We start from the raw sequence: 144179 nt of genomic DNA on the forward strand, positions 1-144179 counted from the left end.
GCTGAAGTTTCACTGCCACACATGAGCTCAAGTTGCAAAAGCAAACCAAGCCCTTGGCCTCATAAAGCAAACATTTACCACCAGGAAGCCAGGAGTGATTATGAAACTGTACAAAGCCATGGTCTGTCCTCACCTGGTATTTGGCACAATCCAGCCTCTCCCTACTATAAGATGGATGTGAAAGTACTTGAGAGTGTCCAAAGAGGAGCAACTAAACTTATCTCTGCATTGCAAGACAAATCCTATGAGGAGTGTCTCACCTCACTCAAACTCCCTACCTTAGTATACTGTAGGAAAAGAGGAGACATAATAGCAACTTGTAAGTTGCTAGAAAATGACCTATTAAGTCATGTCTTTTCCCTGTCCCTCTCAACTACCACATGAGGACACACCAAGAAGCTGCAGGCCCCTGTTGCATCAAGCAAGAGTGTCAACAGTTCTTTTTAGTCTGTTCTGTCCCACTCTGGAACAGCCTATCCAAAGCCACTGTCCAATCTAAAACTCTAGATGCCTTCAAGAGAGGAGTTGATCAAGACTGGGCCAATACTGAATGGAGGCTGAATTGGGATGTCAAATCATAACCTTGAAACACCACCAACAAGATTTCTACAGGAGGCTCAACACCACCTTATCTTGCTGGACATGTAATTTAATTTATGGCTGATTTAAGTTATGGCAGAAGATCTATTTTGCAAGGTTTCACTTTTATAAAACATAGATTTTTAAAGGTCATCAAAGGTCAGTACCCTTTAGAGGGAGAAGGAGTAGATGTAGGTACTTTGTAATACCTTTCCTGGACATACTTTAGCCTCTAGACCAATCCCTGAAAGTTTCATTTTCCTAGCCTAACCCCTTTCCAAGATAGCCAAAAGTACCTAAAGTAGAATTTTACCAAGATAGGGGCTAAAACATTACTGAGTAATGGTCTAGAGTTAGGTCCATTGAGAAGGAAACATGTTAAGAAAATAATTCTCACTCCAAAATGCACAGAATAATTGTGGCTAAAATGTTTCAACAAGAAGTCCACTATACTTTATCCCCAAACCCTCCTCTAATGTGAAAATAGCATATTATGAAGTAAGAATATTTTCTTAGCATGATTCTTTTACAATAACCCCAATTGTATAGGCTACTTTTACTCATTTTTGAAAGCATAGCCTAATTTAGGATTTACATCCCTCCTGGAAAGTCTCCCTCTCCTAGCTCAAATTCTTTCTTATACAATATACATACAGTTTATATACAATTTGTACTTTTATATACAGTTTATACACAATTTAAAACCACAAAACTAATAGAAAATTCATGAGACCCACGTTTACCTTATTTAAAAAACATTCAAAATATATTTTTAGAAAAGTCTGCCACGGGCCCACATGTTTCTGTCCAAAAGGTACTATTTTGATCAAAAATAGGGTATTGCACGAGCGCTACACAAAGACGCATATCCTTTTGACAAATTCCTTTAAAACTGCGATTACAAGAAGCATAAAACAATTGTTTTCTATGTGGAAGTGACTCCTTGCAGACCATGCCTATTTGCATGCGGAATGAGCGAATATTCCGTATAATTTAAATTTAAAAGGCAGATAAATTATATTATAATCTAAACCATATATTACCTTCAGCTGAAAGTGTTTAAATAAATTTTTGAATTGGTAATCATCCTAAAACTGCACGTGTTTTCCATACTGCTAGAATTTTTCTCTAACATGAATCAGTTCACTTAACCTTGCGGTTACTTGAAAAGGCACAATTTTAAACACCATATAAACACAATATAAGAGTGAAAAGATTCCCATAAACTTTTTTTTTAAGGACGAAAGAATTTTATTTTTTAAGAGGGAACAGGTTATAAAGCAGTTATTGATAAACTATTAAGAATAAAGGAATGGCTCAGCTTCAAGACTTGACATTTTATGAAAAGTTAGTTGTACAATATTTTAGAATTGGCATTATAAACCTAGTGCCGATGAAAAAAAAAAGTACAGACAAATCTAACCATTGAAATCAGCAAATTTGCATGGAACTAAAGCTACATCAAGGATCTAAGGTGAGTTGGATCGGGGCATAGTCAATTCATATGTTCACTTCAGATTGGTTTATTATAAATTTGAAACAATATTTTCGCAGTCACGAATAAGTTATGGACAAAAGTTATATCAGTCATAATTTCTTACCTCTAGGAAAAGTCCTGTTTAGAAACCACAAAACTAAAAAATACTTTATACGGTCCTTCTCCTTTTTCCATGAGGGGCCATTCAATCTTATTAATTAGTTTACTTTAATCTGATATACTTTAACAGAATAATCATTCTATTCAGTGAGAGATGAAATCAGGATTTATGCACTCCCTAAGAAAAAACGTAATTACAAGAAAATGACACTAATAATTTTTGTATAACTAAATAATAAATACCCCAGGGATATTTAGCAGGAAAAAGATCAATATTAGCAGCACATTTCTATTTAAATTTAACTCATGCCCAAGCTACATCATAGTCACATCTGTCGATAAAAAACCCAGTTTCATGTGTCGTGGCATTTTTCTTGATTTTAGCGTCAAATTTGTATTTAAAAAGTAGAAAATTAAAATTGCAAGATATTAGTTCAAAGAATATCCACCTTTGTACCAATACTAATTTGTGTTCAACTGTTTTCTACTAATGCTACGTCTTCTAAACTTTTGTCAGATTCCTCTCACATATAAGAAAACCGCTGTTCTAAGTGTCTGTCTCTTCTAGTTTTAAACATATGCCTTAAACCTTGACTCTGATCGGCCAGTCAAGAAATTTATGCTTGAAAGTTGAACAATGTATAAATCGAGAAATTATGAACTTTGGTGCAGTAGTCAATAACAGTAGTCTATAAGCTGTCACAACAATCTGTTGACTATCAATTTCAAAATCCAACTAGTGTTGGGTGATATTCAATACCGATATTGATGTATCGATATGTCGGATCAAATATCGATATCAAAACCTGAATATCGACATCAAAAGAGATATTTGAAATATTTTACTATTTTCAGCTTTTTCTGTTATGTACCGGTGAATGTCCTGGAGAAACGATCCAACATAGAAAATTGTTTTGGAAATGGCCGAGAAGAAGTACAATGATGTATTTAATCCATTGACTAAAACATGCTGATACAGATTAAACATACCTATATCCATAAGTTGGCGTAGCTTGTTCGCAAATTCAAAATACGTGTAGTGAGGGTGGACATTCAAATTTTGCTGAGGACTTCCATAGGACTTGGCTGTACAAAATGCCTTCTAAACTTATGGGATTGCTCAGATCACACCCGTCACGATTGCTACATATTTTGATCTTTGTTTCATCAAAATGTAAATTTCTACTGAGGATCTTCTCCAAGTTAAAAGTACAATAGAGACAGATATGGATTTCGCCTTTCTGGCTACTGAATATGTATTAATAGATGCAAGCACCGTGACAGTACCTGTGATTCAGCCACAGCAGAATCAAGCTCGTTCGTGGAAAAACATGGTGAAGTTTCAGCAGTCAATCCAATGCACGCTTCGCCAGCAGCCGAATCTATAAAGGCTCTGCAAATTTTTAATAGGGAGTCTTAAATGAAAAAAAAACTGATCCATTCAAGTCTTGGAACTCTTATAATAAGGGTCTCCGAAATGTGTGTACGAGGTGATACAAGATGATCAGTTCCAAGGCTGGTGAGTTAATTAAACATTTCGGGTTAACAACCTGTAAGTAAGGAGCAACTCGGCCCATTAGTAACAGAAACTCTAAGAAATAGGATTTGATAACAATATATACATCAAAACAATTGTCTTCTTATGCTGATTCCAAATATGCAAAATCCATTAAGTTTAATGTACCCATCAAAAGTTTCGAGCCGGAGAAAATTTGCGTAATTTTCGAGAAAAGGAAGAGACACCCCCAAAAAGTCGCATCATCAGATCCAGCGTATTATGTGACCGCACTGTAAAGGTTTCAGCCTCCCATCTACAAAAACGTGGAATTTTGTATTTTTTGTCAGAAGAAAGATCACAGATACGTGTTTTTTTTTGCCAGGGTGATTGTATCAAACCAATGGTCCAATAATATCGGGAGAGGGCTCGTTTGCACGAAAATTAAAAGTTCGAGTGTACCTTTCAAGTGACCAACAAAGTTGGAGGACAACCAGCCCCCCTCTCGCTGAGTCGCGCCCCTCTTTCCCAAAGTCGTTCGACCAAAATTGTGAGATATCTATTCTGTTCACCATAAAACTGCCGAGAATCTGGAAGATGTAGCTAGACGGCATAATAGTACAATGTAGTTCTGGCATGTTAATAAATTGAGATAGAGTAGTCAATCCAGACTTGTCCCAGTTAAAGATAGGAACGGGCCACAATTTAGTGATCAGGAAAGAGTTAAAGAGAGATGGGCAGAACATTTTGCGAATTTGCTAAATCAAGATAGAACTGCAGGAATATTTATTTTAAATTTGCTAAATTCCTAAATGCCCCCTTGGACTAGTAACTCTTTTTTGTCCCAAAAATTTAAGCTCATTTTTCCTTCGACAATTATTGATAAAAGAGTGAAAGATTTAAAATCTTCCGCCAGTAAACTAAATCATGATTGGTCCTTTTTATTTTTATGATTGGGTTATGATTTTTTTTATGTCTTTTGATTTATGTCTTGATTATCTTGTGATTATGATATATTATTTGTGATTATGTCAATGATTATTATGATTGTGAAAACTACTTATTTCTGTTCAGTGTATAAGTTTTCTTGTCTTTTTTCTTTGTTTCCCTTATGTACTCTGTCATTTAGGAGATCAGCGCCCTTTTTTGTTTTGACAGGTTATAAATAAATTGAATTGAATTGAATATATAGAGAAAAATGAAAAAGTTTGTTATACCTTGGACGTGAAGGAAGATTTGTTTTGTGAGGAAGAATTAGCGACAGTACTAAATGGATAAAAAAAGAATAAGGTTCCAGGTGCTGATCGTGTGGTAAACGTGCTTCTTAAAAATTGTGGCTCTGAAGTTAGAAATAAGTTACTGATGATGATGAATATGAGTTTTGAAAAAGGGGAAGTATCTAATGGTTTTAGGAAAATCTTAATTGAACCAATGTATAAGAAAGGTGATGAGAGTGAGTGTGGTGATTATCGAGGCATTAGTCTGGTCTCTGTAGGTAGAAAATTAGTTAGTAATATGATGATTTTTAGACTGAGAGATGTTCTAGACACAGTTTTAAAAGAAGAACAGTGCAGTTTTAGAAAAGATAGAGGTTGTGTCGACCAAATTCTCATTCTTGGGTTAATAATTGAGAAGTGCCTGAATTCTCAAACACATTTGGTCCTCAGTTTTATAGATTATGAGCAGGCGTTCGATTCTGTTGATAGAAGAGCTTTAGCAATGGTCTTATCTTTGTATGATATATCAGACAAATACATTAAAGTGATTAGTGCTATGTACGAGAATAACACTGCTGCGGCTAAGATAGGAAATGAGGTTAGCAGCTTGTTTTGTAGTAAATCAGGAGTTAAGCAGGGTTTTGCTCTATCCCCCTTTACATGGATCATTTTGGTGGACTTTGTCTTAAGGAGCACAGGAAAGGCAATGGAAGACCACGGAATCGAATGGAGAGGAAAAAGCTCTGCTGGACTTAGATTATGCCGATGATTTAAGCATCCTAGATGAAAGTGTGAGCAGAATGAACGAAATCTTAGAGATTTTGCGAGTTCAGGGTGCTAGAATAGGTTTGAAAATTAATATTAAGAAGACTAAGTCACTAATACTAGGAATAAGTGAAGATGAAAAGGTGACGTTGGGTAACGAAAATATTGATCAGGTGGGTAGCTTCACTTACCTTGACAGTATTAATAGTAAAGACGGTGGGGGCAGTGACGATGTTAAAAGTAGAATAGGCAAGGATCAGGGTGTTAAAATAGTTTGGAAAAATAGGAAAATAAGTCTGCAAACCAAGATTAGAATACTGGAAGCTACAGTGATGACAATAGTCAAATGTGGCTCTGGAGCATGGGTACTCCGAAAAGTGGAATAAGATTTGCTAGATGTTTTCCAGAGGAAGTACCTAGGAATTGTTTTGGGTACTCAGCTGACTGACCGTATGTCAAACAGTTGACTGTGCAAAAAATGTGGTTCAATCCCGTTTTCTAGGGCTATAATGAAAGAAAGGTTTATAAAGGCAAATAATTATGTGTTTTTTCACAATAAAGGCCAAACTCTTTATAAATATCTTAAATTCAATAAAGATCCATATAAGTATGCACTTAAAACTAAGTACATGACTCAAAATTCCTATTTCAAAGGTCGGAGTAACGATTAAAGAAAAAGAGACGGTATAGATGAGTCTCTGAATTCTCAGTTTAAATCAGTGGAATGACATCGATTTAAATTTACCACTTGCGTTCACCATGGAAACGGAATGCAACTACAATGTCACTTCAGAATTTCTCGACTTCTCAATACCAACCAGTCAAAAAAATATTGTTAAGTTTATGTATAAGGACTGCATATATTTGTCCATAAAATTTTATATACTGCTATATATACAGCTGAGGATTCCTATACTTATTTTGTTACATGCCAACCTATCATATTTCCTCGATTAGTTGTCTACAAATCAAAGTTTGTTCAGGACAATTCTTTTACTTAATGCTAAATTTGAGCCGAATATCAGATTTTTATTTTTGTGCTCAATAGACATATCAAGATTTAAAACATGTGTGTGACAATCCACACCATTTCATTTTATTTGACAACACCTTCATTGTTGCTCCCTTTAAAGATCTCATGCAGGTTTTCAGGGAGGCAGTTGAGATAAAAAACAAAAAAAAAACACATTCACCGAAAGGTAGCTCTCGATAGAGACACTGGAGAAACCTATTTAAGCCCCATTTATACTGAACTAACTAATTTTGATTGTTTTATGTAAAGCAACAAAATTATGTTTTGCAACCTAACCTAATCTGTGATGGTGTCTTATAGTAATCTAATCTAATAATTATGCTAATCTGTGATGGTAATCTAATCTGGTAAGCGATTGGCTTTAAAAACGCTTTGTATGAATTAAAAAATTGAATTGCCTTTCAGTATTGCATTTTTTATTCCGTTACCCTTTCACCGTTACATTGATAGGGTCGTCATAGATTAGTTCTTGTGTTTGTTTTAAGGTTTGATTTTTATTTTAGCCTTGGATTTTTATTAGTAATTTTATTCTACTATCTTGCACTGAGGACGGTCAAGCGGAGGTCTTGACCGAAATATTTGCATTGTAATATACTGAGACCGGAAAATGGTTATTCCAAAATACTTGGGTGTCTATCTTGATGAACATTTATCATTAAAATACCATCCAGCAACAGTTGTTAAAAAGCTAAAACTTTACTTTTCTTACAAAATTCTCCAATTTTCGCATTGTCTGCTTGTTCAATTGCATATACTGTGTTGTTCAATGGTTTGGATGTCAACATTTCAGTGATTCCCTTCAGTGATTAAAAAAAAAGTTTTTTTAAATTAAAGTAAGGATCAGCATTATTTGCGTGTATGAGAGAGATGCATCTAATTTACGTTTTTATAGTAATTTAAGAAGTTTCTTATTCTAATTAAATAACCTTTGTATTTCAGGATTTGTTCTTAAAGAATTGGGACAACAACTCAAACCTTAGCGTATAGAGCGAGGCTTTGACCAAGGGCATATCCCCTCATATGCGGTATGATTTCTTTTTGTTTTAAAATTCAATAAAGCTTCCTAGTTTCAGTTGAAAATACTTTTTTTTATTTAATTTCTGATTGTTATCAAATAATGCCTGGAAATCTCCCTCTCTCCTCGGTGGAAAATCTACCCCTCCCCCAGCGAAAGTTACTCCATTGAAAGTTCTGCCTGCGTAAAATCTACCTCTTCCACGATAAATCTATCCCTGCTGAAAATTCCGCCCAGAAATTTTCTTGCTGACAATTTTGCCAAGAAAATTCATTTGAAAAAAAAAACTTTCCTGCAGAAAATTCTCCCATGAAGAATATCTCCCGCGGAAAATTCCCACATGGAAACTTTCTCCTGCGGAAAATTCCGCCATGACAAAATTTTTCCCGCAGAAAACGTCGCCATGGGGAATTTTTCCCGCGGTAAACCCCCCCCCCCCTCCCATGAAAATATCTCCCAGACAATTTTAAAGTCTCTGAAAAGTTCCCTCGGAACATCTCTAGATGTAAAACTGAATTGGCAAACAGAAATTATGATAAATTGCATATAGGAGTTCTGGCAAATTCTTTCGTGTAAAATTTCCCCTTGTAAGTTTATCTCCGGAAACTTCCCTGTCCATGGAAGATTTTCCCCTTGGAAATCAGGCCCCGGAAAATTTCCCCTCCCAAAAAAGTTTTTCTTAACTTCAAAATAACAAATACTATATGTAAACAATAGGCAAAATCCATAACATATAGCTCTTCCCCCAGGTACTTTGCAGTCATGGCAATTTAACCAGAACATTTCCACATGAAAAAAATAATCGGCAAAGAAAAAGTAGGACAAATTTACTATGGGAGTTTTGGCACATTCTCCCATGTAAAATTCCCTCTTTTAAGTTCATCCTGGAACCCTTCCTGCACATGGAAAATCCCCCCAGAAAATCCTTCCCCCCCCCCCGAAAACGTCTCTTTACTTACAAATAAAAAATACTATAAGTGGACAATAGGCAAAATTCATAATTACAGCCCTTCCCGGTGGCTGTTGGGGGTCATATGATCTCCAGAAGCATAATCATTTGATCTTTCAGCTATATTACTACTGCTAACAACTCCCAGTAGCACCAAGCCGCCCGAGGCCAAAACAGCTACGCAATCTTCTCCATCAAATAGCGACGAAGACCACACTGCCTTTCCATCATCAACAAATAAGTAGAACAACAGGGAATTTTTATAAAAGACAGTGGAACGCAACTTTAAATGAATATTTCGACCCTATATCCAAGGGCCGTCCTCAGCAAAACAGACGAAGAGAATAAAAACAATATAAAAGAAACTACCTTAAAATTCAATTATTAAAACTGAAAGGTTTTTTTTTTAAATGTTTTAAAACAGCCCAAATATCATTACTTCAAGGAAGTTCAACCAGGACTGGTACTCCAAACGAAGTGGACAGAGAACAATTCATTCAGATGAAATTAAAATACTTACAGATAAGCTTTTAAAGCTAATCTCGCCTTCTTCGCAGCCAACCTAGATGGTCTATTCGTAATAGGTTGAGTGGAGCTATTTACTTGTGTTTTAATATAATTAGTTAAATCTATTTTAAATAAATTTGTGTATAGGGCATTAAGCGAATATTCCCCCAAATCTCTATTTAAAGAAATATTACTATTTATTTTGATTTTAATTTCAATTGCCTCTCGAACAACCTGTTTTATGCCTAAATCATTGCTAATAAGGCAAGTTTCTTCAAAAAGAATTTTATGACTAGGGTTATCATATATGTGACTGCTTAAAGCAGAATCAAAGGAAATATTTGTACTATTTGAAGAAACTTGCCTTATTAGCAATGATTTAGGCATAAAACAGGTTGTTCGAGAGGCAATTGGAATTAAAATCAAAATAAATAGTAATGTTTCTTTAATTAGAGATTTGGGGGGATGTTCGCTTAATGCCCTATACACAAATTTAATATTTTCACTGACCATATCCTACCCCACTAGGAGATTTCTGAAGCATAGATTGCAGAATCGCCTTAATGGTCCTTTTAGGACAAAGAGGTTATTGATATGAACTAAGAATAAAACTGGTCCCAGAATAAGACCCTGCAGTGCACCAGAATTAATCTTTCTGGAATTCAGTTCCTCTTCCCCAAGAATTATTTGTTTTTCAAAGAGGTAGCTTTGAAGCCATGACAAAACTCTACCTCTTTTAACAATACAATCCAATTTAACAGGCAAAACATGATGGGCCATGCAATTTAATGCTTCAGCAATGTCCAAGAGAATTGCTGCAAGATTTTTTTTTCTTTGAGCTAACATTTTATTAATAAAAAATGTTAGAGGAGCAAGGGCGTCTTCAGTGAAACAGCCTGGACCAAAACAAAACTGCCTTGGGGAAAAAAATCCTTCCAAATACCTATACAATTAATTATGCATTAGTTTTTCAAAATTTTTGTCATTCTACTATAATTGATATTGGCCTATAGTCCGAAAGCTAATGAATATAATTTTCCAGGAACTAACAAAGTAAAAATTTTGGTTTTAGGACAGAAATCAGATAAGAAAATAGAAATTTGCAATTAAGTTCTTCATTCAATATTCTTTTCAAATACAATAATCATTGTTGTCAGTACTAGATCCGATTTAGCTTTAATAACGAAAATTGACGTTCGACCGAAATACTGGTATAGGCAAAGGGATAATGCCCTTCATGAACATGGCTACGTAAGTAGAAGTGAGAACCCGTCAGAATGATCACTGAGTTCCTAAGCTGCATAACTGATATTTATCCTTCCCTTAGCTCTTTCTTCGACAGTGGTAGTCAACACCAATCTCTTTTTTGAACCTCATCATACAACTTGCTGAACAGTCCCTGAATATGGCAAAAAAGAGGGATTATAGAAGAGACAGAACCAGACGATGCAGTTTTGTGGTGATGACCAGTCAAGCATTTGAACCAAAGGGCCCTCATAGGTTTATTTAACAGTTTAACTCGATATAAACGCAAAACAATGCTGCTTCGTAGCAGCTGCCTCTCCAGAAGATTCTGACTTTCTATATGATCAATAAAGAAGAGCAAAAAATGTTTCTCCAAAATGTGTTATTCAATCAATTTTTTTTTTAATATCTGGGTAGTTAATCACATTACATTCAAAAATACATTGGAAATTCCATCCGTGCCTCAAATCTACTACCCGGTTCTACAAGTTAGCCACGATCCGTGCCTCAAATCTACTACCCGGTTCTACCGGTTAGCCACGATTCCACGAAATCAAGGAATAAAACCAAGAAGTCTACAATGACGCGAAAGAGTCTGGAGATGCTTAAAATGATTACTGAATAAGAGCCAGTTTAGGGAAAAAGAAGTAGAATCAATTATTGAAAGTGAGAGAAAGCTTTTTTTTCAACACAGGATAAGGAAGTTTTGTCCTTTATTTGCTATAGGCCTATAATTTGACATTTTGTTCCGTACACGGCCAAAATATTCCTTAACGAAACTTTCTGTTGGGATGGTGTTTGAGTATATATACTTGAGTGTATTTCTATGTAATTAAATACATCTTTTCATGAGTACTTCCATACATAATCAAATAACTTTTCAGCTTACTTGTCGGTACTTAAGTATCCAATAATATTTTACAGTATGCTTCTTAAAAGCTTTCAAGAATAGAAACAAACTTAAAAATTGTATGCTTATAATAGCAGAAAGACATAATTTTCATAATTGCATTGTGGCTGTTTTGAGGTGGCACAGAAAACGCTAACTTTCTATGTCATCTGAGAGGAGAAAATACTATTTATGTTGGATTGCTGATGCAACTATAAGGGGTCCGTGTGATTAATTTGCTAATAAGAAGAAACAAATAAACTCTTACTATCACCACCAAACAATAATCCCCCCTCCCCTCACTAAGATTCTTAAAAATGGGTTTAGAATACCACTTAATAACGTCTAATACCACTGTAAGAATGCTATATGTCACCCTCCAGATATTTAAACATATCAAATTTAACACAACATTTACTATAGTACAGTTGCGACGAGACTTTCGGAAAATGCAGAATTGAGGTCAAAATGCTGTGTCATAACGACGAGCAGTAATTTTAGTCTACTTTTGCGTCAAGATCCACCAATTTCCTTTTCGTTCTAAAGAGTCTAATTTCTTGATGCCTTTCTACATTTAACTTGATAAACTTCACTATTTTTTGGCCTATCTGATAAGACGAAATTTATAAGATTTAGTAATAATAAAATAAACATACGATAAATACACGGTACCAATCCCAACAAAGGCCCCTTGACCTTTATTTTATTTCTTTTTGTCCATATGACCAAAACAAGCTACAAATTTGAATAGCTGACGTAAGACCAAGAGGACAATTTAATACTTGTTTTCATTGATAAACCAGAAATATACGGCAGTGATATTAATGAAATATTTTTGGATTTTGATTCTGAAAAATTCATAGATCTAAAAAGAATTGACATGCCTATAAGCGGTCGTTAAAACCAACAGCCTTGTTGTTATAAACATTGCCTTGGGTATAGGTTCTGCAAGTTTACTATATTCCTTGGAATGGTGCCGCGAGGCAGCGGTGTACTCTGTACAACTGCATGTGCGAGACTAGCCTCCACTAGCCTACAACATAATTAGACATAACATTCGTTATTTAGGCATAACAAACACGTCTATGACAACAACCCACATCATTCCATTTTGTTTGATAATACCTCAATTATTGCCCCTGTTAAATGTCTCATGCAAGTTTTCAGGGAGAAAGTTGAAATAAAGAAGCCAATTCAACTAAATATTGCCCTCAATTGAGACACAGGAAAAACTTTTTTAAGCCCCATTTATAATGAACTTATTAATTCCGAACGTTTTAATATCCGTCCAAAAAAATCTACATTTCTCAACCTAATAGAATCTCTGATAATACTCCACCTGGTAAGCGATTAACCTTTAAGAATGTTTTGCATAATGTGAAATTTTGAAATGCCATTCAGTATTGTATTTTTTATTCAGTTAATTTCTCATCGTTGCTTTGAAAGGGTCCTTATTTTAGTTTCAGTGTTTGTTTTGAGGTTTGGTTTTTAAATTGTCCTTTGGACTTTTATCTGCAATTTTTTTCTTTATTATTCAGCACTGAGGACGGTTGAGCGTAGGTCTCAACCGACATATTTGCATAATTTGTTGTTCTGTTTTTCTCTGGCTATTACTGTTCTCGTGATTCTCTTCTTTGTGATTTTTTTGTTTAGTCATGATTAGCCAGTGTGGTCTCAGAATTATTTACAGCTTTTTTTGTTGACACGTGCGCCAGTTCCCCTCTTATTAGTTGCCCATATTAAACAGTTCGTGGTAGCGAACCGTAAGTAAGGAGCGACCCGGCTCAATAGTGACCGAAACTCTAAAAAACTGAATTTTGATACCAATGGCTAGATCAGAAGAATCAGATTTTTATGCTGATTTCAAATATATAAGTTTTATCAAGTTTAATCTTACCCATCAAAAGTTACCCGTCTAAGAAAATTTTCCTTATTGTCGAAAAAAGGGGAAAACAACCCCTGAAAGTCATAGAACTTTAATGAATATCACATCATCAGATTTCGCGTATCAGAGAACACTATTATAGAAGTTTCAAGCTCCTATCTGCAAAAATGTGGAATTTTGTATGTTTTGCCAGAAGAAAGATCACGGATGCGTGTTTATTTATTTATTTTTTTTTTTTATCGTATCGGCCCAGAGGTCCTAGGATGGTGGCCGGCGTTTAGCCCCCCCCGGAAAATACCCCCCCCCACCCGCGGAAAATACCCCCCACCCCCACGGAAAATACCCCCCCGCCCCTCGCGGAAAATACCCCCCCCCCAAAAAAAAAATACCCCCTGTGGAAATTCTTTCTAAATTTGAGAATTTTATTTGAGTTTTACTTTTTTAATTTCCATAGGGGGATGGAATTTCGGAACTTGTGTATTATGCGCCAGTCACTCAAGTTTACGCTGTGTAAAATTCGAGAACACACATTTTTTTTTTGTTAGTTTCTTCGTTACTTTAGAAATAAATTTCCGCTTTAGATTGCACATAGGGGGGGGGGGTAAGCATAACGGATCTGCATGCAAAATGTGTTTGGTAGAATAATTCTGCATATTAGATAGATAGAACCCAAAATGAACAGAAATAACAATAAATAACCTATTCAAACTCAAAATAGCAACAATTAGCATGAGTAGGCCTAACCATTGAAATCAGCAAATTTGCATGGAACTAAAGCTACATCAAGGATCTAAGGTGAGTTGGACCGGGGCATAGTCAATTCATATGTTCACTTCAGATTGGTTTATTATAAATTTGAAACAATATTTTCGCAGTCACGAATAAGTTATGGACAAAAGTTATATCAGTCATAATTTCTTACCTCTAGGAAAAGTCCTGTTTAGAAACCACAAAACTAAAAAATACTTTATACGGTCCTTCTCCTTTTTCCATGAGGGGCCATTCAATCTTATTAATTAGTTTACTTTAATCTGATATACTTTAACAGAATAATCATTCTATTCAGTGAGAGATGAAATCAGGATTTATTGCACTCTCTAAGAAAAAACGTAATTACAAGAAAATGACACTAATAATTTTTGTATAACTAAATAATAAATACCCCAGGGATATTTAGCAGGAAAAAGATCAATATTAGCAGCACATTTCTATTTAAATTTAACTCATGCCCAAGCTACATCATAGTCACATCTGTCGATAAAAAAAAACCAGTTTCATGTGTCGTGGCCTTTTTCTTGATTTTAGCGTCAAATTTGTATTTAAAAAGTAGAAAATTAAAATTGCAAGATATTAGTTCAAAGAATATCCACCTTTGTACCAACACTAATTTGTGTTCAACTGTTTTCTACTAATGCTACGTCTTCTAAACTTTTGTCAGATTCCTCTCACATATAAGAAAACCGCTGTTCTCAGTGTCTGTCTCTTCTAGTTTTAAACATATGCCTTAAACCTTGACTCTGATCGGCCAGTCAAGAAATTTATGCTTGAAAGTTGAACAATGTATAAATCGAGAAATTATGAACTTTGGTGCAGTAGTCAATAACAGTAGTCTATAAGCTGTCACAACAATCTGTTGACTATCAATTTCAAAATCCAACTAGTGTTGGGTGATATTCAATACCGATATTGATGTATCGATATGTCGGATCAAATATCGATATCAAAACCTGAATATCGACATCAAAAGAGATATTTGAAATATTTGACTATTTTCAGCTTTTTCTGTTATGTACCGGTGAATGTCCTGGAGAAACGATCCAACATAGAAAATTGTTTTGGAAATGGCCGAGAAGAAGTACAATGATGTATTTAATCCATTGACTAAAACATGCTGATACACATTAAACATACCTATATCCATAAGTTGGCGTAGCTTGTTCGCAAATTCAAAATACGTGTAGTGAGGGTGGACATTCAAATTTTGCTGAGGACTTCCATAGGACTTGGCTGTACAAAATGCCTTCTAAACTTATGGGATTGCTCAGATCACACCCGTCACGATTGCTACATATTTTGATCTTTGTTTCATCAAAATGTAAATTTCTACTGAGGATCTTCTCCAAGTTAAAAGTACAATAGAGACAGATATGGATTTCGCCTTTCTGGCTACTGAATATGTATTAATAGATGCAAGCACCGTGACAGTACCTGTGATTCAGCCACAGCAGAATCAAGCTCGTTCGTGGAAAAACATGGTGAAGTTTCAGCAGTCAATCCAATGCACGCTTCGCCAGCAGCCGAATCTATAAAGGCTCTGCAAATTTTTAATATGGAGTCTTAAATGAAAAAAAAAACTGATCCATTCAAGTCTTGGAACTCTCATAATAAGGGTCTCCGAAATGTGTGTACGAGGTGATACAAGATGATCAGTTCCAAGGCTGGTGAGTTAATTAAACATTTCGGGTTAACAACCTGTAAGTAAGGAGCAACTCGGCCCATTAGTAACAGAAACTCTAAGAAATAGGATTTGATAACAATATATACATCAAAACAATTGTCTTCTTATGCTGATTCCAAATATGCAAAATCCATTAAGTTTAATGTACCCATCAAAAGTTTCGAGCCGGAGAAAATTTGCGTAATTTTCGAGAAAAGGAAGAGACACCCCCAAAAAGTCGCATCATCAGATCCAGCGTATTATGTGACCGCACTGTAAAGGTTTCAGCCTCCCATCTACAAAAACGTGGAATTTTGTATTTTTTGTCAGAAGAAAGATCACAGATACGTGTTTTTTTTGCCAGGGTGATTGTATCAAACCAATGGTCCAATAATATCGGGAGAGGGCTCGTTTGCACGAAAATTAAAAGTTCGAGTGTACCTTTCAAGTGACCAACAAAGTTTGAGGACAACCAGCCCCCTCTCGCGGCCCTTTTCCCCAAAGTCGTTCGACCAAAATTGTGAGATATCTATTCTGTTCACCATAAAACTGCCGAGAATCTGGAAGATGTAGCTAGACGGCATAATAGTACAATGTAGTTCTGGCATGTTAATAAATTGAGATAGAGTAGTCAATCCAGAATTTTCCCAGTTAAAGATAGGAACTGGGCCACAATTAGTGATAAGGAAAGAGTTAAAGAGAGATGGGCACAATATTTTGAGAATGTGCTAAACCAAGATAGAACTGCAGGAATATTTATTTTAAATTGGCTAAATTCCTTTGGCATATGCCCCCTTGGACTAGAAACTCTTTTTTGTCCCAAAAATTTAAGCTCATTTTTCCTTCCACAATTATTGATAAAAGAGTGAAAGATTTTAAATCTTCCGCCATTATACTAAATCATGATTGGTCCTCTTTATTTTTTTGTTTGGGTTATGATTTTTTTTATGTCTTTTGATTTATGTCTTGATTATCTTGTGATTATGATATATTATTTGTGATTATGTCAATGATTATTATGATTGTGAAAACTACTTATTTCTGTTCAGTGTATAAGTTTTCTTGTCTTTTTTCTTTGTTTCCCTTATGTACTCTGTCATTTAGGATATCTGCGCCCTTTTTTGTTTTGACAGTTTATAAATAAATTGAATTGAATTGAATATATAGAGAAAAATTAAAAAGTTTGTTATACCTTGGATGTGAAGGAAGATTTATTTTGTGAGGAAAAATTAGCGACAGTACTAAATGGATAAAAAAAGAATAAGGTTCCAGGTGCTGATCGTGTGGTAAACGTGCTTCTTAAAAATGGTGGCTCTGAAGTTAGAAATAAGTTACTGATGATGATGAATATGAGTTTTGAAAAAGGGGAAGTATCTAATGGTTTTAGGAAAATCTTAATTGAACCAATGTATAAGAAAGGTGATGAGAGTGAGTGTGGTGATTATCGAGGCATTAGTCTGGTCTCTGTAGGTAGAAAATTAGTTAGTAATATGATGATTTTTAGACTGAGAGATGTTCTAGACACAGTTTTAAAAGAAGAACAGTGCAGTTATAGAAAAGATAGAGGTTGTGTCGACCAAATTCTCATTCTTGGGTTAATAATTGAGAAGTGCCTGAATTCTCAAACACATTTGGTCCTCAGTTTTATAGATTATGAGCAGGCGTTCGATTCTGTTGATAGAAGAGCTTTAGCAATGGTCTTATCTTTGTATGATATATCAGACAAATACATTAAAGTGATTAGTGCTATGTACGAGAATAACACTGCTGCGGCTAAGATAGGAAATGAGGTTAGCAGCTTGTTTTGTAGTAAATCAGGAGTTAAGCAGGGTTTTGCTCTATCCCCCTTCACATGGATCATTTTGGTGGACTTTGTCTTAAGGAGCACAGGAAAGACAATGGAAGACCCCAGAATCGAATGGAGAGGAAAAAGCTCTGCTGGACTTAGATTATGCCGATGATTTAAGCATCCTAGATGAAAGTGTGAGCAGAATGAACGAAATCTTAGAGATTTTGCGAGTTCAGGGTGCTAGAATAGGTTTGAAAATTAATATTAAGAAGACTAAGTCACTAATACTAGGAATAAGTGAAGATGAAAAGGTGACGTTGGGTAACGAAAATATTGATCAGGTGGGTAGCTTCACTTACCTTGACAGTATTAATAGTAAAGACGGTGGGGGCAGTGACGATGTTAAAAGTAGAATAGGCAAGGATCAGGGTGTTAAAATAGTTTGGAAAAATAGGAAAATAAGTCTGCAAACCAAGATTAGAATACTGGAAGCTACAGTGATGACAATAGTCAAATGTGGCTCTGGAGCATGGGTACTCCGAAAAGTGGAATAAGATTTGCTAGATGTTTTCCAGAGGAAGTACCTAGGAATTGTTTTGGGTACTCAGCTGACTGACCGTATGTCAAACAGTTGACTGTGCAAAAAATGTGGTTCAATCCCGTTTTCTAGGGCTATAATGAAAGAAAGGTTGAAATGGCTAAGGCACGTTCTGCGGATGAAGGATGACAGATTACCAAAGATTGTCCTTTTCTCCGTTTCGGCCAACCGTCTAGGGCTAAACGGAAAGCAGGTCGTCCTCGTTTGGGGTGGGAGGATGTCATAAAGAAAGATTTAAAGGAAAGGGGAGCTTCCTGGAAGGGTGTAAAGAGGGAGGCTTTGAATAGATTGGGATGGAGAAGAGCATAAACAAATAAGTAGAACAACGGGGAATTTTTTTTATACAAGACTAAAGAACAAACTCTTTAGAAATATCTGAACTTCAATAAAGATCCACATAAGTATGCACTTAAAACTAAGTATATGATTCAAAATTCCTATTTCAAAGGTCAGAGTAATGATTAAAGAAAAATAAATTTAAAAAAGATGTTTATAAAGGCAAATAATTATGTGTTTTTTCACAATAAAGGCCAAACTCTTTATAAATATCTTAAATTCAATAAAGATCCATATAAGTATGCACTTAAAACTAAGTACATGACTCAAAATTCCTATTTCAAAGGTCGGAGTAACGATTAAAGAAAAAGAGACGGTATAGATGAGTCTCTGAATTCTCAGTTTAAATCAGTGGAATGACATCGATTTAAATTTACCACTTGCGTTCACCATGGAAACGGAATGCAACTACAATGTCACTTCAGAATTTCTCGACTTCTCAATACCAACCAGTCAAAAAAATATTGTTAAGTTTATGTATAAGGACTGCATATATTTGTCCATAAAATTTTATATACTGCTATATATACAGCTGAGGATTCCTATACTTATTTTGTTACATGCCAACCTATCATATTTCCTCGATTAGTTGTCTACAAATCAAAGTTTGTTCAGGACAATTCTTTTACTTAATACTAAATTTGAGCCGAATATCAGATTTTTATTTTTGTGCTCAATAGACATATCAAGATTTAAAACATGTGTGTGACAATCCACACCATTTCATTTTATTTGACAACACCTTCATTGTTGCTCCCTTTAAAGATCTCATGCAAGTTTTCAGGGAGGCAGTTGAGATAAAAAACAAAAAAAAACACATTCACCGAAAGGTAGCTCTCGATAGAGACACTGGAGAAACCTATTTAAGCCCCATTTATACTGAACTAACTAATTTTGATTGTTTTATGTAAAGCAACAAAATTATGTTTTGCAACCTAACCTAATCTGTGATGGTGTCTTATAGTAATCTAATCTAATAATTATGCTAATCTGTGATGGTAATCTAATCTGGTAAGCGATTGGCTTTAAAAACGCTTTGTATGAATTAAAAAATTGAATTGCCTTTCAGTATTGCATTTTTTATTCCGTTACCCTTTCACCGTTACATAGATAGGGTCGTCATATTTTAGTTCTTGTGTTTGTTTTAAGGTTTGATTTTTATTTTAGCCTTGGATTTTTATTAGTAATTTTATTCTACTATCTTGCACTGAGGACGGTCAAGCGGAGGTCTTGACCGAAATATTTGCATTGTAATATACTGAGACCGGAAAATGGTTATTCCAAAATACTTGGGTGTCTATCTTGATGAACATTTATCATTAAAATACCATCCAGCAACAGTTGTTAAAAAGCTAAAACTTTACTTTTCTTACAAAATTCTCCAATTTTCGCATTCTCTGCTTGTTCAATTGCATATACTGTGTTGTTCAATGGTTTGGATGTCAACATTTAAAACAAATGGAGCTGGTGTTGATAGATTGAATAAGAAAGGCTTAGATCTGATAAAAGAAGTTGATTCATTTTTGAATCATAACCTTCATGTACTGCCTACCTTGATACCTTCATGTACGCTTGATAACCTTCATGTACTGCCTTAGTTGATTTTTCTTCTTAATTTCTCAATTCTTTACTACTATCATGTTCCTCAAAACTGCTTTCGATGGTGGGAACGTGTCAAGGAAGTTCTGGTGACAAACACCTGTTGAGTATTTCATTTATGTCTACTGTTTTGTCTGATTTCTTAATATTAATAACACATGTACCCGGGTGTGAAAATCTCTACATGAAGATGTGAGATAGAATTAACACTTTGTTCATTTAATTCCTGAGTCACATCATGGTCATATCTAGACCCCGGTGCTACACAAGTGTATGAATCGAACGCCGCGGACAAGAGGCCCAGTTGACTGCCGCCGAAGTGTCACAACGCCACCGCCGCGCCGCCACCGGTAGAGGCTGCAGCGTTCGGCTGACTGAATTAATTTGCGGCAATTCTTTATAGCGTCAACTGCAATTTTGGAGTTTTTCTTTCCATGTGTGGTTAAGGATTTCGATTTTCCTGTATAGAAATTGTACAGGGCTTCTACTATCCCCGAATTTTCGGAATTTCTCCGAAAATCTATGTTTCACCCTGAAAAAAAAATGGGTTCTCCAAATCCCCGAAAATCACCGAATCACGGTGCTACCCCTAGTGATTTATCACTAGTGTCTATCCCTGGCAGATATTACTTTACATACTATAATTTTTCACTAACTTCGTTAATTTTCGTCTCTTGTGTTACTTTGCATAAAAACCAGACAGATACAATTGCAAAATACACGGTTCTTCATATGTTGACAAAGTTATCGTCTTTATGAAATGAGATTAAACCTTTTCGAATGGAGTGTTCCGATTGTTATAAGACTTTCATTTTTAAGTTGAAAGGAATGTAGACTGGTTCAGCTGGATTTAATGTTGGGCGGTAATTTGATCAAACGATATATCGATAAACTGATATTTTTACTTTCGATATATCGATTTCGATATTCCTTATCACTTTTTGTTCAGATTAACTCTAGCCTTGCCAAAGTTCAATAATGAAATTGTAATTAAAGTCTATTTTCTACAATTAATTTTAAAACTTTGAACAATATAAAATCAAACAATAAAAACAAACTTCGATTACATAAACGAACATGACATAAATCCAGATTTGAGATTACTCGGGGTCAAAATAAAGAAACAGAACCTACTGGCTACTTTCGGCTATTCAAAATCAGCAATATTTCAATGTTTTTCCCTGAGAATTTTTTCTACCCTTCAGTGATTAAAAAAAAAGTTTTTTTTAAATTAAAGTAAGGATCAGCATTATTTGCGTGTATGAGAGAGATGCCTCTAATTTACGTTTTTATAGTAATTTAAGAAGTTTCTTATTCTAATTAAATAACCCTTGTGTTTCAGGATTTGTTCTTAAAGAATTGGGACAACAACTCAAACCTTAGCGTATAGAGCGAGGCTTTGACCAAGGGCATATCCCCTCATATGCGGTATGATTTCTTTTTGTTTTAAAATTCAATAAAGCTTCCTAGTTTCAGTTGAAAATACTTTTTTTTATTTAATTTCTGATTGTTATCAAATAATGCCTGGAAATCTCCCTCTCTCCTCGGTGGAAAATCTACCCCTCCCCCAGCGAAAGTTACTCCATTGAAAGTTCTGCCTGCGTAAAATCTACCTCTTCCACGATAAATCTATCCCTGCTGAAAATTCCGCCCAGAAATTTTCTTGCTGACAATTTTGCCAAGAAAATTCATTTGAAAAAAAAAACTTTCCTGCAGAAAATTCTCCCATGAAGAATATCTCCCGCGGAAAATTCCCACATGGAAAATTTCTCCTGCGGAAAATTCCGCCATGACAAAATTTTTCCCGCAGAAAACGTCGCCATGGGGAATTTTTCCCGCGGGAAATCCCCCCCTCCCATGAAAATATCTCCCAGACAATTTTAAAGTCTCTGAAAAGTTCCCTCGGAACATCTCTAGATGTAAAACTGAATTGGCAAACAGAAAGTAAGATAAATTGCATATAGGAGTTCTGGCAAATTCTTTCGTGTAAAATTTCCCCTTGTAAGTTTATCTCCGGAAACTTCCCTGTCCATGGAAGATTTTCCCCTTGGAAATCAGGCCCCGGAAAATTTCCCCTCCCTAAAAAGTTTTTCTTAACTTCAAAATAACAAATACTATATGTAAACAATAGGCAAAATCCATAACATATAGCTCTTCCCCCAGGTACTTTGCAGTCATGGCAATTTAACCAGAACATTTCCACATGAAAAAAATAATCGGCAAAGAAAAAGTAGGACAAATTTACTATGGGAGTTTTGGCAAATTCTCCCATGTAAAATTCCCTCTTTTAAGTTCATCCCGGAACCCTTCCTGCACATGGAAAATCCCCCCAGAAAATCCTTCCCCCCCCCCAAAAACGTCTCTTTACTTACAAATAAAAAATACTATAAGTGGACAATAGGCAAAATTCATAATTACAGCCCTTCCCGGTGGCTGTTGGGGGTCATATGATCTCCAGAAGCATAATCATTTGATCTTTCAGCTATATTACTACTACTAACAACTCCCAGTAGCACCAAGCCGCCCGAGGCCAAAACAGCTACGCAATCTTCTCCATCAAATAGCGACGAAGACCACACTGCCTTTCCATCATCAACAAATAAGTAGAACAACAGGGAATTTTTATAAAAGACAGTGGAACGCAACTTTAAATGAATATTTCGACCCTATATCCAAGGGCCGTCCTCAGCAAAACAGACGAAGAGAATAAAAACAATATAAAAGAAACTACCTTAAAATTCAATTATTAAAACTGAAAGGTTTTTTTTTTAAATGTTTTAAAACAGCCCTAATATCATTACTTCAAGGAAGTTCAACCAGGACTGGTACTCCAACGAAGTGGACAGAGAACAATTCACTCAGATGAAATTAAAATACTTACAGATAAGCTTTTAAAGCTAATCTCGCCTTCTTCGCAGCCAACCCAGATGGTCTATTCGTAATAGGTTGAATGGAGCTATTTACTGGTGTTTTAATATAATTAGTTAAATCTATTTTAAATAAATTTGTGTATAGGGCATTAAGCGAATATTCCCCAAATCTCTATTTAAAGAAATATTACTATTTATTTTGATTTTAATTTCAATTGCCTCTCGAACAACCTGTTTTATGCCTAAATCATTGCTAATAAGGCAAGTTTCTTCAAAAAGAATTTTATAAACGGTCGTTAAAACCAACAGCCTTGTTGTTATAAACATTGCCTTGGGTATAGGTTCTGCAAGTTTACTATATTCCTTGGAATGGTGCCGCGAGGCAGCGGTGTACTCTGTACAACTGCATGTGCGAGACTAGCCTCCACTAGCCTACAACATAATTAGGCATAACATTCGTTATTTAGGCATAACAAACACGTCTATGACAACAACCCACACCAGTCCATTTTGTTTGATAATACCTCTGTCATTGCCCCTGTTAAAGGTCTCGTGCAAGTTTCCAGGGAGGCAGTTGAAATAAAAAAGCACATTCACCTAAAGGTCGCCCTCAATAGAGACACTGGAGAAACTTTTCTAAGTCCTATTTATAATGAACTTATTAATTCCGATCGTCTTTATATCCATCCACAAAAATTAAATCTCTCAACCTAATAGAATCTCTGATAATACTCCACCTGGTAAGCGATTAACCTTTAAGAATGCTTTACATAATATAAAACTGTGAAATACCTTTCAGTATTGTATTTTTTATTCAGTTAATTTCTCATCGTTGCTTTGAAAGGGTCCTTATTTTAGTTTCAGTGTTTGTTTTGAGGTTTGGTTTTTAAATTGTCCTTTGGACTTTTATCTGCATTTTATTTTTATTATTCAGCACTGAGGACGGTTGAGCGAAGGTGTTAACCAAGATATTTGCATAATTTGTTGTTCTGTTTTTCTCTGGCTATTACTGTTCTCGTGATTCTCTTCTTTGTGATTTTTTTGTTTATAGTAGACTAGAACCTTATACTTCTGAGAGTCCTATGTACCAAACAGGTTTTTTCTAGTAGTTACAGGTCATCACACTCTTTGCCAAGAGGAATGACGCAATTTCAAAAGTTCAGTCTACGGGTCATCACACTCTTTGCCAAGAGGAGCGTGTATAACTTGATTGGTGATTAGTATTTTAATAAAAGGAATAGTTTTCACAACAATTCATATTATTAATATACTTGGATTCAAATATAATAGTTTTTTTTTATTTGAGAGGATTTTTGTTTAGAAAAAAAAAATGAGCGGTGCATTTACATTATTGGAGATTAATGTTGGAACTGACAGCAGCAACAGCAACGATAAACGAGTACCAAATGTTGCTAGGGAAATAACTGCTGGTTGTAGACTATGTCTTGAATGGGACATTATGTATGCGAGATATGTGATATCATTAAGCAAATTTAAGCAGGAGGAACAGCTGTGTTTTGCTGGAAAAGTAAATATTCTCCATATAAATAAACTTCGATCAGCATTAGATGTTCTATCGAAATATATTGATGAGAACAAAATGTATCAATGAATATTATTGTTGTAATTATGTTCAATAAAACTGTTTCTAAATCAATGGTATTTTTTCTTTTTTTTTCTATAGTAGACTAGCGTATATTTCGAGTACAAAAATAGATTCTGATTAGTATGAAGTTGGTTGTGAGAGAGTTAGGACTCTAAAAAATGGATAGATTCGAGAAAGATCGAATCATGAGGAATCTAATTCTTATGGAAAAACATTTGATTCTAGATGATGATTTTCTAGAGTTGTCTATTCAAAGGAAGATATTTTCTAAGGGAATGCTTGTTAATATAATGAAAACTGATTCTCAATCATTAGACTATTGTATGAAGCTTCTACATCGTGGTCCAAATGAATTTAAACAATTTATTGATATATTGATCACGACGCTGCAAAATTATATTGTTGATATGATTTTAAAAATTATTTTTTATAAATTTATGACTTTTTTTTTTTTCATAATAAAGATTGTGCTCAAAGATGATTTACTCCTCTCTCTCTCTATCTCAGACAATTTTTTTATGTTTCTAGCTCAGTTTAATTGTGGCAGTGAGAGCGTCAACACATGACAAAATTTTTCATACATGTCAACTATGTATGTACTCACTGGGTAGTTGGTCATCATGTGAGAATTGCACGATGATTGAGGAGTATGATGAAAAGTGTAGATTATGCAAACCGTGTAAATTGCATAGAGGATATGCTGTAAAAATTAAAGGTTGTAATTCCTGTCTTGAAGAGGTGTGTGACTCTCATCCTAGAGGCCACCTATGCTCCAATTGTCATTATGAAAAATGTAAGCAGTGGGAGAGTACATATCCCGGTATGATTGGAAAGAATCCTAACCGGGATTTTAGTTTATTGCTACGAGATTGGTATCGTCGTGGTTTTAGATTTTTCTGGGATGAGGAACCAGGTCAACGATTAAACTGTTGGAACAAAAAGATAATATGGTTTCTACGTCATTGTTGTGAAGACACTGGGTGTTATGATTATAAGCCCACTGATTTTTATTTAGCAGTGACAGAATGTGATTCGACACTTGAGGACACTGTTTGTGAAATTGCTTCAAATACACAAATTGAAACATGTGAATTCTATAGAATGAATGCGAATAGTATCATTGACTATACAAAGAGATATGATAAGAGTGAAGTCACACTCTACTTTAGAAAATGTGACCCTGACATTGCACTACATCAGAATCAGTACACTGTGAATTCAGATAATCTACCTGCACTAGTTGTTGTCGACAAATACCTAGTAGTGGATGAAATCTAAAAGAGTAGAAAAGTCGTTTTATCATGTATATAATTTTTTTTTTTATTAATAAAAAATTTAACAAACAGCTTTAGAACATTTTATTATTAGGGAAATAAAATAAATATTAAATAAACTTGTAAGTATATTATCCACTAGAAAGTAGTTCAATCGAGGTAAGTCAACGTAGATGTCGAGAAACTGTTTGTAGGTATAGCAACGGCATCTGAACATTAAAAAAAGTAGTGCATGAAAGCTACATGTCTTAGTCGTTAAATCTTGTACTCTTCGTTGATTTTGAATAATGATTTCCCCCCTGCTTTCAATAAACTTGCTGATGTATGGAACATAGAATTTATATGATAGACCAAGAGGATCAAAAAATTCAATATTCTTCGCTGTTTGAAAGATGCATAGCCAATGACCGGTCTTCAAAGTCGATGGACTTCTATTAACAATGATTAGGATATTGTTAACACTTGGAATTTTTCAATGAAGTCCAAGGGTATGCAATAGGACTTGTATTGAGACATGTATGGATCCATACTAAATAGATTGATTATTTGATTTGTGTTCATGGTGCAAGGTCTAGTAGAACACTGCCGTCAGGTGTGATTTCCCAATAGGTTTCAAATTGACTCAGTGATATTAGCGTGATACTCTCAGTCAGAGCATCGGCAAATGTACACTCTAAACATACATTCCCAGTAAGTACTATGCTCATATCCTGTGTGCCTGACAAGTCCAAAACAATAACCCCATGATTTTTTGAAAACATTGATTCGGTTATTCCATTTTCAAATAGTTGAGAGTCATGATCTAGGGATTGCATAGTCAACTCGTACAGAGTTCTATAGGATTTTTTATCAAATGATAGAGTGTACAGTGGAATACCATTCACTTTACACACAAGACTAGATAGACCGAAAAAATTAAAATCATGGGGGGATTCAGTCCAGGATCCAACGACGCTGCCACTCTTCACAAAGGCCAAAGCCAATTTTGAAGGGATTTCTCCATTGATAAACGATGAATCGCTATAGCTACGAGAACCAGTGGCACTGTGACGTTGATTGGTGATTGTATGGGGGACAAGAAGTTTAATGTTGTTACCATTGGCTCTTATCTTTGACACTGCCAATGCGACAGAGCTCATAACTTTTTGTTTTAATACTTGTAGAATTGCCGATGTGATAATGACATTTGCATCGGGTGCTGCAGAAAGTGTTTTTCTCAGAATGAAATTTGACGGTGCCATCTGTAGCTTAATGTCAATCTTGACATTGGGGGGTAGCCATTGGGATATATTAAATATTTCATGATTTAATTTTCCAACTATATGATACTCCTGGGTCACTGCAGTGGTCAACTCACCGTCAGTATCAACACCTGATCGATATTCATAGCCCAATGATTGTCCTCTCATCTCCTTGTACGCCTTTGGCGTCATCATCATAAATTGTATGTAGCTTGCATAGTTGGATAAATTATTGCTAGTGCTCACCAATGTACCATTAATAAATACATTAATTTGTTTGAATAGGTTGTGTAGAATACAGTTTTCATAGGAGAGACCCTCGCCGGCATTTGGAGTTGTATTATCTGACTTTTTCTTCACCACAACATTTAAATCAATAAATGTTGACGACAACTCAATGAAATAGTCTTCATTGGAAAATATTTGAAAGTTTATATTTTCCGAGAGGGGTTGTTGAGTATGAAATTGTTGATAGTAGCCATACTTGACACTGACATCAACATTTTCATCATTGAATAGATTCAATGAGTAAGCGATTGATTTATATGATTCCTTGTGGGTGATATAAGTCATCTTAGGAGAATAAATACTTCTTTGATCTCACAATCTTTTTCTTCTTCTTCTTCTGCTGCCAATTGGTCTTTGTTGTTTTATTTCTCAAAGTCCTAGTTGATGTCATTTGCTTCCTGCCTGGGTGGAGACTGATGAGTGAATGACGCGAGCGCATCCTTTTCAATCCCTCCCCATTTTGTCTCGATTTTAATTGTTCGCCAACGGCTCTTGCTGAAGATCTAATATTTTCTTTAACACTCTCCTTGAAATACTTGCCCGACCCCCAGTCCTGTAGTGTGGAGGCTGCAAAATTTGATGCAGCAGGTACAAGATATTTTCTGGCAAGGGGTAGTGCAGAACGAAATAGCTTAGCAAACCAGCTACCAAGACCATAGCCAGACCTTGTAGTACGCCCCTTGTAATAGTCCAATCCATTGCCTATTTGACGTGGACTCAAAGCACCGAGATAACACTCGATATCGGGACAGACAAATGGAATTCTTCTATTGTTCATTTTTTAGGTGATTGTACCGTCGTTGACAATGGGTCGAAAATGACATGTAATCACTGCTAGGCCTTTTGTTATTTCTAGAGGATCGCCCAATTCACTTCTTAGTTTTAACTGACAGAGTTCCAAATACGAAGTGTTTACAGGAACATACTGAAGATGATTTATATTATAGTGATGAAAAAGTTCATGAGTTGTTTTTCGTTAAAGAAAAAGAATTAATGGGACATTTGAATTACAGACACTCGACGTTTCAACAAAGGATGCATATAGAAATATTCAAGAGTCCGAGGCAAAACCAGGTGGATAATCAGCAAAAATAACTTGATCCCTCCCGTAAACAGCGCCAGCATTTGTCCCATGGATCATATTCTGTTTAAAGGCAAGAACATCTCTCAGATTGTCATTGAGAATAATTGTTTCAGTGTCAACAGGTGAGCTAATGTAAATCCTATCATCTTCCAATGAAAAATTAAAATGAAATGTACCATTCCGACGATATGAGATTTTTCCATTGATTGTACGACACAAATCCCTCATATTATCATATTCAATATATTTCAATCTGACATGTGGATAGTCACTAGATTTAAGTGCTTCAACCCATTCATAGTAGACATAGCCCAACCCATTCATAGTCCAATCGAATGGTATAACTTTTATATCATGCACACGATCCTTTCTCAGGATGTCATAGGTATTTTTGATGATACAGTCGACAAGGGCCACTTCATATGCACCGTCAAATTTGATGGCGTGTGAGAGTTTTGTCCAAAAATCACTTGTCTTATTCAAGTCATTGTAGAGAGGATCGGAAACGTTGGACATGAAAGTTACATAGAAATCATTGGGCATTGTCAATATCTTCAACACCAATCCAAGAATCAAAATCAGAGTTGTATCCTAGCCAGCGAACAAGTAACTGTTTCTTACCCCCGAGAGTAAGTGTCTTTAATATCTTTTAACTTTGGTTTATTTCACTAGAATTTTTAACTTTTTGTAGTTCAAAGTCGTAAGATCCACAGAGAATCTCTTCATCTTTGGTATCACGCAGGCAATCATTTATGGTTGTAGTGTCTAGGATTTTTGTCACTTTGAAAAGTTCGGTGGACCACAAGTAATTCCCCTTTTCAAAAACATTAATTGTTCTATTAATTCTAACCGTATCACCAACATTGAATTTATTTTTATTTTTCTTCTTGACCATTGATTCATTGGAATATTATTTAATAAATGTGTCAATTGTATCATGATAAGAATGATGAACTTCCGATGGCGTAGAGTTGGACAATGAGCGATGAGATCGTTGATTATAAATCAACATGATTTTATCTAGATCATGAATAAAAGCCGACGTATTTTTCAATGTAAAATATCTTGAAATTAAAATCCAAATAGTTTTTATTAATCGCTTAACCAATGCAGACTTCATAGGACTACGACCATTGTAGAGCAGTTTACACTATTTCTCGACTATGTTCGTACCGTTAGGATTAACGGATTCACTAAAATAAGCTGTTTGAATTTTTTATATGAATCCTGTTCGAGACAAAACTCAACGGAACGATCAACTTCAAAGCCTCTCTTTGATCGCAATTGAATTGCATATGCATATAGACTAAGAAAACTTATTGCAATTATAATGTAACTTAACGGTGTATTGTGGCGTCTGATAATCTCATATAAAATTAGGAGATCTGCTTGAATTACATGCAATGGGAAAAGGGCTTTATTTTTTAGATATTGATTAGCACGAAGCTTATGATTTCTATGCAGAGTGTAACTTGATTCATTTTGTAGATAGTCTTGTACACTTTTAGTGCGAACACCCGTGACTTTGGAAAGAGTTGTGGGGGAACTTAAACTCCCCGCCTCGCCAATGTTTTCATAAACACCTTTCAGAACTTCAGCCATTTCGAACGTAAACATGTTGTGTAACGTCCGCTACCCTTGTGTATACGGACTGCTGCTGGTGGCGGAGACATTGACATGATACGTCTTCGCTTTTGTCTAGCTATCAGTGGTGTGCTAGTATTTTCCAAAATTGATTTAAAATCTTCTTCTGCTTCAAGTTCATCTTTTAATGTTGATGATGATGATGATGATGCACGTTCATTTAATTTTTTTAGAATTTGTCTATTGCCAATAAGAATTTTGGGGAAGTTTAATTTATTTAGAAAGTTGTATAGACGAGTGTCAAATGATAATAGTACTTTACGATTTGTAACCATGTCATACATTAAATCAAGTAGATTATAGCTCTTGCCCTAAATTATAATCCTTTCCCCATTGCTCTCAACTTGAATTTGATCACTTTCCAAGAGATAGATTAGGAGTCGTGTTATTTTTTCAACCTATTATTGGGGGCTTATATGTACAAATTTAAATAAAAATGAATCCAATTCCTCCTTCTTTAATTGCGTTCCAGCAGCAGCAGCAGCAGGAGACTCTTGAGGAGATGATTCTTTTTTAGGGTCAGCAGCAGCAGCAGTGGGCTTTGATCGATAGTGGTTGTCCACTCGGCGAAGTGCATCTTGAAGTAAAATCAGTTTTTTATCATCCTCAATAGTTTCATTGTCGAGGAATTTACTCAGATTGTTCTCAAAGTGTTTCACGTGGGAGAGAGAGAGTTCTATTGGAGTCAAGTTATAGGGTTTTGCCATTCTCACTAGAGAAAACTGTTTACAAGTCCTGCAATTATTGGCATTAAAAGTGTGAAAAAGCTACAGCCTGCCTGAAGAAGTCGTTTACTTTTAAAATTCTTTCCTTTCTTTTTATAGGCCCCTGTACGTACACTGGAACGATGTTGCTTTGCCTGTTGCTTAACTACTTCTGGTAGTTGAACATAACCCTCGGTCAAATTTAAAAAAAGTTCATATATTATATTAATGAAACAAGTGTCAATACCATATTTAAGTATTGCTTTTCTAAGCTGATGTTTTGAAATGCTTAGATCTGAAAACAAATGTCTATTTACATATAGTTTCTTCAGTGCCATGATAGCGAATAATAGGTCTTTTTAGTGTTCACCGGGAGATATACAGTAATTTCATTGTCGAAAATATCTGTGACTACACGCAGATCCTCGGGTGTATTTTGATTAAGATCCAGCAGGATATAACCGTGGGGTTTATTAGTTGCCTTTTCGTATGCCGAGATCATTAATTTAGGGAATACCGGATATTTCTGTTTAGTGTGGTGTTTTCTTGATCTATAGTCGCGAACAACCCATTAGATAAGTTAATAGATACAATTAAATTCAACTGTTTGCATATATTTGATGTGCTGACAGAGATTGTGTAGAACTAGATTAATGAAAATCTGTTCATGATGAGAGCAACCAGTGAACAATTGCAACATTTGCTGAGACCATTGTTCAATGGATTCAGCCAGATCGTCAATGATCAGCCAAGAGTTTGGTTCAATAATGTTGAAAACATAAAGTCCCTTTATGAACTGTATCTGCATCGATCCCAGGGTGGTGTCAGCACGTGCTTTTATTTTATTGTATGACTCCTGCCAAATACTATATCACTAGTAGATTTTTTTCGGCTTTTCCGCAAACATTTTATAACAATTTTTAATTATTTTAGTTAAGAGTGTTGTTTTGCCCGACATTGAGGGCCCACACAGAAACGATCTGAACGGTGTTTTAAATTGATACATGTTCCTTTCAACAGTTCACCTGGAGAACAACTAACTGTAGACCCCAATTGTCTAATGACTAAATAATTTTTTTTTCCCTACTACTCTGTTCTTCAAGAAGACAAAGACAAAGAATCATATTTTTTCTTTTATTATATGCAGATAAAAATGTAACAATACATTGAAAAAATACACTTTTTTTTAAATTTATTCATAATAAAAAAAATACAACAACAACAACAACATTTAAATAGGTACACAAAGATAAAAAAACACTTTGTTTATAGAGAAAAAAAAAATATTAAATTAGAGAGAGAGCACTTGAAAAAATACATTTTTTTTTTAATTTATTTATAATAAAAAAAATACAACAACAACATTTACATGGGTACAGAGAGAGAAAAAACACATTTTTTTTTTTTACAGAGAAAAAAATATTAAATTAGAGATGACACTTGAAAAAATCTGCTCTAAGTCCAAAAAAAAAAGATAACTTTGGTGTCGGTGCGCCTCCCGCGCTGGCGGCGGCCGGCCCCCCCCCGGGCCGCGAGGTCCCCCCCCCCCCCGGGCCGCGAGGCCCCCCCCCCCCCCCCCTAAAGGTTTTTTAGGAAATTAGTTACAGGACTTTATTTAAACCGAGAGTTTCCCGGTGGGCAATACATTCGAACCAGTCTGAAGTTAAATAGTGTCCAAGGGGGAGGGTGGTCACACCATCTTGACAAACATATACCTTGTCGGAAATGGTAATCATGGCTATTTTCTCTAAATTTACAGTATAGATCCTGTACTTCAATGAACGAATTGCCAACAATTTGGCTCGTGGAATTGTATTTTCAGTAATACAATTCCTATAAATGTCCATATTGAAATTCTTGTCCACATAGCGCGTGGGTACTCCTTTGCAACGTTTCTTGATTTCCTCATCGTGTGTCTGTATAAAGTACACCTTCGGACCTACAAACATACCACGGGAAATCAAGTCGCTACCCGTTTCAGATTTTAAAAATAAAAGTTGATTGGGCGCCCGACGTTTTACTAGCTCAGGGCAAAGACCAACATTCCAATTGGTGTAGTCCATCCGTGAACTGATAATTTCACCTTGAGCCAAATCATCAATTAGATTTGATGTTTTTACTTTGAGCAGTAGAGAATCCGTGTCATCGTAGCAGACCTATACTAGCCCCTTTTCCGGCCACTGTACCCTAGCCACATTGTAGTAGAATTCCAACATGAGCTTTTTAGAGATCTCCAAGATAGCACTGCCTGCAGCAATATTTTTATTCAGGACAATGCGTCTTTTTTTCCTCTTCAAAAGTACCATGTCCGGGCCAATGATTGTAAAGGAAGTGTAATTGGGATCGGCAATAATTCGAGCACATTGTTCTGGATCGGTCACAACGTCACAATGATTCTTATTACGAACACTCTCACACATTTTACCGAAAACCGAATTCAAAATGAGTTTATAAATTTCTTTTTCGGCTTTCGTCTTTGCTGCAGAACGTTTGCTGACAAAAGTGTCAACAAATGTTTTCAAATAAGGCTTTTGACTAAACTCTAGGGCTCGGTGAACCCTTGTGACGTTGAAACAATTGATGCACATCCATTTTAACGATACATGATGTACAACTCTGTTTTTTTTCGGCAGAAGGTCAGCAATAAGTTTTTGTTTTGAAGGCACCTACTGCAGTCCGTCCACCTCGACTAAACGCCTATTGAGAGGGCTCAAAGAGTCCCTAGTCACAGGTCTATTGATGCACGGGACAACAAAATCCTTTACTGAATCGTGAAGCTTGACTGGTATCTCTCCATCAATTTCAAAAAACCATCCAACCGGTCCATTCTCCTCAACACTGTCGTCGCCAATGTTGGGGAAATGGGGATCTTGAGGGTCACTGAGCCATTTATAGTCGCCTCAAGGTCGTGCATAATGGGACATGGCCGAGGGGTAGAGAGACTTCATATTGAGGAAAACTGCATTTGATTTTGTCCCCGTCTTCTCCCCCGTTGGATCAGTTTCCAAGATACGGTCTCCGTGAAAAACAAAACCCCCCTCATTTACCTCTCGATGAACAGGTGCTGATCAATGTCAGTGATCAGCCCAAGTTTTTCCCCACTAATTTTCAGGATGAGGTCCATCACTAGATGAGGCGAAGAAAAATAATACCACAAATAAAGATTAAATTCCTCATATTTTATCAGTATTTTTACACATAATTTCTAAAAAAGTTAACACGTCACTCGACAAATACAGCTTGCAGTAGTCAAATCCATTTTTACACCCTCCCGCTGCCCAAACTTTTTTAGCAAAACTGTAGTCCTCGGGGGTGCACCTACGATCGTGAAGACTGTCGTAAAACGATTCAATACACTGACTAGTCTCCTCGGTTACTCTCGACATGGAACAATAAAAGTCATAAGGATATATGCCCTTGACCGTTAAAAAATCATATACATCATTTGGAAATTGTTGCTTGAGAAGGGGGAAAGCGGTGCAGCCGTCATCGTTTTTCTGCACTTGAATTAATTCACTCAATGATTTGGTAAAAAAACTGTAGGACTCTAAAAAGTGAATTTTATTCGTTTACTCAACACCGGCTTCAACAAATTTCCACATAAATTCCAAAACAAGCAACTTTTCCGATGACTTAGGTATGATTTTGTACGTAAAGCTGTCTATCACCCATGCATCATCATCCACTGTTCCATTTCTTTGAAGATGTGTCAATGCAGGTAGCACAAACTTCAGATCGTAGTTAGAGTTATGTATAAAAACCGGTAGAAAAAGTTGTTGTTTAATTTTTAAATTCCACGAATTGTGAGCCCACCCCCGAAAGTTACTTAGTCCCGTTGAATTGGGGTCAATAAGATGATTGTGGTCCTGGACCGCGTCTTTTGGGGCAAGGGCATCCCTAAACACCCAACAAATTGTTCCCTTTTCAAACGCCAATCGCTCTTTATCTAACAATGTCATTGGATAATTAGTATGACGTAATCGTGAAATTGCTCTGTTTGCCGTTTTTATTAAAGAAACCAATAGCTTTTCCATACTGCCCTCCTCGTCCATAGTCAAAAAAAACTCTTCCCAGTGCATTTTATTGTTGGCGTCGCGACGGGCATACGCGTAGGAACAAGCAACTAGTTTGTGGTCCGTGACTATATTTGGCCTTGATGGGTCTGATAGCTCAACCAGTCTTGTTTCCCAGTCCAAAGACACTTTATCAGATTGCAGAAGAGAATTTTGAAAATTTTTAAATTGTAAAATGTCTTTGCCTTCTGCCGGCATTTCTATTCTCTGATTTCCATGAATTTTGCAATGCCCCATGTGATCTGAAAACGTTCGCTCGGATGTGAATGGGGAGAGACACATGGGGCAATAGAAACGTTCTCATTTCTTCGCGCAGTGACATAAGAGTCGACTGCTCGAAGTAACTGGGAAAAAATGACCATAAGAATTTAAATCTTTGGGATGTTCTTAAATAATCCATAAAAAATTTTTAACATTTTCCACACTTAGTGTCCTCGCTGAATACAAAACTCCTTTTTTATTTGGTTTTTTCCCCCCCTATCCACAGTCAGTGTCATACTGGAGAACAACAACCCCCCCCTCAAGATTTTCATGTGCTGTCTCGAATATGCTTATTTCTTTAAATGACAACGGATATTTTCCCTCTAAACAATCAAAATTTACTTTAGGGAAATTTTTTCCACCGTTACGTGCAAGTTTGTCAAGATTTTTCATTGATGATTCATTTTTTAATGTCTTATGGGCCGCCATTAAAAATGCATACTTAAAGCATTGAAGTCCAGTGTCAAAATAGAAACTCTGAACTCCTTTGGTAGCCGACAAATCTGGGTGGCATTTTATTTTTTTACCTCGCCCTCCCCTTAAAATAAAGTTTTTTTTAAATCTACTGAGATTCAGATCCATGCGTTCAATGTCTAAAATGGTGGAACCACTCCCTCTCTCGCTAAATGTATCCAAAGTTGAAATTAGTTTATTTACCCAGTTGAAAAAGTTGTCTTCAAAATCGTTTAGACCTGGGTAAAAAGTCTGGTTGCCCGTCGAAAAATGAAAATAAAAAATATCACCAGATGTCCCCTGTTGCAAATAAACTTTTTGGTTCACTGATGCTTTAAGTCACCCCCGACCTCCCCATTTCTGGATCTGAATAACAATAAGTGCTCGAATTTTGTCGATAAAGCTATTGAGATTTTTCACGGGGTCAGTTAAAATAACGCCAGCGTTTTCCTCGGGAAGGCTAAAATCTACCCTATACGTTTGCAAATGACCTAGAGCAGATTCTAACAGATAAAAATCAGGCAATTCCGGGGACGTAGCACTGTTTTCATGTCCTGACCCTGTTTGTTCAATCACATTGGAGGGTTGTGACATGAGGTCCCCTAGTACGTATTCCAAGGTGTTTGGGGACAATTGGTCAAGCCAGGCTGCATTGTCCTCTGATGGAATTTCATTATGAGGACCCAGTTCAGATTTACATGTAGCATCATCATCTAAATATTCGCGCATGAAACTATCTGCCCACTCTGGGTCCTCAACCATGTCAATATCACAAGTTAAGTCCTCCAGGCTGGCCATTTCCCCAAAAACGTCATTAAGGAATCCCTCATGCCACTCCATGTTCTCTAGAACCAGTATAGGGTCATCCATGAACTCTGCTGGTGGTGACAGAATTGGTTCTGTAAATATACGTGCATCATCATTCACTGGTGCCGCTGGGAGTGATATATTTTTAATCTGCAGAAAAAAAAAGTTTTTTATTTTTTATGTAAAATAATCATTATTTTTTTTTATAGTTAATAAACTTTTGTCAATTTCTCATAGTCATTGTCCCACCACCTGAACAATTAAAAGAATAAAAAAATTTACATTGCCTTATGTCTTTCATAATGTCAACTGAAAATGTTAAAAAAAAAAATATTTTTTTTTTTGTCGGGAAAATTTAGTCCTATACGAAGGGTAAGTTAGAACAAGATAATGATAGAAAAAATTAATTGTTTTATTCAAAATTTTTTTTTTTAAAAAATAAAAACGCAAAATATGAGTCCAATTCGATTCTTTGAGCCTCTTCATTGTAACTGTTAATGAAATTGGACCATTGTTCGACTGATGCAGTATGTTGTACGAGCTGTTGCTCCTCGGCTTCAGTTAAAGGAAACGAACTCCATATGTCGGAGCTTGGTGGTGTTGTTGTTACTTTCTCAATAATCCGTATTTTCCTCTTTCTTTTACCAACGGATTTTTTCGACCTGGGCTAAATAAATACTGGTAAGAGATAATAACTTTTTTCCCCAACCATAACAACAATTAAAAATGTTGGATGGCCCCTTTTTAGAGCCCCCCCCCCAAACCCCTCCCCGGGAGAACCCAGGGGAACCGGGGGGGGCTTCCGTCGGGGGAGGGGGATTGTTACCCGTTCCGAGTTGGAGGGGTATCGGATTTCACAACACTGTTCAAATAGAATAGTCTCAAATTCTTTTCTTGAAAACACCTAAGTGTTTCAATGAAATGGCCAAAAACAGATTCATTCAAATAATGTTTCTTAACATTACCGCGAAGACATATTTGGAAATTATCAAAAAACCTTTTTCCCTGTGTAAATTGCTTATTGAAGATATACATCTTGCTATTTAAAGTCCAATTTGCATGCGACCCTACTTAGAATTCAAATCGGATTAAAAAGCAGTGGTAGATCTTATAAGTATAGCGTATGTATTCAAATGCATTAGTGGAAAAAATAGCCGTATAAAAGTGCACGTTAACTTTATAGTAGCAATTTTTTTCGCTTTTAGTTTTTTTCAAATAGTTAGTTTTTTTTGTCTAAAAGGAATATTGTATTATAATGCATCTTAGTTATAAGTTAAGAGGTAAGGTTTTTTTGTTATATAAATTCATGATAATCACTCCTTTATATATAGCTAATTTGGTTAATGAAAGAAAATTAAATAGCTTAAAAATAAATTTTAAATTTTTAAAAAGCTATTCGCCTGAGAAAATTTTGTCTTATTTTTTGAAAATAGGGATAGAAAAAAAAAATATGTATATACTTACAAATTCCGATTGGACTTCTATATCTGAACTCCTTTGTAATACTTGAGGGGGGTTTGCCATGGAGCCAACGCGGGGGTCAGAGGGTTCTGTCACTATAAGTTGAGTGCTTGATGCATGATCGCGAGTAACTTTTCTAGCAACTTTTATAACTGCCACTCTTGTGGGCTTTTTTAATTTTTGTTAGTCATCTATTTCATTTTTCTCAGACTGTTTTTTTTTTCACTGCTATTATTAAATTAAAAAAAAAAAAAAAAAAAATTAGCATGTAGAAAAAAAGCATTTTGGGTTTTTGGAAAATAAATTATTTTATTTTATAAAAATTGATTTAAAAATAATTGGTTTTTATATTGGTATGGAGGACCTTTTATAAACTGCTCCTCCCCCCCTCCACCCTCCTCTCCTCCTATGTCCATTTTTCCGTGACTGTATTTGTAAATTCAAACTTAAAAAGCACTATTTGCGTTCCTTATTAAAAAAAATGGAGAAGAATTTCATATGACAGTCAAGTAAAACTATAAGATTTCAATCAAATGTAGACATAAATTGAAATTTAAGTAGTGGAAAAGTTAATTAGCACGGCTCAGTTAATCCCTCTTATGAGATAATTAGGTCCGTTAAATAAAAAGGATAGATAACATTTTTTTTTATTAAAGAGGGTTATAAGGTAAAAATTTTTATTTTTTCGTAACTGGGGGGGGGTGAGGGTTTTGAATGCATTAAATTTCATGAAGAGATTCTTCAACGCAGACTGGCCAGGAAATATTTTCAAAAAAAAACATCCCTAAAAAAACACTGATCGTGATAAAAAAAAAAATCACACTGAAATAAAAAGGAAGCTTTTGTAACAATTAATACATTAAAAGAATAAACATTTTATTCTAATCCCAATTTACTGATCGAAAGCTAAGCACTTTTTTTTTCAAAAAAATCATTAAAAAAGGGCAATGATATTTATAAAAAATAACACCATAAATGAAGACTGGCCTGGAAGTTTTTTCAAAAACATCCCTAAAAAAAAAAAACACTGATCTTAAAAAAAAAAAAAAAAAAAAAAAAAACCCAATTATATTGATAAAAAAGGAAGATTTTGTAACAATTAATAAATTAAAAAAATCAAAATTTTATTATAATCCAAAATTACCGATCGAAAAGCTAAGCACTTTTTTCAAAAAAAAACATTCCCTAAAAAGACCACTGATCTTGATAAAAAATCACACCGTAAATTTCAACCTATAAGAGAATTAGAGGTTTTTTCAACTCCTAAAAAAAGACAACAGGCTTAAAAGTTTATTATAATAAATTAATTATATTTTAATGAAAGAATTTCTTACTCAACTTAATGTTAATTTATTTTTAATAATTAGAATATTTTTTACTCACCTTACAATGTTTAGAATTATACATTTTTTCTATGTAATTACAAAAAATGATATCTTGAATATAAACGATTCCAAACTGATGGAGAATCAAATATGGAATCTAAATATATACAAAAATAATTGCATAACAATGAAACAAGACGTGCTGGTTTTTTGGGCTTATCACCAAAAAGGCAGTGAACTTTGAAACTGCGTCATGACCTGTAACTACTAGAAAAACCTGTAACTACTAGAAAAACCTGTTTGGTACATAGGACTCTCAGAAGTATAAGGTTCTAGTCTACTGTTTAGTCATGATTAGCCAGTGTGGTCTCAGAATTATTTACAGCTTTTTTTGTTGACACTTGCGCCAGTTCCCCCTCTTATTAGTTGCCCATATTAAACAGTTCGTGGTAGCGAACCGTAAGTAAGGAACAACCCGGCTCAATAGTAACAGAAAATCTAAAAAACGGAATTTTGATACCAATAGATACATCAAAAGAATCAGCTTGTTATGCTGATTCCAAATATATAAGTTTCATCAAGTTTAATCTTACCCATCATAAGTCACGCGCCTGAGAAAATTGGCCTTATTTTCAAAAAAAGGGGAAAACACCCCCTAAAAGTCATAGAAATTTAATGAAAATCACATCATCAGATTTCGCGTATCATAGAACCCTACTATAGAAGTTTCAAGCTCCTATCAGCAAAAATGTGGAATTTTGTATTTTTTGCCAGAAGAAAGATCACGGATGCGTGTTTATTTGTTTTTTTTTTGTTTTGATCGTATCGGCCCAGAGGTCCTAGGATGGTGGCTGGCGTTTAGCCCCCCGGAAAATACCCCCAACTCCCCGCAGAAAATACCCCCCACCTCACGGAAAATACCCCCCCCCCAAAATACCCCCTAAGGAAATTCTTTCTAAGTTTGAGAATTTTATTTGAGTTTTACTTTTTTAATTTCCATAGGGAGGTGGAATTTCGGTACTTGTGTATTATGCGCCAGTCACTCAAGTTTACGCTGTGTAAAATTCGAGAACACACATTTTTTTTTGTTAGTTTCTTCGTTACTTTAGAAATAAATTTCCGCTTTAGATTGCAAATACGGGGGGGGGGGGTAAGCATAACGGGTCTGCATGCAAAATGTGTTTGGTACAATTATTCTGCATATTAGATAGATAGAACCCAGAACGAACAGAAATAACAATAAATAACTTAATCAAACTCAAAATAGCAACAAATAGCATGAGTAGGGCTGACAACCCCCCACCTCCTCATGACCAGAAAGTAATTTGCACTTTACTGAAGACAAAATACGTTTTAAATGTTTTCACTTTTTTTACTTTAACAAATAAAGAAGTATTAGGACTATAAGGAATAGATATCACAATATGTATATCAAACTGACAATGCACATTTTTTTTTAAAGTAAAGTGCAAATTATTTTCTGATCTGAAGAAGACTTCGATTTTTATACCCATACTCTTAGCACTTTTTTCTTGTTTCGAGTTTGACAAGACCACCTTTTGTGATTCCTCTTACTTTCTTATGTAATTCATGTCCTGATGGTGACCTGTGGTAGTTTTACTCTTAGCAGATACGACAAATAAACTCGTAGAATTTGACAGCGCTTTCGTCCGTAAAAAGTCAAATAATTTAGGTTGTGTTGGTTCCCAAAGCCAACTATCTTTTCAAAGGATAGCCAAACCTTCTTAAACTTTTTGGTGCCATATGTTTTAGCTTAATATTGATGATTGTTTGCCTAAATTGTTTTTCTTCTTCATTTTTGTTTAATTTGGCACACGCTACTGCCAAAAATTGCAGAAATTCATATGGAAGCCTTTTCAACACAAATGGATTTGTGTTTTTTTTTCTAAGTTTTTAAGACACTTCTGGTGTGTAAATTCCTCTTTTTCCCGTCCCTTAGCACTTTTCAACAAAAATATAAAAAAAACTCAAATAAAAGTTTCAAATTTAGAAACCATATTTTCCACAGGGGGGAGGGTATTTTCCAAGAGGGATTTTTTCAAATTTCAAATTTAGAAACCATATTTTCCACAGGGGGGAGGGTATTTTCCACGAGGGTTATTTTCTGCGGGGGGTGTTTTCCGCGGGGGGATTTCACACAGGGGGTGTTTTCCGGGGGGGTATTTTCCGCGGGGGGGGTATTTTACGGAGGGGGGTTCCGGGGGGTATTCGCCTAGAACCCCCAGAATATCGTGGGAGGGCTCATTCGAACGAAAATTAAAAGTTCTAGAACACTTTTTAAGTGACCCAAAAAATGGACGGTAACGAAATGGAGGCCCCCTCCCACGCTTATTTTTTCCCAAAGTCACCCGATCAAAATTTTGAGATAGCCATTTTGTTTAGCATGGACGAAAAATACAATAACTATGTCTTTGAGGATGACTTAATCCCCTACAGTCCCCGGAGGAAGGTTTGCAAGTTATGAACTTTGCCCAATGTTTACATATAGTATTGGTTAAAAGGGAAGTACACAAACGTTTTCAGGAGAGATTTTTTCTAGTAGTTGGGGGGGGGGAGGGTCGGGGGTTACGTGGAAGGATCTTTCCACGTAGGAAGTTTTCATGGGGGAAGGAACATTGCTACGAAGGAGGCACCGGATTTCTCAGCATTATTTAAAAAAAAAACGATCAGAAATTAAATGTAAAAAAATTTTCAACTGAAAGTAAGGAACAATATCAAAATTTAAAACGAACAGAAATTAATATGTATATGATTGGGTTCGTTCCCTACTCATTGCCTCGCTCTTTACGCTAAAGTTTTTTTTGCACTTTCATCAGAGCTATTAATTCTAATTAACGGCCTTTGTGATTAAGGAATCATTCTTAAAGAATTGGAAAAAATTTCAACTTTAGCGTAAAGAGCAAGGTATTAACTAGGGGCGAACCCCCTAATTTAAGTAATGAAAAAATACGAATATAGAATTTCGTTACGTAATTTAATTCGTAACTTACGTCAAAACAAAATTTCAAGAAAGCCATTTAGCCAAAAAAGTAAAATTAACATGCAAATTTCCTTTTAATTATTCATGCACGGTGAGCCAAAATCAAAACTGCATTAATTCAAAAACGTTCAGAAATTAAATAAAAAACTATTTTTTTTAACTGAAAGTAAGGAGTGACATTAAAACTTAAACAAACGGAAATTATTGCGTATATGAAAAGGGCTGTCCCCTCCTCAACGCCTCGCTCTTTACGCATAAATTTGACTCTGTTTCACAACTTTATTTTTAAAACAATAGAAAAATTTAGCGTAAAAAGTGAGGCGTTGAGGAGGGGACAGCCCCTTTCATATACGGAATAATTTCTGTTCGTTTTAAGTTTTAATGTCACTCCTTACTTTCAGTTAATTCTTTTTTTTTTTTTTTATTAAATTATTTTAACAAGACAAGCAGTTTTATGAATTACATATAATTAGTCTGAATGTCTAAATTAGACGAAAACGTCGAATTTATTTTATTGAAATTTTTGGCAAAAAAGCGCACAATGATATGACCGATGTTAGACGACCAGTGCTATAAATACCTTTTACAGAGAAACTGAGCAAAAATATCAAATACTCGACAAAATATACTTAAATAGTATCTACTAAGACTCATGGTAAAAACTATTTAGTATTTATTTACCGACACGGACTCTGGCAGAAGAATCATAGCTAAAGCAATCTCTAATGATAAAGAATCCCTAGTGATAAACTCAAACTACCTTATTTGTGATTACAATAAATTTATTCAAAATAGAATACAAAGAAAATATATACATCTTAAGACTAGTGGCAATACAGGTAACGGTATAGCATCCATCGAGTACGAACAATCCAAAATGAAAAGGTTACATTAAAAGAACTTTGTGGGTATAACTAGTACAATGACAAGATGCAGAGAAGGGGAAGGTGAAAATAAATCTTCTCATAGCTGTGCATAGCAGTTTTGTTGGTAAAATCCTAATGTAATCTAAAAATCAGAAAAAAGAGTACTACAATTTAATCTAATCATTTGTACAACTATGCAATCGCTACCATCGTAACTGTGCACAAGCCCAGTTGCAACTGTACTTAATATTTTCAACAATCACGAAAACGGTTGCAAACAATACACCTTTCAACAAGTTCTGCAAACAATACACCTTTCAACAAGTTCCAAGTTGTAGCTAAAATTGAAAGTGATTTTTAAAATCCACCACAGATTGATGCAATAGTTTAAAGCTTACTGCAAAAGATACAAATTATGTTAATAAAATTATTTATATTTAACACAACTTCTATAAACAGAGTCCCCTGCCCCCCTCCCACTAAAAAAACCAGCTTAGTTTCCGTTTTCACTGGGATATTTAATATTATATTCAAGCATTTTTGCCTTTTTCTGAAAAGCGTCAAATATAGCAGCTGTGAAGCAGCTATTGTCCCTGGGAAGATCAGCATCACTTACAGATTAGTTTGCATACTCTTTCTCCCTATTTCAGCACCATCATTAATAACTGAAAAATGTTTATTAAACATAATAATTTACGGAAAATAATGGCAGAAGTTTATTTTTTGCTTAAAAATAATTTTGTAAGCATTGAATACAGCATTTATCTCTGGTCATCAAAATTCCTTAGTGGGATAACTAGGAAACTGTAGAAAAGATAGCTCATAGGAAAAACACCCAAAAAGATTCGGATATTCTCTTATAAAGAATTCCAAATAAAGCAACTATTACAATAATAAAATGCTATTTGGCAGGATGGGAAATTGAATAGTAATTGGATTTGTTAATGTCTAGATAACACCAGGTTTTAATTTAAAAAAAATTATTTTTCGCTTTTAATGATAATAATCTTCTTTAAAAACCCGTGTGTCTCTTTATCAGATATTAATTTGAGGATCATAGGAGTTTTACAGTAAAGAGAGGGGGGGGGGGGCAAGATGAAAGAGTCGGACCTCAGTTTTTTTTTATATATTTTTAGAGATGTGGAAGAAGTTGTGCCCTTCTATCTCTCCAATTTTCCAAGCCAATTAAAGAAATAAATAAGTATCTCTGCTGTAAACTCGTATGGCAGCGCCCAATCTGAGAGCACATGGCGGGACTGAGTCAGCATAGCGGAGTATGACACGGGGCCAGTCGCTCGTCAAATATTCATAGAAAAGATGCTTGTTGGTCTATTTTGCGTCTGGATTTCAACCACTGAGTTCAAGTGACAATGTTTCATGTAATAAAAAATGATTATTTAATATCTAATCTATAGATAAAAAGAAGTTGCAGCATATCGATAAAACCCAAAAGTAATTTTTTTTTCTCCTCACTTTTTTTTACATAAGATTCATTGGAGTCTATTTAATCAGTTTAATTTATCTAACCTATTTAATTTTAATTCATGCATTCTACATTTTTTCTCTCTCTGTAAGTTCTTGTTCTTTGTTCTCTAAGTAAGTAACTCGCATGTCTTCTTCCTACTTTACAGGCCAAAGGGCCTTTGGGTGGATTAGTACGGCGTATAGTTATATGAGAATTTCATCATGCATAAACCTTATATTGAATTTACCCTTTCTGACAGCATAAGGGTTTTCGAAAAATGTACAAAGCCAATATTAGTAAAATTATGTTAGAATCAAACGTCACAATTACTAAAAGCTAAAACTAATTACAAAACTAATGTTAGAATTATTACTTCAAATAAAACTACTGGGATACATTTCTATGCCTAAATGACAGTAACTGCAAAACAAAACTAGGTAAAAGTAGGTAAAAGTAAAGGATACGGCATAAGACCCTTAAAGTCCAAACCGGCGGTATTGACCTCCGTCTCAAGGCCCTTCAGCCAGAAAGTACAATGGGGTTTTCATTAAAATCCTGTCTTCGGTAGTCGGATTAGTACCTTTTAGGATCTGAAATCGGGGTATCAGTTTACTAATTCTCTTTCATATAATGATAAAATGGCAAAAAATAGAATAAGAACTGGTGCTACCACGTCCGGGGCAACCGACGATCTGAGATCTAGAGTTTCAAATTGTAGAAATGATGGAACGATAACTTCAATGGCCAGTAACCCCCCCCCCCCCCGCAAAAAAAACTTCACGTCTAGCGCCAGACAGAACCAAATACCGTCATCATATTTATCGACTAGTGAGAAGAGAAAAAGCCCCAATACAGCCACAGAGGCCGGATAGGATTTAAGTCAAGTTCGCTAATTTTGGGATCTAAAGGCATTGAAAGTCGGGATAGTAGCTTTCTAATTTCAGTACCCTAGGATTTCTGTTCTGACAATGTTCGAGTTTGGTTCTGAGCCATGGCACCAATTGAAGAGCATATGGGGGAGGGGCAAGGAATTTTTCATTTTTTTAAAATGAAGACAAAAAAAGATATTTTTCCAAAATCTTGGGTAGTGGCCTTTCATTCTTTCTGCTAAATGCATTTTTCGAATCTAGGGGACAGCTGTGACCCCAAATCCTCCTCACTGGTGTAACTATTCCTAGAGGCGAAGTCTCTGGGAAGTTTTTTCCTGCTATTTTCAACAGCTAGAATAACCAATGATATTTTGCAAAAGACATAATTGTTTCATTCTTATAACCTTACATTTTTGGCTCTTGGAGCAGGTGGGGGTGTTGAGGTAGTTCATAGACAAAATTTATCCCCTATTTACTTTCACCTTACATCATTGACTAGTGTTTTCATGGCAAAACAGTTTTTACAAGTACTGATCCCATTGGTACCCATCGAACGAACTATCACATTATTTTAATTACTTAATTAATTTCGCTGATCACCGAAATCAGCAACCAGTATCTCCGATTTGTCTTGAATACCAAAATCAGCAAACTAATGCTCTGACTTTTGATGCATAGAGGTCCGACCCGGGTGCCGAAGCACCGACTTTTGTTTAACCGTAAAACTAACAACTAGACTACATGGTAGTCAATTTAATTGAAATTACTGGATACTTTTTTATTCCTGAAAGAAAATAAATGCAAAAGTAATTAGAAGAAAATTTTATGGTAATTATTTTAATCGAAATTGCCGCAATACCTCTTTATTCCTGATTAATAAGAACAGCAGAACAAATTACCAACACAAATTTATGGTAATTATCTTAAATCGAAATTACTGCAATACCCTTTTATTCCTGATTGGCAAGAACAGCAGAACAAAAATTACCAACACAACTTTGTGGTAATTATCTTCATCGAAATTACTACAATACCCTCTATTTCTTATTGACAATAAAAGCAAAATAAAATTATCAACACAACTTTATGATGATTCTCTAAATTCAAATTGCCACCAAGCCGTTTTATACCTTGATAACAAAACTGCAATTCAAAACTGTAAGCAAACTTCATGAAAATTACTTCGACTAAAATTATTGTGATACCTTTCTATGTCTTAATACGAAAGATAGCAAAAATTGTTCCAAAACTAATGATTATGGCAAGTTCACTACAAGAACTACAAAATAATGATGATAACTTCAAATAAAATTCCAGATAAATATAGTTATACATAGATGAAAACAAGCATATGTTTTTTTTTTCATTGGCAACAAACAAGTCACTGAAGTTTTCACAGACGGAAAACATTACTGACTATTGGCACTTTTTGGTGCAAAATACAAGTTCTACGTAAAAAATGAAATTACAGTCAACTCACAAATATTTTAAATAACCAAAAAGGGACAAAACAACTTTTACTTATCAGAAGGCTTTATGACTAAAACTTATCTTTTCTAACACTGAAAATATATTTTAGCATGTCCATAAACTCAAAAAGGATGTTTGGCAAATTGATTAGGACTCAAATATGAATTTTCTGACAGCTAAAGGATTTCCGAAAAATTGATAAAGCTAATATTTGTAAAATTATATTAGCATAAATACCTAAATTTCTTGGCGACAGTAAATACAAATTAAGTCCTATAAATCCTTGACTTTTCGGTATTCTGTGTAAATCTAATACCAATACGACTCAAATTTCAAACTATCATCTTTCCATCAAAAGGATGCTGTATTTGGAAATTCGGTGGGATTCTAATTTAGTATTTTTTTAAATATACAAATCTAATAAACTAGAAAATGACCATGCAAACAGGAAGGCTTCTCGGGCCCATACCACTTCAGATATCTTAAAATTTGTATACTTTTTCTCATTTTTTCGTATGATCTACCAGTATCTTTTGCATTTTTTTCTTTCTCGTTCAAACTTTTTTTCATTATATACATGATGTATAGACGAAGTCTTTGCGATTAACATGATTAAGGCTGGCTAAAAAGCAGCTTGGCTGTAGTGATTCAAAAAGTAACACCTTACGAGAAAAAAAAAAAAAAAAAAAAAAAAAAAATTTCACAGGACATCAGACAATCTGAAAAATATGGTTCCGACTATCGCTAACAGTCTATATCTTTGTAGTTATAGACTTGATATATTTCTATAACCTGGTATAACTTTATACCAAGTCATTTTTATGGTGTCTCATATGCGAGAAAACAATTTTGCGAAGGTTCGTTGCTTACTGAGATAGGGCAATGTAAAGCCTTTTCGAGAAAATCAAAATTTCTACGCATCTTAAAAACAAAATTGAAGACAGGACGCCAGATTCAAGCAATTGGTCAAGCGCGTTAATTCGAAGTGGAGGTATACACACCCCAGTTTGACCAAAAACTTGAAAATTCATCTACTGAAATGCTGTAGCCATGTTCTAGCAATAATGAAAAAGGCTAATACATTGCCGGAAACCACTGAGTTTTTAATTTTCCGGCAATTTATTATCTACAATTAGATTTCAGTAAAAACAAAGAATTACGCTAAAAAGCTAAAAAAAAAAAAAACGTTTTTAAAAATTCAAGTTACAATAAATCCTCCCCAAATATATTCGAAAGCAGGCGTCTTGTAATTGATCACAACAGACTTATTTTTGATTTATCTGTCATGGCATTAGGAGTATGATAGATTAGAAAAACAGGTTTCAAAACTCTAAGGAAAAAAGCAGGGATTGCAAAGCAACAGAATAAATTAGCATTAAAAAAAAACTGTTTTAGTGACAATTTCTACAAGCAAAATAATATAGAGCGAGGCTTCAAAAATAATTAGATAAGGTTTTAAAATGATTAAATATAATTGGAAAGATTCAGTAGATGAGAAAGATAGAATCTAAAAACATGGTGAAAGAACAGCCAGTGGCCACCCATGCATTTGTTGGCCACTTTACACTATAGACAGTTTAAAACCTAAACGCGTCCGTAGCAGTGGCAATAATACTACAACAAAAATAATCCACGAATTCATGTCTTCTCCTTCCTTATTAGTATGATATATCCTTATTATATACATTGAAAAAAAAAACGAAAGAAACCACCGTTTAATTGTACTTAATGAGGTCTGCTCAAACACGGCTCTGAATTCTGCCTGTGGCGACTGAAGTCCAAATCTTCTTCCTCTGGTGATACCTGGAAATTGACTGTTCTTCTTCTTTCAAAGCCTGGCACTTCTGACCTTGCTCGTAAAATATCTTGAATATGTTGGACAATGAGTCCAATAGCAACTAAAAATAGAAATACTGTAATGGACCAAGGGCACTATAAAACTGTCCTTGATTTTCTTGGAAATTAGAGGATTGTCAAGATCTTCGCCCGTTTCTGAAATGATTTCCAAACTTTTATTAATTATAATATTATGAATGGAATAAAAACAAATATTTCACTAAACACCAGGGACGTTCACAGTTAAAAAATATTGACTCCCCTACTTTATTTCTAATACAAAACATTCCACTACTTTTTTGTTTCAATGTAACACTGATGAAATGTCGTGGAAATCCACAAAAACAAACGGTTTCTGTGAAATATACAGGAAAATAAGAAAAGCTGTATAAGTTTGGAGTTGGAGAGATGGTCTTGGAGCCATCTTGCTGCGTAAAAACCTGATTATAAGGTATTTACGGTGTCATAACTAACCGCTTTACACTCCGTGCCTATAATTCCACATAAACAGGTATCAATACTCCCAAAATTGCAGTTATCAAACTTTGTGTACTGTAGTAACGCTGCAAATAAACTGTGCCACGTGGCATATTTCTTGGGATAACTTTCCAGGTAAAACATTCGATTGTAATCAATTGACACACTATAAAAGCATCAATAGTAGTAACACCTTCACTAAAATAAAACCGGCCGGGTTTAATTAGAACAGAGAACAAAAGGGCAAAGTTAAGATGGGCCTGGATCTACAAGTGAAACTTATTGGCACCCACTTTCCCTGGTTGAAATAATGAGATTCCAGGAAGAGGGAGTGCCCCCCTTCAAACATTTTTATGTAGCAGTAAAATCAAACATTTTTCAGAAGAATATTCATTCAGAAGCTTCACAACTGCAAATGAACGTGGCTATTTGGGTGATATTTTTTTTTTTTTTTTTTTTTTTTTTTTTTTTTTTTTTAACAAACTTATGATCAAATAGGTGACATGACTAGGCTTTACGTTTTATTGGGTGATAAGAGCCGTTTTCCACTGACAAGCCAGGTTCTTGTAAACAAGATTCAGAATTATCCGTGGAGCGAAAAATTTACAAAACTGGACTGTCAAATATCAAACTGTGGAACAGAAAAACTTGTAAACCCGACCAAAGTCTTGCGAAAATCCTTAATCTTTTTTTATAAGTAAGTTGTCAAATTCACAATCTAGATAATGTGCTAACAATCCTGGTTGTCAATGGAAGGGTATTTTTATGATTTGGCTTGTCAGTGGAAAAGGCCCTAAGTTCCAGGGTTCAGGGAAATCTTATTGTGACTGTAAACATTGAAAATCGGAGTCCATCTAGAGATTACGGATTAAGTGATTAAAATTTAGGTCAAAATTTAGAATAATTTTATGGTAAAAAAAAATCACACAAAAATTAAAAGGACACATGAAAAACACATCTATAACCAAAAAGTATTAAAAAACGAAGGAGACTTGTATCCTGGTGCGAAAATCTTTCGTATTATGATCAAAAATATTTAAAACTTTTCAGTGGCCTACGTCATATTTAATATAATAATTTAATTGTGTTCCTCTTGCGACAAGGGGTAATACATACCCTGAACCCCCGTAGTCGTGTAACTGACAATAACAGTTCCTTAAAATGAAGAATTTCAAGGACTGATTCATCAAGAATTCCAAAGCAATGTTTATAAATTACAGAAGCGATAAATACTTTTTTAAACCTTAACTTCAAAGGAACATTTTACCCAATTTGTCTTGGTAGCTTCTATCGGAGCTGTTAACTTCAATGATCATTTTGAATATGAAGATTTTGGATAATGATGAACGTCTTCTCGTGAACGCTTCTGTAACTCGTGAACCCAGCTGACTAAATTCATTTACCTTATTTCCAGAATTTGTCTCTGACCTAGTCATTTTGGGAATATAACACACTGCATCAATAGGCTGCCTTTTTAAAGCCATCCGTTTGAAGGTTTATCTACGCTAAAACATACATTTCCTTAAAGACACTTTCTTAACTGAGGATTTATTAAGGCATTGTAAAATGCCTTTTAAGTCCTGATGCTCCAGATTAGGAATCACCAACCCTACCTAAAGCTTAGTATGCGCTCAGTATGTACAAATAGTAATAATATTGTAGAGTGAATACGAGGCTATTATTAGGGTATCACTTTGATTAGGGCATCATAATCAAACATGAGAGCTTAGCATAAATAAGTTGGTTTATAACCATGGTAAATCCAAATGTTCCAACCTTTATTTATACTTTGAGTTTTTAAGGTACCCTTTAAGTCCTAATGCTCTAAACAGAAGCAGTCAAACCTACGCCCACAGGCACCGGCAGCCACAGGCAGTCAAACCTACGTCCATGGTCTCCGTGGGTCATTTTCTTGATATCTGTAACTAGCTATTCATAAACATCAAAACTTAGTAAAGGCACAATTTTTTATATTTTGCAGACTAAAACATTTAAAAAGTGTAAACCAGGGACGGCCAACATTTAACATACCATGCGAAAATATTTGAGTACCCAGTTCTTACTATTATTTTCTGTGCTTTTTTATCACTTTGTTTTACAGTATAACAGTGATTTAGGGAATTATAAAGGCAATACTCTTTATTGGTGTCGTTTCTGCCGATTATTTCACATTATTTGGCTATTTCTTGTGTTCATAGATACAACAACCAGAGTATAGATTCGACTCAATGATCAAAACCTACCATGCCCAAGTCACTACGATGTTTCGAGAATATTTTGTAGCATGTACCAACTTCTAGAGAAAAAAAAAGGGTTCAACTAAATAAAGTTTAATGCAGCAAAAAATAAGTTTACTAATATAACTACAAATGACCAGTGAATCCAAAAAGCTGAGCAGCATAATTTCTTTTACGGTCTTAGAACCAAATTATTTCACCTAGGGTTTAGATTTAACCCTGTGGGTAGGTTTATAAACTATTGAGCAATAGAAAAAGTGAGTTTTTTTTACGATCCGGAAGATACGAAAAAAAAAAAAAAATCTCAAATGGTCACACACCATCCTTCTACTGTTTAATATATGGACCAAAGGCCTGTGCACTATGTTTTATAATGCTAAAATTATATTTATAATGCTTGTTGTATATAATTTACAATGTAATGCTAAAATATATTTTATAATCATAATTTTATAAAACATTATGTTTTATAATGCTAAAAAACGGCAAGTGAAAGTTAAGGCAGTAAGTACAATTTTTAGACTGCATATCAAATGTAAATTACAAGGTAACCAAAAAGTCTGGATACATACGAATTATGTTTTACATTATGTAAAACATAATAAAACATTATGTTTTATAATGCTAAACCTTAATGCGAAACATTATGTTTTATAATGCTAAAAAACGGCAAGTGAAAGTTAAGGCAGTAGGCACAATCTTTAGACTGCATATCAAAAGTAAATTACAAGGTATCCAGAAAGTCTGGATATATACAAATTTTTAAGATTTATTTGAAGATTAAATTAAAAAAAACAAGCTTTTTCAACTGAAAGTAAGGAGTAATATTATAAATTTAAACGAACAGGAACTATTCCATATATGAAAGGGGTAGCCCTCTCCTCAATGCCTCGCTCTTTATGCTGAAGTTTTTTAGTGCTTTAAAAAAGCTTCGACCCTTGCGTTTCAAGAGTCGTCCTTTGAGAATTGGGACGAAAAATCAAAATTTAGCGTAAAGTTTAAAGTATTGAGGAGAGGGAAAGCCCCCTCATATAAGTAAAAAATTTTGTTTGTTTTAAGTTTTATTGTTGTTTCTTATTTTCAGTTGAAAAATTTTTATATTAATTTCAGGATATCCAGCTCCCCCTCCATGGGAAATTTCATCCCCCCCCACAAAATTCCCCCATGAAAAGTTCCTTCTACATAGAATATCCCCCCACCAGAAAAATTTACACTGGATAACTCAATTCTCGCTGAATTTTTCCACCGGAAAATTTCTTACGAACGATTCCACCTGAAACGTTATTCTTGGCGCACTTTCATCTGAAAAATACCTTAGTTTCTGATAGCTTTTCAGATTATGCCGGAAAATCCCCTCCGTAGAAATATTTCCCCAGAAATACCCCCCCCCCAGTGGAAACTTCTCCCAGAGAAACACCCCCATGGAGAATTTCTCCGGCGGAAAATCCCTTCATGGAGAATTTCTTGTGTGGAAATCCCCCTTCCCCCAAAGATAGATCCTCTAGATAATTCCAACCCGCTGTAAATTTTCCCCTGAAAATTATCCTTAACATTTCCATATGTAAAATTGCGTCGGCAAAGAGAAAGTAAGAAAAATAAAAAGAACTTCGTATAGGAATTCTGGCAAAATCCCCCAGTGTAAAATTTTCCCTGGAACGTTAAATCCACGCAAACTTCCCTCACCACTCAAGAGTACCAACTCAATTCTTTCTTCTTTAGACAAAGCCATCATTCGATCTGGGAATGAAAAATAACATAAATACATAAAATATCTAAATTTGTATGTATCCAGATTTTGTGGAAACCCTGTAGAGACTGTCAGTTGTAGGACATGGAACAGAGGTTCCACGTCGAACTCAGCTTTTGTCCCTAGATGTATGATGCCAAGAAACAACCTGGGCTGGCGAGCATTGGATATATTGAACTTACTTTTAATAATGTTATAGAGCAAGGAATTTTTCCAACAGTTACTCTTACCCCTGTACCAATTAAAATATTAAAAAAGTGGAGTTGTCAGGGACGTTGATGCAACCTATTGCAAAATACTTGATAACTTCAATGTGTCCAATAAGAGAGTCATGCATACTCTTGCCATTTACCCGTGCCCCAGCCATTTAAACATTTTCCTCTCAATTACTTGGACTATCTGTCTTGGCTTTTCTCTGTCTACAATTACCCAGCGTCTTGATGCAACCTATTGCAAAATACTTGATAACTTCAATTCAAGAGAGAAACTGTTGTCATACTTTTCAGTGTCAAAATGTCGCCCAAGATTTTGATAGGAAATATTTCCCACTGCCAACCCTGTTTGTATGTACAATGTAATAACACAAATGAGGGAAAGTTTACCAACTCTTGTAAACGTTTTTTAGTCATTTACTTCTTCTAGAGCGTGCAAACAGAACAAAACTACCAAGAGTTCATGTTATCCACTTACCCTCAATGCAACATAAACTAAACAGAGTAGTCATAAATCAAAAGTGAGAGGCAAAAACTTTATTCCTCATTTGGTTGATTTGCTTGTGTTTGTGTGTATAGGTGCAGGGGGGTGTGGCCTATGCAAGATAAAGTAATTCCTTCAAAACAGTAATTTAATCGGTAATCCAAAGATACAAAATAATAAATATGAAAGGCACTTTACACATACCTTTTAGAAAAAAAAAGAAAATAATTTAGCAAAGGCTACAAAATCGGTAACACTTCAGATGAAAGCGGCTACGCATGTTTTATGAGACATAGTATTAAAAAAAAAGAAAAAAAAAGAAAGAAAAGTGTATAAGCTATTGTTTCTAGGTTTTTATTTAGTGGTTACCCTCTGCAGATTGAAAAACTTTAAAACTCTGCAAACTGTTTAAATTTGTTTTAAAGATACTTATATAATTGTTAAAACCGCACAGCTCTACTTTACGCCCCCCCCCCAAGTGCAAATATTTAGCCCGAATTATGTCTAGTCATTTGATTTTCCATAGGCCATATTCTTTTTTCCGGCACCTGTTCTCGTAGCCGTTGTTTACCATTAAATTAATATAGATAAGAAGTCGGCGTACTGAAAAATCAATAAGTATAATCTGCGGTAAATATTTGCACATTAGGAGGGGAAAATTTGAGAAAAGTGAAGTTAAACGTTTCTAGGAATGATATATACATTTCCCAATTTTTAAAGCAGTTTTCAGAATCTTATCGTGTTTCCTTCTGGAGGGGGTAACCACTAAATAACAACATATTTTTACCCTGGCGTGACCTAAAACGTATTGGCATTTGAGCATTAAGCAAAGAAAACTCCCAAACCAAGTTAGATTACGAACTATTTTTAATTAGTCAATTTATAATTTTTCATAAATTAAGTCCACTTCCACAAAAAGTACAGCTTCCCAAATAGGGCTTAAGGTCGATCCAATCCCCTTCCCCCTTACCCATATAAAATATTTAGACACGGATCTCATACTATGGAAGGCAGTCGAGGTCTAATAAATAGGAATATAATTTTTTGCTATACGTTTGTGAATGCTTAAAATTAAAAATGAATAAGCAAAATATATCGAGATAATAAGATTAACTAAGAATAATTAAGAAGGTTAAGAATAATTAAGAAAGAGCGACTTTCATATGACCTAAAGATCTACTTGCAAGAAGTGGTCAAGCGTGCTTGCTACACGATTCAAGGTCATAGTTTCTTTACAGATTTAATTATAGTTTGATCGAGACTTATACAGATTGAGTACACTAGCATTCTCGCAAAAGCCAATGCAAATGGTAATTTTGAACGCAAATGGTAATTTAAAAAGCAAATGGTAATTTTGAACAAATTATATATTATCTTTCTAATGATATGTTAGCTTCAAATAGGTCTCTCTTAATTGTAGATATCAAATTAATACTGAACGTACCCGTGGACGAGGAATTCACAGAAACATTTAAAAAAAGATAAATGAAATGAATTAATTCATTAAATTCTACGCTAAATCGAATACTGAGCATTAAAAATGAAGTTTACAATTCATATGGGAATCCTGTCAGCATCATAATACGCTAATACTGAGCCAAAATTGGGAATAACATGCCTTTGTTTAGAATATTCAACATAGAGACTTACATCTTATTACAGACAAAATCAAAATGAGAAAGTGTTGTGTATTTTAATTGCAACTCTGTCAAAAGAGATACTTATTAGTTTTAAGAGTAAAAAACATTCACACACATGAAGTATGACAACACTGACAACCACAAATGGGTGTGTCTCAGGGTTAAATCTGATTCACTTTAAGAAGCTCTTGATAGTTTTAAAATTCAAAATTAATTGAGACGTTAAGAGCTGAAAACCGTTGGAACAAATAAAAAACTACAGATCTGGGTAAATTTTGACCAACACTCTTATTTTGGAGAGTTGATCAAAGCAAATAGCTTACCAACATTGAACATCTCAATCGGCCCATATCTATAAATAAGCCAATGATTGGAATAAAATTCTTGGAAGAAATTGGATCTACAAATTTTAAGTTTTATTATTTTGAAAATAGGCAACTTATTTATGGATTTCTAGGCTTGTCATTTAATTTTTTTAATCTGTTTTTAGAGCTAAGTTATTCCTTACTGTCTTTACTTCCAACAACAAGAAAATTAACCCCGAAACATTTCCCGAAACGCATAGTAATCTAGTTACTTTTTTATATTTCAAAATTAGGGTAGTTACACAAAGTACCTAAGTATGGAGCTGAGCGAATGAGGGATGTTATATAAAAAATGATGTGACAATACCCCAAACTTAAAATACCCGAAGCTTGGACATCGAGCCTGAAAAAACAATTTCATGGCATAAGACCAAATCTTATACTATGATTTCTTATTGTTTGCATCACAAAAATAAATTTCAAACAAATATATATACTCTATAAACTTGATTAATACTATAAATCAATAAGTTAAAAAACAAAAAACAAAAGAAAAAAAAATTCTATTATAAATAGAATTGTACATTTTTCTTTAAATCACAGTAAAACATGTAAAAAAATTATTTAGATGTGGACTTAAGAGACAGTTTAGTCTTCCTAGTCATCTTATTTTAAGAAAGTCGACCAAGTTTCAAAATATAAATTTATATGCGGAGTTCAAACCTAAACACATTCAATGGAAGAAAAGGAATCAAATAGTCAACAATTTTTAGGTTTTCATCTCAAGACATATCCATAGAAAGGAATGAACTTTAATATATATACTATATATATATATATATATATATATATATATATATATATATATATATATATATATATATATATATATATATATATATATATAGATGTTGGGTACCTGGATCCTGAAACTAGAACTATTCTCATTATGCTGTGAGAAAGTTTCCGACACTCACAAGAGAGCATGCTCTACGGAATTTTTTTTTATATACGAGTCCAAGTTCTGTTGTTGGTTAGTTCTGAGATAAGATGCCTAAACAGTAATTTTTTCCTTTCATTTTATTCTTTTGCTCAAAAATATTTATTTCCCAATCGGCCCTCCCTTACCATCAACTTGTTTCTTCAAAAATGCGACATGGACTATACACGAGCCCTGTATATGAATATAGTCCTGTACTATATATGAATAAAATGTATGACATCTGCTGAAGCAGAAGATTGAAAATTATAAAAATATGTATTAGATTAAATTGTTGCTCCGTTCAGGCTTACACTGAATTGTAAGATCAAATAAATATATAAGGCTAAACTGATCAGCCGTCACAAATACCAAAGAAAAATTAAGCGAAGAACTAAAAAAAAGACGGGTGTAAAACAGTGAATAATGGATGAAAATACCCCCAAACTCAAAAATGCCCGAAGCCAGCACAATGGACCGGACAAAAATAATTTCGTTGTAAAAGACTGGATCTAATACTATGATATTTTCCATTTGAATTTTTATTCTTCTATCCTCTTACTTTGCTTTACTCCTTTTAAGTCCGCATTGTTTCTGGTTTTCTCGTTCTTTTAATTACTATATTTCCTTTTTCAGTTACGACTTTATACTTTGATTTTAAATTTCCTTTTTGCTGCTTTTTATAAACTTCTTGTCTTGTTTTGACCCTTAGATATTGTTTTCATTTTTTTTTATTTCTGTCTTTTTCTTCCTCAGTTACGTTGAAGATGCCTTGTTGATCATCTAGGTGAAATGTCCGGTTGTATATTTTTCTTCTGTAAGTTTGGATGGCCTTATAACCAAGTGCTCGGTTCTTCTTATTATTTTTCTTTGGAAGTTTAGTATGGTATAGTCATAAGTAATCTGTTATTCTAAGTAGGTTATGTCATTTGCAAAACCCAAAAACCTATGTAGAAAAAAAAGGCATTAAAATGCACTATTTTAATTTTATTATTTTTTGGTTTTAAACTTTTATGATTAATGGTTTGTCACCATATAATAACTGGCATCGATCAAATAACATATTTATAATAGTCAAAAATAAGTAAGAAGTTGTCGATGGTAAAAAAAAATAAAGGGCCACAATAGGACCTTGAGTGACTGATCGACACTTCAAAATACACTGGAATAAATTAAATACTCTGGAATGGTCTAAATAGTAATTCAGAAATCACTCATTAGTCACTCAATCGGGTTCCAGTTAATATAGTCAGTAACTAACTGTCCCTGAGCAGGGCCATTTTTATTTGGGATAGGATAAGCACTAGGCTGTTATGGCAGAAACGCTGTTTTCCAAACAATAGCTTCCCCCCCAACTCACCGGAAATTAAAATACGAAAAATTAACATATTCCGTCACTATTTATGATTAAACACCGCTCTACCCGACATTTTGGGTGCCCAAGACAAAAACTTGTTTTTTTTTTTAGCGATTATTTAATCAAAATCGTCATGTTTTTACGTATTTTTCATATTTTGGGGAAACGGTCAAATCCAAAACTCTAAGGGGACAGCAGAGTTCTCAATGATGAATTAGCTTATTCATCTTCATTAATTATTAGGAACGAATGGGGGGAGGGGCTTGATAGGGTGAAATCTTTTGGGGATTTTAGAGGCTAAAGGTTTTGACAGACTTTTTTTTCTACTTGCCAATATGAGCAAAATGATAAAGGATATAAATTATATTGCCTTGGAATTTAGCCCATCCCACAGGTGGTACACTTTAACATAAATCACTGAAAAAGAAGGAAACGCAGGAAAAAAGTCTTCCAAGATCTAAGACTTTAGTTGTAGCACCGCAATGTGCAAAATCAAGTGAAATGAACAAATAAAAAGAAATAAAAATAATAATTTGAAAATAAAATCAATAAATAAGTCAATGTCATAACTAATATAGAGTTTATATACTATAAACATTTAGGACACATGTTAAATGAAGTCATAAAATAAAACGAAACAAATGAATATGAAATCACAAAGGAGCCTGTAGATTTTCTTTTTTTTTTATTTTTTACCGGAAAAATTACTATTTTTCTTCCAGCCGCCCCTATTATCAGTTGATAAAAACACATTTCCAGGTAACTAACAGAAATGAAATAGAAGAAGAAAGATTCCATCACAGTGTATAAAGAAACATTTTACAATGAAGGAGTTTTTTGGGCTATATTTTTGTTATATTGCCAATTATTGTGAAATGTCACTGTCTGTGTTGCTTCCATTGTCCACCGACAGCTCACGAACGTGAAGAACATTGCCGTTTCTTATCCGGATAATTTCACGAATATGTAGGACAATTACGTCAATTGCAACTGGAACGAGAAAAAAAAAAGATATTTCAATTTTTTTCTACATTATATAAATCTAGGTTGTTGGTCTTACTGCCTCTGATGGCTAATGCAAAGACAAAAACTCAATTATAAAAAATAATGGTGGTTACTGAATCAAAATAGAAAATATCAAAATTAATAATCGGAAGAAAAATCCGAGTATTCTATCTGCTTTCAAGAGAAGAGATCTACTGGTCTCATGTTAACGCCGAGTTTTTCGCCAAGGGTATCTTTTTTGGCCGATCCAAGCAAGCCGAGATTCAGTTATAAATATGGAATTAGTCCATACTTTGAATCCAGTTCTCAATATACAAAACACCTAGATTAATTTTATCTCATAGCCATTGAGTTAAAGTTTATTTTCAATGTAATTTAGCTTATATTAAGATTTAGCTAAAACAGGACCAATTCATAATAAGATTCTGCGAAACTCCAGAGCTAGCTTGAGCCGGCATAGAAGTTTAATTTCTCCTTCTTCTTGTTTTGACTGTTATAAAGACACTTTCAAATGTTCTCTTCATCAGAATCAAATTTTCGACCCTGTTGCAGGTTGATGCAACTGAGTTCGAACTCTGGTTCCTGTATTACCAGGCAGAGATGGCGCCACTACAGGACAAAAAGTGAAGTTTAATTTATTTGAATTAAAAAAATTACCTATGTCAACAATTAAATCCGATACATCTTATTATAAATCGGTCAAGCCATTTTGAACCTGAGCCAGCGTCTGACATTTTGAACCTGAGCCATTTTGAACCAGCGTCAACTAGCTCCTATTGAATATCAATTGTAAATATTCTTCGGAAAAATTTCCGCATTTTGCCATGGGTTATATAGACCCATTAGATCCTCGAGTGGTTACTACCACAACCTATACAAATAAAGGTATTGCTGTCAATCACAACGTCACTGTGCAGATTGACCGTGTATACAAACGACAAATACTTCCATTGCACGTTGAGGCTATTTTATACAAAATCATATATATTAGGCACGACCAATTATGCAAAAAGTCAGTTTCTTGCACACTGCGATGGAATCCCAATTTTACTCCTATTCAAAAATAAAATCAACAAATTTCTATAAGGGACTAAACAAGTTTCTAAAACTGAGGTGATTGCTCAAAAATTTGTTATTTTTACCTTTTATTTTTACAATGCTTTGAGAACAATCATTTGGGTGCATTTAATTTACATGATAAAGCAGGATTGCCCTAAATTTCAGAGGGACTGCCACCCTCTCACCACCCTTTACGCTAAAGCTTAACTTTGTTTCCTCACACTGCTTCGATTAGAAGGAAGAGCTGTTTCCCGTACTGTAATAACGCATGCAATAAGAAGGAAGCTGACACCCGTCAGCACATACATTGCACGCTTATACAAATTGATTAATCAAAATAAAAGGAGGCTAGGGAGTAGTTTCATTATCCATTATCTGAAGAATTTTCTATGGAAAGTTTATAGTAAAAGCCTCAAAATACACAATCAGATACTTCAGCCCTCTCCCTCTCCAAAAAGGGTCAAGTAACCTCCCCCCTGTAGTTGGTGTCAACCATAGATTTGAATTAGATTTGAATTTATTATAAGCACTACTTTGTGAACTTTGTATAATAAGCATTTGTTCTCTATTGATTGCATGTGTATTTAGGAACGAATTCACCACCTCAGGGTAGTATGGCATCTGAAATTTGGATATTATGCCAACTTTTTTTTTATTATCTCTAAACCAGCTGGCTATGCCATGATTTGGGCGACCAATGGTTTTATCCCAATACACGGTAGTGAGGCAACTCAAACTTGGAGGTTATAGAAGTAATTCTTTATCTTCTAAAAACCAACTGGTTATGTCAGAATATGTGGGATTGATATTCGACAATTAATCGCTCGACCTGTGTACAACATACGCACAAACGTTCTCAGGAAAAACATAAAATTTTCGTATTTCCAAAAATGAAATGCCTTTACTCTAGTTTCTTTGGCATGTTGAATTTAGGTCGAAGTTTTCAAAAAGAGTCTCCCCTTCCTTCTTTAGGGGGCATTCCCCCTATTTTAAAAAGATTTCCTTATTGTAATAAATTTTGATTGGTGACAAAAGATGATTAGTTACATATATTGGAACTCAATATAAAAAGCCATTTTTTCTTTTAATTTATGCATTATTATAAAGATTGAATTTTTTAGTTTCAATTGTTATAAAATATGGTTGCAATTTGCTTACTATATTATTCCGAAGTACAGGCCAATAGTTAATGCCATATGAATAATTTTTCTATAAGAACATATCAGGAAGAGAGAGGACCCCAGTAAGGATCTATTTCATTCTGCACAAGTAAATACAGGCTACATCGATGTTGACTAATTTAGGAGCTATTTAACTTTCACTGTATTTGTCGATTAGCTCAAAGATTTATAGCCCAAATAGATACAAGATAATATAGAAAAGTATTGCAACAAGCGATCAGGTAAACAGCCATCTGGAAGTAAACACAAAGGGTAGAAATCAACCAGGTAGCAAAGAAGCAGACGTAAATAACCAGTTTTGCCGGCCTCAACACCATAGGAACGTTTTCTGGTGGCATGGAAGAAAATGCATAAGAGGTACGCTAAAACATATGCTTTTGGTATTTTCGAAAATACCAAATCCTTTGGTATATCTAAAAACTGAATCTTACTAGCTATTTGTTCTTATTTTGTGTGCTTATAATTAATTTAAAAAAAAAAAAAATATTTACTCATTTGAGACTTTTTCTTCGGAAGAAAAAAAGGATTACTAGTAGATTTTTGCGATTTTTCTTGTTTTAATGCTTAAAAATTAACAATTGAAAAAACACACATAAAAAACAACACAGCTCTTAAGAAAAAAAGGAGGTTTTCTATCTGAAGAACTTTCCTGTTCTAAAAGAAGTTAATCTCGTTTGTTTAATTTGGGAAGCCCAATGTGTCTAAAAATATGATAGCAGCCAACAGTGGCGTCAATTCACGGGAATTAGGTGGAAGGAGAATGTATTGTTCAATATCTAGGGAGTGGGCAATTTGTTGCTTTTTAAATTTACCAAAAAAAGCAAAAACAAAAGCCATTTTTTCAATCAAAATATTAAAAACCGGTATTTTGCAAAATTAGGAGGGGGGAGGACAAAATATATTGGGGAGCCCCCGCCCTCCAGTTGACACCAATAGTGATCAACGTGTTGACCACTCTAGTATTGCTCTAAGGCAGATAGAATTAAAAATTCCCATCAAAAGAAAAACCTGTACTGAGATAAAACATACACAAGGATTCACAAAAAAAAAAAAAAAAAAAAAAAAAAAATGGTTACTGTTAGCTTTAATCTCAATGAATGTCAAATATTTGAAATTATGAAAGATAAGTATAATTTTGAAAATTTTTTCTCATATTCAAAATTTTGATTTTACGTATCGAGTGGTCAAAAATCACGACGACCAATATTATAGTTATTAGGATTAGTAGCTAAGGATTAGGATTAGCGGCATTAGTGATTAAGTTTTTCCTAATATGTTTGAATTCAGTATTATTTGTGTGATTCCGCGGTTCTAATAAACACTAACGATACTAATGGACTGTTAAATATTCAAGCAGAGATTTATCTCGGAAGAGGGGGGGGGGCATTTCAATGGGTGGGGGAATGGGACAGTTTCAAGAAACGGTAAAATGGGTGGATTGCACAGAATATTTGAGACTTTTCACAGACAGGAGCTTATTTTGAGGTGGACCGATTTAAAAAAAAAACCGCAAAAGTAGTTGAACTAAAACAAAATATAAATACTTGCAAACGAAATCGTAAGAATCTAAATACTTGGACGGTTCCCCCTCCCCCTCCTTAGGTGGACAATTGGGTGGTACCATTTGGCTAATCTTACATATCTTCCCAAATGAACATAAAATAATAACCAAAAAAAAAATTAATTTTATGTCAAATCAATTCTTTATATTCATTAGAAAAAGAAGTTGGATACTCTTAAACGCGAAAAATGAGTCGAATGAAGGCAAATTTGATAAAAAAAGATTATATATATGCAATATACAACATGGCCAAAACAATGATAGACAAAGAGCAATACAAGAGATACTTATATCTTTTACACTGAAATATAACCAAAGTCATTTTTAGCGTAAAATGACAATATTAACATAAACAGAACTCTTTCTGTTTATGCTATGGAGCCTGATATGGGTTTAATAGTAAAAGTTACTTTATAGGGACTTTGAGCCCTTGCTCACTTTACAAATCTCAATATTTTACACTTCTCCAAGGAATTTCATAAATCCAGTGTTGTTTTTTATTTTCGGAGCCCAAAACCTTCAGAATTTCAGGTTTCAGAATTCAGGTTTCAGAATTTTCTTTTCACTTGTTATTTGTAGTGGTTTCACTTGTTACCCGTCGGTGGTGAAGGGGAGGGGGTTCAGAGGATTTTTCCTAGGGGGTCAAAAATACGGCGGAAATTTTCTGCACTAGTTTTTCCAAGAGAGATGGTCCTTTGGTCAGATTTCAGGTGCAGGAGAGCCTCCCCCACCAAGAAAAAATAATCTCTATGATGATAGAGCAATACGAGAGATAAACAAAGCCATTTCAATACAAAATGACCATATTTATTACGCATACGAACATAGAAAGGGAATGTGACATGAGTTTAAAAGTAATATTTACTTTATTTAACAAGTAGAGAAAGAAAGACAAATCAAAGGGTATCTCACCTAAGTTCTCGGCTCCCCGAGGAATGATTACGTCAGCAAATTTCTTCGTCTGGAAAAATTAAGAGATAAATAGAAGAGAAATCGATTTCAAAAATCCAGCAAGAACAAGGCACAAGCAGATTTTATAAAAAGTATTTGGTCTGATTCTCTGAGGGTTAGAGAGTAGAAAATGTTTAGACTAAGACAAGTCTATTTAGTAGTTTAATTTAAGGCTTGTTCTACCTACAACCTTGAATATACAACTTACACACACCATACTGGACATAGGTGTTTTTTTAAAAAGAGAAAAAAGCTAGAGTCTAAAATTTCCCAAACCCGTAGAACTGAATTTGAACACAATTTAAATCATTAAAACTTGGATTTACTAACCAGCAATAATTTCGAATTCAACCTTAGCATATTTATTTAAAGAAAAAGTGTCATATTATCAATTTACACTTAGTAAAGGGCGCCCCGGATCCATGTCAAGCCAAACTTATTCTAATTTTCAAACTGATTCTAAAAATATATCTAAAAAAATAATTAAAAAAACATTTTCCAAAAAATAAGTTTTTCAAAGAAAAGTAAAGAACTTCATTAATAAAAAAATGAGCAAAAATAAAATAAAATAATCTACCAAGCTCGAAATTACCACAAATCAGCATCGATAAATAAATGAAACCCAAAACGAACAGAAATTAAAATAAATAACCGAGTCAAACTCAACACGAGCAGAAATTAACATACGTTGGGCGCAAAACCCCTATGCCTTCCCAAGGCCAGAACAAAATTTGCACTTTACTGAAAAACATACAAATGAATGTGCATTGTCAGCTTAATATAGATATACTGGTATTTAGTAATCAAAATGTTAAAATTATTTGATTTATTAAAGTTATAAAAGTAAAAACATTTATATTTTTTCAGTAAAGTGCAAATTTGGTTCTGACATTGGGAAGGCATAGGGGTTTTGCGCCCAACTTATGTTGATTTCGGCTCGTTTTGAGTTTGACTCGGTTATTTATTTTAATTTCTGTTCGTTTTGGGTTTCATTTATTTATCGATACTGATTTGTGGTAGTTTCGAGCTTGGTAGATCATTTTATTTTTGCTCATTTTTGGTTTAATGGAGTTCTTTACTTTTCTTTGAAAAACTTATTTTGTGGAAAAAGTTTTTTTTAATTAATTTCTGTTCGTTTTATATTGACATAGTTTTTTCAGGGACAAAAAAAAATAATACTTTAAATCTTTGTTTTATAAGACTTTATAGTTTGGCCAGCTATTTGTATGCAGGAGAAAAGTTTTAAGCAATTTTTAACAACATAAACCATCTTGAAAATTTGGACGCAAATAGTACTGTTTAATTTAGTTTCATACCTCTTCTGGCTGACCTGAAATGGAAAACTTGATAGCATTCGTAAAAAAATCTGCTTACTTTCTTTAAAAACTTGGACGCACTTAATCTATTTTGATTTGGTTGAATTTTAAGAGCAGAAGTAGCCCCGAAAGTTTGAATATGATACCCTCAGTCGTTCTTGGGATACTGCTGAGATTCCTTATTGGGAATTAGCATTATAACAGTACATTTTGATTTAATCTTGAGACAACATTTAGTTTTTAAACATAATGGGCAAATGGGAGGGTGGGAGTGGAAGGGGGATTAGTAGCCCTCCAGTCACTTTCGACTATTAAAACGGGCATCAGTCCTTTCAATTTTCAATCGAATGAGCCCCTTTCAAAGTTCCCACAACAACTCCTTCGATACGAAGTGCCCTGGTCTAAACAACAACAACAACAAAAAACATTACTAATCACTTTCGACTATTAAAAAGGGCACTAGCCCTTTGAATCCCAAATCGAATGAGCCCTTTTCTGAAGTATCTACGACAACATCTTCTATAAAAACCTTATATGCCCCCAGGGCATAACTTAAAACCCTTGTCCTGAGGGCTGTGGCGGAGTGTCCTCCTCAAAAACATATTTTCTATCTCGAAATCAACCACGCTGAACAAAATGGCTATCTCAAAATTTTGATTGGATGTATTTGGGTAAATGATGGACGTGGGGGGGGGGCTAGTTGCCCTCCAATCACTTTCAACTATTAAAAAGGGCACTAGCCCTTTGAATTTCCAATCAAATGAGCCCCTTTTGAAGTTTCTATGACAACACTTTCTATAAAAACTTTATATACCCCAGGATATAACTTAAAACCCTTGCCCAAAAACGTATTTTCTAACTGGAAATCAACTACGCTGAACAAAATGGCTATCTCAAAATTTTAATTGGATGTGTTTGGGAGAATGATGGACGTGGGGGAGGGGCAAGTTCCACTCCAATCACTTTAGACTATTAAGAATGGAACTATCCCTTTGAATTTCCAATCGAATGAGCCTATTTTGAAGTTTCTATGACAACACCTTCTATAAAAACCTTATATACCCCCAGGGCATAACTTAAAACCCTTGCCCGGAGGGTTGTGGGGGAGTGTCCTCCTCAAAAACATATTTATATTTTGAAATCAACTACGCTGAACAAAATGGCTATCTCAAAATTTTTATTGGATGTATTTGGGTAAATGATGGACGTGGGGGAGGGGCTAGTTGCCCTCCAATCACTTTCAACTATTAAAAAGGGCACTAGCCCTTTGAATTTCCAATCAAATGAGCCCCTTTTGAAGTTTCTATGACAACACTTTCTATAAAAACTTTATATACCCCAGGATATAACTTAAAACCCTTGCCCAAAAACGTATTTTCTAACTGGAAATCAACTACGCTGAACAAAATGGCTATCTCAAAATTTTAATTGGATGTGTTTGGGTGAATGATGGACGTGGGGGAGGGGCAAGTTCCACTCCAATCACTTTATACTATTAAGAATGGCACTAGCCCTTTGAATTTCAAATCGAATGAGCCTATTATGAAGTTTATACGACAGCACCTTCTATAAAAACCTTATATGCCCCAAGGGCATAACTTAAAACCCTTGCCCTGAGGGTTGTGGGGAATTGTCCTCCTCAAAAACATATTTATATTTTGAAATCAACTACGCTGAACAAAATGGCGGTCTCAAACTTTTGATTGTATGTATTTGGGGGAATGATGGGCGTGGGGGGGGGACTAGTTGCCCTCCAATCACTTTCGACTATTAAAAAGGGCTCTAGATCTTCGAATTTCAAATCGAATTAGTGTTTTAAAGTTTATACGAAAACACCTTCTATAAAATACCTTATATGCCTCCAAGGCATAACTTAAAACCCTTGCCCTGAGGGTTGTGGGGGAGTGTCCTCCTCAAGGACATATTTTCTATCAGCATATCAACTACGCTGAACAAAATGGCTATGTCAAAATTTTAATTGGATGTGTTTGGGGGAATGATGGGCTGGGGGGGGGGCCTAGTTGCCCTCCAATCACGTTCGACTATTAAAAAGGACACTAGCCACTCCAATTTCCAATCGAGTGAGCCCTTTTCTAAGTTTCTATGACGACTCCTTCGATACGAAGTGCCCGGGTATGAAAAAAAAACAACAAAAAAAAACAACACATTGTGTCCACATTGTTCTTTACTTAGGCATCGCTAGCGCGCTGCCTATGAAAAGGTGGGCATGAGAGGGGGGTTTGTTACAGTCCAATAACTTTCAACTATTAAAAAGGGCACTAGCCCTTTGAATTTCAAATAAAATGAGCCTTTTTTGAAGTTTCTATGACAATGCCTTCTATAAAAACCTTATATGCCCCCAGGCCATAAATTAAAACCCTTGCCCTGAGGGTTGTGGGGGAGTGTCCTCCTCAAAAACATATTTTCTATCTGGAAAACAACTACGCTGAACAAAATGGCTATCTCAAAAGTTTGATTGGATGTGTTTGGGGGAATGATGGGCGTGGGGGGGGGGGCTAGTTGCCCTACAATCACTTTCGACTGATGAGCCTTTCTTGAAGTTTCTACGACAATGCCTTCTATAAAAACCTTATATGCCCCCAGGGCATAACTTAAAACCCTGCCCCGAGGGTTGTAGGAGTGTCCTCCTCAAAAACGTATTTTCTATCTAGAAATCAACTACGCTGAACAAAATAGCTATCTCAAAATTTTGATTTGATGTGTTTGGGGGAATGATGGGCGCGGGGGGGAGGGCTAGTTGCCCTCCAATCACTTTCGACTATTAAAACGGACATTAGCTGTTGGAATTTCCAATCGAATGAGCCTTTTTTGACGTTTCTATGACAACGCCTTCTATAAAAACCTTATATACCCCCCGGGCAGAACTTAAAACCATTACCCTGAGGGTTGTAGGGGAGTATCCTCCTCAAAAAGATGATTTTCATCCAGAAATCAACTACGATGAACAAAATGGCTATCACAAAATTTTGATTGGATGTGTTTGGGGGAATGATGGGCGTGGGGGGGGGGGGGGCTAGTTTCCCACCATACAATTCCGAAAAATAAAAATGTCACAAGTCCATTTAATTTCCAAACGAATTATCCTTTTTTGAAGTTTATACGCCAACGCCTTATATAAATACCTTATATGCCCCCAGGGCATAACTTAAAACCATTACCCCGAGGGTTGTAGGGGAGTGTCCTCCTCAAAAAGATATTTTCTATCTGGAAATCAACTGCGCTGAACAAAATGGCTACCTCAAAATTTTAATTGGATGTGTTTGGGGGAATGATGGGCGTGTGGGGGGGGGGGCTAGTTGCTCCCCAATCACTTTCGACTATTAAAAAGGGTATTAGCCACTCCAATTCCCAATTGAATGAGCCCTTTTCGAAGTTTCTACGACAACTCCTTCGAAACGAAGTGCCCGGGTGGAAAAAAAAACACATTGTGCCAGCATCGTTCTTTACTTAGGCAGCGCTAGCACGCTGCCTATGACTAACATTCTTATGCTTTTCCTGCTACTCTGACCCATTTAGTTTATTTATCCCCCCCCCGTTTAGTGTGATCGGTGGCCGTAGGAAGCTTGGGGTTCACACGGGAGGGCCTCATGCAGACGGATATCTTTCGATCTAGCGCCATTTCTTTGAATAAAAGAGATAAGACCATATAGTGCCATCTGCCCTCATTTTGTTCAAAAAAAAAAAAAAATGTAAGGGACGCATTACATTAGTCCCAAATTATCGCAAACTTTTATTTGCTATCTTGCAATACCAGTAGCATGCTGCCACTTGGTGGTATTTTGTCTTTGAGCATTGAACTGGAATCCGAACACAATGAAGGGTTTGAAGAGGATACAACTTGAAAGCTTAATTCGTGGTGTTGAGGACTCATTTAAAATTTTAAACAGACATAAATAATCATAAAGGGCACATAGAAAAGGAATCACCAACGAAGAAGAAATACCATATATTGATGGAGACTGCAAAAAAGCTACCAATGAGAGTACGTATAGAACTTTATCAATTTTTCCCCTAAGAGAAGGCTTAACTAATTCGTCCATATTATTAAGCTTGAGAGGATATATATTACATTACACTTCGCAAGGGACTTAAGAAGGGACTAAATATTTAGTAATTCTGGCTATTTTAAGTTTTAAACGGCATTTACTTCTATATTACATTTTTTTTTTATTACTTAGTCCAGATTAAGTTTCCTGATAACATGCTCTTGCTATTAAGTTCCTTCTACTTATACAGTTCAATATGTCAAATGATTGCTTTTACTTGACGTCATCTTAATGTAACGTAAGTTAAATATTTGTCCTTGATGAAACTCCGAATTCTACGAAATTGATTAAAAAGCCTTTTTATCATTTCTAAGCGATAAAAAAACAAGTTTTTTTTAACTGAAGAGCGAAGCTATGCCTTGAGCAAAAAAAAAACTAACAGAAATTATAATGAACAATGAACTAAAAGTTAAAAGAAACAGATATTAGAATTAATAAAAACGAAACCAATAACAAACTAATAATGTACCAAAAATAAAGCTGATATTCAACTCAAACTCAAAGCAAACAAATATTATTAAATATATATACTGGAAAGTCGTCACCCTTGCACCTCAATTACAGCGTGTTTTTTATTAGTGTATCACACGTTTCGCTTTTCATTAAGTCTAATATCTGTTTATTTAACATAAAGAAAGAAAACGATCAAAAATGGGGTTTTTGAAAGCCAAACGATAATACTGAAGAGACACAAAAAGCAAATATTTCGAAAGAAAAACCGCCTCTTTTCTTCAGCGCGAACAAAATAATATAAACAAGGTAAATACCGAAGGGAAAAAACAAAAACCAAACGCCGAAAGTCAACAAAACCCATTAAAAACCAGCCAAAAATTAAAAGATAAATAAAATACAACAAAAGACAAAATTGTAAGAATTAAAATCAAATACCTAACAACCATAAAGTGAATCATTCGCCAAAATCCACGATTTGCACGCAATCCAAAAGTTCTGAACTGCCATCGGCTGATACTAACCAACAACACCAACGGGTTGTTCGTTTAGGTTTGTTGCCGGCCCCTAGTTTTGTCCTAATGTGTGAATGCGTGAATGAGAATTTATTTCATTTTGTAGCCGAGTGTGAAGAGCAGTCTGAGTTGCAAAATGAATGTTTTGGAAGAGTGTTTGGGAGTGAATGCTAGTTAACTGAGCGGATGGCTGAAAGAAACGCATGTGCTATTAAACACTTGCGTAAGTTTCTTCGTTTGGGGATTAAACATAGGGATTCATGTTTGAGGGGATAGCTTGTTATGGTTCTTAGGAATTGAATTCTATTATGGTTGTTGTTTCTCCTCAAAATAATGGACCCTTTTTATTTTATTTTTTTTGGGGGGGGGGGGTTGTAATATTTAAAGATATTTTTTGTTCTTCGAGCTTGACAAATAATTTCTGCTACCGCTTTTACACTCTGCTTCTTGGCGGAGCCAGAAAGCTGTCAATATTATCGTGTAAAAGACGAGCATTGCCTCTTTTAAGATGGAAAAGGAGGTACCATCAAATGGCGGTACCTCGTTAATTCTGACGTTACAGAGATATGGCAATTGTAACATTTAGTTCCCAGTCAGAAGTAGCTACTAAAACAACTAAATTCTTATCTTATACTATTAACCTAACAATGCTTAGCGGTTTATTGTTAGAATAAAAGATTTAAAATTTAGTTTTATTTACCCGGTTATTTTTTTTTTTAATTCGTTTTCAACGTGGCTAGGTTTTCAAAAATTTGTACAAAAGCTCTCTGCTATTCCTGTAAAAAAGGGGGCAGATTACATTGAAAAATTTGGCAATTCTTAAGTAAACAACGAGACCAATAGTTAAGTAACCAGAAACCAACGAGAATTCTGCACTCTCTCTCTCTCTCTCAATTCTTAAGTATTTTGAGAAAATTTGAGGATGAAAATTCTTGGAAAGTTGAATAGGAGATTAAATTTTAAGTTATGAAGTTGAATTCTTAAGTTGAGGAAGAGAATTCTTAAGTATTCTTAAGTTAGATTTCTTCAGTATTTAGCTAGGAACCAATGAAACTTGGATCAAATTAAAGGTGTTTATACAACTGCATGTAATAAAGTCATTCTTATATAAACAAGTGAGTAATTTGCTGCTTTTGTTATTATTTTGGAATTGGAGCGAAACCCTATAATTATCGAAGGTACAACAAATAGGTACTTACTGGCAGGCAGAATTCTTCAAAGGCAGGTTTCACTAGAGTTGTATACTGATGCAAAACTTTGTTAAGATCTCTTCCTCTCTCTGTTATATCTCTTAAGACTGTAAAATGACAAAAGAAGAATTTGAAGAAAAAAAAATTAATAGTTGCAATTTTTTTTTTTTTTAAGATTTATTCCTCTCTCTGTTATATCACTTAAAACTGTAAATTGACAAAACGGCGAAAACATACAAAAAATTAATGGTAAAAAAACACTGATAGTAAGAGAGAAACACAGAATAAGAAATATATATATATAAAAAGAAGGAAAGAAATAACTGCTTCGATCAACCACTGATAATCCGACTAATCAAATATCGAAAATGGAGATGCCACGGGCACGTGATTCTAATTCATAAAGCTAGATTATAAAAGATCGTCCTCCAGTGGTACCAGAAGAAGAGAACGCCCCAAAAACAACCGACGACGCAGCAACATAACAGACCTTGCAAATCTCAATGACTCGCTCCAACACAAATGGGAGGATGCTTGGGCAACCACCGCAATGACAGATGACAAGCGACTGTTCTTGGGTGTTCTAAACTTATCTGCAAGCACAGGAGGATCAAAGACAGGGTCATTGCTACCCGCTGTATAGATGCACTTGACTGAGAGCAAGCCCTTGTATGACTGACCAGCATCAAGAAAAAACAGTTAAAACGGTCAAAATATCCATAGAACAGCCGAGAACGGATAATCCAGTGTTTTAAAGTTTGAGCAATTAAAGTTTGTTCACGATCAATTATCTTGCTGTCAATGACGGAACCTAAGGGCAGAATTACTCTCATAGATAATTATGTTGTAGGAGCAATATTTTTTTTTTCCAGTGTTCTTCTTTCTTTCTTATTTTTATGTCACCGATTTGATTTACATCGAAGAAGCGGTAAGATTCTAACTTCTGAGGGGTTTTACGGAAAGTGTGGGTCTCAGGCCGAATGGATGAATATGAAATTAATTTTGGTCAACTGCGCATAATTTTTGACTGGGTTCAAAATGAATAGTTTCCACTTGTCCTTGGTCACGACACACCAGTATGAGAGCCAAAGCGAAGTGTATTTATTTCTACTCTTCATTTAAACTTCCGCGTTTGGGACTGAGTCCGAAGAATGGTATAACATATACCTTATAACCTTCAACATTTTTCCCATCGTTAAAGAAACTGAAGCTTACCCTTTGCTCCCTTTTTTATAGTGAGATTACAGTGGGAAGGTTAGCACGTGGCAAGAAAATCAACTTTTAAACCAAGGCATATCTACTTTTTCCTATGCTGATCAATATATCTTTGCCAACTGATCACAGTATATGACATCCGTTTCCTCGTTTAAAGTACGTTCATGAAATAAATTATTCAGAAAACTTCACTAGGTTGACAACTTCACAGTCGTGGAAAAAACAGATAATAAATCTCTGTCTAAATAAGTCAAGTCCTGATTTGGTGCAAATCCAGCTAAGGCCTAATTCAGTTCAAAACTAGCAGGTCCTTCGTTGCAACAATGAGCCAATCCTATGTTCAGGGAGAAAAGAACTAGCCCAAGCTGCACTTACTCCCCTTTGCCAACTTTTAAGTAGAAAGGCAGGCAGGTAACGTCTTCTTTAAATCAGAAACATTTTCAACAACAATTTAAATAAGAAACATTTTCAGAAAATTTTTAATAATAATAATAATTTATTTTTAACCTACATCATACAAAGATGACACTAGTGGAGTATAGCAAAAAAAAAGAACGACGAAAATACACAGCATATATGAAAATTTCAAAAGTTTAAAGAGCAGAGTAAATAAAGGAAACAAAAAACATTCAAGACACAGCGACAAAAGAATAAAACTATATAAGAAAAAAGGTGGATAAGACGATGAAACGGGGCAAGACTTAAAGGAGCGTCATTTAATAATTTAGAACATAATATTTAAATACTATCTGTTACTGAATATATCGAAATATTACTACTACCGAAAATTTAGGCAAAATACAACAGAAATTTAATATACCGGTAATAGATCCCATTTATCAAGAATACTGCTAACAAAGCCATAATAATTACAAAATGGTCACAAAAACTAGAGTATATTATTATTATTATTATTTTTTTTTTTTACCCACTCTTTACAATAGTAAAAAAAGTGGGGTAAAAAAAGAAGAAAAAAAAAACTTACGACTGAAAAAACCTGATAAGGCGGTGGTGCGGAGAAATACGGAAACGAGCGGTATCTCAAAGCTTTCTGTGTAGAACTTCCAATTTTACTGCAATATCAGGAACAAGAAATTTTTCAATAAGAACCCGGTTTTTGGTCCAAAGGGCAAGAAACAACAAAAATTTACAAAATCTAAAATAATTCATTGTGATTCTTTTTAATTATTTTGTCTTAAGGGGAAAATTCGAGAAGCAAAAAGAATTGAAAGGTCACAAAAAGTTGAGTAGAGCTTGGCCAAAGCAAGTTTATTATATTTACCTCTAATGGCAACAATCTTAGCATATCCTAATTAGATTTTCTTATTAATATCTGAGACTGTGCGCTGGCGCAAGCTTGGAAGACTATAAGAATTAGAAACATTAAGTCATCAAAGAGAATCAACGAGAGGTATAGTAAAGCCACTACAACGAAGGGGAGTACTAGAATTTTTTTTCAAAAAAAAAAAAAAAAAAAAACCATAAAACTGCATTAAGAGAAAGTCCTGTATCCGAAAAACAAATGGTAACACGAGAAACCATGCTACATAGACCAGTTTTAGTAAGGCTTATGAGAAGCAGGTCATCAGCATAGGCAAGACTATTCCACTTCATTCCACTATTATTCCAATTTGATAATAGTAGCAGGCGCCAATTTAAGCCGAAGAAAAAAAAAATTATAATACCAGTAATGAAGAAGTATTATAACCGAAAGATTAACACCACAACCAAGTAGAGCAGAAAAAAGCTGTATGTGACATACACTATCGAAAGCTTTTGATAGATCTAGAGCACAAAGATAGATACTCTTTCCCTTAAAAGAGTTTTCAACAAGCAAAGAAGATAATATACGATGCGCATGGTGACAACCTACTTCGGGCTGAAATCCAAACTGATTTATGTCCCTCAAGCATATTATTAGTCACAAAAGCTAATAGTACATGCTCAAGAACTTTACTAAAAGTGCAAGAGACAGTAACAAGTTGGTAAAAAAAAAAAGCAATTTAAAGAAGATTCGCCTTTTAAAAATTGAAGAAATAGTACCACACAAAAAACTTCGGTACACTAGAAGCACAAAGACACATCTGAAAAAGCAGGTGTATATGGTCAATAAGGGAGGCGCAATCTAATAAAAGGTGAAATCTAGATAGATCATCATTATCAACATTATCTGATTTAAGTTTCTTAATTGCTTCAACTAATGAAGAAAGAGACATGAGAATACAAAGGTGTTGAGATAGGGGGGAGGGGTACTAAAATAGCAGAAAGGGAACGAGTAAACAAAGAATGCACATGTTAATTAACACTAGAACAAATGGTCATGCCAAGCAGAAGGTGGAAGACAATCAATACTAGGCGTATCACTTTTAATCGATTCAGAATTAATAGCTTTTCGCCATTCCCTCTTTGACACAGGAGTATCTATGATTGGAGGCAAAACTGGGTTGATAACCCTGTGCATACCCCCTCTCCCGCTAGATTTTAAGCAGAAAGGTGGGAAGTTGCACCTTGTTTAAAGTAGATTCATGAAGGAATTTTTGATTACCCTCATTAAATCGGGCATGAATAGGGCCAAAGGCCACTCCAACACACCACTCTCCTCCTCCCAACTCTTTAGCAGAAAGTTACCCATGATACAACCTTTCCGAACCGGAATCACGCAGCACGGTAGCCCATGTGATTGGAGAGCCAGTGTGCCAATTGCCTTTTACCACCACCACCAACACCCTAATTCCTGCCAAATTAGCCAAAAAGCAAGCATGTAGCACCTTTTTGAATTAAAATCATAGAAGGAATATACACCGACTATTCACAATCTCAAATGGCTGAATTTGCGTTCTCGTCAAATAATAAATATTGAAAACGACACAGTCAATAGCTACATAAAATACTGTCATACTGAACACTCTTCAAATTAACTACATAAGATTATTGCCTGTTCTATAAAGAAAAATTAAGAAAAAATTAAATTAAAGAGAGACATGTTACTTCCCACTACCTTTATATATTGTACCAATCAGTAAATGAGGTTATAAAAAGATTTCTTATTCCTGTCAGGGGTAGATACCACATGGCAAAGAACACGACTTTTCTTTGTTTATTTGCGATGATTTCGAGGGTGGGTGGGAATGTGAGGTGGGGAAAAAATACTAGGTACCTGAAGACCAGAAATAACCTTAAGCCCAAACATTATGCACAAAGCATCCCTCCTACTAGCCAGAGTGGTTTATTTGAACTTTTGCAGGAGCAAATGATAAGAGAGTGTGCTTTGACTGTATTTCTTAAAGTATTTTTTATATTGTCTTTATTTTTTCTGTATGTGCTTTGGCGAGTACGTAGTACCAGGCTGGGCAATCCTACTATAAATGGGGTCGAATTAATGATGTGACAAAGTCTTGGGTGTTTTTGTGGGGGACATAATCTATTGGAAAGTTTAAGGAGGGAAAGTAAACAGCCAGCTTGGAGACCTATTTTGTCAACGTGGTCGTCAGCTTAAATCAGAGCTAATAATTACTCAGAAAAGCTGGGTTTGTGAAACATAAGTTCGTTTGGAATTGATTGCATTAGAATGAAACTCTAAGATTCAAAGAAATTTATTGTCAAAATGTGTTATTTTTGGGGGGTTTCCTTCAAACCCAAAGCACTAAGGAGCAAGGGACAATCTAAGCCTAGAAATTTCTACGGCGGTGGTAGAGTTCTATGCAATGGTGCTCGACCCTCCATACCTAGGCAGAATAGAAAGTCCGCCAGCACACCTAAAAGTGGTGAAGAGGTATAAATAACACAAAGCTTCACGCCGAGCAAGGTGATGGCTAACGCGGCCCTGGTGACCGCAAGACTGGGGACCTTGTGGCTGACATTATCCCCAAGGAAGTCTAGTAAAGATGATGATGAATGCGATAAAGAGTAAAAGATTGGTTACGGCAACCCCAGTTTAATGCGATACGACGAGACTAGCGCACACGTCGAAAAATGGTCTAGCAACCATCATATCAGGAAGACAAGGTCTAAACATTGGTAGCTGGAACCTGTGTTCGATAAAATACCCCCTGACAAAGATTTTAAATCCGAAGAATTTCACATTTATAATCTTAACATCCCATGCGTTTTTGAGACAACGATGGATAAACGTAAAATCATTACCCTAGCAATACCGTCTGGGAAGAAGGTCATAATTTGCAACTCGAGACCATCTGATGACTCAGGTTTAGCAGGAGCAGGTCTCCTGTTATCCCCTAAAGCCACCACTGGGCTCCTCGAATATGAAGTAGTATATAGTAGAATCGTATGGGCGAGATTTAAAGGCAAAAACAACAACATGACCCTCCTTAGGGTATACGTCCCAACTAGACATGCGCTTGAAAAGCTGAAAGACCAGTCTTACAGTGAAATTCAGATGGTCATTGACAGGACCCCCCCCCCCCAAAGACCTGCTTGTGATTGAAGGCGATTTTAATACAGGAATTGGTTACAAAACCAAAAAGCAAAGAAATGCCCATAATTTGTTTTCAACAGAGAAAGCATTTTAGTAGAACTACGGGATAAGGCACTCCCTTAGGTAGGAAATTGTTCTATTATGTTGAAATGGCTGTTCTCTAAGTCTTTCTAGTCAGTCATTTTCTCAGACTGTTGCTAAATCATTTCTTAGGACACAACCATTTCACTACTGTTTCAAACGAAAAGAGACAAAAACCGAGAAAATAATATTTTGTTAACTACAAAACTATCATAAAAGTTTATAGCGAATATTTCGAATTGATGTTCGAACTTCTCTTTTAATAGAAAAAGAAAAATGATAAAGGCCAATTCTTCAAGCAAAATTAATCCAAAGTTGTAGGCCTCCTTTAAGGGAATTTTATAACAGCCGAAAGTCAAACTATTTTAAATCAGATGTGGCCCGTGTGAGGATTCGTAGCATTCAGTGGGTGACGCACGCCACACAGAGCAGTTTTTCCAAGGACAATGGAACAGTCTAACATCTCAAACCTCTTCTATGGAAGTGAAATTTATTTTCTCGGACAAATAGTATATATATTTGTCAGCATTGACATCTTAAATATCAAATATATACTAAGTCAGCATTGTCTTAGTTGTACCGGATTGCAACAAAATTGGAAAGTAGTAATCAAGGGGTGAGGGAGTTTACGTGCTCTTTACATATTTTGGATACACATTTTCAAGCAAAGTAGAACACAATGGCTAATTATAAAGTTGAAAAAAGGGTCAAATCTACCTCTTCTAGCAAGACGAGTATCAGCATCAGTATCTACAAAGAGCTTCATATCAAAAAGTTCCCTCACTTCTTGTGTATAAAACACCAGAATTCCTTCAAATACTACAACATCGGCTGGGTACAATGTTGCGTGTTTGCCTTCAATCCTGAAACAAAATATAACATTTGCACATCATATTCAAAGGTATTAATGGTGACTAAAACATTTAAAAATAAGACAATTGACTTTAGACCATAACTACAAAACTCAATAAATTAATACATAAGTCTATAAAGTATAAGGCTAAAAGTGTCTAATAGTCTTCACAGACTGTCTTTGCGACAAAACAAGCAACACGCCACGATAATTTTTCATTTTTGGCCCCAAACTCTTATTTTACAGCCAATACTAATTTTATTCTTAATCAGGATTCTGCTATTTTCTTGAAATGATTTTCCAGGAATTTTCCAGCACAATTTAAATACATTTTCCGCTGCTAATTGGCCATAATACAAGAAAAGCTATTACATCTACAGCTGGGCGACATGCCAATATTATCATCATATCGGGGTATATTTTGAAATAGATATGACATTGTATCTTTACCATTATATTGGTTATATAGTTGTGCAAATATTGTCATCTTTAACAATCCCACCTACTTTCCTCCATTTGCAATGTACCACAACTAATACAGAATTTATTATCTTCTTTAGTTCTTATAATGCTATTTTATGTTAGGATATCAGTTTAAAAGTCCAATTTCTCAGCCAAGCTGTATCTACAATCAGTCACTAACGCTAGAAAATATTAATTGTTATTGGACTTTTAAAATAATCGTAGCCTATCTGCTCGCTCCAAGGCACATTGCGCATAGATAATGACATAAATTAACTTTAATACATTTAAAACCTCCTCTTTATCATTAAAACTCAATTAAAGAACAAAATATGCTTTATTGTGCATAAGGATAAATAAAATAAGAATCTGGAAGTAAAGGATTATAATCATTTAACTGCAGATTTTGAAACAATGTTGTTTCTGGATTAAAAAATTAATTTACAGATTTGTCTTAGGATTCTAAGACAAATTGAAGTAAGCACATCACTGTAGCATATAAATTACTTAGAAGGTTACTTTTTACATTTATCTTCAACAGCTATGCCCATATAGAGGATTGGGAATGATATCTCTCTTCTTATTTGTATGAGGCAGGATAAAAGCCTTCATCCACTCAGCAGAATGAGACATTCAAGCTTGAGGTCGGAAAGGTTTGAGTGAAATGAAACAACTAATTTGCATCATAATATTCACTACCGACAATCCAGAAAACGAATGGTAAATTCACTATGAACACAAATTTCTTACTAATGATTCTAAGGTTGAGTGCTTGATATGTTGCTACTAGATTAATTGTTTGCATTTTTATCTTACCAAGACCCTACTGTTGGCGTATATTCTTTTGTTGAAGCTATAAGGATGTTGGGTCGTAAACTTTAACGTTGAGTATGATTATTCCTTCTCTGTCGAAATTTAAAACTACTAGTGGAACAAATGTTTATCAAGGGTACTCAACTGTCTTCTTTTTACGAAAATCTTTCACAGCATATCCTTAAACACGTAGGAATGATACGGCAGCCCTCGAGCTTCCATTCAATTACCAGGGCCATGTTTAAGGGTAAAATTTCGAGGTCGATAGCTCAATCTGAGCTTTTCAACAACTGTATTTTAGATGTTTCTGTAGTGTCCTTCATCGCTAGTTATACCATTTCAAAGTTAGTCTAGCTTTTTATGGTAGAGATATAAGTTACATCCCAAAGAGGCTTCACCTGCTTTTGCCACACTAAAAAACACACCAGACAACAGTATTTCAAGATTCGTTCATATTTTAACTCTATTAAATCCTATACTGCGATCTTCAACAGGAAAAGTAAACCTTTACTGTCTCTAGTAGCTCCTTGTATAGTTAAAGGTCAGTTGTGGTATATTTAGGTCTTCTATTGGTTCTTCAACTTCTTACACAAGTTAACTTATCATAGAGCAAATCATCCACTGAATTTCTTCCTCATTTGCTTTGATTTTCCTCCTGGAATCCTGTGAATAAGTCTGGTCACTAAAATAGTCACCACCCCCTCAAAAGTCCCCTGATGCCCCCCATGCTTGGTCACAACAGGGATTGAGGGTTAATTTTCTCTTTCCTTTATGAACAGCCCGACAGACAGATCTGTTAAATATCCAATGTGCCTGGTTTGGCAAATACCTAGGGTAAACAATTATCAATTCCTGGAAATCTTCGAAAGTTTCATTCTCATAAATGAACTAAATTATTATAAACAATGAAGAAAAGAGCAACCGAAAAGCGATCACTTACCATACGTTGTTGCCCTCATTTGTTTAAGCGCCAGTCAGGCATTCAATATTTTAAGAGATAATCATTCGAGCGCTAAGCTATGCAAGGCATAGGGAAATTAAAGCTTAAAGTACGCCTAAAGCTTAAAGCTATTTCAAAGTACGATCTGACAAGGGATAGTAATGATTCAGTCAAATATGCCCCCTACTACGACCTGCACATAATTATCGAGATGATTTCAAGGGACGAAATACTCTTTGTTACCATCCTGGAAATTGGAAGACACGTCTCAGCAGTGCAGACCCCAATTGGTCATCACATTGGTCGCATTGGTTATTGGTCTTCACACCCTCAGCAACAGATGCATAAATGAAGAAAGGCTCTTACAGCTAGCTAGATTCAACAGCCTCTGCATTACAAACACTCTCTTCAAATATAAGGGACTCCCCCTCTTTATATGGCGTTCAAACGACGGCGCAACGGCTGCAAAGATTGATCATATCTTAATCAATAGACGACAGCAAAGCTCCTGCGCAGCTGATAAAGTATACAGAGGAGCCGATCTAAATAGATCCAACCAATATCTCCTCAAATGTAAAGTCCACCAACGCACTAAAAGACAGGAGCGATAGAATTCAGGAAATTATTACGATGTTTTGAAACTAAGGTGTCTAGAAATAAAACGGATTTCGAGCTGAACTTTAGCAACCGATTCGAATTTTGGATCAATTGCCAGATGTCAATAAACAATGGGCGGATGCGAAAACTGCGAACCGGTAGGTAGCTGAAGAGGTGCTTGGCCTTACAAAACGAAAACAAAGAGCCCTCTGGGCTGCTAAATCCTAATAGACCCCAGTGCGATCTACCTCCCTTTATGACTGCTAATAGAGAACGATAAACCTGCCAAAAATGACCCACCAAGCATGGCAGACGTATTTGAGAAGCTCAAGAGCATAAAGAGTAGTAAGACTCCATGAGTAGATAGGATCCGCTCCAAAATTTACAAGGCAGCACCAAGTCTATCATCTCGTCTAGCCGGTTTGTTTTTGCAGGTATGGGGGACAAAGACTTTTCCAAAAGACTGGAAAGGGTCAATCCTTGTTCCACTCTTAACAAAAACAAGACAAAAACGTCGGCAGAAATTTTACAGGTAATCTCCCTAATTGAGAAAGCCAAGAAAATCTTACGCGTCACTCTTTTGAATCGATTAAAGAGTTCGAGACGAGTTAAGCCGCCCTGAACCGCGAGGCTTCAGAGCAGGCAGGGACTGATCGGAGCAGATTCTGACGATTCCCCTCATCCTGCAGCAGTAATGCAGATTTTTATCTACCAATATTATTCAACTACGTGATACACTGAATTATGAACAACGCACGGAGCAACCACAGCGAAATCATGTTGGGACGAACAGATCGCTTCCTACAATCTCTGAAAGATCTGGATTTCGGAGACGACTTTGCTTTACCGGAATCTATCACCTACTGTCTACGAAGCATTATCGATGATATCTCCAAGGCTTCTAAGTGTACTCGACTGGCCGTCAGTGGCCCCAAAACTAAATTGATAGTACCCATACAATCTATTCCCAACTAAGTCAACCTTGGTAATAAGCCAATAGAAAACATCCAGGAATTCGAATATCTTGGCTCTATTATAACACTATATGATGGAGGGGAGTGAAAAATTTCTGCCCGCACAGTAAAGGCTCGGGGAGTCATTATTCCTCTTAAAAAAAAAAAAAAAGAAAAGTCAGAGTTTATGTTGGAACTGTCCAATCTGTACTAATTTAAGCTAGTGAGACAATGCCGATAAAAGTAGTAGAAGCAATTGGTTTAGAAGTGCTCAACAACTATTGTCTGTGTTATATTTTCCGCGTCAACAGATGGCGCATAATATGAAATAACAAAGTAAGGATGCATTGTGGTCAATCAGAAAAACTCATTTATTATCAAAAGACGTCATCTAAGGCTCATTACCCCCTACTTTCCGTGATTCTGCTGACACAATATGTGGAAACGTCCTTAACTGTAAACTGCAAACCAGCGCCCTCTCGAAAACGAAATCAGGAAGTAAAAAGAATAAACGGTGGCAAAAAATCAAAGAAGATCTGGAGCTATAAGAGGGGGGGGGGGAAGGATAGAGGTTTTCCGGAAATATGGTCGAAGATGGTAAGAAGAATGGCTGAAGATCACGGGAGAGTCTTAAGTCAATTGATCAAAGTCGTCATTGAAAGTCATTCAGAGGTCCTTTGAGGCACATGTATGATATACACCCTGCCAAATGTTCTTCTAATATGTTTCTCTGACGCTCAATCCTAATGAAATATACCAAAGTAAGATATAAATCTAATATTTTAGAAACAAATTTGCGCTATATATTTACACATTAGGGGGGTTGGAATGGGGGTAAAGTATAGCTGGTTTGCATGCCTAATGTGTTAGGTGAAATTATTCTGCATATTATGTAGTAAGAATTGTTTTCCAACTTCAAACTGTCCAAATACTTTAGCCCCCCACCCCCGCCCCCTAATGTGCAAATATATATCCCAAATTATATATTTTACATCTATTATGTCACTTCTATTTGTCTTGTCTCACGATAAGCTGAAAGAAACAAACGAAAAAAAAAAACGATTCTATAATGCGCCAATTAATGAACAACTTGAGCGGTAGGGCGTTTGTCATACAAGTACCTCCTTTGGTGCCAAGCAAAACAATACACCATCTGGTTCGTACCGAAAGTAAAAGTACGTATTTCACAGAAAATGCGACAGTTTCGTAGCCAATATTCTAAGTTTTTAAAGCAAGGAGAGCTAAAGAAGGAAATTTGTAGGCCATACAATCAATTAGCATGTTAAGTGTCTTTGGAAGAACTTAAACTTCTGTCATTTCAATAATTTAGAATTAAAACTTTCACTTTTGTTGAATAGAATTAACACCCAGAATGAGCGTTAATACAGAAAAAATCCTAGGTAAACAGTTGGCTTAACCCCTCCCCTACCACTGATTACAGTATTTTACCTTGAAGGACGATATGTTTGCCCAGCCCTTTATGAGTTCATCCAAGCTAAAAGATATAGTTTCCAAACAAGACTCAGCTAATGCTAGACTCTTTTCTGATTTATTATGTTGTTGATCTAGCCTTAGTTTTCTATTTCTCTTTCCTTTTATTTACAATTGCTATGGTCTGGGCTTCTATACTAATGGTACGTTTCTTAAATATAATATCACCTCTTTTTTGCTTTCTGGCCTTCTTTTCTATACTCCACCGGAATTAAAAATAAAATCTAACTCAAATAAGATGAAAATAACAACTATAAAGATTACCTGGCATTCGATTTGAAGTCATACACCGGGATTTCACAGGACTCCCCAGCCGTTATTCTTTTCAGCGTCTTCAGAATTAAGTGGTAATCAAAAGCATCTATAAACAAAGAAACCTAAACGTTGGCTATATCCAAAACATAGAGAAAAGGCAATTAAGAACAAGCTTCTAAAATAAGCTGATTTTACCATGAGAATACCAAGGTTTATGTTCCCTGTGCAAGTTTCTGATAGCTTATCCCTGCAGATCTACGACTGTAATGCTTGAACTCAAGAGGACAATTTTGTAATATCCCAATGCCTGAGATACTTTATCGATCCGATGAAATATATTTCTGAAATTTGCTTTGTAACTTTTTTAGATTGAAAAATGCGCCAAAAACATGCTAAAATCAGAAAATTTTCCCAGTTTGCAAGCAAGGGTGTATCCACCTCTTAAAAAAGTCCAAGCAATATCAAAATTCTGGCGTGGTATATTTTATATGGTACAGACTAAGAACCCTAATAACATATCTTGTACTTTTGATACAAGTTACAGGTGTAGACAAAGTCGCAAAATTGCATGTTTTATACTGAACACAGACCGTAAGTGATCGTTGCCCTTAGCTATCACTTAAAAAGTATCAAAGACGTGTAAAGCTTGCCTGGCTAAGCAACATGGATTTATATTTCTGTTCTCATTCGCCCCCTAGTGTTTATTCCTCTAGTGTTTTATCCATTCCACTCATTCATTCCTTACATTTCATTCCACTAGTGTCTCATAAGTAAAATTTTCAGGTAAAAAATCAGCCTTAAAATGTATGAAATGCCAAATAACTATTGCCCAAATGTCCAAATATGAAATGCCATTAAACTGCCAAATGTCCTTTTACTTCATAGAATAAACTTTGATATATCGAAGCAGAAGTAGATCATTTCTCTCTTCCATTTTACAATTTTATTTCCTGCTTTATATATTTTTATTTATGCTTTCATTTAGTGTAGTTATTGCGTTTGAGTCGAAAAAACTCTTCCCATCAAAAATATCAGACAAATGTTGGAAATATCACACTTCAGATTGCTGGATTCAAACGCAAAAATCGTTGAAATAGTATGCAACATAAACGTTACGAAACACAATTAATTCCATATGGGGCATGTCTGTCGGAACAAAGGGTTATTCACCTGCTAGATAACCGATTATAAATATAATTTTATAGCCTGTATGTTGGGCTATGTGATTAATTTGTCCTTATATATAATATCCTGGTAATATAAAAATATCAAAAATAGGGCAATCAAACCAGAAATTATGCTAAATACACTATGTCTCTTGCGCATCATAACATATCTAAAGGCATTAAAACACAGATTTCGCAAAGTGGGATGTTAATAACTACAATTATGCAAACGAATACACAGAGAATACAAAGAGAACAAACGATTACGTTTTAGCAACGAATACACAGTATCTGCTAGGTCTACCTTAAAATATGAGCAAAACGAAATTAGATACTAATCAAAAACGAAAATAAGAACAGAAGTTAGAACAATCCACTAAAACCAATTTTTAGGTTGGAATACTGTATTTAAATTCATAAAAACTGATTTTACTGCCACAGAAAAAGGAATTTCCTCATCTCCCTGAGAGATTGAAAATCTTGGTCAGAAAAGGTTTTTTTCTCAGATCCCCTCCAACGGGAAATCTTCTATATAGTAGCTAAGGCTGAAGGCCTGAGCTGCTTAGTACAGCAAGCGAAATTAGAGGAGGGAGGACATTTTGAAACTACAAAAATATATACTGAAAACTAGAAAAAACTAAAGATTATGAAATGCGAATGCATGATAATACGTGTGTGAGGCCGACGGCCCCAGCTGGTAACCCATGCAAGCGGAGTAAAGCGATAAAAACGGCTGCAGTAGCGTAGACTAAGTAAAGAGCAATGTATCTCCAAATAATTTATTTTCTAGCCACTTCATATAGAACAAATGGCAGTAATATTCAAATGGAAATAGAAATCTCAAGTGCTCTAAGAGCCAAAGTGATTGAAGCACAACCAGTCCCCCTATGTTTTTTATCCTCCCGGTCAGCTCCATGGTGCCCAATGACATTAGATCCGCATTTTGAGATGGCCATTTAACACAGAATGAACAAGCCATATCATTCACAATAGTCAAAACGTCCCAAAAATGTACCTCCAGCAGTAACATGGTCCATGCAGTCCCTAGGGCAAGCTCTTCAAATTAAGCAATTGGCATTTCCATCAAATACGATGTATTTAAGTAGAAAATGTGGGCATGTAAAACTTTCTTAAAACCAGAAAAATGCAAGACATTTATATCAGTTGGACTGTTTAAAAGTGGGCAACTTTTGAAATGAGTAATTTGAAAATACCTGTGTCTAAAACATAGATAGCATATAATTAAATCAAAAGCTTTTAAAAAGAGAAAGATGAGTTAAGTTCAGAAGAGGAATCTTTCGCAATGTTGTATTGGGCCGCCAGATTAGAAAAGCGAACTCCTTTCTCGATTTTGGGTATCATCTCTTTCTTTTAATTCTATTGTTGCTCTTGCAACTTTTCTTTTAAGTGGAATCCCTGTTAACTTTCTTTGAAACCATGACCAAGGGTTAAAGTAGCCGCAATATAGATAGTACATAACGAAAACAAGCACATCAATACTAACGGACACGCATGATGAGACGCTCTAATAATGACGGTTCGCCTGGGATCGCGCTATAACTCACTAAAGCCTCATTTGATTTGGCACCTCTATCGAAACGGCAAAAAATTTGCCATTTTTATTTGATTCTCGGTTAATATGGGGAACGTTGCATCTATAAGATGTTGGCATCATGATGTTTTGTCTTCTTTGGATGAGGTTACAAAGGTTTATTAATTTCCTTGTTGACATAAAATTTATAAATTTAGGCTGCAAACTCAAAATGGATCATCAACTGGTGAAACAAGCTTGAAAAATGATTGTTTGTGTTCAAGAATGCTCAAGGATGTTCAAGAACAGTTTGTGTTCTGAAAGGAGCACAAGGATCAACTAATTAACGGAATAAAAGCTGACAGTTTCAGCATTAAATAGCGTGAAAATATTAAATTTGAACCCACCACCAAAAAATGTGTCCGGCTGGTATTCCCAGTCGACATGAAAAGACACAAATCAAACACTGAAAAGCAAATTTTGACAAGATGAAGATTGTTTGCCGACTTTAAAATGTAAAATCAAACGCAGGTTACGCATTCCTCGTATGAAAACATTAAGCGTGGGTGGTCACCGGTTGCCCCACGCTTCTGAGCAATTTTTTATCTCGAATTTTTGGTCGAAGTCTCAAAAAGTGAATTTCAGAATTGTTTTACCACCGACGCTTCACTCTATAAATATTATATGAAGGTGTACGGCAAAATTATTCTTTGGAAATGGAATCCTTTAAATATTTTATTCCAAGGAAGTGTTTTTAAACCATCAAAATTATTTTATCAAAATATTTAGCAACCACACTTGACTCAACTAATAAGAATTTAACTTAAGACAACCGAACAGAACTCGTTTAATAAATGATCAGGACACGGCTTTACTTAAAACACATTACAGTTACAACAAAATAAAATATGGATATATTCTTTTAATTGAAAGATGGAATGAGATACACATACATTCAAGGATGCTCACAGGATGGGGGTTGGGTGGGCTTCAGCCCCATTGAGGATCGAAACTAAAGCAGACTATTCTGTGTGATATATAATCACCCTCCCATCCGACCCTGTTTATTAGAAACTAGATTATTTAAAATTATTGTTGAAATAACGGCTGATGGAAAATCTTATTCAAGGTTCGAGTTTTTCCAAAAACTGCAATCCAACATTTAATTCTTAAACGGAAAAGTTAAATAATAATAAAAAAATTACAGATATTTCTACAATTAAAAATGAATTTAAATCATATAATCAGTGAAAATTAAATAGAGATTGCTATGAATGAATAAACGAAACCAAAAACAATCAGGAATTATTATGAATATTCAAGACAAAACTAAAAATGAAAAAAAAGTATAGAAAAAGGAGCAGGACTGCCACCACCTCAAGCCCACCCAAAATAATATCTATGATTACTTTCTTATAAACTAAATTTTCTAATTTAAATTTATGAACTGAATTTTGTAAGCTAAATTTGTGTAGTTAAATTATTTTGCCTGAAAACTAGACTTAACAGTATACAGTGTGACAGTATTTTGCGTAGCTATTGACTGTGTTATTTTTAATCTTTATATTTAGTTGAAGATAACGCAAATTCAGCCATTTGAGCTGGTGGGTAGTGGTTTGAAGCAAACAACTTGTTCATTAAAGCTTTCACAGAGTTCGTAACCAAAGATTTCTGAGGTGGTTCATTAGAAATAAGATAATAACCCAGAAGTCCAAAATCAAACACAAAAAGTATCCATTTTTGTGTTCCTAAAATCACGGAGCTAGGTACATTTGAGTATATGATATGCCACTAGTCTTTTAAATCGCTTCATCCCAAGATTGTAAATGATTGTTCAATGTTCTTTTGAAGGAGTCAATAGAGAAACTTTAAGGGGAAACGTCCCCAAGAAGATCGTTTTAAATCGAAGTGCAAGTTCAAACGAGGCTGTTCTTCTAGTACTCTATTTCCTGTGTGTCAGCCTTTTCGATAACTGGACCGAGCTGTGTGCCTTCATATCTGCCTTGTCGGTTGGACAATGGGGGATAAAAAACGAGAAAGCTCTAAAGAAGGTGTTGAATTAATATACTACTAGATAACAGCCATTTTACACTACATCAGATCTTTCACTAACAAAGAGGAGAGAGCCATGTGTGATGACTGAATCTGCCCTATTAGCCTTATTAACATGGTTTACATTTACCTCTAATAACCCCCCCCCCGGAATTTGTTGCTAGGGGGTGGGTCAGCCACATATTGTCACGGTAGCATGAATATGCATAATCTTGGTCGAAAGAAACTGGGAATTTTTATTAAGACTAATCAGAAATAACCAAATGCAAAAATGTGTCTCTTTTTTTCTTGTTTGCGTATGTCATTTTTTAAAATGTGGTTTTGCTAGTATCAAGATTTAAATTAATGGAATGTAATAGGCAGGTACATCCAATAGAGCTATAGAAACGCGGCATTTTCATTGAGACATCTCAGAAATAACTGTTAATGTGGTTTAAATTTATATCTTATAACAACCCGCCCCCTTTGGAATTGGTTGCTAGGGGCCCCGCCTTTATTTAATTCATGGTTCATTTTGCTTATATTGTATCCTTTTTAAGCTTTTTCACGATTTATTTTTTTCATTTACAGAATTTTCATTGCTTTTTTGTCATTTCATGATTTTATAGCGGTTTTTTATCGATAAAATTTGTATCTACAAATGTCTGTGTCCTTTAGATTTCTTGTTCCAGGACGAATCTTCAATACGTGATTATTTATGGAATGAAATATCTAAAGCCAATGCTATTTAACATCTCACTGATTCAATAGCTAACTTAAACCGTCTATGTCACGTTAAAAAATTGATAATGCTGTAACAGGAAGGTGCATCTAATATAGCAAACATCAATAGCATTGGGATGCTTTTGTGCTCCCATGTGGAAAGGGTTGGGAACATGCGATCAATTTAATCGTTCTAGTCTGTGAGACAGGGGATTCTCCTTGCGTGCAATAGGTTATCATGCAGAATCTATTTCCCACATCAAAATATTATAAATGCTTTCACAGTCCACCTGTCTAGAGCTCCATTCCATTGAGGGAGAAATCCCTTTCGAATCCTAATGCGGAAAAAAATCTTCAGAATATAAAGGTCCCTTGAGAAAAACGTATTAATAGAAAATAAAATCTCTTAAAGTATTATGTAAGAACCCAGGTGTCTATCATCATTACACAACAGTCCACGTGTGTGCTATCCCCAGCTATATCTGGGGATTTCCCAAGGGCCCTGAAGAGACAAGTCACGTGAGAATACGTCATCCTTAACATAAGTAAACATTCCCGTATTACATGACATCCAAAAAAAATCTTGAAAAACGTCTTGGAAAAAAAATATCTCAAAAAACACTTGTGGATGAAAGTAGTTGATAGGGGCGCCCGATGGAATCGGATGCTAGGGCACCGTTAGAATTGGATGTTAGGACCCCCAGTGAAATTGGAAGCTAAGGTCCCGATGGTTAGGTTAGGAGGCCCGGTGAAATTGGATGCTCGGGACCCCAATGGAATTGGATGGTAGGACCCCCATGGGAATTGGCTGCTAGGGGCCCCGCTGGAAATGACTGCTAGGCCCCCCATTGAAATTGGATGCTAGGCCCCTTCCCAGTGAAATTGGATAATTTGGCCCTGATGGAATTGGTTGCTAGGTCCCCAGTCCTCGTTAAAATTGGTTATTAGGGCCCCCGTTGGAAGTGAATGCTAGCCCCCTCCCTTTGGTGGAAAATTTGCTAGGGGCCCGGTGAAATTGCTCGCTAAGGCCCGGCACCTTGAAGGTCCCCTACTAGTGGGCCCTGTAGGCTTGTTCCTGGCCCTCGCGGGTTTTTAAAGAAAAAATAATATGTATTATATAACATCCAAACTATATTACGTAATAACCAAAGAAATCATGATTTGGCGGGCCCATGAAGGCTTTTAAAGAATAAAAAAAACTATTAAGTAATTAACACATGTTTCGTTTAGAAAACATTCCATATTACGTAATTATAACCTGCAGCTTTTAGAAAACATTCCCTATTACGTAGCATGTACCTGTGTCTTGAGGAGATCGCCGTTAAACTTCTTCGTCATTAAAGGAAGAAAGAAGTAGAGGGTATGGGTCTCATGGGATCTTAAAAGACCTCACCACTATCCTCACAAGCATTAAGGTCTATTTTATTCATTATCTGGGCCCAATTGATTTTCAATGTAGTTACTTATATGTTTAAGCATAAGAGTGTGATCCATTATTGTAGGCAGGTTTAATTTTTTATATATTAATAAGTATAAAGTTATAGGAAAATTAAACCTCCCTACAAATCTAGCTGTTTTGTAGTCACTACAGTTTCAGGAAAAGAAAATACAACGTTGAATAAACAAATATTTTTTTTCCATTTTGAAGTTTAATTCCTTGTTAATATCTTACCTATCACACGTTTCTGTGATTTCAAAAGAAATCTAATTCAAGGAGAAATCCCCCCGAAAATTCCCTACACAAATTAATTTTATATTACACTTTAAAAAAAAATATCTAAAACCTTTGCAACAATGTACTCAACAGCTTCTTAAAGTTTCTTGCCAATTAGATGAACAGTGTGGTAATGCATAAAGGACAAATTTCCGACTGAATCCAGAAATTTAAGCAGCTGAACTATTTTACTTTCATCAACTAAAAAAACTGATAAGAGTGTAACCAGCTTCCAATGATGACTACAAAGAGGGAGAAAAGAAGCTATTGAATGGATCAGAATTTCAAATACTATTGGTCATTTCATATAATTTCCTATAACTTTATACTTATTAATATATAAAAAATTAAACCTCCCTACAAATATTAAATTCCAGCATACAAGCCAGGAAGTGCTCATATCTGTCAACTTTTTCTTAAAGCCAAGTTTCCATTTGACACTTTAGAGTGAAACTAGAAAGCAAATCAATCAATAAAACTGCTATTTTGACAAAACATAAGAAAATGGGTTTCCTTTTGGTTGTAACATTGAGAAACTTGCCTTTTAAACACCAAATAAAAACTCAGATCAAGTTGAAATCTTACCAGGGTGATCAAAATTGAATTGGCCCAATTTTGCCTTTTCAGATTCAGCAGGTGTTAACTCTCTGTAAAAGCTGTCCTGTGATATGCATATGACTTGTCTTTGCTGCTGGTCCACATCAAACTGGCCAAGCCTCTCAATGATTGTCTGACATACAGTAGACTAAAAGACAAAATATCATATAAACCTGACAAGTGACAACATATATACATACAAATATAGAATGAATCTACAATTTGTATGATTTTTTCTCCCATTTCGAGGGGCTTGAGGGGTCACATCATTCCTGCAGTGAATTGCCAGTAGTAGTAGCGTTAGGCAGCAAAAATGGGCCTGGAAGGGGGCTGGTTACCCAATTATCACTTTTGACTCTTAAAATGGGTAGTAGAACTTTTGCTTTCCAGTATAATGACTTTGCTTTCAATTACAATGACTTTGCTTTCCTCTCAAATTTCTGCACAAACTCCTTCCATATAAATACCAAAGAGAAAAAAGGGAAGGAAGGAATTAATAATACATAGGAAGCACATTAGTCTTTACTTAGGCAGCTAAGTTTATGCATGATATTTTACATGGTTTAATACCTGACCATTTTGGTGATGCCTTTATAACTATGTCACAGTGGTGTAGTTATAGTATTAACAATCTGAGTCAGTTTAGGAAACCACAAATTATAACTACATTTTTTGGTTTTCTATATGTAACATTCTATCCACAATATGGAGCATGATTACTGAGCACACAATTGGGACGTCAATTTTTCATGGGCTGCTGAGAAACCAGTGCCTGAGATGCTATTACTTATGTTACCATTTATTTGCCTTTCTAATAGTTTGTTTAGGTAATCTCTTGGGCAGTTTAAGGGATTAATATTTTGCTTAGTTCCACAAGTTTTTGCTTTACTTATAAGCATTATTATATTGCTTAATTTTATGCATACTATTATGATATGATATTTTTGTGCAAAAAAAAAATTTCTTGGTGTACTGTACTATATATATGTTTTTTTAGGCAAATAAATTTCTATTTTCCAAAAAAAAATACATTTGGACTGCCTAACATACAATAAATGGACTGCCTGACATAAAAGCCTAAGTAATAGGCTTCTTGATATTTTTAGACTCTTCACTTTTTATAAATAAAGATCTTTAAGTCTATAAAGAAAAAAAAAAGCAAACAAATCCCAGAAGAAAAAGAGATTCAACATGAAAAATGATAAAAAATTGTATTAAAAATTACATAACTAGCATTTGATCTTGGCCAGTAATAAAACGGGTCAATACTCTCAATGATTGTCTGTCTTATAGTAAGCAGAAAAACATAAAATATTTGTGCAACAATATTGAAGATATTTCCAAAACAGCGCATGCATTAAATATATGTTGTTGGTGTGACCTTAAAGTATCATTAAAACTGAGGTTTAAAAAACCAAAGCCAACAGTCAAAATACCTTCTGGTACTGAATGAATTAAGAAAAAAACGAAAATCAGAAAATTTTTTACTTCAAGAAAAATAATCAATTTTTTATAACTAAATATAACCATTTAAATGTTTAACATTCACAATGTTTAAACTTGAGTATCAAAATACAAATAGCATGTTTAACATTTTTAATGGTATTTTTCATCAGATCTTTCCCTTTGAGTGTCCAATGCTAAAAGTTGTGCAGCACAAAGTTGAGGTGTCTGCTCATTGGTTCCTTAGATTTCTTCCACTTATGTGCTGTGTTGATCTTCCGTAAGATCTTCTGTGCTGTTACAAGTGGCTCATTAATGTGTAAGATACTATATTTTTGAATGTACTATATTTAAGATGTATATATTTAAGATGTACTATATTTTTGAAGCATACTGTGTTTATATGCATACTTGGTGCATTGGAATCATGCATGTACAATCACTTGGAATTAAAGTTTAAGGTCATTTACTAAGTTTACAATTTTACATTTTATCACATGAAACTATTTGTAGTTTGAAACCATGAGCAGTTTTTCAGCTTTAGTATTGTCATATCTGCGAAGAGATTCCTATTTAAATTGTGCTATTCATGGACAGAAAATTTTTACTGAAAAGCTTAATAACTACATTATCATATTTTTGATTTACCAAAAGTTTAAAAGGTATAGCCTATAGATAAATATTGCTTTCAATAGTGTCTTTCTGTCATAAGACCTAAAATGTCAGCTTATTTTAGCAAGTTCTTATTGTTTCTTAACTTGATTGAAGGAATCATTCCTTAAAATAGCAAGGAAAGTTTGCCAATTTCTCTTTATTTAAGTAAAGCTAAGATAATCCCTTAATAAACCACAGGAAGTGAGAAATATATTAGAATGATGCTTACTTAATATTTCAAGCGTTTAGTGTACTAATTAAAAAAAAAAAACTTTCCGAAAAATAAGTTTTTCACAGAAAAGTAAATTGCATTTTAAACTTAAGCTCAGCAGATACAAATACCTGTTAAAATTCAAACTCAAAATGACCAGAAATTATAATTAAAGAATAAATAAAACCCTAAACGACAAGAAATCAAATAAACAATCATAGCAAAAAATATACAACAAGTTATAATATAAATGAATAAATAGATCTTAAAGCAAGTAATGCTCAGATTAAATATGAAATAAAGCTTAAAACGAAAAAAAAATTTCGCTATTGAAGTACAAATGAAACTTAAAACGAACAGAAATTAAATAAACAATCAATGCAAACAAACATACACTAGATATCCATGTAAATGAATAAATACATTTTAAAATGAGTGAAACTTAAATTGAATATGCAAATCAAGCTTGAAACGAACAAAAATCACTAGAAATAAGAGTTTGGGTATCGCCTCCTTCTCTTACTGTAAAAGTCTAAAACCTACTGCGTCATTGGCGCTTTACTGGAAACCAATTTTATTAGAAATATTTTCTTTTGTACTTAATATTGAAAATAAACATTAAAAATATAGTAACATTTTGAACTGATGAGCTTTCAGCAATTAATATCACTATACATCAAATATTCAGTTGTACTTATTAGCTGTTTCTAAAGTTGTTCAAGACGACTATAGTTTCACTACAAACAAGAGTTTGGATACTGCCCCCTTCCTTAACTGTAAATAAAAACCAAAAGCCTACTGCGTCATTAGTGCTTAACTGAAAACGAATTATATTACAAATATTTTCTTTTTCAGTTCTTACAGAATTGAAAATAAAAATAAAATTACAGTGAAATAAATTCTTGAACTGATGGATGTTTCAACAATTAATATCATTTTACATCGTATATTCAATTTCATGTTGTTTATACTTTCCAAGATTGTTCAACACGCATACAGTTTTCAGTAAAGCGCCAATGACGCAGTAGGTTCTAGACTTTTACAGTGAGAGAAGGAGGCGATACCCAAACTCTTGTTTGTAGTGATTTTTGTTCGACTCAAGCTTGATTTGCATATTCAATTTAAGTTTAACTCGTTTTAAGATTAATTTATTCATTTACATTAATATCTATTGCAAGTTTCTTTGTATTGATTGTTTATTTAATTTCTGTTTGTCTTAATTTTCATTTATATCATAGTTCAATAGCAAGATTTTTTTTTCGTTTTTAGCTTGATTTTCATATTCGATATAAGCATTACTCACTTTAAGATTTATTTATTCATTTATATTATTACTTGTTATATGCTTTTTGCTATGATTGTTTATTTAATTTATGTTCGTTTTGGGTTTTATTTGTTCTTTAATAGTAATTTCTGGTCGTTTTTAGTTTAAATTTTAACAGAATTTGTATCTGCTAATCTTATTTATAAAATGGCCATTAAATTTCTTGGAAAAACTCACTTTTTAGAAAGTTTTTTTTAATGAATTCTTTTTTGTTTGTGATTGCAAAAATTCTCTAATTTTAAAGAATTCTTTATTTCGAAATCAAACTTTAAAAAAAAAGTCAAATGTTCATTGAAGTATCAAAACTGGTATCAAATTAACAATATCAAGGTGAAAAAATGGGTTTGTGTCAACCTCGGAGTTTTTATTATCTGATGTTTGAACGATTTTTAACAAAATTTTTATCGGATGGGTTTGGGGAAAAAGGCCGTGGGGGAGGGGGGGGGGTAATTGCCATCGGTCTCTTTTGACACTTTAAAAGTGAACTAGAGCTTTCTGTTTTCAATCAAATGAGCCCTCCCTGAAGTTTATACCCGGAGTTGTAATATCTAATGTTTGAACTATTTTTGACAAAAAAGTCACCTCAAATTTTTATCGGATTGGTTTATCCATCTGATAAACCCAAAGACGTGGAGGGCAAGAGGGGCTAGTTGCCCTCCAATCTTTTGTACTCTGAGAAAATGAACTAGAACTTTTAATTTCCATTCAAATGAGCCTTCTCCGAAGTTTATACGAACATCCCTTTCATAAGAATCATATACGGCCCCAGGACATAGCTTACAATGCCTGCCCACCGGACCCTGGGGGGTTGTGTCGACAACGAAGTTCTTGTTATCTGACCTTTGAACTATTTTAAAAAATGGCTATATCAAAATTTGTATCGGATGGGTTTGGGGAAAAAAGGGGGAGGCTAGAGGCCCTCCAATCTCTTTTGACTCTTAAAAATTGAACTATAACTTTGAACTTCCATTCAAATCAGCCCTCCCTGAAGTTTATACGAGCATCCCTTCTATAAGAACCATATATGCCCCCAGCAATAAGTTGCAACACCTGCCCCCGGGGCCTGGGTGGTTGTGTCGACACCGGAGTTTTTTTTTATCTGACCGTTGAACTATTTTTAACAAAATGGCTATCTCAAAACTTTTTTCGGATGCATTTGGGGGAAAAGGGGCGTAGGGGGGGATAGTTGCCTTCTAATTCCTTTTGACTCTTAAAAACTGAATTAGAACTTTCAATTTCCAATCAAAGGAGCCCTCTCTGAAGTTTATACGAGCATCCCTATTATAAGAACCATATACGCCCCCAGGACAACATTTACAACGCCTACCCCCCGGGCCCTGGGGGGTTGTGTTGACACCGGAGTTTTTGTTATCTAATTTTGAATAGTTTTTAAAACACTGGCTATCTCAAAATTTGTAACGGATGGGTTTAGGAAAAAAGGGCATGGGGGAGGGACTAGTTACCCTTAAATCTCTTGACTCTTAAAAAGTGAACTAGAACTTCAATTTCCAATCAAATGCGCCCTCTATGAAGTTTATACGAGCATCCCTTTCATAAGAACCATACATGCCTTTAGGGCATAACTTAGAACACCTTCCCCCGGACCCTGGGGGGTTGTATTGACACTGGAATTTTTCTTATCTGACCTTTGAACTATTTTTTTTTAACAAAACGTCTATCTCAAAATTTTAATCAGATGGTTTTGGAAAGAGAAGGCGTGAGGGGGGGGGGGGGCTAAGTGCCCTCGAATCTCTTTTGACTATTAAAAAATGAGCTCAAACTTTCAATTTCCAATCAAATGAGCCCTCTCTGAAGTTTATACGAACCTCCCTTTCATAAGAACCATATATGTCCCAGGGCATAACGCCTGCCCCCGGGCCCAGCGGGGTTGTGTCGACACCTGAGTTTTGTTATCGGACCTTTGAACCATTTTAAACTTAATAGCTATCTCAAAATTTTTATCAGATGCATTCAGGAAAAAAGGGGTGTGGGGGGGGTAGTTGCCCTCCGATCTCTTTTGACTCTCAAAAACTGAACTAGAAATTTAAATTTTCATTTCAATTGAACTTGTCTGAAGTTTTTATATGCATTCCTTTCATAAGAACCATATATTCCCCATAGGCATAACTTACACCGCCTGTCCTCAGGTCCTGGGGGGCTGTGTCGACCCCGGAGTTTTCTTTATATGGTCTTTGAACTCTTTTTTAAAAAATGGCTATCACAGTTAATATCAGTTGGGTTTGACAAAAAAAGGGCTTGGCGGGGGGGGGTGGGTAGTTACCCTCTGACCTCTTTCGACTCTTTGAGACTAAACTACAACTTTCAAATTTCGATAAAATGAGCCCTCTTTGAAGTTTATACGAACATCCTTTCCATAAGAACCATAAATACCCCTAGGGCATAACTTACAACGCCTGCCCCCGGGCCCTGAGGGGTTGTGTCGACACCGGAGTTTTTGCTATATAATCTTTGAAATATTTTTAACAAAATAACTATCACAATTTTTATTGGATGCATTTGGGAAAAAAGGGCGTGGGAGGGCTGGTTAACCTCCGATATCTTTTGACGCTTAAAGGTGAACTAGAACTTTCACTTTCCAATCAAATGAGCCCTCTCTGAAGTTTATACGAGCATTCCTTCCAAAAGAACAATATATGCCCAAAGGGCATAACTTATAACCCTTGCCCTGCCCTGGGAATGTCCTGTTCAAAGATATAATTTCCAGAACTTTCAACTACGTTGAACAAAATGGTTATCTCAAAATTTTGATTGGATGTGTTTGGGGAAATGATGGGCGTTGAAAGGGTACCAATTTAATTCCAATCACTTTCGACTATTAAAAGGACAATAGTTATTTCAATTTCCAATAGAATAAGCTCTTTTTGAATTTTCTACGACAGCGAGTCTTATAAAAACCTTCTTTGTCCCTAGGGCATGATTGAAAACCCTTTCCCTGAGGGCTGGAGGGGGTGTCATCCTCAAAGACCTAACTTACAGAATTTTTAAATACGTTGAAGAAAATGGCTATCTCAAAATTTTGATTGGATGTTTGGGGGAAAAGTGGGCGTGAGAGGGGGATTAGTTGCCCTCCAATCACTTTCGACGATTAAAAAGAGCACTAGCCCTTTGAATTTCCAATCGAATGAGCCGTTTTTGAAGTTTCTACGACAAAGCTTTGTATAAAAAGCTTATGTGCCCCCAGGGCATAACTTACAACTCTTGCCCCGAGGGCTGAGGGGGGAGTTTTCTCCTCAAAAACATAAATTCTATGTGGCAATCAATTGCGTTGAACAAAATTGTTATCTCAAAATCTTGACTGGATTTATTTGGGGAAATGGCGGTCTTGTAAGGGCTGTTAGGTGCCTTCCAATCACTTTTGACCTTGAAAAGGGGCACTAGAACTCTCAATTTCCAATCGAATGAGCCCCCTTTGAAATTTATACAACGACCTCTTCCATATGAAGTGCCTCTGGGGAAAAAATAACAATAAAACATTGGAGCCGTATGGCCTTTACTATACGCTACAGCGTTGCCTCTGATTATGGACACATTATGAAGCTAAACAACCTATAAAAATGAAAGCAAACTGTTTTTCAAAACAGCACAGGAATTTATTTAAGTAAAGCTAAGATAATCTCTTAATAAACCACAGAAAGTGAGAAATATATTAGAATGATGCTTACTTAATAATTCAAGATTTTAGTGTATTATGGACACATTATGAAACTAATCAAACAGTTCATGGTAACGAACTATAAGTAAGAAGCGATCCGGCTCAATAGTGACCAAATCACTAAAAAACGGAATTCTGATACCAGTACATACATCAAAAGAATCGGATTTTCATGCTGGTTTCAAATATTTAAGTTCCATCAAGTTTAGTATTAACCATCAAAAGTTAAGAGCCTAAAAATTGTTTCCTTATTTTCGAAAAAAAGGGAGAAACTCCCTCTAAAAGCGATAGAATCTTAATGAAAATCAAACCATCATATTTAGCGTATCAGAGAACCCTACTGTAGAGGTTTCAAGCACCTACCTGCAAAAATGTGGAATTTTGTATTTTTTGCCAGAAGAAAGATCACATATGCGTGTTTTTTTTTTCGTTTTTCCCAGGGGTGATCGTATCGATCCAGTGGTCATAAAATATTGCGAGAGGGCTAATTCGAACGAAAAATATAAGTTCTAGTGCCCCTTTTAAATGACCAAAAAAATTGGAGGGCAAAAAGACCCCCTCCCACACTCATTTATTTCCCAAAGTCACCCGATCAAAATTTTGAGATAGGCATTTTGTTCAACATAGTCGAAAACCTAATAAATATGTCTTTGAGGATGACTTAATCCCCCACGGTCCCTGGGGGAAGGGCTCCAAGTTATGAACTTTGCCCATTGTTTACATATAGTATTTGTTACTTGAAAGTATGTTGACTTTTTCAGGAGGGATTTCTTCCGGTGAGGAGGGGGGTCGGAGGAGGAGGCTACGTGGAAGGATCTTTCCATGTAGGATATTTTCATGGGGGAAAGGGACATTTCTAAGACGGGGCCGCCGGATTTCCCAGCATTATTTAAAAAACGATCAGAAATTAAATAAAAACACAATTTTTTTTCAGCTGAAAGTAAGGAGCAACATTAAAACTTAAAACGAACAGAAACTATTACGTATATGAGAGGTTCTCCCCCTAGTCAATACCTCGCTCTGTACGCTAAAGTTTTTTTTAGTACTTTCAAAAAAGCTATCTATTCTAATTAAACGGCCTTTGTGATTCAGGGGTCATTCTTAAAGAATTGGAAAAAAATTTGAACTTTAGCGTAAAATGCAAGGTATTGACTAGGGGGAGAACCCTTCATTTACGTAATAAAAATATAAGAATATAGAAGTTCGCTAAGTAAGTTATTTCGTAAGTTACGTCAGATCAAAATTTCGAGAAAGTCATTTACCAAAAAAAGGTAAAATTAATATGCAAATTTCATTTTTATTATTCATGTACGGTGAGCGAAAATCAAAGCTACATTAATTCAAAAACGCTCAGAAATTAAATAAAAAAAACTATTTTTTTTTAACTGAAAGTAAGGAGCGACATTAAAACTTAAAACGAACGGAAATTATTCCGTATATGGAAGGGACTGTCCCCTCCTTAACGCCTTGCTCTTTACGCTACAGTTTTTTATTGTTTTAACAAATAGAGTTGTGAGAAAGAGTCAAACTCTAGCGTAAAGAGCAAGGCGTTGAGGAAGGGACAGCCCCTTCCATATACGGAATAATTTCTGTTCGTTTTAAGTTTTAATGTCGCTCCTTACTTTCAGTTAAAAAACTTGTTTTTTTTTTATTTCCAACCTATAAAAATGAAAGCAAACTGTTTTTCAAAACAGCACAGGAAAATGAAGTTTTCAGCCAACTAATTCATTTGTCATTTGTCCAAAAATTACATATGTAAACATAACTTTCTGTAAAATTTTACATAACTGTGAAACAAATTTCTAATAAATAGCTGGTTTTCTGCAGTACAGTCTACACATTGAGTTCTGACTCTTTTTGGTGACTAACTCTATCAATAAGACAACTGCTGAAATGTTTACTTTTGTCTGAAAATATCTTCTTAATAACTATTTTCATTATGAGAATAATCATCATTTCAAGAATTATTGCTAGATGAAAATTGACAAGTTTAAGCAAAAAAACTTCTTTTAGAACTTACCAATTTTGTATCAAATTAATGCCTTCTCAAACATATTCGTATAGTCAGAACTGTTGAATAAATATACTATCAACAAATAATTTAAAAACATGGATAAAAATGAAAAGAAGCATCAAAATCTGACCGAGTCTAATATAAGTTTCTGCACTTAATAACATAAGATTTTGTTATTATTGTATTTTTGTTTATTATTTTGCATATAACCTAGGGCATTATCCATTAAAGTGGTCGGAAGAGGGTGCATTGTCAATATAGAAACCATTATGTTTTTTCCTGGCCATAGAGCCTTACGGGGGAGTTTATATTGAAGTGTATTTTGTTGTGTTTATTAATTGAATAAATTGATTGATTGATTGATTGGAAATACTTTTAATTGAGGAATCAAATGGAATTACCCTTCAGATTGTTTATTGAATTTTTTTAAGCTTTATTTGTTAGGTTTTTCAGATTATTTAAATGTTTCAAATATGAGCACATGAAAAAATACAACTATAATCTTGAAAAAAAAAAAAATAGATATAGCAGACAAAACATGGAAAAGTGAAAATAACCCAGGAAATCAATATAACTTTTCTGCACACTATAAAGTAAGAATTTTGTAATTATAGTCTTTCTTTTAGAAGAGGCCATAGACAGCAATTAGTGCCTGGAGATTTAAGTGATATGACTTTTAAGCACATAGAAGACATTTGAAGGAAACCCTAAAAAATTCTGAAAACAACTTTAAATAATCAAAAATACTTGCTCAGAAAGTACAATGTTTCACTTTGCTGTTACTCCCCCAGTGTTGGAGCTATATATAGTAACACTGCTGTAGCACAGCACTTTTAAAGCACAACAAATTATAATTACAAATTTAGAGCAATATTTGATTCCCCAAATAATGCTCATTATAGGCTAATTTTGTATGTATTTTAGTTTCTTGATTTTGTTGACATTGCTTCTTTGCTGATAAATCTATCTAAAAAGTCTAATTTACATTGTGGTAAATATATTTGGGATTATTGTCCTTAACCACTTAAAGGGGGCAAGGGAGAAGAAAACACAAAACAAATTCAGCTTCAGTCCAGGTAAAGGCTACACTGACAATATTTTTTCACTTTGCCAAATTATCCAACAGTTTGAAAGGTACAACGTGCCCCTAATTCTGATATTTTTTTACTTCATCGCCACCTTTGACTTAATCACTTGCCAAAAGCTTTGGAAAATCATAAAGAATGATGGAATGCCGCTTAAATTTGACTAACTGTTTAAGGCATACTATAAGGAATCAATGAGCCAAGTTTGAGTTTACACAGAAGATACCAAAGAATTTTTGGTTGAGTTCAGAGTAAAACAGGACTGTGTCCAGTTTCCAACCCTGTTGATTGGGTGCTTGAGAGTGCCTTATCTCCTCACCCAGAAGAGCAGGTTGAACAGAACCTTTCACTTGAACCCAGAAAGTCCAAACTATGTTCAACAATGTGGTGGCATGGGCAGGTTACATTGGATTGAAAGTCAGTACAGGGAAGACAAAATTCATGGCAATAAGCCATGATGATCCTTTTTTGGTTAACTATAAACCAAGTATAGCTGGATTAGGTTTACAGCTTTGCATACCTTAGACCTCAGCTTTATACTGATGGATCTTCCGATACTGATATCCAATAGCAATTGTAGAAACCACAAACAGTCTTTGCTTCTCTCCGGAAACCATTGTGCAACCAGTATAAAATTAGTGAATGCACTAAATTCTAAATCTACCTGGCTTTGGTTTGGACCATTCTCCTTTACAGATATGAAACTTGGTTGGTGAAGCAACTGCATGAGAAGGTACTGAAGGTGTTTGACTGTACCAGTCAGTGAAATATCCTGAGGACACATCTATGTGACCACATATCAAATGTTGATATACAAAAAAAGTAAATAAATAAAAAATAAATAATAAATAAAACAATTTTATTTTCAAACGCCTTACATGGTCATGCCGATCAGCAGCAGTTCTTGTCATAATAAGGCACTAAACATATAAAACATATGAAAATCACAGCCATAGCCATTGTTATGCAAATTATACATTGATTCAAAATATCACAGATTCAAAGTAAACAGAGTTGAACAAATAAAAAGAATAAAAGCATAAAGAACTAAAGAAAATAAATATATACAATTTTTAAAGAGTGGGTGCAGAATTAAAAATCTTGACAAACGAGGGAACAAAACTACTTGTGTACAGCATATACCATGCTGGTACCGGCTGAATTTTTGGTACCTGTTGAGCTACATGTCGCGGGAACCTTTGGTGTGAAGGGAGATGCTCAGGGGGGAGGATTTCACGAATCCGCAGATTTTCCAAAATACCAACACCAAATTTAAAATACAATTCATCACGGCGTGTTGAGAGTTTTAAGTGAAAATTCTTTTAAAAGGGAGCAATAAGGCACTTTGGGAGATTTAGACACAACCAGAAGAGCTCGGTATTGGATCCTTTCCCAGCAGTCCTTTTGGTTCAAAGTCAGGCTGTAATGCCAAACAGAACAAGCATAATCTACCAGCGGTCTGACAAATGTAAGAAAAATACGCAATAGGTGGGGGGTTGGGACACCATGACAAGCAAGGAGTTTTAAATTCAAATTCATTTAATTCATAAACAAGACATAGCTCTCGTGGGCAAAGCCCAAATATGATGTCTCTTAGTCACAATTAGCAAATAAAGTTGTCTGATAAAACTTAGTCAGGATAAATAAAATAAAGAATAAACACACTTGAGATCGAGAATAAAATTGTCTGATAAAACTTCGTCAGGATAAATAAACTAAACAATAAAAACACTAGAGATCATTGAAATATTTCACAAAGCTTGGCACAAAGCTTTTACTGTAGCGAGTTTAAAGAAAGGATACCAAGGTTTGGCCATTTGATCATCTCCTGTGTCTGTTTTTCCCACTTCAGGTCATGTGTGAGATATATTCCCAAGAGTTTTATATCCAAGATACATGAAACATTCTGTAAATCCAGGGATGAACTGTACCTCAGAAACGAAAAAGTTAATACAAGCGATTTTTCACGATTGACAATCATTTTGCACTCATCAGATTGGCGTGGTAAACTCGCCATTATTCTGTCTGCCTCACTTGAAACACTCTTTTCACCTAGCTCCAGTACAGATAAATCATCAACAAGCCTAAAGCACTCCAACTCATCATTTGCCAATTCATTTACTGTAACCAAAAAAAAAAAAAAAAAAAGAGGGCCTAAAATTGTTTCCTGGGGAGCTCCACAGTAAAATGGCTGGGGATCAGAATAGGCTGATTTATACTTAGTTTTTTTTTTACTTCTACCTGAAATAAAATTTGCAACTATTCTCACCAAATATACATCAACATTAAATTTTGTCAATAGCTTGTGGATAAGGGTCCTATAGCAGACCAACTTTCTTTAGGTCAATCGCAATGAGGTTGACCCAGTGTTATTTTATATGAATTATGAAGGAGCATAAAAAAAGCATCAAATGATGTTTTCACTCTCATCCTAGCTAAATTATATAGCACACTGCAAATTCAGAATGAAGTTTACTCCCCACCTGCCATGCGAAAAGGGGGGTAGCAAAGTAGCAATGCTACTTGGCAGTTTTCAAATTTGTTGGCAGAATTTGTCTGAAAATACAATTTTTACATATAAAAATAATGTTTTCTCAAACAAAAGCTGTCAAAACACACCATGCAAAAAGTGGGGTAGCATAGTAGCAATGCTACTTGGCAGTCTTCATGGCCTAGTAAAATTTGTTGGCGAATTTTGTCTGAAAATACCAGTGCTTCTAATATCCCCAAACTTTTGGGGATTTCCCCGAAAATCTGTCTTCTAGAAAAAAAATCTGTTTCCCAAAAACCCCCTTTCGTTCAGGGTTGCCACCCCTAGTAATTTATCACTAGTGACAATCCATCACTAGTAACTATCAGTTTCACTTAATTTGATATAATTTTGTCACTACTTTACAAAGTTTTTGTCTCAATTATTTACAACACATCAAAACCAGACATAGATCATTGAATTGCTGATCTTCCTTACTATGCTACTAAACGCATAATGTTTATAAGACTATAGCATTTCATCAAAGATTCTCTTGTGACTTCTAGTAAAGAATTTCATTTGAACGCTTTTACATTCAGTGTAAATCTGAGCATCAATGCAAAGAGGGTTATTTTAGACAGCTGGACCATGAGTAAAAATTTTTTTTTGCTATTCTGTTTAATTTTTTAAGGTCTGAAAATATAAGAGAGTTAGACTGAAAGATTATTCTAAAATGAAAAAAGGTAAGGCATGGTACCTCTGTAGAGAAGGGGATTTTATGATAAATTTGGAGATATTTTCATTATCAAGCTACAAATTAGATGAACATACCATTGAGACCGTTTTTTATGCTCTTTCAAAATATAATTGTCATTTTACTTGGAAACTAAATGGACCTTATAAGATGATACCTTTTTCTCTTATTTTCTGCAATTTAGTTTGAGTCTTATTGTATTTTACTGTAGTTTTTGGACATAATATATTAATCTTAAATGCATAATAATTGAATGCATGATAAATTAAAGGGTACTTATGTATTATACCACCAACACTCAAGTTTACACTGTGTAAAACTTGAGAACAAACCAGTTTTATCTGTTTGTATTGAGAAACAATTAGCTTATGCTCAGTGGAAAACAAAAGGCGGGAGACAGAATACATTAGAATTATATAATTTGGGCTAAATGTGTGCACATTAGGGGGTTGGTGGGGGTTAGGTTATAACAAAACAAAAAGAGCTGTTTTTGTTTTTGATGTTCTTTTTTTTAACAGGTGATGTATCTCTTCTGAAATATCTCTTTTCAGGAGATGTATGTATCTCTTCTCATGCTGCTGCTTTTTGAAACTTGTCCAAACTAAAACCTCATTGAGTTTCAATGTTGCTACATGAAAATTTGCTTTTAAGTTGTTATTATCCTTTGTCCTTCTGGACAAGTTTTTATTTACTCCACTTCTTTTCAACTGAACATGAATATTAGTCCAAATTCTCTCAAAACTGTTTACTTGTCAGTTGAAAGTATCTTAAAAGGACTGGTAGCTATAAAGGTGTAAATACAGTAAAAGCAGGTTATAGAAAAGCTGGAATATGGATGATTTATTTTGGGAATTAGATTAGGACAAAACTAATATCACAGCTTCATAATGTATGTGACTGCCAGGCTGCCAATCAATATTGTTCTCCCAAAAAATCAAATTGTGCTTTTTATAGTTATAGTATAGTGATCAATGAGTATCAAGCATGCAGTTAGGTATGCATTATTTTTATAATACCAATAGCATTGGAGTGTGCACCTCCCTTCTTTTCTTTTATTCCTTGTTTTTTAAGTTTTTGTTGCTATTGTTTTTTTGTTAATTAAGTTAATTTTGCTATTATTATTATTATTATGACAAGAAGTTTTGTTTTGTGTATGTCCCATTATTTACACACCCAACCTTACAAGCTCTGATGTCTGTTGGGGGTTAATGTTTTTTTTTTTTGTATTTTTATGTATATTAAATAAAAATAAATAATCTGTAAAGTGACAGCAGTAAGCTATATACAGTATACTTCAGAGTTTGAATACTATACACCACTAGCAGTATTAGAGTAAATATGATAGAGTACTTTTGATAAAATGGTACATAAAAAAATATGGAGTATGATATTTATGACTAGTATATGGCTTGCCACTGAATTAGATTACATTCTTAATTGTGATTCAGAAAACTATTGATATTTCTAACTGCAAGAAATATCAAGTTGTTACTTTTCTGCAAATTTTACACATAAAAATACTTTTTGCTCAAAGCAAGGCTGTCAAAACACAAGTTGTGCTGCTAAAGTGTCGGGAGCTTTTAGAATTCTGCTACTGGCAGCTTTGGAACTTTTTGCACAGCTGCCCCCCCCCCCTAATGTGCAAATATATTCCCTGAATTGGAACATACCCTGACTTGTTGACAAAAAAGTTTCAAACTACAAAATTCACCACTTTTTTAGCCAATGGCATTTGAAAAATGTACACTTAAATTGAAATGGTAGGAAAATGGTTAATATTTGAGTGGCCTAATAAATGAGGTTTGAATTGTTATAAACAAGTATTTTTGAAATATATTACTCTTGAAAAACTTATTTATAAACTAGTGATATGTTTTTAACCACCTTTCAATACCTTAACTAGTGTTAATAGTATCTCTGTGGTTAAAAAAAATTAAATAACTTTGGGGCCCCTTTAAGGGCTCAAGATGCAATTAGCCCCAGAAGTGATTAGGCCTACTGTATTATGAAAGAGCATAAAAAAGGCATCAAATGACGTTTTCTCTTTCATCCTAGCTAAATTATACAGCCAACTCTAAATTAACCAGTTTTTCTGGTGCCCTCATTTGGTTTCTTCTTCTTGGAATGCCAAGCCTTCTGGAGTCGACTTTGGTCTCCTTTGGCTTAATGACAACTTTCAATACGCAGGTGATGATGGGTCAGGAATAAGTCTTCTTGCCATCTGTGTGATCTACTTGCAGATATTATTATGTCTATCTTACAGGATACCAGATCTATCTTATGGGACATTGCAGATATTATTATGTCTTTAACTAGTAATTCTACTGCTAATTGTGTCTATAGATATGACAAGACCAAAAATGTAAATTCTGGTATTAATTTCTCAGTTCTTCATTTAAACATCCAAGGACTCTGTTCTTCTCTAAATAATTTGAAGTCTCTCATAGCTAATTCTTCTCCTCAGATTATTGGACTCTGTGAAACATTTATGGACAAAGGCAATGATATGCTTTTAGATATTTCCGGATATAACTAGGAGTTTGTAAATAGATTGGAGAGAAAAAGGTGGCTTAACATTTTATATTGCTCAATAGCTGGATTATAATTTGCGTAGTGATTTGTGTAAGCACTTGGATGGAGTCTTTGGGTGTATTTTCATTGAAATTTTGATTAACGACAATAAAACTATCATTGGAGAAATTTACCACAAACCAAGTGGGTCTATCTTCTTTCCTAGGAATTTTTTTGACAAGTTTATGTCTGGAATATACAGAAGTAATTATGAAATTATACTTTTAGGAGACTTCAATATTGACCTGTTAAAAACTTCACTTACAACTTCTTATGACTTATCCTCTGCTTTATCCTTTAATATGTTTCCTTGTATCACTATTTCTACTAGAGTTTCTGATACATCTTCCACATTAATTGACAATGTTTTTTCAACTTTAATGCCTATTTCGAGCTTTGTTATCATATTTGACGTCTCTGATCACTTTTTATGTATTACGAATCATTCAATGTCTTGCCCACCTTCAGTTTCCTCAAGTAATCTTAATTGACCAGGTTATTACCAAAAGTGCCAATTCGAACACCTTACGTTTCGATTGTCTGATACCTCTATGGAGTTTCTTACCAATTCAAGTAGGTCCATTAGTTATCTTTTCAATCTATTCTAAAATGAGGTCAAACAGGCCTTTGTTGATAGTTGCTTTTTAACCTCAGCTGCTAAAAGCTCCAAGCATTCAGTTCCTCAAGCCCCTTGGATGACTTCAGCTCTTCTTAAGAGTACTAAAAGAAAGACTTACTTGTGGAAGACATTCAAATCCTCTAACTCTCATCATCGCCATCCCAAAGGCACAATATGTCGAGACTTCCTTGTCTGCGAACCAGCCCCCTCCTGGAAACGTAAACCAGGAGGACAAAAGAAGAACCTGTGGCAAAAATTCAAGGAGAACCTGGAACCATGGGGAGGATTCAGGAGACACGGTCGGAGATGGGACAATGACTGGCTGAAGATCGCCAGAGAAGCTGCAACCAACAGGTCCAAGTGGTCATTGGAAGTCATCCCAAGATCCTTTGGTGCCGGGCAGGACAGTTCATCGTCTGGTTCCCGCCGAAAGTAAAAGTAAGTAAAGTATTTATTACTCCCAGATGTTCTCTAAATTTGGCAAGAATATGAGAAAAACCTGGCAACTTATAAACACAGTTTTTCATCCAAATTCCGAAAGAAATAACTTGCCAAATAAATAAATTTCTAAGGGGGTAGACATAACTAATAGTAAGATCATAATGGATGAATTTTGCTCTTACTTTGCATTCATTGGAAAATTAATTTCTGAAGATATTTTGGTTAGAGCTTCTTCTACCAGTGACTTTAGAAAGTACCTAGGTCCTTCTTTTCAAAAATCAATGGCTTTCGATCCAGTTTCCGAGTTTGAAGTCCAGAGAATCGTCTCTGAGCTAACAGGATCTTCCTCTTGTGGACCTGACCAAATTCCTGCCAAGGCTTTAAAGTTTATTCTACCCTCTCCACTCACCATTCTTGTTAACTTATCATTTTTGAATGGAGCTTGTCCTGGTTCCCTAAAACCTGCCAGATTAGTTGTTCTCCATAAGGGTGGTTCTAGAGATGATCCTTCTAATTATCAACCAATTTCTCTTTTATCAGCCTTTAGTAAAATTGTTGAAAAATGCATGTACTCTAGACTTTTGTTGTTTCTTGATAAAAAATAATTTTTCCATTGTAATCAGTTTGGTTTTCACCCTAAACACTCAACAGAACATGCTTGCCCAGCCTTGCCAAAGTTCATTCACAAGGCACTTGATGAGGGTAGAATTCCAGCTGCAATTTTCCTTGATGTCAGAAAAGCGTTTGACAACATATAAGAAACTATCCAACTATCCAAAATGGAGCACATAGGGATACGGGGAATCAGTTATCATTGGTTTGAAACTTATTTATCTGGAAAGTCTATCAGTATTGACCCCAAGCTTCAAGATCAATTCCGTGTTGATTCTGGTGTCCCTCAAGGGTCTATTCTAGGAACTGTTTTGTTCCTAATATTCATCAATGATCTTTTTATTGCTGTATCCGAACAAACTAAATGAAGTTGCTGTAGTATTTGTGATCACAATTTTGTTCCACCTAGTAACGCAGCCCTAGATCCAGAGCTATTTGCATTTCCAGATGATACTACTTTTGGGTCTTCCGAAATTAATGATTCTTCCCTTATCAAGAAAGTGTATTCTGTTCTAGAAAGAACCTTTGCTTGGTTTGATGCAAATTGTCTTGCCCTAAATCTAGTCTACTTATTTTTTTCAGATCAGGTACTTCTTGTCCTTTGGTTCAAACTATTTCTACCCCTCATGGTGATATAACTCGTCCCCCTGATAGACAAGTTCAATTCCTGGGTATTTTATTGGACAAAATATCTCTTTCAAGCATCACTGTGCTTTTGTAAAACTTAAGCTCTCCAGAAACCTAGGAGTTCTTTGGAAGCTTTATCATTGTTTCCCTGGTTCAATAATAAAGATCCTCTTTTACTCTTTCATTCAAACTTATATATACTACTGTCCAACAGTATGGCTATCAACATTCTCTTCTTTTACCTTTCCTGTTTTCAAAGCATATAAGAAAGCAATTAAATTAGTGTCTGAGGTGACAGACCAGCTCAGCATGAATCTATTGAATGGTCAATCCACATACATCTTTTTTTCCTCTTGTTTCATTTTTAAGTATTTTCATGGACTCTTCCCCAGTTTCTTCAAACAATTATACCTTTCATATTCTGAATTACGCATTGAATCTTGTGTTTCTTTTTCTCTCAGATATGATAGGGATATTTTTGTTCATAGAACCAAAAACGTAAGATCAGATTTCAATCCAGTTTTATGTTATTCCTCTATCTGGAATTCCTTACCAATTAAAATTTGGCTATGTCATTCCTATGGAAAATTTAAAAAACAGCTAACCAACCACCTGTTATGCCTAGAAAGCTAGATCCCTCGTCCCTTTTCCCCCCTCTATCTTTCATTTTCAATTTGTTTATTTCATTTATTTTGATTGGCCTGGTAGTTTTTGGTTTCTTTTTGTTTTTTTTTTTTTTTTTCTTTTTTTTTTCTTCTTGTACTTCTGTTTGATTTTAGAGCTATTATTTAATGTTATGTTTAGTCTTCCACTCTCACAGGCCAAAGAGCCTTTGTGGGGGGGGGGTCTAAAGTTATGTAATTTTTTCTGTGTTTATTTTAAATAAATTGATTGATTGATCTTAGGAAATCAAAAATACTTTTAAATAGATGTCTTTCAATGTTAGCTGGTAGGCTTGAGAGCAGCAAACGTTGATGTCAGGCTGGAGGTTTGCCTCACTGAACATTCTCCAAATGTTGATTACTTCCTGTTGGATGCATTGATATTCAAAAATCAGGTGGTTCAAGGATTCTGGAATAGAGTTGCACAGTCTGCATTATGGACTGGCTTGTTTATGCCAAGTAAACTCCTCTTTTCTCAGGATCAAAGAGTTGCTTTAGATTCTATAATAAAGAATGCAATAAGAAAATAAGGACGGAATGGGCATATTTGTTTTTGAAGGAACTCTTTTTCTGAGTATGTCTCTGAAGGTCTGGGCCTTCAAATTTGGGTTAATTGGATTAAACAAGGAGCTACTAGCTAGCTGGTCTGCTACCTCATTACATTTGATGCCTTGGTAGCTGGGAATATGCTGGAACTTGACTTCAATTAGGCTATTTTGGAGACTGATTAATTGATTTCTGATTGTCTTCAGGTCTGTATCCATGGCACTCCAATGGATATTATCAATGAGCTGAAGGGTGCCTTTGGAGTCTGAGAGCAATACTACTCTTTTGGAAGCTGGTAGGTTAATATTAATGACCTTTAAAGCCTCTTTTATTGCCAATGACTCTGCCCTGAGGATGGAAGTATTATCAGGAAGTCTGTTTTTTATTTTCAGTGAATAACTTGGAATAACAGATGCAGAGCCACATTTGCTGCCTTTAACCAAGCCATCCATGTAAATTTGGAGAGAATCTGGATACAAAGTGGTCATTTTCTCATAAAGAAGTGCCTAAATTTGTATTGGCAGGTAATTTGTCATTTGCAAGGGTATTAACTCTAGTGAAACACTTTGAAGTGACATTTCCCATCCTGGGGGACAAGAAAATGACAAAAACAGGGTGAGTAAAGTTTCCAAGATAAGACAAGCTTGTTAAATATTTTCCATAACCTTATAGATATCAAACTATGCAAGATACCATCTTTGGCAAAAGTGAGCTTAATAATATTGTGCTTGTGAGCTTTAGCTTGTTTCTTGCTGTATTATTTGATCATCAGCTTATTCTGTCTTTCTAAAATAGAGGGCAGACTGGTTAAGCATTTCACTTTGTTAGAGGGGTACTGAGCATGAAGCCCTAGGGTAATTTTGCTAGCCATATTTTGGATTGTTTCTAATTTGGCAAATAAATCTCTGAATGAATAAATCTCTTGTAAAAATCAAAGAGTATTTCTTGGGAATTAGCCTACTTTGACCCTGACAGACACCTAAGGATGAGTAACCTTTGCATAAATGAATTTTTTACACAGTTGATTTGATTTTGCCAAGTCAGTCTTGGATCCAGGCATACTTCTAGAAATTTAAGTGCTACAGTATATTCTATCTCCACATTGTTGAAGAACAATTTTTGTGCTATTATGGACTTTTTGTAGTGGAATATGATTGCATTTGTCTTAGACTTGAAGATAGGTAGAGAAAGTGCAGCAGAAAAGGCTGCCAACTCCTCTAATGCTAAGTTAGTATTATTGGCAATAATATTTACATCTCTACCTGCAGACCAAAGAACTAAGTCATCTGTAAATTCAAGCTTGGATATTGAATCACTTCTGAATTGAAACACACTTAAAACTAATAAGAAAAGAAGGGGGCTGAGTATGGACCACTGTGGGAGCCCAACATTCAACACTGAAATACTGGATAGCTCTCAAACTTTGTAGCTTCTATCAGATAGGTAATTGAAGAGGAACTTAATGACTTGATCTAGGAAATCCATCCCTTTTAGTTAGGGCATTTCTTGCAGCTCCTTCAAGCTGGATTACATTATCTACAGTATTACACCACTTATGAGAGCCAGCCTGGGAATTAGGTAGAATTCCATTAATTACCACAAACCATTATAACCTTCTATGCAGCATTTTTTCAAAAAGTGGGTAAATTTCTAGGTGGCACTACAATTTAGCTAGAATAAAAGTGAAAACACCATTTGATGCCTTTTTAATGCTCTCTCATAGTACAATAATTGCTTCTGTTGCAACTTGCATCTTGAGCCCTCAAAGGGGCCCACAGAATTTTACAAACATTAGTAAGTCACCTATGCTGATGACTAAATTATATAAGGCCTAAATTATATTGGTCAGGCCTAATTTGGAGTTTGGCATGTGTGTTGCTAGCCCCCTCAATAAAGGTGACCAGCAGAAGTTAGAATCAGTTAAGAGACAGGCTACAAAAGCAATTGACAGGTGCAAATATCTAAACTACTCATCCTGTCTGAAGAGACTGAAACTCACCACTCTGGTCTACAGATGTAAAAGGGGTGATATTATTATGACACATAAACTCCTGAATTCCAACTTTCCATTAAATAAGCCATTTCAACTTGACCAATCTGCCCGAAATAGGGGATACAGTTAGAAACTATATCAGAAGAGAGCTGCCACTAGACTATGCACCAACTTCTTCACTAATAGAATAATGAGAAATAGAATATTTATGTGAGTGAATAGAATATTCACTCACTGGACTAATATTTGGAGGCTTGAATTCAACACATCAAAATGCAAGACTCTCCACCTTGGGAAGAAAAACCCACACACTCAGTACCATATGGATTGTAGGGATGGGTCCCGAAATGCCATTTCCAGCAGCCACACGGAGAGAGATCTTGGTGTCCTGGTAGGCGACGAATTGAAATTTCATATTCATGCACAAGCGACTATTGCAAAGGCTAATCAGACTCTTGGCTTAATCAAAAGAACGTTCACTAGCAGATCTCCTACTGTTATGACCAAGCTATACAAGAGTCTAGTTCGCTCCAAGGCTAGAGTTTGGAATGTGTATTGCATGCCCAATCAATAAGACAGACCAAGCAGCTCTAGAATCAGTCCAGAGGAGGGCAACAAAATGTATTAGAGACCTCTATGATGTCCCTTATCCATCCCGTCCCCATAAGCTTAGAATACCATCTCTAACATATTGTTGCAAACAAGGCAATGTGATAACAGCATACAAGCTCCTAAATGCTGAGGATACCATTCCTGGCCTTTTCCAACCAGACAATTCAAACAGAACTTGTGGTCATTCTCAAAAGCTTTTCCAGAAACAAGCCAACACCAGACTAAGGAGCAAGTTCTTCTCAAATAGAGTTGTCAGCTTGTGAAACTCCCTTAGCGAAAAAACAGTAACCTCTACCAGCGTGAATGTGTTCAAGTCATCAGTGGATAGGGAGTGACTCAACAAACCGTGGTGCACCATTTGGGACGCCACAGATGATGATTAACTATCATCACTGAAGCTGGCGGACACATGATTCGTCCTATCGCTAGCAAGTGCAATTTAAGGTAATGAGTTTGTGGAATTTGATCACCAAAGAAGCAGTCACTACCCCTAGTACTGCTGCCTTTAAAAGAGCTGTTGATGGAGAATGGTTATTGAAGCTGTGGCAAACTGAGTGGGATGCCATTGAGACATCTAACCACTGTCATCACTAACCAGCAATTCTACAAGATTTAATCCTTATTTTGCTGGACAATGCAATTTAGGCTAAAAAAGGTATTTCTTTTTTGTAACCACACATAGAAGTTATAACCTAACCTACAAAATACTTGATTTTCACTTCAAACTGTTTTCCTACTGTTTCAAGTTTTTCAAATGCCATTGACAAAAATAGTGCTGAATTTTGCAATTCAAAACTTTGCCATCAACAATTCAGGGTATATTCCAATTCAGTGTATATATTTGCACATTAGGGGGGTAGGGGAGGGTAAAGTTCATGGTAAATTTGCAGTGGGCCATATAATTTAGCAAGGATGAAAGTGGAAACATTCTTTGATACTTTTTGTATGCTCTCTTATAATTCATGTTAACTATCTTTGGAGCCCCTTTAAGGGCTCAAGATGCAATTTGCAACAGAAGCAATTATTGTATTATGAAAGAGCATAAAAAGGCATCAAATGATGTTTTCACTTTCATCCTAGCTAAATTTTAGTGCCACCTAGAAATTTACCAAAAAGTTTTCTAAGCACTGGCAGTAGGCCTAGTGAGATAGGCCTGTAAGAATTGATTAAATCTGGAACTTTACCTTATTTTCTGATTGGGATTATAATGGCATGTTTCCATATCCTTGGGAATATTTTTGTAGTCCATGCATAGTTATATACATGAAGTAAGACATCATGAAAAATTTCTCCTGTATTTATGATCTATTTGATGCTTATTTTGTCTTCTCCGGATGCTGAAGAGGAATTGGACAACCTTAAAGCCTCCTTTTGCTCAGATTTGTTTTTTTTTCTCTTTTTTTTACCCTTTTTAAAAATCAACTTGTCAATCTGGTCAATTATTAGCACCCTTGTCACATTGGGCCACCCCCCAATTTTCAATTGATTTTGGTCTAAGATCTGCCTTTGTATGGACATGCTCCACATATGGGGGGAAGAATTGGTAAATTTTTACCAAACCATTTTTGTTGGAAATGAATTTTACCCCACCCCTATATATACCAATTCAGGGTATATATTTGCAAATTAGGGGGGTGGGGGTAAATTTTAAACTTAACTCCCATTTACATCAGAAATAAAATTTACCCTCTCCCCCCTAATGTGCAAATATAGGTCAATATTTACCAAATCATATTATTGAGTTTCAAATAAAGTGAATATACCATTTGATGGCTTTTTTTATGCTGATTACAAATATAACAATCCTTTCTGTAGGAAATGAATTTTAGCCCCCCCCCTATATATGCCAATTAAAGGTATATATTTCTACATTAGGGGGGGTGGGGGCAAATTTTGTTTCTAATGTAAATGGGAGGTAAGTTTAAACTTTACCCCCGTCCCCCCTAATGTAGAAATATATACCCTGAATTGGCATATATAGGGGGGGGGGCTAAAATTCATTTCCAATAGAAATGATTATTATATTTGTAATTAGTATAAAAAAGGCATCAAGTGTTATATTCACTTTAGTCATAACTCAATAATATGATTTGGTAAATATTGACTCAAATATATACCATAAATTGGTATTTATAGCCTAGGGGTGGGGATAAAATTCATTTCTGACAAAAATGATTATTATATTTGGAAAGAGCATAAAAAAAGGCATCAAGGGGTATGTTTGCTTTATTCATAAGTCAATAATATGATTTGGTAAAAAATTTACCAAAGAATTATGCCTAGCCTAGGCTAGCCAGTAAATATTTACCAAATCATATTATTGAGTTACAACTAAAGTGAATATACCACTTGATGCCTTTTTTTATGCTATTTACACATATAATAATCATTTTTGTCAGAAATGAATTTTAGCCCCACCCCTATAGAATTCAGGGTATAGGCCTATATTGGCACATTAGGGGGGTGTGGGTAATTTTATTTCTAATAATGAGAGGTAAGTTTAAACTTTCTCTCCACCCCCCTAATGTACAAATGTATAGGCTACTATGAATTGGTATATAGGCTATAGGGATAGGGGCTAAAATTCATTTCTGACAAAAATGATTATTATATTTGAAAAGAGCATAAAAAAAGGCATCGAGTGGTAAATTCAATTTATTTGTAACTCAATAATATGATTTGGCAAATATTTACTGGCTAGCCTATCCTGTAGCCTAGATTTAACCTAAAAGAAACGAACCTTCCCAGAAGCTGTTCCTCCAGCAACACCAATTAGGAAAGGCTTTTTCGTTGGGCTGCTAGAATGCTTTCTGCTGAATGAATTAGACATCTGACGATATGAAATGTTACAAGCTGATGATGCCACTTTATACTGAAACACTGAAAAGTTTACAAGATCAAGCAGTGTTTTAGAAAATGTTCTATTGGGATAATTATTAAAGAACACTAATGTCCTTTAATATGAAATAGAGGGCATAGTTAAAGAACTCATCAGCCTAGCCACCAGCACCCAGGAACTGCTCACAAGTGACACAGAAACTCCTTTCACGTCATCAGAAATCCACACAGCAGTAAAACGTTTGAAGAACAACAAAGCGGCAGGCGTATGTGGAATATCTGCTGAGCAGCTGAGCTCCTGAAGTATGCCGGACCGGCGATGCTACTTTGGCTCCAAATGCTGTTTTCTGTGGTTTGGCGCACAGAATGGATCCCGAAGGACTGGCGAGCTGGTATTATCCTGCCCTTATGGAAGGGAAACGGGAGCAAGAGAATCTGTTCGAACTACAGAGGCATAACGCTACTTTCAGTGCCTGGAAAGCTCTTTGATATGACCCTGCTGGATAAATGCACGAGTATCCTCAGAAGAAAGAGGAGAGTCCATCAGGCGGGGTTTATGCCCGGGAGATCCACTGTCGAACAGATCTTTACCATGCGCCAGTTAATTGAAAAGACGAAGGAATTCAGGAGGAAAGCATATGTAGGCTTTGTGGACTTCGGGGCTGTATTTGAATCGATGAATTATAATTCATTCTGGCTGATCCTGTGATCAGATCTTCTACCGGAGAAATACTGCAAGTTGTTTGAAAAGCTTTACGAAAAGACCGTGAGTTGCGTCAAAGTCAATGGCAAACGGAGCACGACATTCGGCATCAAAACCGGTGTACGACAAGGGTGTGCCGCCAACCCGGAACTGATAAATTGTGTGATAGATCATGTCATAACACGAACAACAAATCGCCTGCCCTTTGGTCTGTAGTTTGGAGATCGCGTTCTGACGGACGCTGACTTCGCAGATGATCTTGGTCTCGTTGCTGACTCGATCGACCAATTGACTGATGCTCTGGAAGTCCTACAGGAAGAGGCAGCAAAAGTGGGGCTGAAAATAAACTGGCTTAAGACGAAAATAATGGCAATTGAGCCCCCAAGCCCAGTCTTGCCCCCTGAGAACATAAATGTTTGCGGAGCTCCTGTTGAAGTTGTAAAGAACTTAACTTATCTTTGTAGCGATATAAAAAATAGACTGTGTTGGGTTAATTGTGGTAATAAAGATTGACCGCGTCAATGTAACATTATGCTTTAAAGCTGTGAACTTACACCTTATAAGTTCTCCGATAGCGCCACTTATAAAGCTAAAGACTGTGCCATATGTAATATTATTGTTTTAAAGCTGTGGCGATTAAGATGCGCCAAATGTGGCAATGAAGTATGGGGCCACAAATGTATTACTATGCTTTAAAGCGGTGTACCGATCGCGCCACTCGCCGAAAGCGAGAAAACAAAATACGTAGCTATAGTAGGTTAGAAATTCTCCAACTATCAGTCCAGGAGCGTAACCTCGCTTCCTCAAGTTATCTCTTGTCAATTACCTCTAATGTTAGTTAGAAATCAGATTCCTGGGAGCGTTACCGATGGGGGCATACGAACTAGTTACCTGCTGTGCGATTAGATACAGACATATAAATAAAACAACACAAATAGAATGGCAATAGATTTATTGTGACTTACATTTTAGGTGTACAACAGTGCTCACTTCAATTGACGACAAATAGAAGCAGAGATAATAATGACCAAGTCTCTACAATGACTGCATAATATTTCTGACAAAGAATGTTTCTAAGAGTTTGAATTGCAATGCCTGAATGCCAATAATAATAATGACCATAATAACGACGCAAAAAACACTTTTCTTCACTATATATCCTAAGTCCTGATCATGGGCCGTGAGAGCAATTTCACGATTGGCCCAGGTCCTGTGGAGGGGGCCGCTATCTTGTAAATATGTTTACCAACTCACTTCATTATGCTCACTAACCGTCCAATAATTTGTTTTAAATATATCTGATGATTAAACGTTATAACTTAAGCTTCCTGAGAAACTTTGTCTCTAGCATTTTTTTATTACCAAATATTTTGGCGAAATTCAAAACCGAATAGCTTCGATGTTTGGCTGAGGCTAAAATACAATTTCTCTTTTTGCTGATTAAGAACTTTTATTTTTTTGAAACTAGATTTAAACTTGATAAGTGAACGTCAGAATTACGTATCTTTAGAAAGAAAAATATTTTATTTTTTTGTATTTTAAATACATAACATTTTAACCACGGTACATATTACCCTTCCCATTATTTAATGCCGTCCCGTCATTAGGACTTTCTTGCCCTTGGGTTTTTGAAATATTTGCTATTTATTAACTATTTGTTCTACATAATTTTAATTGACATTGTGTTATTTTATACTTTTATATAAGCTTAATCAGGAGTGCTTAAAAATTTTCTCTATTACTTTTCTTATTTTATTATATATCCCTTTCTAAAGTTCATCTACCAGACTGAGATTATTTATGGTTCTAGCCTAGCTACTATACTAAAGATTTTTTTCTACATCTAACACTGATGACTTTTACATTTCCAACAAGGTTGAGGCTATTCTACTTTTACTATGAGGTTTTTTTGAAAATTCACCTTTTACAAGTTTTTTTTTTGATTTTGCTGACTATAGGGCACACTGCTTCCTATCTACGCTAAATTAAATGAATAGTACGACAATGCTACACATAACTCTATCTGAACATCTAACACTACATTTAAGAACGATTTAAAACACACAATATTATGTTTACCACGTTCACTGGTAAACATTAGAACACTTTCACTGGGGATGTTTGCTATGTAATATCAATGATAGGATATTGGAATTTTTAAGTTATCGAAGTTATTAAAATGTAACATATGTAAATTCACACCTATTTTATCACCTTCGTGTCTCTTAGCGTACTCAATCCTTCTGTTGTAAATTATGCTCTTTCACTCCTTTCGTCTTGGCAAAAATTTAAAAACACTTACAATGTAGTTTCTTCATCGAACAGTTCGAGCATGGTTATGTTCATCTTGCTTCTCCAATTGTCAAACGGGAAATGATACTCCCAGATACAGGTGTGTGGAATTTTGATATCAGAGTTCATTCTCACCTGCTGTTTTTGGATAGTTCATAGGGTGCCTTATCATTAAGGGGTTGAACACTGGGACTCCGTTCATTTTCTTCTCAGCATATCATTTTTGGGATATTTTAAAGCACATAGAGAATGTACTTCTCGTATAAAATTGTTCGTTCGTGTACTTAGAGATTATAGTTCTCTTATAAAATTGTTCGTGCCTGGCTTGCGTCTATTAACTTTTGTGGGGATTCCTTGGTTAATCAAAGGAGAATTGATGTTTGGATTTGGAATGGGTCGACATCAAACTTTAGTGACTCCTTCAACATATTGTATTTAACTTGTGGGAGGGGTATATTGTCACTGAGATGTTAGTCACTGGGGTTAATTTTGGTTTCTACAATTCAATGGATGGTTTCCAGGTCCATTTTTCAGAAATTATCTCGTAACATTTATGGAATAACAGATATATTAACTTTTTGCATTTGATAGAGGTGATAGGATGGATTCCAAGAGACAGTCAAAAGGGGTTTGACGAGTGAATCTGTTACACTTAAATGATTTTTGGGATCATCAAATATCATAACTATACAGTCGTATGGTATATGGGTCCATGATGATTATCAAGGGTGATATTTATGTACTTATATCTTGTACTGATCGATGGGGCTCTCAGGATTTATGTGATTATATAGTTCTATATTACAATGGATAGTGAAACTCAAATATAGTGCTACTTTATACGTAATAGGGCTCTTGGTCGAGAAAACAACGATCAAAAGTAACTTTAGTTTTTGTCAGCCATCTGGGATGAAAATTACCTATTGTCTATGGTGAGTACTCTTTGTTGGTTGAGGTATGATGAAAATAAATGCTACTAGGTTGTATCTGCACTGGACAACTCATTGTAATGATCAATTTCCAATATGTCAATCCACTTCCTGTAATAAAAATAACGAGGCAGAATTACACGTTCTTTAAAATCAAGTAGTCTTAATACATAATAATCAATACGATTAGGATCATTTTGGGGTGAATGTTACCCTACAAGACAAACTTAAATAGATACAGTAATATTACTACATGAATATGGATTTTAATAAAACGACATTGTTATCATGTTGGTTTCAGATACATAGACTTCCCTTTGGGAAATGTAAAACATAGATTTCTTCTAATTTGTTTTGATAAAGGAAACGACGATACAAGGCTTATTTAATTCTTCGACATTTATTTAATCGTCCCTTAGATTTAAAACAATCCTTTGAAAATAAGTTACTCTACATTGTTAAATTTTGAGGTCTCAGTTTACAACACATTTCATGCCTCCATTGTTCACGCACGTCCGTGCTGTTTAAGAAACGCATGTTGCAGCGTCATAGCCACACGGTTTTACGTAAACGACACTTACTATGAGGGAACAAGACATAGCAAGGACAAGTGGAGACCTCTATACCCACTCGTTTTCTAATGTCTTCCCTTTTTCTTCCCTTAGACGTGCTCATGGGGTTCCGGATTTAACTTCTGCATTTCAGCCGTTTCCCCGTGTTCTTCCTTTGGGTTTTGCCTTCTTAGTCTCAGGATTTTTCCATAATTAAAAGTCAGTAAGATTCTCAAGGTCAGGGAAATCGCGAACACGAAACATACGGTCAGTAGTATGTTCCACCAAAAATTGGTTGAGTACAATCCGTATCTATTATCCACATAAATTTATCTCTTGTCCTCATTTGAAAATAGGGGAATTTGGGAGTCTAACACTTCTCTTATTTATTTAAGCCTTAGTGCCCCTTTATTCTTTTCTGTTTTGGACCATCTCGAGTTCTTCATTTCCTCACTTTCTATATTGGGAATAGTGTACGACAGGTTAATTGCCTTAAAATTGATTATTTTTGGACTTATTATATTTGTGGTCTTGGTAATTAATGGCGTTCGAACACTTAACTCCTTAGTTACAAGTCGACATCCTTGTTTTATGGTTATCGTACCCACATCTTGTAATAGTAATGCTGTCCTGTAACTTGGATTTATTCTTTCTGTATTATTATAACAAGACAAAGTTCCAACAGTTTTTCTTGGAACAGAAAATAACCAAAGATTATTTCTAAGGTGTATGAATATTTCTCGTTTAGTACTTCCTATCACGGCTTCTTTCAGTATGAAACTCAAATAAAATTCTCAAATTTTGAAAGTCTTATTTCCCACGTGGAAGGGGGGTATTTTTTTTTTTGGGGGGGGGGGTAATAGTAACCCCACATGAAACCCCCTTTTACTTCAATTACGAGTAATAAACAATCAAAGCACCAGGCCTATTGCACAGAATTCTTGTTTAACCATTTCTAAATGTAGTGGTGAATACCTGCGTAGTTGGTTGTTACTAGAAATGCGAGTATGAACGCCCGTTAAATAAAAGAGAAAATAACAATATGGGTTATAAAGGGAATTAATTTGGTTATATGGTAGAACCGTCCTTGGTGTGTTCTTATGCGATAATTTGTCAAACATGTAAATCTGCAATCATTGTTAATTTACGAAATAAACACTGAATTGCATATCCGACTTTGGGGTTGAACTAGGCTACGGAACACATTTTCGTGCTAAGGTTATGAAACATCTATAAAAAAAGAAGGTCCATACTTAGAGCAATTACCAACTTAACGAAGCCATAACTATACTTAAGATTAATTTAAAAAAAAAGTTTTTACACAAAACAAGTGTTTCAAAGAAAAGTAAAAGCTCCATTAAGCCAAATATGAGCAAAAATAAAGTCGAATAACCTTTCAAGTGTAAAACTACCAAAAATCACCACCAACAAGTAAATGAAATCCAAAACGAACAGAAATTACAATAAATAACCGAGTTAAACTCAAAACGAGCAAAAATTAACGTACGTAGGGATGACAAAACCCATGCCTTCTCAAGACATGAACGTAATTTGCACTTTACTGAAAAAAAAAACAAAAAAAAACAAATGACCGTGGATTGTCAGTTTATATACATATACTGATATTTAATCCTTAAAGTTTTAATATTTTTTTTGTTTATTAAAGTGAAAAAGTGAAAACATTTTAAATGTATATTTGTTTTCACTAAAGTGCAAATTATGATCTGGTCTTGAGAAGGCATGGGGATTGCCAGCCTTACTCGTTAATTTGTTCTAATTTGTTTATTAAGGCATAAGGTCAATTTTATTAAGGTGGAAAATAATTGAATTTTTTCTATAAGGGTAATCAGCCCTCTTTTGTGCGTCAGAACACTGTTCCAGCCTTCAATTATTTTTCATATTCTCAAATATAATATCTTTTATTCCCTTTATTAATGGCGCTGACTTCATAATTGTATAAAGGGAGAATGAGCTATTAAATATTGTAGCTTCAGCGATAAATCTCAATCGATTTTAATTGTTTATTACAGAAACAGTTTGTGCTTGTGGTCCTGACTGCAGATGTGGACCACAATGTAAAGTTTGTCCCCAAACACATGGAGTTGGTCAGATGCCTGCCCATGTGTACAAGGTATTTAATCTGTTTATTAGGATTACTAATCAGTTTTTTAGCGTGTAAATCTGAAACATAAATGTTAACAGCAATATTCATTTTTGGGAGACTGCAGGGAATTAGGTAAATTAAAACAGCCTTTCTTACCGTAAGGTCCGCTGACCATATTTCGTCTGCAAAGAAGAGGCAGATGAACTGCAGACAGGACGAAAATCATAACCATATGTTGAAAATGTCATTAGCTTACCCAAGAAGTGTAATGGGGCTACGCGTTTACACCCCCCCCTCCCCAGAAAATACATTCCGTGGCTGGCTGGTCTCCGATCACTTTCAGATAAGAGGCAACGCTATAGGCTAGTATTGCCAATAGTAAAGGCCGCAAGGCTCAAATGTTGTATTTTTTTCCAAGAGGCCCTTCATGTAGAAAGGGTGGTCGTATAAACTTCGGAGGGGGCTCATTGGATTGGAAATTTGAAGTTCTAGTGTCCTTTTTAAGAATCAAAAGTGATCGGAAGGCAATTAGCCCCAACCCCCCTCACGCCCCTTCTCCCCGAATGAATCTGATAAACATTTTGAGATATATTTTTTGTTAAAAATAGTTAAAAGACCAGATACCAAAAACTCCGAGGTCCACACAACCCCACAGAGCCCGGAGGCAGGCGTTGTAAGTTATGCTCTGGGGGCATATATTGTTCTTGTGGAAGAGGTTCTCGTATAAACTTCGGGGGGGGGGGGCTTATTTCATTGGAAATTGAAAGTTCTAGTGTCCTTTTTAAGAGTCAAAAGAGATCGGAGGGTAACTAACCCCCCACGCCCTCTTCCCCCCAAGCGAATCCAATCAAAATTTTGAGATACCAATTTTGTAGAAAAAAAAACTTCTTTTTCGGGAAGTTTTTTTTTTATTTAATTATAAAATAGGACCAGAACTCTCAATTCCTGATCGAATGAGCAACCTCCAAAATTTCCACGAGCATGAGGCGAAGGTGGGGATGAGGAAGGGCAGCTCTATACAAAATAAATTCTGCTCATTTGGGGGTTTAGTGTTGCTATTTATTTTTATAATAACAGCATAGACCAGAACTGTTCTCAGAAATCAGGAGGGGTTAGATACCAATTTTACATTTTTGATGCGTTTTTTAAAGTTTTTGTACCATTCCCCGCCCGAAAAAAATAATTCGTAGATACAGCAGTTTGTACCTCCACCATCCCCTCGTCTTTTCCCTTAGAACTAATTCTGGATTTATCTGAAGGCTCAATTAAAGTTGGGATGTTTTGGTATTAAAATGAACCCTTTGAGGTATCTCCCTTCCTCCCTAACTAGCCGAAATATTTCTAAGGTCTTAAAAAATTCCTCTATTTTATGTTAAATCCCTGTTAGTTTACAATTCCAAACATTTTTAAAAGGGTTTAGACCTCTACAGTGGGTTCTCTGATTGTTTTGTAGTTAGGGAGGGAGGGGGGTGCCTCAAAGTGTGCAATTTAATGCCAAGACATAAGTAGTAAGGCCCCAATTACTTGAAAATATACATTAAAATCCACATTGAATTACACGTTGATATGTGTGTGTATTTTCAAGTAATTGGGTTACCAGGGCCATTTGCCTATTACAATGAACTCTACATGGGTTGGCAGACGGGTTTTCTATTATGACCGCCATTTTTTGATCTGGTTAAGTGGGTATAATCTGGTTTGGTTCGTTATTGCGAGAGGCTTACTCAATCTACATCTTAGTGTTAACTGGGCGATCTAATTGCGTAGGTACTAAAGGAACATTTGAAGGTGGAGAAAAAAAGGGGTAATTAGTGATTGGATAATTTTAACAAGAAATGACTGAAAAGTGTTTTGGAGGAGTTGGAATGAATGTGTACTGTATAATACACAAGTGATGATTTGCACAGTGTTGTCAATTTTAAATAGTTTAGAAATAAAAAAAATTAACAAGAAATGGCTGAAAAGTGTTTTGAGGGAGTTGAGTTGCACGAGGGTTGACTTGCACGAGGGTTCAGTTACATGCGAATTCAGTTACACGGGGATTAGTTAAATGGGGTCGAGTAGCACGGAGGTTCAGTTGTACGGGTTTTCGGTTATACAGGGGTTCAGTTACATGGGGGGTTCAGTTGCACGGGGGGTATCTGCTATAAAAAACACTTCATTCTAAACAAATACGAACATTTTGAAAAGCAGACAAAAAATTGGACACTATAATCAGAATTATTTGATTAACATTTAAAAAGGGGTAATGAGATATCTGATATGTATAATACACTAGTGATGTTTGATAAGTATTGTCAATTTAAAATAGGATCTAACGTTCCCTTCCTTCCCCCATTTCTGAGGGCAGGGAGGGGTCAATTTTGGAGGGAAAACATCTGCATCAAGGGGAAGGCTCAGAGACCCTTCGTTCCCACATTTTCGAGGGCAGGGGAGGGGGAGAAGGTGATAGTATTCCAATACAATAATTCAAGCATAATAGAATTTATGCTCCTAGTGGAAGCTCGTAAAGCCCTTCCCCCTCCCCGCGCTAGGATTATTGCCTGGCTGTACCTCTAAATACAGAGAATTAAGGTGATAGTATTCCGATACAATAAGTGAAGTATAATAACATTTATGCTCCTAGTGGAACCTCGTAAAACCCTTCCCCCTCACCCGCTCTAGGATAATTGCCTAGCTTTGAAAAGGGATATAAACACTAAATACAGAGAATTAAGGTGATAGTATTCCGATACAATAAGTCAAGTATACTAGAATTTATGCTCCTAGTAGAAGCTCGTAAAACCCTTCCCCCTCCCCGCGCTAGGATTATTGCCTAGCTATGACAATGGATATTACCTCTAAATACCGAGAATTAAGGTGATAGTATTCCCATACAATAAGTCAACTATACTAGAATTTATGCTCCTAGTGGAAACTCGTAAACCCCTTCCCCCACCCCACGCTAGGATTATTGCCTGGCTGTGTCAATGGATATTACCTCTAAATACAGAGAATTAAGGTGATAGTATTCCGATATAATAAGTCAAGTATAATAGAATTGATGGTCCTACTGGAAGCTCCTAAAACCCTTCCCACTCCCCTCACTGGGATTATTATCTTGCTGTGACAATGGATATTACCTCTAAATACATAGAATTAAGGTGATAGTATTCCTATATAATAAGTCAAGTATAATAGAATTTATGCTCCTAGTGGAACCTCGTAAAACCCTATCCCCTCTCCCGCACTAGGATTATTGCCTAGCTGTGACAATGGATATTACCTCTAAATACAGAGAATTAAGGTGATAGTATACCGATACAATAAGTCAAGTATAATAGAATTTATGCTCCTAGTGGAAACTCGTAAAACCCTTCCCCCTCCCCGAGCTAGGATTATTGCCTGGCTGTGACAATGGATATTACCTCTAAATACAGAGAATTAAGGTGATAGTTTTCCGATACAATAAGTCAAGTATAATAGAATTTATGCTCCTAGTGGAAGCTCGTAAAACCCTTCCCCCTCCCCGCAATATGATTATTGCATAGCTGTGATTATGTATATAAAATACAAAGACAGATGCTTTATCTGATATTAGTCATATAGAATATGCTAAGTGTACAAAAATTTATTCTCCTAGAGGACACATGGAAGATCATACCCCCTTCCCCTATATCTGATTAGTGCCTAGATGTGACAGTCGATATTACCTCTAAATACAGATACTTAAGGTGATAGTATTCCGATACAATAAGTTAAGTATACTAGAATGTATGCTCCAAGTGGAAGCTCGTAAAACCCTTCCCCCTCCCCGCGCTAGGATTATTGCCTAGCTATGACAATGGATATTACCTCTAAATACAGAGAATTAAGGTGATAGTATTCCGATACAATAAGTCAAGTATACTAGAATTGATGCTCCTAGTGGAAGCTCGTAAAACCCTTCTCCCTCTCCCGCACTAGGATTATTGCCTAGCTGTGACAATGGATATTACCTCTAAATACAGAGAATTAAGGTGATAGTATTCCGATAAAATAAGTCAAGTATGCTATAATTTATGCTCCTAGTGGAAGCTCGTAAAACCCTTCCCCCTCCCCGCGCTAGGATGATTGCCTAGCTATGACAATGGATATTACCTCTAAATTCAGAGAATTAAGGTGTTAGTATTCCGATAAAATAAGTCAATTATAAGAGAATTAATTCTCTTAGTGGAAGCTCGTAAAACCCTTCCCACTCCCCCCACAAGGATTATTGCCTAGCTGTGACAATGGATATTACCTCTAAATACAGAGAATTAAGGTGATAGTATTCCGTTACAATATGTCAAGTATACTAGAATTTATGCTCCTAGTGGAAGCTCATAAAACCCGTCCCCTTCCCTGCTCTAGGATTATGGCCTAGCTGTGACAATTGATATTACCTCTAAATACATAGAATTAAGGTGATAGTATTCCGATACAATAAGTCAAGTGTAATAGAATTGATGCTCCTACTGGAAGCTCGTAAAACTATTCCCCCTGTAAAACCTAAGCTAATAAAGGTTTTTGACTGTAAACTCTAATTTGTTGAAAGAAAATTATGGAAAATACAATTCTCTGGTTCAAATTTGACACTTAAGGCCTTTTTTGGATTGAAAAATAAAACTATATCCGTAAATTCTGAACTAATAATTCAATATTTTTTTCATAAAAACAAACTATTTTTTTTTTTTAACTTCGAAATTTTTCAACTTTATTTATTTTTTTCTTTTTGTATCTATCTTAAAATGTCAAAGTATGCTTACGGTTCTAACAATTGCGCTCTATGATTGGTCAGAGACACGATGTGGCTTTCCCACTGGTATTCTATGACCGCTTATCGTCACTACCTAGTCTACTGCATGTATTAAATCTGTATTTTTTACACAATGGAACGATAAACACATAAGTCATATCTTTTAAAAAAGAAAGTGAAGATGGAACATTTTAATAGAGTGTGTTCTCATAACAAGGTTATTGTAGCATTGAATGCCGACAAGGAGAATTATTTAAACTATGAAACAAGTACAAGTGCTAGCACTATTGGAAATGTATGCATGCATTGTCATGACAGTAAGGAATTAAATTTCTTTGGGATACCGAAAAATTCAACTCTTATGATGGTGGTTATGCGAGATTGAGATCTCCAGAGATGATTGCACTCAAAGAGAATGCTAACATAAAAATAATTTTTGATGATAGAGGACAACTCCTTGCTACTGCTGCAGGTAACACATTACCTACGGATACATCCAATCATCAGCTTTCGGTTATTAGCATTCAACGGAAGGCTAATAAAAGAAAGGCCTACTCTGCTACTAATATCGTAAACCATATCTTGTTTACGTGCCGAAACTGCTACCTGTGTAAAAATAATGTGTTAATAGACAGTGAAATTGCAAGAAAAAATAAAAATGGCATTGTCAAAAAATATCACTACGGAATATAAAGATGAAACGATGAAGAACAAAGCACCAGCAAACATTACCGGCATTGATCAAACAGTCAATGAATCAAATAATAGCAAAGACGAAAAGCATATTGAGCCTGTTCATGAGACACCAGTAAAAATTGTGTATGATTCAAAATGGAATAATGATTATTCTACTGATTACGAACTAAGAGACGACAATAACTACAATATCAAGAGAGAACATGGTGAACTATTTTATGGAACAGATTCAAAATGTCCAAAGTTAATCATTGATATTAATAATGTATCATAGTATATTTTTGTAATAATATTCAACATAGCATTATTTCATTAAAAATATTACATTGTTACGTGTTCATTATTTCTTAGAGTAAGCTAGCGTATCAAGCGTTTAGAATGTATATTAAAACATCAGAGATGTAGGAAATGGAATTTGTGTACATCTATTGTCAGACACCCTATTTCCGTAAAATCTGAGCTATTAAGGGTTTTTGACCGTAAACTCTACTTTGTTTTTTTTTGTAAGAAAATTATGAAAAATACAATTCTCTGGTTCAAATACGGAACTTAAGTCTATTTTTGGATCGAAAAATAAAACTATTTCCGTAAAATCTGAGCTAATAAGGCTTTTTCGACCGTAAACTCTAGTTTCTTGTAAGAAAATTATGTAAAATACATTTTTGTACGTATCTTAAAATGACAAAATATCATTCTTGAATTCACCTCTTGGATACACATTACAGAAATTATAAAAAAAATTGTAATACTTCCCCCCAAACTCAAATTTTCCAAAATTCTACTATAGAAGCTTTTAAAATATTTCTAAAGCACTAATAGATAGAGTGCTAAAACATCAGAATCGACTTCAGAGGACACCTTATTTTACGGGAAGAGGTTTTGAAAATCCCCCTCCCCCCCCCAAACTCAAAATTTTCCAAAATTCTACTTTAGAAGCTTTTAAAATATTTCTAAAGCACTAGTAGATAGAGTGCTAAAAACATCAGAATCGACTTCAGAGGACATGTTATATCACGGGAAGAGGTTTTGAAAATCCCCCTTCCCCCCAAACTCAAAATTTTCCAAAATTCTACTTTAGAAGCTTTTAAGATATTTCTAAAGCACTAATAGATACAGTGCTAAAAACATCAGACTCGACTTCAGAGGACACGTTATATCACGGGTAGAGGTTTTGAAAACCCCCTTCCCCCCCCCCCCCAAACTCTTTACCCACTAATATCAATATCAGTAATGATTCTATTTGAACTTTCTCCAAGTTGATCCAATTGGTCTCTAAACGGTTCATGATAAAAAAATAGTTTGGGACAAGAAAAAAAACTAAAATAATGTCATGAAATCATTTTCAAAAATCAGAGAAGTTTTTTTTTTTGTGTGTAAGTTTTTATTTGTGTTTTTGTAATTTGTGTGTGTTTGTGTGTGTGTGTAAGTTTTTTTTTTGTGTGTGTGTAAATTTTTTTGTGTGTGTGTGTGTGAGTTTTTTTGTGTGTGTAAGTTTTTTTTTTGTGTGTGTCTGTAAGTTTTTTTTGTATGTGTGTGTAAGTTTTTGTATGTGTGTGTAAGTTTTGCGTGCATGTAAATTTTTGTGTGTGTGTGTGTGTAAGTTTTTGTGGGTGTGTAAGTTTTTGTGTTTGTGTAAGTTTTTGTGTATGTGTGTGTGTAAGTTTGGGTGGGGAAAAGAAAAAAAAAACTAAAATACTGTCATTAAATCATTTTAAACACTCAGGGAAGTTTTTTTTTTTGTGTTAGTTTTTTTTTGTGTTTTTGTTAGTTGTGTGTGTGTTAGTTTTTTTTGTGTGTGTAAGTTTTTTTGTTTTTTTTTTTGTTTGTGTGTAATTTTTTTTTTTTGTGTGTTTGTGTGTGTGATTTTTTATGTGTGTGTAAGTTGTTTTTTTTTGTGTGTGTCTGTAAGTTGTTTTTTTTGTGTGTGTGTGTAAGTTTTTGTGTGTGTGTGTAAGTTTTTATGTGTGTGTAAGTTTTTGCGTGCATGTAAAATTTTACGTGCGCGCACGTAACCTCGTCCAAATTAACCTTAAAAAAATGAAATAAAGCTATGTCGACTTTGCATATTTTATTCAACATATCCGAGAAAGCGCTGGAGGGGAGCATTCCTGTCGACTTTTGGGGGATGTTTCCCCCATTTTTCGATAATCAGGCAATTTTCTCAAGCTCTTTTCTCAAGGTCATAGCTTTTGACTGACAACACTAACATCAACCCTATATTGGGGTCGTGGGTTCGAGTCCCACACCTGACAATTTTTTTCTTATTCTAAATCTTTGGAAACAGCCTCTATTTCTGACCAAGAGCTTGAGAAAATTGCCTGATTATCGATAAATGGGGAAACATCCTCGAATCGTTACTGATATGATATTAGTGCGTAAACTACAAACTTACAAAAATATACAGAACTTTTTTTTCTTATAGACTTGACTTTGAAGACTTTGTCGCCCTCCACTATAACTTCATCAATACATCCTTCTGCCAATCAAACCATCTCCCCCAAAACACTTTTCAGTCATTTCTTGTTAAATTTTTTTTATTTCAACTCACCCACACGGGTTTTTTCTGCATTTGAACCAGAGAATGGAACTAAGCTTCTCATTTGACCGATAGAATTGTATTTTACATAATTTTCTTATAGGAAACTAGAGTTTATGGTCAAAAATCACACACACACACACACACACAGATAAACTTACACACACACATAAAAACTTACACACACAGACACACACACACACACACACACACAAAAACTAACACAAACACAAAAACTAACACACCCACAAAAACTTACCCACACACAAAAAAATTTACATGCACGCAAAAAATAACACACAAATAAAAACTTACACACACAACCAAAAAATTAAAAACACAAAAAAAAAAAAAAATAAAAGAAAAACAAAAAAAAAAAAAACTTACACACAAAAATACACAAACAAACAAAAAAACAAAAACCCCCACAAACAATAAAACAAACAAAAAAAAATTATAAAAAAAAAAAAAACTTACACACACACACAAAAACAAAACTAACAAAAACACAAATAAAAAATAAAACACAAAAAAAAAAAACTTCTATTAGTTTTTAAAATGATTTCATGAAATTATTTTAGTTTTTTTTTTCTTGTCCCCACACGAAATTACACACACACACACAAAAACTTACAAAAACACAAAAAATTACAAAAACAAAAAAACTTACACACACACACACAAAAATTTACATGCACGCAAAAACTTACACACACACACAAAAACTTACAAACACACACAAAAAAAACTTACAGACACAAAAAAACACAAACTTACACACACAAAAAAACTCACACACACACACACACCAAAAAAATAAATTTACACACACACAAAAAAACAAACAAAAAACTTACAAACAAAAAAAACTAACACACACACACACACACAAAAAATTTACACATACAAAAATAAAAACTAACAAAAAAAAAAACTTCTCTGAGTGTTGAAAATGATTTCATGACATTATTTTAGTTGTTTTTTTTCTTGTCCCAAACTATTTTTTTATCATGAACCGTTTAGAGACCAATTTGATCAACTTGGAGAAAGTTCAAATAGAATCATTACTGATATTGATATTAGTGGGTAAAGAGTTTGGGGGGGGGAAGGAGTATTTTCAAAACCTCTTCCCGTGATATAACGTGTCCTCTGAAGTCGATTCTGATGTTTTTAGCACTGTATCTATTAGTGCTTGTAGCGATAAAAGAATTTATATTGTGGTAATGGGAAGATTCGCTACTGTGGTGATAGAAATTTCTCCTATAGCGCCACTTATAGCGCTGGAGATTGTGTCAACTAGGCTGGCGCCTCTCTCAATTAATGAGAGAAAATTTAATATGTAGACATAAAAATGTGGTTTCTCCCGTCTTGAGCTATCTGGAGATCAGATTCCTTTGTGAGCATTTACCTTGGAGACTGGTGAACTAATTACCTATTATTGGACTTGACTCAGACATACAAGAGAAACAAAAACACATATAAAAAGACAATAGATTTATTAAACTTACATGCTTAGTTGTAGAGCAACGGTTCACTTCAGTGACAATAATGGTGACCGAGATTATTTGCGGTACTAATCGTTTCAGGTCTGACTTCATATTAAAATTAAAAAACACATTTACCCCACTCCCAAACGCGGTTCTTTTGTCCTGCGCTGTAAGAACTGCCTGCAATTGGCCCATGTGACCCAAGGACGCAAATCTTCGTCCAATAATCTCTTTAAGATTTTTCAGATGATTCAGGAGTTCACACAGTTTTTTGTCTTTTAAACTTCCTTGGAAATGTTGTGCATTGCATTTTTTTTTTGCTACAATTATCTTAGCGAAATTTGAACGACTAGCGCCGTTGTCTGACTGAAGCTAGAAATGCAATTTCTCTTTTTGCTGATTAAGGACTTTTCATTTTTGCAACTAGATTTAGCTTAATTATAAGACGTCGGAATTATCTTTAGAAAGTACCTTTATTTTTGTATTTTAAATACATCGCATCTTACTCATGGTACATATCACTCTTCCCATGAAATAATGACGTCCCATCATTAGTTACTGCCCATTAGGAGTTTAAAAATCTTTCAATTATTTTTCTTATTTTATTCTACATCCATATCTAAAATTCATCTACCGGACTAATATTATTTTTGGTTCTAGGTTAGCAACCATAATAAAGATTTTTTTTCTATATCTAAATACGATTGATTTAACTTTCCAATAAAGTTTGGAATGTTCTAATATTCCATGTGTTTTTTTTTGTCTAATTTACGTACCAAATGAAAACTAAAAAACCCAAATATAATAAATTGGTAATATTAAACATAATTATACTTTTGGTAAATAAATTAATTATTTATAACATAAAATATTTGGTTCAACATATTCACTGATGATATTAAAACACTTTCACTATTGGGATTTTTGAATTGTCAACGTTATTAGGAAGTAACACATGTAGCTTCACATCTATTCATCACCTTTTGTGTCCTTAGTGTACTACACCCTTCTGTTATAACTTACTGTCTTTCACTCCTTTTGTCCTGGAAAAAATTTTGAAGCACTTACGTTATCGTTTCTTCATGGAACAGTTCGAGTCTAGTTTTCTTTACACGGTAAGTTTTCCCTAATAGTCAACTGGAAAATGACCGTTAAATATCGTTCTAATAGTCAACTGGGAAATGATTCTTCCCACTACAGGTGTTGGTGTTTTTCTTCTCAGCATATCATTTTTAGGATTTTTTTTTTAGGCACATACAGGATGTATTCTCGCGTAAAATTGTTCATTTGTGCCTTTTGAAACGGGTTGTCGTCATACTATAGTGACTCTCTTAATATATTGTCTTTAACTTCAGCTTCAAATCTCTTCAACTATCATTTAGCTTCAAATATCGTTAAATATCGTTTATCTTGTACTGCTCGATGGTGTTCTCGGAGTTAAATTTCAAATTTTCTTTAATATCTGCTTCAAATATCTTCAAATATCTTTAAGTGTCATTTAACTTCAAATATCGTTTATCATGTGCTGATCGATGGAGTTCTCAGAATTAAACTTCAAATTGTCTTTAATTTCGTCTTCAAATATCTTCAAATGTCTTTAAGTATCATTTAACTTTAAATATCGTTTAATATCGTTTAGCTTCAAATATCATCAATATACTGTTAAATTATTCTGGGGTCCATAGTGAGTATCAACAGCGATATATACGTATTTATATCTTGTACTGACCGCTGGGTTTCTCAGCGTTTATGTGATTATATAGTTCGTTAAAGCACTTGATACTGAGGTTCAAATATAGTGTTACCTGATACATAATATTGTTCATAGTCGAAGAAACGACGATCGAAGGTAACTGTTGTTTTCGTAGACGAAGCTGGGATGGAAGTTGCCTGGAGTTATGGTGAGTACTCTTCGTTGGTTGAGATATGATGAAAATAAATGCTACTGGGTCGTATCTGTACTGGGCAGCTCATTGTAATGCTCAATAACCAATTTGCCATTTACTTCCTGTAACAAAAATAGCGAGGCAGACTAACGAGTTCTCTGAAGTAAACACTCATACAATAATTCACGCATTAATTGGGTTATAATTTCTTAGCTATGAGACAGAATTAAATAAATACAATAATATTGGTACTCACAATGAAAATCTAAAACAGAAATTTCTTCAAATTTGTTTTGATAACGAAAAAATCGATATTAAATAAACATAATTTACCCTACATTATTAAGTTTGAGGTCTACTTTTACAATATTTTTCATGCCTGCATTGTTCACGCACGTCCGTGCTGTTTAAGAAACGCATGTTGCAGCGTCATAACCACACGGTTTTACGCAAACGATACTACAATGAGGGAATAAGACATAACAAGGGCTAGTGGAGACCTCTATACCCACTAGTTTTCTGATGTCTTCCCTATTTCTTGGCTTGGACGTTCTCATGTGGCTCCTGGTTTAACGGCTGAAATGCAGGGGTTCTTAGTCTCAGGATTTTTCCGTAATTACAAGTCAACATTGGTGCCTCATATTCGCTTTTCGAATAAGGTCATTAGATGCAGGATTTCCAAGCTTGCCTCCGTAGATTCCAGTTAATGCTTGGCAAAGAATATAAGCATAATGAAGAACTGACATGAATATCTTTTTAGAAGGCTATTGTTTGAGCAAATCCTTCAGCACTAAATAAATAAATATGATATTAAAGTTTTATTAGAATCTGTTAAGCGAAAAACACCTTCGCATCAATGGGGAAATCCTGGCGGGTTTTACTTAGTCACCATTGGACAAACACAGTGTTTTAATCCATGTATCTTAACTGACTAAATGGTTTTAAAAATTTTACATATTATTAATTAGATATAATTCCACATCTGCCGTGAAATTCTACATATAAACGTACCAATAGGTTGTTTGGTTATAGTTACCAATAGTTGGCTATTGATACATATATTACTCGAGTAAGAAACATTATATTTCTCGAGTAAGAAACACATGAAAAAGCAAACTTGCGGCGCTTAATTACACTGGTCGGCCTAAAATAATTATAATCTGCAATAAGATAAAATTTTTAATATAATTAGACGCTTCTTTACTTTTAATTTCTTGTTTTTTTTTTTTTTTTTGATAATATCCATATTGGTTAGGACATGGGTAGATTTTTAATATAAAATATTAGGGGAACCTGAGTTTGCATATGTAAGATATAACGTGACTGACTTGCAAAAATATGTCACATAAATTAGAGCACAAGATATGTCATAGATAAACCAATGAAATTAAAGAACGTTTTCGTCACCGAACTATAGAACAGTGATCTCTCTGTTATTGTATACGTCATAGATATAATATAATGAAATTAAAACGCTTTTTTTTCTCGGAGCTATAAGAAAGTAAACTCTCTGTTTCTCTTTCAAAGCATTCTGATCCAAAAAACGAAAACTTAGCTCACTGAAGTTTCTATTCAACCTTTAAGTATTGTTTTGATTGGCCCTGATTGGCATAAAAATACTAATTTCTTACACTTGAAGGACTGAGAAATATCCCTTCCTACGTTCATTTACACACAAAAAAATTACAAAACAATCATGGGCCTTGAGGTCCTCCATGGGCGTCCCACAAGACATGGTCCAACGTCAGTTGTCATTTTCAGTAGACCACTAGCGTCCTACTGTTGGCTATTTTATTTGATCATAAAATGTTTTACCGTATTCGTATTATTTTATTTTTTTTTTTCATTAATATTGAATTGGTTAACTTTAATTGAACACTTTTTAATTTATTATGGTGTTAAATTCATATCTTTGAAATTTGCCTTTTCATTAATTAGGGATATTTCCATCTGTTGGGTTTTTTAACCGTTCTACCTGACTGTGTTGTTATTTTCTCCTCTGTTTCTTGCGGTTTTTTTCTTTTTCGGTTTTTCTAGCGAAATAAGGTCAAACTTTTTGTATTGTTTTTTCAAAAATTCTTGCCCTTTTAATTTCGTTTGTTTCCGTGTGCGGCTGCTGATGTCGGCCTTGATTTCTCTATTTCTTTAGCTACTATTTGGTCTGATTCGCCGTCAGACTCTTCGGAACTGGTTACCGACGAATCCGAATTGGAACTTTTAGAGGTGGCACTTTTTGAGGTTTCACCTGCCCTTCCTTCGTAAATTTCTACTCCTCTGGAAGTAGAAGGTTTATTCTCTTAAGTCCTCGCCTTGAGTTCTCAACTCGGGGGATTTGAAAGATTCTTGAGAGCTTTGGGAGGAATCAATAGTTTTTGCGGGGTTCCTCCATTGTTTGAAGGCCATGTCTTCAGGGGGATGGGGCAATCTTTGCACAAAGGTTTCCCTCCATGAAGTCCACTTTTTAGGTTTGACTTTGGACACAGTTATACCATGATGCTGACCTTGCTGGTCATCATTGGGAGTTTTATTCTCGGGCAATGTACTTTGACTAGTTTTTATGGGAAAATTTATTAAGTCAATAGCTTTCGCAGTTTTGTTTTAATTAACTCTTTGAGAGAAGTTTTCTTTAAAGTAAAACCGGGGGTTTCTACAGCTCTGTTTAATTCTTCCTGCAATGACAGGGGCCTTTCTATTGGTGTTGTAGGGGAAACCATATCGTCTGGAAATCTTTTGTGGGGACATGGTGTCTAGATTCTATCGGGGAATAATTGGGTTTTTGGAGATATTGTATAATCTAAATCTCCTGCGTTTGCCGATGAATAACTTTTTGGGCTTTTTGGCGTTCTTATTCTTACTGGTATTAGGGATTTTTTCTCTGGAACGACTAGATTTTCCATAACCAAAAATTCTTCAAATTTTTGTTCATCACTTTCATTTTCAAAATAATCTTGTTTAAAATTGAAAGGTTTTAGCTCTGCCAATCTTGACCTAGGGGGCTCATTTTCCGAATCTGATGAATCAGTAGAAGAGGGATGTGACATCCATCTCTCTGGTAATTTGTCTGTTTTTATTCGGCTAACATGCGTCTTGTAAGTTCTTCCACTATCGGGGTTCTCCATTTTAAAGGTTTATTCATTATCGTACTTTTTGATTATTCTGTACGGTCCAGAATCTTTGTTTGAAAGTTTTTTTACTTCCGTTTTTGCATCGTTCTTTAGGTAAACGAAGTCTCCTACTTTGAAATCTAAATTCCCCTTAACTTTGGGTTTGTTTCTTAGCTCTTGGTTTATTTTAAATTTTTCCAAATCTTGACTAACTATTTTATAAGTTTTCCTCATACTATTTATGAATTCTTGTTTATAATCTTCTGAGTCGTTATAATATTTCCGAGATTAAATAATCTCGTAAAACGGGATTCTAAAATATCGACCAAAAAGTAAATAGAATGGTTTGTCTCTGGTTGTTTCGGAATAAGCAGTGTTGATTACGTTGGTTAAATAAGGTAAGAATTTATCCCAGTCGCTCCTATTGTCTTTCGTATAAATACTTAGAACGTTCGAAAATATTTTATGTCTGTTTTCTATTTTGCCATTAGCTTGCGAGTTGTACGGGGCTGTCACCATTTTTTCTCTATTAAGGAAACTCATTAAATCTTTTGTTACTTTTGCAACAAAATTGCTCCCGTTGTCGCTCAAAATTTTATTAGGAATGCCAAATTGTAAAAATAATTTTGCTAATGCCTTACTTGTGGCATAAGCACCTTGATTTTTTAATGCTTTTTAAAAAGTAAATCCGGAAAAATGATCTACAACAGAAAGAATACACGTATGGCCTCTGCTAGAAAAAGGTATGCCTCCACTTGTCCCGTATAGGTCAAATGAGATGATATCGAAGGGGTACTTTGCTACCGGGACCCTTCCCATTGGGGGATTTGGATAAGCTGGGGGAATTTTTCTCAAATTACATGCTTCGCATGTACTTACAAATTCTTTAAGTTTTGTCAGTGCCGATTGTACGTAAAAGTATTGTTTTAACTTATGGAACGTTTTCATAACTCCTAAATGTACACCTGTGTTTGAATGAAAATTTTCACATGCATTCCCGATCAATTGTTGATTTATGACATTTATTGTTGAGATGTATTGTCTCGTTTTTTCATTAGACACAATTAAACGCAGACCTTTTTCAATCATATCAAATTAGCAAGACTACCACTATGACACCATAGTTTCGAATTTATCTTGTCACTCTTCATCAATCGCAAAATAATCAATTAGTGTTACACACATTTTGTCCTTTTTTTGCTTTCTTTTTATATTTTCCAAAGACAAGGGACAATAGTTAATCTTATTTTCTTTTACTGTGTCTTTGACTTTGTTTTTCTTACATCCATGTTTGATTTTAGCATTAATAGCATTAACTTCATTTTCTTCATCTTCCGACGGATCATTTTCTGGATGTCTACTCAGAAAGTCGCAAGCGACGTTTTGTTTTCCCTTTAAATGTTCAAATTTATAATCTAGGTCTTGGAGTTTCATAATTCATCTAGATAGAATTCCAGTTGGGTTTTTAAATGTGCGCAGGTACTGCGAGCTTGTATGGTCTGATCTTAATATAAATTTTCTACCGATTAAATAATTTATAAATTTGTCCAAGTGGTAGATAATAGATAGCAATTCTAAGTTTGTGGCGGAATGACTGCTTTCGCCTTTTGATAAAGTTTTACTCGAATATCATATAACTTTTTATATTTGTTTGGGTGTTCCCTGTAGATGGTTAGGGTTTTCTACTGGGATTGTTTGCGAAAGAACTGCGCCAATGCCTTTTGAACTAGCATCCGTGGTAGCGATGAATTTTCCGTTTTCGATATCAGGGAGTGCCAAAATAGGATCAGACGAGAGCACCTGTTTGAGTCGGTCCAGGGACGTTTGAGCGTCCTGGGACCAGGTAATCCTATGGGAGTTTCTTTTCTTCAATTCTGCGAGTAGCTTAGCAATTTGGGCATAATTGCGTACGAATTTTCTAAAATAGCCAGTAAGTCCTAAAATTCCCCTTAATTCTTTCATGGTTCTGGGGGCTTGAAGTTTTCAACACATTTTATTTTATCAGGGTCTGGAGATATCTTTCCCTGGGTTACTACTACTCCTAAAAATTTAATCTTGGATTGAAATAAATTAACTTTCTCGGGCCGGCATTTTAAATTGCCTTGCCTGAACTTCTCGAACGCCTTAGCTAATGCTGCCAAGTGTTGCTCAGTGTTTTCCCCCACGCATATAATATCATCAACAAAATGAATTATATTCCTTAATCCTCTCAACAGGTGCAATAGGGGTCTACATAACGCGCTTGAACTTGTTTTAAGCCCAAATGGCACCCTTAAGTATTCATAAGATCCATATTCGGATGCTGAAAATGCAGTTTTATGGACATCCTTTTCGGCTATTTTCACTTGGTGGTAGCCTTGGGTAAGGTCCAAAGAAGTAAAAATTTTGTTTTTGCTTGAAATTGAGTCAAGAATTTCGTCTATTCTTGGTAGAGGAAATTTATCGATAACTACTTGTTTGTTGAGAGCCCTATAATCTACTACGAGTCTAAGATCTCCATTCTTTTTTGGTACTAGGATTACTGGTGCGCTATACGGGCTTATACTTGGGCGTATAATTTCGTTTCTTTCTAATTCTTGGATTTTATTTTTTAACCACTCTTTGTGCTTATATGCCACACGATATGGCTGTTTTGCTACGGGATTACCAGTCGTGAAAAATGAATGTTCATAAAATTGAATTAGCCCGATATAATCTTAAGATGCAGAAAAAAAAAACATAAAATTCCATAATAAATAGCATAATTTTTGCTTAAGTTACATATACGTAATATGATCCATTTTAAATTTGTTTAAAAATTGCGATTTAGTCAAGGGATATTCGTTATTTGAAGTTTTAATACCGTTAACTAGGTTTCTTTTAGAATTTTCCCACGTATTTAAATCATTTTCCGTTATAACCTCGATTTGGACTAAACAAGTCCCCTTTTTAATTGTAATTGTATCGTTTTCATGGTTATTGGTTACCCAAATAAAACCTTCCCCTTTGTCATAAGATATAATCTGTTCCTCGCATAACAGATTTTCGGGTATTTCAGACGGTGTCGCAAACCATATTTCTGATTTGCTAATTACTGGCTCGATCATTTGTGATATTTGAATTTTTTGCATCGTTTTGGGAGGGATTTTTTTTTTCGTTATCGCAAATCCGTAATATTTCTCTTCATTTTCATTGTTTATTAGATTCATACTGGCGCTATGCTGCGCCATTGCGGCATCTTGTGGCGTCACGTTGGGTTTTACTATGTTTTTCCACAATTCCACTACTTTCTTAATTTCATTTGATCTGTAATGTCGCATATCTCCTATTTTTATTTTTGCAAATTCAATACTGTTATTATTTAAATTTACTTCATTTCTGCGATATCTCTCAGGATAATTGAATAAATTTCCAATTCAGCTCTGTCTTTGCGAGACATGGGGTTCAAAATACTTCGACATTATACCACTAGAAATTTTGTTTACTGTTATGTTATCTTCGTAACCTCTGTTACGATTTCTTAAGGTAGAAATTTTTTCCCCCACCTTAACTGGGTATACAAGCTTCTCATTGGCTACGTCTAATAGTATTTTATTAGACCTTAGAAAATTTGCCCATATAAGAGCTTCATATGGGAGATTATCGCATATAATAAAATTTGTCATGAAGGTTCTGTTGTCTCTTTTTATGTTTAGGCAAATTGACCCTTTTGCATTTAATTTATGGCCTGTAACACTTGTTAAATTGGGATTATTAGGGTTCTTTTGTCGCCTAATGTGCAGAGGCAACGTATTAAATACGCAAGAGTTTATGATATTTACAGTAGCTCCACTGTCAACCAAGGCCGTAAAGTAAACGTTTTCTACACAAAAATCATTAAATATAGGTAACTTGTTAATAATATCACTATAAGAAGGCACTAGTACTGTTTTGGACATATTAAGTATCCCTGACACCCTCTGAATCCAAATTATGTTTCTGAGAGGTCTGAAGCGTTTCCCTGAGGATTTATTTCATTTGTCGGTGCCTGTAATAGATATTCAGACGTATTAGGTTCCGTAGGCATATTTAAATGATTTACGTCTGCCTGTCTTCGCCATGTATTATTATGGTAACGTGGATGTCTCGTGTCAGTGTCATTTGCTGGCGCTGATTGCCAGTGCTGTTGGCTTGTAAAATTTTCATTTCTCATCGGCAAATTTTCAATATTTTTATATTGCATTCTCGCATTATATTGGCCTTGGCGAGTATTTGGGTTTTCAAACCGGTAATTAATTTGCCTGCTGGGGAAAGGGCTATACAAATTTGGTTGGTACGCATTATAAGGTACTGATTGGCAAAATCCCCCCTGGCTATAGCCTATTGCACGACCGGTGCTAAAATTTGTTCTTCTGAACAAATGTTTACCGTAATTTTGAGTATTACCGACAGCATTTCTTGGTATGGGATTGGTGACGTAGTGGCACTCTCTTGCTATGTGGCCAACATGATTGCAGTTATAGCACCTTATTATTGTAGGGTTAATGGGCTGAAAACGTAATGTTTTCTGCCTAGCGGGTTCTTGCGTTTTGTTTCTTTGTGCTACTGGGGAGTTATACCTTGAAAAGAAATTTGGGGATGCCTGATAGCCCGTGAAGATTAGGTTCGCGTGTGAGTCGCCTAGGCTGTTTATTTTTGCATTACTATGATTGTCAACCATTTTATCAACTTCGATTAGTCGCTCTACCTCTTGGACTGCAAGATCCAACGTCTGAATATTCTTGGATATTACTACTCTATATAGTTTTGGGGTAGCCCTTGCAAAAAGGTATTTAGTATGACTTTTTCATACAGTTGCCCCGAACCACTTCCGTATTTTGCTTCTACGGAAATGCATATATTATCCAGATATTCCCTTATATTTTGTGAAAAATCAAAGCTTACTACTCCATGTTTTAATTTATTTATTGAACTGGTTTCTATAAATCTCTCTTTGAATGATTTTAATAAGTCATCAACCGTATTTATTGGCAAGTTGGCGTTATTCCCTATGGTATGCTCGACCTGTTTTAGAAAGGTTAAGGCCTGGCCTCTTAATCGTAGAAGCAGCATTTCTATTAACGCTTCAACGTCTGTTTTTATTAATTTTACCAATTTGGTTAAATTTATATTAATTTAGTCAATTTACGTCTTACAAGTGTTTTCTAGGAGGTATTGTTAAATTTTTTCTTAACGGGCTACTATCATTGGAACTTATTTTTTTAAATTATTTTTGTTAATGTTTTTTTTTGTTTTTTTTTGCGTTTATACACACATTAAAATTTAATTAAAATATTTTTGGGTTTGCTATTATATCCTATTATATATAATGGGTTTCCTATCGTAGCCTAGCGGTTATAGGCCTAATCAATTTTCTTATATGTCTGTATCTTTCCAAAAATTAAATTTGAATTACAAAGTTTAAATAGTCTAATTAGTTTGCAGTTTTCCTACAATATCCTACACGCACCATTTGTAGCCATAAAAGATTTTATATCGTGGTAATGGAAAGATTCGCTACCGTGGTGATAGAGATTTCTCCTATAGCGTCACTTATAGCGCTGGAGATTGTGTCAACTAGGCTAGCACCGCTCTCAATTAATGAGAGAAAATTGAACATGTAGACATACAAATGTGGCTTCCTCTGTCTTGAGCTATCTGGAGATCAGGTTCCTTTGGGAGCATTTACCTTGGAGACTGGTGAACTAATTACCTATTATCGGACTAGACTCAGACATACAAGAGAAACAAACACATATAAAAAGACAATAGATTTATTGAACTTACATGCTTAGTTGTACAGCAACGGGTCACTTCAATGACAATAATGGTGACCGAGATTATTTGCGGTACTAATCGTTTCAGGTCTGACTTCATATTAAAATTAAAAAACACATTTACCCCACTCCCAAACGCGGTTCTTTTGTCCTGCGCTGTAAGAACTGCCTGCAATTGGACCAAGTGATCCAAGGACGCAAATCTTCGTCCAATAATCTCTTTAAGATTTTTCAGATGATTCAGGAGTTCACACAGTTTTTTGCCTTTTAAACTTCATTGGAAATGTTATGCATTGCATTTTTTTTGCTACAATTATCTTAGCGAAATTTGAACGACTAGAGCCGTTGTCTGACTGAAGCTAGAAATGCAATTTCTCTTTTTGCTGATTAAGGACTTTTCATTTTTGCAACTAGATTTAGCTTAATTATAAGAAATCGGAATTATCTTTAGAAAGGAACTTTATTTTGGTATTTCAACTACATCACATCTTACTCATTGTACATGCTTTAGAAATATATTAAAAGCTTCTAAAGTAGAATTTTGGAAAATTTTGAGTTTGGGGGGAAGGGGGATTTTCAAAACCTCTTCCCGTGATATAAGTTGTCCTTTGAAGTTAATTCTGATGTTTTTAGCACTTTATCTACAATGGCTTTCGAAATATTTTAAACGCTAATAAAGGAGAAATGGCTAAACATTAGATGTTGGGGGGGGGAGGGGGATTTTAAAATAATTTACCCGTGATATAAAGTATCCTCTGAATTTTAGTATGATATTTTAACACTCTATCTATTAGTGATTTAGAAATATTTTAAAAGCTTCTATAGTAGATTTTTGGAAAATTTGAGTTTGGGGGGAAGTATTACAATTTTTTTTTATAATTTCTGTATTGTGTATCCAAGAGGTGAATTCAAGAATGACATTTTGTCATTTTAAGACACGTACAAAAATCTATTTTACATAATTTTCTTACAAGAAACTAGAGTTTACGGTCGAAAAAGCCTTATTAGCTCAGATTTTACGGAAATAGTTTTATTTTTCGATCCAAAAATAGACTTAAGTTCCGCATTTGAACCAGAGAATTGTATTTC

At 35.0% G+C, this 144179-nt stretch overlaps 1 protein-coding gene across 2 annotated transcripts; it reads right to left on the reverse strand.

Moving 5' to 3' along the window:
• Nucleotides 1–47407: 47407 nt before the first annotated feature.
• On the reverse strand, nucleotides 47408–116445 carry Uck (Uridine-cytidine kinase). Of its 2 annotated transcripts, none has more exons than XM_089104642.1 (7): nucleotides 116175–116445; nucleotides 91112–91271; nucleotides 83371–83467; nucleotides 77715–77860; nucleotides 71276–71373; nucleotides 63690–63738; nucleotides 47408–48595 (listed from the first exon to the last, which is right to left on the reverse strand). In XM_089104642.1, exons 1-7 carry the CDS (start codon nucleotides 116262–116264, stop codon nucleotides 48423–48425), a joined length of 813 nt encoding a protein of 270 aa, XP_088960768.1. In that variant the 5' UTR covers nucleotides 116265–116445; the 3' UTR covers nucleotides 47408–48422. The 2 variants fall into 2 exon arrangements, with proteins under 2 accessions (XP_088960768.1, XP_088960769.1); XM_089104643.1 differs by lacking the exon at nucleotides 47408–48595 and adding an exon at nucleotides 58759–58961 and having other exon boundaries at nucleotides 116175–116442.
• Between the last annotated feature and the right edge of the window lie 27734 nt (nucleotides 116446–144179).

This window comes from Artemia sp. Qi Xiang Cuo, chromosome 18, assembly GCF_049724085.1.
Source record: "Artemia sp. Qi Xiang Cuo chromosome 18, ASM4972408v1, whole genome shotgun sequence".
Taxonomy (NCBI): Eukaryota; Metazoa; Arthropoda; class Branchiopoda; order Anostraca; family Artemiidae; genus Artemia; species Artemia sp. Qi Xiang Cuo.

What these genes read in the sequence shown, in the direction of transcription:
- Uck (XM_089104642.1), bottom strand. Translation starts at nt 116,264, where the DNA reads ATGTCTAATTCATTCAGCAGAAAGCATTCTAGCAGCCCAACGAAAAAG. An exon ending in GAGGAACAGCTTCTGGGAAG is followed by an intron (nt 91,272 to 116,174) that starts GTTCGTTTCTTT and finishes TTTGTCTTTTAG; the next exon opens with TCTACTGTATGTCAGACAAT. An exon ending in GACTTCAAATCGAATGCCAG is followed by an intron (nt 77,861 to 83,370) that starts GTAATCTTTATA and finishes ATTTTGTTTCAG; the next exon opens with GATTGAAGGCAAACACGCAA.